Below are 144179 nucleotides of genomic sequence, written 5' to 3'. Positions count from 1 at the left end.
AAAAGCCCGTAAGTAGGTTTCATCCTCTGGGGACCATGAACGTCAGTTAATCATTTTGTTAACAATCCATCCAACAGTTGTTGAGATATTTCTGTCTAGCCATCCAGCCATGGCTAAATACTTAATGTCATTACTAAATGTGGTAGCTGTTTTACTTAATTGCTGTGTTGCTGGTGTATTTTATATTGCATGCTTTCTTGCATTTCTCAGTATATCCCTGCAAACTGCCTCTACTGTAAACTTAATCTGCTAATGAATGGAGAAACTTGGCTTAATGGATTCACATGTATCTGATGGATGGCTCAGGATGTTTTTCCTCTCTTTATGTCTTGACAATCAACTTATTATTCTGCAATGCAGGAAGACACCTTAAAGCTATAGTGCGTAGTGTCTGTCTCCCCCATGAGGAATTAGGGGTGGGCGAAAAAATAATAATCATAATTAGACGATATCCTTTAAAAATGTGTTTTTAAAAGTCTGAGTTACTTAATCACTGATGATAATAATGGGCACAATGTTGAATGAAAACAGTTATTTATTGTTTTTAAAGTCTTCAAGTAAAAACACGTCCTTATGGCCTTATTGCCTTACAACCTATGGCCTTATTGAACAAATGCCTAACTTCAAGTACTGCCCAGTACAAAGATTACACAAAAATAAAAAGGAAAATCTGCCCAAAAGGTGCACTTTCAAATCAGATTATCTTAAATGATATATATATATATATATATACACACAATTCATGCAGTTCAATGTCTTATTGTACTCTGAAATGAAAGAATAGAACAAATAAATAATTGAAGTTAAAAAAGAAATCATGGAATCAATTTATAAACCAAAATGTATTCTAAATTTTTGACTCTTCAAAGTAGCCCCCTTTGGCAGATATAACAGCTGAACACACTCGTGGCATTCTTTCTACAATGGAAATCAAATATTCTTCAGGAAGTTCTTCCCAACTCTGTTGCAGAAGTTCCCATAAATGTGTGGCACTTGTAGGTTGCTTTGCTTTGCCACTCCATGTTTTTAAGCTTACCATCTTGTTCTTTTTTCCTAAGGTAGTTCTGGCATAGCTTGGACTTATGTTTTGGGTCATTATCTTGCTGTAGGATGAACCCCTGACCAACTAGGCGCATACCAGAGGGTACTGCATGGCGCTGCAAAATGCTGTGGTAGCTGTTTTGGTTCAGGGTGCCTTTCACTCTGTACAAATCACCGACCCTGGATCCAGCAAAACAGCCCCAGACCATCACGCTTCCTCCTCCATGTTTGACAGTTGATGTCACACACTGAGGAACCATCCTTTCGCCTACTCGACGGCGTACAAAAATCCTGCGTGATGAACCGAAGATTTTGATTCATCGGCCCATAACACCTTCTTCCAGTCTTCAGTAGTCCATTGACGATGTTTCTTGGCCCAGGCAAGCCTCTTTTTCTTATTCTGACGTCTTAGCAATGGCTTTCTTGCTGCAACTCGACCTATCAAACCTGCAGCTCAAAGTCTTCTCTTTACAGTTGAAACTGAGACTTGCTTATTACGACCACTATTAAGCTGTGCTTGAAGCTGTTGTCCTGTGAGCCGCCTATCACGCAAGCTTGACTCTCAGAAACTTGTCTTCTGATTCTGTTGTGGCTTTGGGTCTGCCAGACCTCTTCCTGTCAGAGTTTCCCCCAGTTTCTAAGTGCCTTTTGATGGTGAAGAATACTGTAATCACTGACACCTTGACTTTCTTCGCAATTTCTCTGTAGGAAAGACCAACATTCTTAAGTGATGTCTCTCTTCCATTGTTAATTGCCTTTTTCCCGCCATTTTTATGGCAACACACTACTTTCTGCAGTACAATACTGTTCATATAATGGTCACGAGGGTATGGTACCACAGTGTGTTCCAACAATACTTTTATACAAACAGAGGGGGTTGTAAGTAATCCAGACAAGTTGGAACAGCTGTGGGAATTGGTTGCACCAACTTTCAAAGTTTGATAAACCTCCATTGCTGCAGAACAGCTTTACATTATTTACCCATTTCTTGTTCCCTGAAAAAGGCCTCTTTGTAAAATTCTGAAATGTACATTATTTTTCAGTTTTGGGTAACCTTAGTTGTTTTGTTTTTTTAACCTCAAGCAGTTCACCACTTACCTTTTGTACCATTTCAAGCTATACATTGGACTTGAACTGCTAAAATTTCAATAAAAAACTAGACAAATTGGGGTGTTCTAAAACTTTTGACCAGTAGTGTGTGTGTGTGTGTATATATATGTATATATATATAAATTTGTTGACAAATGGCATTAGTGTAAACAAAGTCCACAATTTACAAACAAATAAAAAATTTCAGGTATCAGTAAGTAGCTCTTGAGCTCCTTTTCAATGGCAGTGGACAGTGACTCCTCTCCTCCGACTTTGTGTTTTTTTGAAGTAACTCCCAAAATACTTTTTGGTCTTTTTTACTGCCTCCCTGGTGTCATCATCACCACCACCACTTGCTCCACCTTCTGCAGCTGTAGCCATAGCTTCAGCAGTTGAGGGGCCTGGGGTAGGGCTGTCTTCCACTGTCATAGCCATGAGTTCAGTGGTAATTGTTGACGCAATGGCTTTAATCTGGTCATCATCATTGTAACGTTTTTGAAGCGGGGGTCAAGTGTGGATGCCAAACTTAACAGGTCATCCACACAGTCTTCTTTGTTCTTGATGTTTATTTGTTTGGTTAGGTCTGTGTCATCAGATTTCACTGCCAGGACCTCAGACTTGAAAAATGCCAAGACAGGTTTGAGGTAGGACACTGTTACAAGTTGCTCACCTGAAGGAGCATTTGTAAACTCTAACAGAGGACTAAGCGCTTTGCTCACTGATTCCAGCACATCAACATCTTGCCATGTTGGAATAAGATGCCTGCGCTTTCTGTCTACCCAGCACATGACAAATGGCCTTTTCTTGCTCAATAAATCTCTCTATCATGCACTGTCTTGAGCCCCATCTTGTTGGCGTTTCTGTGATGAGTTTATGCTCTGGAAGCTTCAGCTGATCTTGGGCATCATAAATTGCTCTCTTCATTTTCCAGCTATGGGAAAAAGCTCCAATGACCTTCTTGCAAACTCAAATGGCTCTGTCTACTCCAGGATCCCTTAGTCTCCTCACTGGAAAACATTTCATATTTACAGAACAGCATTTATTGTGAGCCAATTTCACAGTTTAATGTTGTGATGTCCTTGTCAGATATGTTGGTCTAATAGTAGCCATACCTTTACACTAAATGTGTATGCATTTGTTTATTGTAGTTTAATTACTGTTAATTTAATGTAGTATTTGTTCAATTGTCAATTTCATACACCTAGCGCAAAAGCTTTGCTTATTTTTGTTCCTTTTTGAAAAAACAAATCTATTTGTCATTCCAACAAACAAAATAACTTTTACATCAACTGCATTTTATAGAAGCAATCAAAGTAGGCCACTTACCAATGACAATATGAAGTCTGTGCCCAAAACACGGTATCCTCGTCCAGCTGTTAACTCGGAGTGCACTGACAATGTTTGCACCGCTGTCTGTGGTCGTGCACACCATACAATCTTCCCTCAGCAACCATGATGCGAGGGCATCCTTTAGACCTTCAGCAATGATGTTGCCTGTATGGTCATCTGGGTAGTAAGATGTTTGCAAACAAAAGTGCTGAAGTAGCCAAGATTCGTTGATGAAATGCACCGTCAAGGAGAGGCATGGCTCAGATGTTCTGCTCGACCATAAATCTGTAGTGTTTGCGAAGTGTGACACCTTCCGCAGTTTATTTGTCACAGTTTGGCGACATGAGTCACATAAGTTGGGCAGGGCAGTTGAGACGAAATACTTTCGACTTGGCACTCTATATCTGGGGTCTAGTGTATTCATGAGTTCTATAAAGCCCTCTCTCTCCACCAGCTGAATCTGCAGCATTTCTTTTCCTATAAACTTGGTGATAGCATTTGTAATGTCTTGCCATCTGTTGCTTTTCTTATCGTAAGGCACCTTTCTGCTAAATGACTCCGCTAAAGTTTGCAGGTACCATAGCCGATATCGGCTTTTCTTGGGCAGCGGAGTCTTGAAGCTTTTCATACTCTTGGTATTCCTTGCTATGGTTGGTTCACAGGTGGTGAAACAAGTTGGTTGTCGAGCTGATTTTAACAGCAACATGTTTCCGACACGCCTCGCAGAGTGCCGTCTTTTGTGCAACATCAGTCTTCTCAAAACCAAACAACTTCCATGCAAGTGAGGTTGATCCACGTTTAGCAACTAAGTCATTCGAGGTAGATTGCGAGGCTGTGGGTGTCTGCATGTTGTCTCATTCTGTCAAATGTTTAGCCGTTTAGCACGTTAACCGGTGTTGCGGTCATGCGCCTGTAACCATGCCTGTGAGAGATGATGTGACCACGTAGTGAAGTGACCCTGTAGACCCAATAGCGATCATGTGACTTGCCCTGCTGCAGCCAAGGCTTTCTGCTGCAGGCACCTCTGATTCAGTGAATGTGTAGTTTTAATGCGTGTTTTGAAGTGTTTTTCCGAAGTAATTTAAATACTCGATAATGGCAATTTGCACATCGTTAACACAACAATTACGATATTATCGTAGACGATACCCCTATGAGGAACTCTAAGTAATGACAGCAAAACAGTCGGTGCATCCAATGCACGCTTATGTGATTGTGCACCACTCCCACCCCTCCTCCATGCAGTTGCTTGTAACCAAGGAGGACTGAGAAGGATTAAAGGATTAAAAAAAACATGTTGGACTCTTCAGAAGAGGTCATTATCTTCACTTGATTTTCTGCACGCGAAAGTCGCCGGACGACACAATTTTCTGAACATAGCCATACTGAGAAATACAGAGAGAGTTTTGTGGAGCTGATAGGCTCGACATTTGGCAATGGCTTGAATGTAACAGAAGTTCATTAATATAAAAAAGTTACGCACTTAAGCTTTAAGGAAGTCTCCTTTTTTTTTATACATCAATCTTCATAGGCTTCTTCAGTGGTTAAGACACTTGTGCTGCAAATGAGCTACCCATATAAAAGCAGGTGGACTGTATAATTGATTGATTGATCACAGACCAAGATGTGTTGTGAGGATCCATCATCATTTCAACCAAAGACCGGAATATAAAGATACAACAGACAATTCTTTATACTCACTTACAGCTCAGAGAGATCTAAACCAGCCTGTCTGTTGGATCTCCAGTGAGCTAAAGCTGCGTATGTTGACAAGTTTAACCCTGCCATACCTGTCTAGAGACCAGGCACAAAGAGAAGAAATAAGATGAGACAATCTACTCTGTTTGACTTATCCACCCAGGGGTGAGAGTGGGTTTTCACAGGGGTACTACTCCAAAGCTGTGACCAGGGTATAATGAGGGATTTTCTGTAATGGCCCCTCTAGCCGTTCCACATCACTTCCTCCCCCTTTGCAATAACCGCTTCCTGCGCGATTTCATGGGAATTAAAGGGAGAAAGGTGTGTTTCATATGTAAAGCAGAAAGCTCTTGCTAAGACATGAGATGGTTTGTGTGGATTCTCTCCCTCCCTCCATCTCTCCCTCTCTCTTCTTCACTCTCTCGTTTGGTCTCTTTGGGTGTGTGTGTGTGTGTGTGTGTGTGTGTGTGTGTGTAGGCTTTGATCACTGGCAGAAGGTCGCTATGGTTCGATTTCTGTGGCGCTCCTCAGAGAGGTTTGCTCTGCAATTATAAACCATGTGAGAGAAGGCAGAGGGATGTTAATAAAGCCCATGTGTTGGTTAGCCAACAGCGAACATGAGTCACGTTTACAGTACGAGGCAGAAAGAAGGCATTTGGTACCACAGCAACCACTACATGGGATGTAAAATCCATTTAATAATCTCTTCACTATGTGAGCTGTGTTGTTATAAGAGACTCAATGAAGGACTGCAAGAGCATGAGGCCCTGAACTTCTGCTGGCTCCCCATACACAGCCTCATACGTACTGAAGATACTATAAATAACTTACTTAAACCTGCAATCAAACGGATGCAAACGGATCTTTGGCCACTTGGAGCTACAAACATATTACCTTTTTGAAGTTGATGTGGCTAACGTCTTAGCAAACTATTTACACATCCAGCAGATACAGAGCAGCACTTGCTTTGTGTTTTTGCTATAATGTGCTATAGATACATTACATGTCTACACATAGTGGCTTTGAAACACTACATTTTTCAATAATTAACAGAAAAAAAGAAACAAAGCTGAACAGATTCTTGGTTCCAGACTGCTTCTGTAAGTCTTAAGTCTATAGAAAGAAAATAAATACATCTGAATGTATCATTTCCTCTTGGGACACAAAACATGGGGGTTCAATGAAACCAAATCGTGTTGCTGCAGAAACTGGTGAATTATTACTGCTGCTCTGCCTCAAGGAGGAAATATCAGAAACATTCAAATGTTCTCTTTGCCATTAGAAGGTAGAGTGATTTGTATAATTTCTGTTTATAACAGAGAAATAATTGAGAGAAGACGGGGGTTGATTCATGATAATAAACTGCTTCTGCAAAGAGGCTGTTGTTGAGGAATGATAAATTATTCTTATGTTCAGAATAACTAATTTCCTTGTAGTTCTCTGTTCAACTGCATCTAACTGGTTCATTTACACCTCCTCATGACATATGTTATCACACAGTGCACACAACCAATATGGAACATGCCCTTCAGCATTGCTAATCATGAAATTACGGATGTGGAATTTTAAATCCTCACTGCAGTCTGACTCCTGCTGCACAAAAAAAAAAGAAAACGTGTTTCTGTGCTAAAATCTTGCTAAAGGGACATCCACTGACAATTTCAAAAGACATGGCAGAGTGCAGTTTTATCCTGTGAGGGAAGGATGCCCTGAAACTGTTTAAAGTAGCCTGCGTCTGTCTGTAACTAGAGGCTTCTGCAGCTTTCCAGCGCTACCACACATCAAACTGCAGGGCTGGTTAAGCTGAGTGGGGCTGCTGCTAGTCTTTGTTTAAAACTGTGTGAGATGGGGAAGGCTAATTGGACTAATTAGCAGCAAAAGGCTTGACTGAACAGTCTTTCTGTACCACAGATGTTTTGCCTCTTTTTAAGTTGAAAAAAGGGTGCAGGGAGAAAAGAGCCTCATTTTCAAGGCTAACTCAATGTTCCATTATTAGACTGTACAGTCATAAAACAGGCGGTAGACATGTTTTTGATGTGCTGGTGCTTTAACTGACATTTGCCACAATAACGGAAGCCTCAACAACTACAACCAAGCTTCTTGACAGTCAGCATGAGGCGCACTACCCTGTGGGATGAAAGCTTAACCAACTTTACACTTTTCTTGTCTGAACCATAGATATGAAATGTTTCATATCTACAGTATGGTCTGAACCCTATTTTTTTCTAGGCATAGTGTTTCCAACTGTAATCTAAACCCAAGACCCTGAGACTTCAATGTTTCCCCCAGATTAGAAAGCGATTTGTGGCGGGGGGGAGGAGAGACACGCTGTTGCTGTCCTCCTGTCCTACTTCAATGCCTAAAGATATCTCTCTCTCTCTCCCTGACCCCGTCATTCACTGGTTGAAGCCTGAAAATATTGTAAACAAATTAATAACATAACTAATTACACTGGTCGGACTGTTCAGCTCTGTTTCAGACTGATACCTCCGGTTCAGGCTGGTCCTCATCCTCAACACGTGCCTTTTTCAGTGGCGGAAAATACTTTTCAATACTCATGTGGATTGAAGCAGCAAACATTCAGTGTAAGAGTAAAAAATGACATAACATTATTTATAATACGTTTATTTGATTCACAGCTGCTATATAGTGTTTTGACCTCGGCAACCCAACTGCATTTTACCGCAAACTTGCGACTAGTTACCTTTCTAAAGCAGACGCAATCGCTTGTTTGCTAAGAGTCGGGTCGGTGATTGTGAATGTGTGACTGTGTAAAGGTGTTCATGAGATAGATACCAACCTTTCGTGAACTTGTGAATTTCGCCAGCTGTCTTCTCTCCTTGATGGAGACAGACGCTGTGTGCAGTGCACGGTGGGCTCAATGGTGTTTTAAGCCTCCAACGTCGCCTTACAGGCAGCTAACCCTCACCTTGGCCCTAACTATAACCATTGCCGCGCTGCCTGGAAGGCGACGTTGGGGGCTAAAAACACCAAACACCGCACGGTGGGAGGAGATGTGTGGGTGTGTGTGTGTGTGTGTGTGTATGTGAGCGAGACACAAGTGACAGAGAGACAGAGGAGAGTAGGGAAAGGAAATGCTGCTGAATGAACGTGTTTTAAAACTAAATGCAACGTGCGGCGGCCGGTGTTGATAGCGCGGCGCACCGCCACACATTAGTCTATGTGTGGGAAACACTGGACTTCATGAAGACTACAGCGCTCTACCCAGTTTGAGCAAATACAGCATGTTTTTTTTTTTTATGAACAGTATTTCATTTCTATATACAGTAGGCCTATGTATGTGAAGGGTACTCTCTACTCTCTTATACATCAAATCAGTCAGAGTGTTTTGCTGAAGTCTGTTTAGGAGCTGCTGAGGAACATGAGGTAGATTTTATGCCTTGTTTTCATAATTTGCTGCTACAGTGCTTCATATTATCGGCCCAAAATGACTCCATTGTGCAGAGCACACATCGCCTTGTATCAACAAGAAAAAGTAACCCAGAGGGTTTTTGGTATCCCTATCTTGGAAATCTTACTAGCATGCTGTAGGCTTAGTGTGGGATAAATATAGGCAGTAATTTCCATTATAGTGGTTTATTATAAAATAAAAGACAGAGAAGCTTTCGTGGGTCCTGTGAATATTTTAATATGAAATTTAGTTGTCTCTTCAGGACATTGCTCCAATGACAACCAATAGTATAGCATAGTATGTCTCAAAGAACTTATGTAGGGGTGTAACACCAAGCTATTATCTGTATCTGTTTATTTCATTAAAATATCTGTATTTGGATTTATACAGGAAGTCATTAGACATCTTTATTTTTAGTTTTCAGTCATTTTATACTGCTACTAATCCATCAGATACTGTTTTTCAACCACTAAACCTTTTCTTGTCACTAACCAACAAGTTTTGATGCCTTCCAGTTATGGCTGAACGATTTTGGAAAATAATCTACTTGCGATTTTTTTAACCAATATTGTGATTGCGATTTAAAATGTGTTTATTTTTAAAGCTGCATTATTCGACAAAGACAAACTATAAATCATTGTATAGTATGACCAACACAATATTAGATAGATTAAACATAAACTGTTCTTTCCTGTAGGCCAGGCCTGTATTAGGTGATGCATGAATTTATATGAATGACATATTATCAGAGCTGTATAATAACGAAGTAGAACTACTTCACTACTCTACTTAAGTACTAAAAGGCTGTATCTGTACTCTACTGGAGTATTATTTTTTTCTCCTACTTCCACTTTTACTTGAGTCCATATTTTCGATGAATGAAATACTTTTACTCCGATACATTTTTTATGTGCCGCATCGTTACTCGTTACCGTTGTGAATTTGTCACGCTACGGAGACTGTGTAGCTTACAGCCAAGGGGTAAGCTTCGCTTCAGAACTCGAGCCATCTATGGCGCCATTTTGTTGCCACAAAGCCATCACCTCCTGTTAGCATTCCGCTGACCGCCATTTTTTTTTTACGTCACTTGACTGCGAATAACTTTACATCTGAAGCGTTTAAAGACTCTATTTGTCCGTTGTTTAGTTCTAAAGAAACACAACTGTTGAGGCTATCCTAAGCCTCGGTATGGATGGCATGGTATTCTCAACACGTAGCAAAAGATCTTGAGTCCAGGCATTGATTATCGGTGAATATAAATGGCTCATAAAATAGTACTTCAATGTTAATTAATAAAGGACTTTGTATTACGGTAAGAACTTGTTCCCGCCATCCTCACTTGCCCTCACTGATTGGCAGATATATCAATTCAGAATGTACCACACCCAATGCAATACTCCCCAGTGGCTAAAATAAATATAAACTAACTTAACCTAACCACGTGAATTTTGTACAAAAAATAAAAGGCTTTATTACCTTGTACCTCATTGTGTCACGTTTTTTGTAAAAATAGTAGATTGGACATAGTAGAGGAATTACCGTATAGTACAGGATAAGCTTGCAGGTAGTTTCGACTTACATGAGCTGTTTAGGTTTAATTGCTAATGTTAACTAGCATTTTAGTTAGTGTTAAGAAATGTCTAAAAGACGTGTTTGTTCTGATTTCTGAGGAGAAAGGAGAGGCTGGGGTCGAATTGAAAGTTAAGCAAAAGGTTTAATGAAACTGCATGAAAACGACAAGACAAAACAATACACTGTAACCAGCGGACTGCAGAACCTTGTTCCCTTGTCGGGCCCCAGGTCCGCAGTCCTGAATCTTTCTCCGGATCACACATTTATTCCCTACACCTGGTTGTTTCCTCAAATGAAATCTTCCCCTATTGGTCAGATGTCTCTCAGGTTAAAGACACACCTCTGATTAGATTAACTCCAGGTCACAGACAAAGGTCATTTATCATGGTAGTGCTGATTATATTCAAGTTTACAGAGTTTGCATTTTCTTTGTTCTAACCCAGACTTGGCACCAGGAGGTTGGAGACTCAAAGAGACGTTTCTCTTCATATGTTAATAGTTGGTTTTAACCTAATCAATTTAACCAAAGACAGGAAGAGAGGGGGAGAGAAATAACCAGCTGTTTTTACCTTAGTAGGCTAGTCATTCTAGATTCCATTCCTATTTTCATAACCTGACTACAGCATACAATTTATTATTTAAAACATAAAACATAAGCATAGTTTTAACTTTTTACAACCTAACATTAGCAATAATTAGCCTGTGCCTATGTTATCTCCTTACATATACCTACACTCTCCGTATCTGTAAGATTGGGAATGATTGAGATTTCTCTTAGCGCAGCCACCAGAAGACTTACAACTTTCAGACACGTTGCTCACGTCACATTCTCTCAGTTGGAGGCTGCGCAGTAAAGCTGGCCATTGTTAAGAATTTTTTAAAAGACGTGTTCGTTCTGATTTCTGGAGGAGATAGGAGAGGCTGGGGTCGAATTGAAATTTAAGCAAAAAGGTTTAATAAAACAACATGAAAACGACAGTCAAAACACAAATGTTACACTGCAGCTGACAGCGGACTGATCTCATGCTTCTCCTTGCGGAGTTACAGAAGAACAGTCCTGTGACATGACAAACAATACACTGTAAACAGCGGACCACAAAACCTTGTGCCCTGGTCGGGTCCCAGTGCTGAGACATTCCCCGGATCACACATTTATTCCCCTACACCTGGGAGGTTCTTCAAATTAAATTAAATGTTTTAACTTTTTAACTTCAACACCATCACCGGAAAAGTGCTTCTAATAGCCTTCACTGGTCTCCGTCCAGAGACACGAGGTCTATTGGTCCATTATATACTGTCTATCCTTAACAGCGTGTGTAGTTACGGCTAAGTTAGTTGCGTACTAATTACGCTACTTTACGTAAGAAATTGCCGAGATCGCGTCGTGTTTATTTTCATTACGGTTGCTCGTTCAGAAGTCAGAGACGATGTAAGTTTGTACTCTTTCTATTTAGCCATTGTTGCAGCAGATGAAGCTATTCCGGAGTTGTTTCAGTCTGCAGTGAGTACTGAATGTTAACCGTTTGACCCTGTGATGTGAAGCTGCTAGTTTATCTGTGTGTTGCTAGCTTGCTAACGTTCCTGTTCATCACGTTACTAGCTAGTGTGTGATACGTTTTTTGGGGCTTTAATCGTTACTGTGCTGGAGAGGATGTTCATTTTACTTACACAGTGTGATAATTGTACATTTTATTTCAGTATTTGTTAATATTTGTTATTTTTAATATAATACATTTAATATTTGTTAATTCCTTTGGCTACAGCCTAAGGCTAAACCTTTGACATAATATAAACATTATGATATTCAAAGTTTTGACTGCTTTCTTTAATAACTAAATAACACAATACTTGTACTTTTACTTTCAGTACTTGAGTAGTAGATTTTAAAATAAACTACTTGCAATACTTAAGTACAAAAAATGTTGAATATTTTAGTACTTCTACTTAAGTGTGGTGCTTAAAGAGCACTTCAACTTCTACTCAAGTCACTTTTTTTTGATAGAGCACTTGTACTTTTACTCAAGTATGGTTCTCTAGTACTTTATACACATCTGCATATTATTTATTTATAAACTACTTCAATAACAGTGACTGATTTGTTGAATGTCCAGTCTTGTAAACATGTAATAATTATCATGACAACATAAAGCACTGACAAAACTGAGGTGGTAGTTTTTGACGTTTTTGTCGGGTTCGGACTGCTGTAAAGATATTGGCTGGCTGCTAGCTGACTTGGGGCTAACGGTAACTAGCTAACTATATGTCCCGGGGCTGTTTTTAGCTGTCATCCCGACTGAAGTCTCTCTGTGCCGGGGGAGTGAGGCAGACCGACCGGGGTGTGCTAGCTGGCTAAATTAGCATTAGATTAATCGTCTGTCTATACAGCTAACGTTAACGTTACTAGTTAACTTCGTGGGTTAGCCCAGTGTTGTTAACCGTGGTCAAAAAACAATCATACTAAAAATAGCGTGTTGAACGATGTTGTAACCCTATAATATATCCACCAAGCTTTAGCATTAACGTTAGCTACTTGTCAACCAGCACATTGTAGTAACGTTTAGCTGGATCAATATTGAAATGTATGAATAAATAAGATCTTTGTTGTATTACTGTGTTGCAAAGTGGCATGTAATTAATCACAAAATGATGCTGTGTGGCAAAAGAAGCAGTATTATGGTTACGAGTATTTCTTTCTGTGATGTACTTATCATCTGTTCTGATGGAAGTTACGAGTAACTAGAGGGTGAAAGGTTATATGGCGCCACGGACAGGCGACTAAAGGAAATGTCCCATGTCAAAAATAAAATAACAGATTTCTTTGGGTTTGACAATTGGTGGAAACATTTGGGGTAGTGTAAGAACACAACTCATAAAAATATATAACATAGGTATGGTCGTTTTTAGACATTTTAATGCAGAAATGTTACATATTGTACCTTTAAACCAGTGAGAAAAAAGGTCAATGAGCGGAATGACAAAGGATGTGTAATGCAATTTTTGAATATAACCATTTATATGAGCCTTGGGAGGAAAAAATACTTATCTGAATTGAAGTTAATGACCTCGGTGTTCAATAAAAAGCAAGTTTCCAAAGAAACAGACATGTTGGGAGATATTTTTATTTTGTTTAAGCAGTGCACGAAGAAAGATGACAGAATTGTTGTTCATATTTACACAAATTACCACTTAGTATATCCTCAAAGGTGATTCTACTTTCATTTCACGTTGAAGTTCTTCTTGTCAAGTTACTCTGCATAACAGTGATGTTAATTTTAGAAACCTGACCGTGAGTGTCACTTTGATTGAAAATGAAATCCAAATTTAAAAATGCACTTTTTTAAATCTTTTATAATTAAGGGCAAATATGCTTAAAAAATCATCAGAAATGACATAGCTTTTAGACCCAATCTTCCTGTTTGTGTGGGTGTGGGTGTGTGAAACTTTTCAAATAATGCATCCATGCTTGCTCCAATTCTTCAAGTACATTTGACGATGGTATTATTGCCAGATGTTTTTTATGTTTCAGAAAACCGATATTCCTGCAATAGGACAGTGTCCTTTCTTCTCTAATTGACTGTGATGTCCTGTTTGTTAATGAATTTCTAACACTACTGTAATAGGTGGTGTAGCTATTGTTTTGACAGTCTTTTGAAGTCACATCTGTATGTAAATTTAGCACAACCAAGTCTTTCCTGTTTACCACACTTAATATTTTGAGACTTTCAGGGCATCCAATATATGTCCTGGTAAATCAGGCACATTTTTCTTTATTTTCAGTTTATGTACATGAAAGAACATAAAGCACATATTATTGCACATGTCAACTGATAAAATGTGTATCTCTTCATAAAGGACAAGACTTGAAATTACACAGGACAGGACATTGACTACGTTTACAAGCTGTCATTTTTCGGGTTATGGTCGGGTTAAGGTCACTATTCGGGTTTCTGAAACATTCGGAATAACACGTTTACATGTGTGAGCAGAGAGAGTTACTCCTGTATACATGGAATTTGTAATCAGTTGGCAATATCCCGATGTAAACGGCGACGCACGGTTAGCGTACAACCTTAAGACGCAATAACTTTTCGGTCACCTTCTTATAAATCTCACTATCTCTGTACTTTCTGCCGTCAACAAAAGACATTATATTCATGGTTTTCACCACACTAATAAATAAATTGGTTTCCTCCTTGCTCCAAAAGTGTGATGCTGTGCTGCGTCTCGCCATGTTTACCTCTACTTCTTGTTTACTTCCGGTATACTGCGTGCAGGTTTTCTGCATTGATATATATATATATATATATATATAAAACTATATTATTATAGTATATAATTATTATTATAACTATGTTTTCTGGCGCATACAAGAAGTTCCTCTACTCAAAAGACCAAGATTCCTTGCGAATAGAACATGCGCAGAACACAAATCAATGTTCCTTTTGATGGGGATATGCCGATACGCGTTTACATGACCAAAATTTCGTGTTAGAAAAGGGGTAACCCAGGTAGCATATTCAGGTTTTTAAAAACCGGAATATGAGCATATTCAGGTTTTTGCCGGTGTTTACATGGCCGTGCGCGACCGGGTTATTGCTAATATTCTGGTTTTGAACGGGTTATTGGCTGCATGTAAACGTAGTCATCGTACAGCACATGTCACAAACTGGTCCGAGCCCAGCTGTGCACTTTGCTAAACTGCCTGCACCTGAACTGTAGATTCATCCTCCTGAGAGTTATTGTCTTGTAGAAGCAAGATTACAGCCAAATCAGATCAAACAAAGCCTGCGCCACAAGCAGTCTTGTGTGTGTTTGAGTGAGTGTGTGTCTATGTGTGTGAAATTGTGCCTGCAGAGGACACAGCTGAGTTCCAGCGCAGGTTGTGGCTGACTACACCACTCACTGCTCCCCGCTGGGTCTTTTCTGTACTTTTTAGTAACGACTCATGTTTGAGGCCGGGTGTGAATGACAACCCACCTTACACACTTTACGTCTGTACAGCTGCAGTGTAACACAGCCCATCTTGCCTCCAGCTGATAGCATTGTAATACTGAAAAATAGATGCTGGGGGTTAGTGCATACCTGGCTGCTTGCTTGAGTGTGTGTGTGTGTGCATGTATGCATGTACGAGTTGTTGTTACCTCCTCAATTAGTTTGCTGGGAACCAGGGTGAGCCGGTAGGTGTGTTCACCCTGTGGCCACGTTTCATCCATGTTAATGAGGATATAAGGGCTCCCATCCCTCCAAGGTCATACACACTGTAGGAGTACTGTAGGGATTAACTACTCCCTGCATCCTCATTCCATATGCTCTGCATACGACCATGACACACACCCATTAGATCTAGTCACATGTGTGAGTTTCTGTCTCTGCAAACGTGTATATCGTAATCCATGTACACATGGTGCTCAAGGTGCACCAATCCTTCTTACCCATATCATCAGCTGTTTTTACATCTTAAATGTATATACAGTATCATCAGCAGTGCTGTTTTTACATCTTAAATTTATATACAGTATACCAGGGAATGAATTTAGCTTTAACCCCACTGAATATTACATAGTTCAGATATCTGTCCTGTTTAGATGGTAACAGCATGTGTTTGCAGACTGTCAATAGGAGACCTTTTTGCTGCGATCCTCTTTCCAAACCGCATCGCTTAAAGGAATAGTTTGACATTTTGGAAAATGTGTTTATTTGCTTTCAATTGATACCACATATTTGTCTGTGTTAATTGTAAGGCTACAGTTGGCAGCCAGTTAGCTTAGCTCAGCAAAGAGACTGGAAACTGAGAAAACAGCAATTCAGAATTAACCCAACAGATGTATCTACTTTGCTTAATTTGTACAAAAACTGTAAAAGTGTTAAAACAGTCCAGACAACCCACTGTTAAACAACAACTTGTCATTTTTAACTTCAGATTTTCAAAGAATAAACTAACAAGATGTACAGTGTAAATTAGGGAGCTTTAGAGGAGCTGGAAGGGTGGATCTTATTAAGCAGGCTTGCGGTTTCCCCGTTTCCAGTTTTTATGCTAAGCTAACATTTGCTGTTTGTTGCTTCATATTAACTGTAGATGAGATAATGGTATTGATCCTCTAATTAACTCTCTAAAAGAAGTATATCTCAAAATGTCGAACTAATCCTTCAAGCACCAGACTACATGGCCATGCAGCAACAATACTACATTGTTACTATACAGCATTCAGTTGCCATTTCTGTGTTTGTGCACGAAAAATCCTGGCATTGCTCTGTTCATTCCACAGTTGTGTTGCTGCTCCATGGCTGCCTCTTTAAGCCCTCCAGAATGCTTCAAGGAGAGATTGCCATGCTTGAGCTAATCTCAGAACCCAGAACCAAATCTTGCTATGTGGCAAGCTACTGGTTGTCTGTCAGGAGAGATTTTGCTCCCTCTGCCTTAACAACCAAGGCAACCAAGCATGACCACCTCTCTTTCAATGGAAGACCCATATATGCCAGCACTCTCTCCTCGTCTGTCTTTGTCATTCAGTCTCTTCGAAATTCTGTAATCCAAATTGATAGGAGGGATGAGGCATGCAACACGAGTCATAAATGGGGGCTCAAAACCTCTTCCAGCTATTGAATTGTTTTTCCACTAAGCTCTCTCAGTTTCTTGTGGGTTCTAAGTGTCCAGTGGTGCTGCTGTTAAAGTTGTATGATGTGCAGACCATCTGCAAGTGAGTTATATGTACATTCTCTGTTTCATTCAGTGTCTTTACATCCAATAAAAAAAAAAAAGCAGGCAATACCCCGATTTCTCTAAAGTCATGTAAACACCTTACCCCGGTTAAAATCTGAATTCTCATAACCCGGTTAACAAACCTAGGTAACTCCTTCAGTAACCGGGGTATTCCTGAATGTATACACCTTAAACGGGGTATGATCGGGTTAAGCGTCTGTGCATGCTTCAACTGCCCCTCCCCAGAGTTGTTTTTTGAACCGGAAATAGGTTAAAAAATAAATAATAAATAATCCGTCAGCGCTGAAAAATATCATTGGCCGAATCAGCAGGCCATCGGCAGCAAAAAGCTTGGAGTCTGTTTTACAGCAGCGGACATCGGGAGATGGCTAAACAGATTGTCAATCTCCGGGGCTGTCAACGCTGTGTCTCGGCTCGCTCCCGCCGCTGGCTAACGTTAAAGCCAAAAGGCTGACTGCAGTCAAGCCGCCAGTGAGCACCATGCACAGAGATGAGGCGCTACTCTCTGTTTTTCTGTGCTGTTTGGCATTCTTCTTCTTCTCCAGCATTTAGCAGCAGACTAGAACACTTGTAGGCGTATACTGCCCTCGTTGGGTCCTGAAGAATTGCATCCCCCGGTATCTATGGTGCTGTAGAAAAACGAGTACAGTCACGTTTTCAGAATTTTGGTATCGACTTGGTACCGAAGTACCGGTTCTCGTGACATCCCTACTCTCTACAGACTCTACGACAGACTGCTGACAATCTCTGGATGGTTTAGGGATTCATTGCATAGCTCAAGGACACTTGAGGAAAAACAAAGGGTTATGAACTATTTATTGAAAACATTGACTACATAACATTAACAGATAATTTAGAAATAAATAACTATTAGTTACAGACCAGACTAGAAGATGATACAGTAAATGAAGTTTAGCCTTTGACGTGCTTTGTCAATTAAATATGTTTGGTTTGTAAAATAACGTTTTTGGTTCAGCAGATAAAATACCTGATTACCTGGTGCCCAAATGTTATATATACTAACAACTTAACCTTAAAACTACAATCCGTACATGCATGCTATTATAAATCTCAACACTGTCTCCTCCTAACCCCTGTTAAATCACATTATACTAATCTATCTAAAGTTAATTCCTGTTCATTTAGTTTGTTATGGATCATAGTTTGTTTTAATCCGTGTTTCGGGGATCCTAATAACGTTAAACAGGCTGTTTTGTGCTATACATGTCCGTGTTGCACACATTAAGATCTCATCTGAACAGATTTCTGTCAAACTCGTAGTTTAAAACTTTTACAGCCAACTTAATCAAATCTCTGGTTTTATTCGGGCTCGAGTCACGTCATGGATATGCACACGTAGAGACAAACTGAAGGCTCGGTTATCAACGATTAGCTCCGGTCAGCTGTTAGTTCAGGTTAGCTCCAATTACCTCCATTTTAAAAATAAGCTTGAGCGAAGACTGCCGCGGAGAGGGTGAACAACAAGACTCTGATAAATGATGTTCAGGGCGCTTTCACAGCAGTGTGGCTGCGACGTTTTACGGTTTATCAGTACAGTTAATTCGGAAAGCCACAATACCACAAGCAGCATGCTGCTACTACTAACATTAGAGGATGGATACCCGAACCGAGCCCGTCGGGACCCGGCGGACGACGGGCTGGGCCGGGTTCGGACAGATATTTAGAAATGATGTTCGGGTTCGGGTTAGGCTCGGTCAAATCAGCCCAATAAGGCATTGAACATTTTAAATGAAACCGCTTATTAACGTGTGCTTGTTGCCCCGTGTGCACTGATGCGCTCATCTGTTGACATTTCCGAATGCCCTACAGTTGCTCAATAAAAGCTTTCCACACTTAACAAAAAAATTAGATTTTAACTATGTCGGGCTCGGACATAAATATATTAATGCCTGTCGGGCTCGGTCCCGGCTCGGTTACTGCTCTGTCGGACGCGGGCCGGGCTCGGACAGAAAAATGCGGTCCGAACCGCACTCTAACTAACATGAAGCTTCTGAGCCGTGAATTGTTGATGTTGTTTCATGCACGCGGAGCGTAACTTCACGAGGGGGGAGGGGCTGGAGGTAGTGATGGTCAAATGAAGCTTCGCAAACCACTGTTTTATTTTCTGAGTTCACTAGATGGTGCTCTCTGTTCAAAGAAAAAGGTTAAAGGAATGGCAATTCTGTGTGTTTTCAACCCTTTGTTGAACAGAGAGCGCCATCTAGTGAGCTCAGAAAATAAAGACAGTGGTTCGCGAAGCTTCATTTGACCATCACTAGTTGGAGGCATTCATATGTATCCAGTTTGCAGGAGAGGGAGGACTGCGTGCAGAGACATTATATCGCCAGGATTATTTCTCAACACTGGATAACAGAAGCAGATCTTAGGTAGTGAGTAACAGGCCCTGTAGAGATGCAGATTATGTGAACCGAAGGATTTGACGCATCCTTTCCCCCAAGTCTCTCCACATGCTCACATGATGCACACGCTGCCCTTCGAAACCGCAGCATTTATTTTTCTGTCCATCCCATACGACTCGAGCATGGCTCACTTTTTCTCGCCTCCCTCTGTTCGCCCTATCATCAGTGTAAAATACCTCACCCCTGCAGACAGAGACAGATGGAGAGAGCAGCAACAGCCCCCTGCTCAGCTCCAATGATTTATGCCATTGTAGCACTGACCCACACGCACACACGGATACACACCTATGCATTCATGCATACAGTACGCATGCAATCATACATCAGCGGATGATATTGCATGCATAAACTTACACAAGGACTTGCTGGTGACACAGAGCTGAATGCATGACAGCACCTGTCTTGTGTTAATGTTAAATGCCAGAGCTCCAGGGCTTTTTAAAAGGACATGTGCATCTTTGAAGCAGTGGCAACAGAGTCTGACATCATTTGTCCCTTTCTATGACAGTTAAAGAGGAACAGGCTGCAGGCACATTCTTCCTCCTTATTCCACCTGACTGAATTGTCAGACCTAAAAAAGGTGTTGTACTCTGCAACACTGTGCTACAAGAATGGAATATCGGTTGTACTTTTTTATTAAATGCCAACCAAGCAAAGTGAGGGAATTGTGTATGGTACATAGTCAGCATGCAGCACTGCTGCAGAGAGAGAGAGAGAGAGAGACAGAAAACTGTCAGTAGACATGTTTGTGTGTGCATGAGGCGGTGTGTTTGTTTATGCCGCGTTGTGTTCTGGGGCTGTTATGGTGTTGCAACAAGGACATGCTTGGCGTACGGGAGGCAACGATTTGCGAGTAAGGTCATTGTACACGCTGCCCTCCTCTCATCACCCCCTCCCTCTAACCACACAGACACACACAGCCAGCTTTTTAATATTAATTTTGTTGTGTCGAAGGGGTGGGGAGGTGGGAGGGAGGATGGGGCACATATATGGGTTTGGGATGGGAAGAAAGGTTGTGGAGGGTGGGCAGGAAAGGGGACAAGATGGAAAGAAGCAGTCAGATGGCAGACAGATAGAGAAGAGGGGAGGGCTGATGGAGGAGTGAATAGAGGGATGAAGGTAGAAAGATAGAGAAAATAAGGGAGGTAGAGCCGTGGTGGAGGGGAAATCGTTTATCCTGCAGCCCAGGTAAGGGTGACCTGTTTGTCTCTGTCGGCCTCTGTTACTCCCCTGATGTCTCTATAATAGGCCTGTGAAGCAGGTAGACACGGCAGCACAAAGCAGCGGCCCACAGTAACAGAGGCTCACAGGCGCGCTTAAGCTCCATTCCACTCCAGTAACTTTGGAGAAATTCCCAGAAATTTCAGTTAATGAATTAAATAGCCCCATTTGTTATTTCCAATCACTTGTTTTTTACTAATGCAGCTTAAAGAAGAAATAAAAAAAACTGTCAAAATCTAACTCTTTAGGGCAGCTTTTGCAGCTGCAACATGTATTTCTGAGTCAATTATGATGTTTTGTGGAGAATTATTTTAGCCATGCTAAGCCACAGCTCTAGGTATGGTAATGTCATCTGTCTGGTCGGTTGGGCGACCACTTGGGTCCAGACTGAAATATCTTCTAAACGGACTGGCACAACATGTTGTATGGACATTCATGGTTTCCAGAGGATGAATCTGACTGAGTTTGGTGATTCCATCACTTTTCTTATAGCACCATGATGAGGTTGACTTTCATTGTTTTTGAGTGAAATGTCTCAACAACTGTTGGATAGATTGTCAATAATTTGGTACACACATGTTCCTCCTCAGGATGAATTGTAATGACTTTGGTCCCCTGACTTTCCATATAGCGGCATCATCAGGTTTAAATGTCAGTTTGTCCAAAACTTTGGCTTATAACTAGTGCTGTCAAAGGATTAAAATATTTAATCGCTATTAATCGCATTAATGTCATATCTAACTCTCAATTAATCACACATTTTTATCTATTTTAAATGTCCCTTGATTTCTTTTTGTCCCATTATTTTTTTCTCATTTTAATGCTCTTATCAACATGATTCGTAATTTTAAAACGGTGTCTGAACCGAAAGATATATATATTTAAAAAAGGAGAACCTTGTTCAATTGTATTTGTCTGTTCAAAAATATAAAACAATAAAAAGTTGATCTAAAAAAAAAAAGGAGCACAAAAAGGTGAAAACAACCACTGGATGGGAAAAGGGTATTTTACAATTACAGTGAATGCACCACGAGGCTGGCGAGGTGAGCAACATAACATCATGACTGTGTTTTTCAGACAACGGCAGCTACAGTCCGGTGTTGGAGTCCTCTCCAGTGAAATACAGACACACTTTACACCGGTTAGCTGTAAACATTTTAACCGTGTTTAATCCAGCTGCTGGCTAACGCTAGGCTAACGTTACCTGCTGCTAAGTGTAGTGTTGACTGGCCTCCTGTGCGGCAATGTTTCAGTTCCCTCTAACGTCCGTTTTCGGAGCATCAGAAAGAAGTGCAGGCATCTAAGTGGCACCTAAATAAGGCACCGAAATCCGCGTTGCTATTTGGTCCGGTAGATAACGGTTGTTAAGGCACCGGTGCTGTATTGGCACCGGGTCTCGGACCCCATTCAAAACGGCGATTTTCGTCGAAAAGTGACTAGTTTGCAGGTATATACTACTCTTTGGCTGGCTCGCAAGCAAGTGCAAACAAGTGTGTGCACATAGACAGAATATAGTGTGTGCAGCGTGCATGTTGTTTTGTTTCCGGTCTAGCTAGATCCGGTGTGGTGTTTTAGTTTTTCTAACGTTACTAGTTGTTGCAACAGCATGTGAAAAAATGACAAAGTTTGCTGGGCCAAAAAGAACGTTAATCTCGCGATAAAACAATTTACGCCATTAAAATGGGTTTGCGTTAACGCCGTTAATAACGCGTTTAACTGTCAGCACTACTTATAACTAAATAAATGCAAATTCCCATCAGCCTCCTCAGCTGTACTTTCTGTTTAGTGCTAATTAACAAGTATAAGCATGCTAACATACAAAACTAAGATGGTGAACATGGTAATATTTCACCTGCTAATCATCAGCATGTTAGCATTTGTGAGCATGTCAGCATGCCGGGAATGATAGCATTTAGCTCAAAGCAAAGCTATGCTAAAATACAGCCTCACAGCGCAGGTACAGAGCTTAGTTGTGTTTCCCAATAAATGATGGTCCAAACACAGTTAATGTGACGTCATGTCCAAATATTTCTTGCTAGTTCAATGGCAGAGTAATTTTTTTTTTCTGAAACATCAGATTTTGGCATCAGCACCTCAGAATTAAAAAGCAGCAGCTTCTCTCTAGATGTACGATTTTGAACCACTGTTCAACAATCACACAGGGTGAAATAAATCCATTGTGAAGTAAAAATGTCAACACTCCGTGACAAACGAACTCCTGCAATCCACTGAACACCACAGATTGATGACTTATAACAGTGTAAGAGTATTCAAGGGAGGATTGTTCCTGAAGGCAGTAGCTATAGATCTAGCTGGAACTTAAAATAAAAGTAAGCCAGGCAGCCAGGTCTCTTTGATTTGTCTCTCCTCCCTCTCCTGTTTTTTTATTTCACTCTTTGTCCCGTCCGTGTGATGCAGTAATGACAGCCCCTCTTCACTTGCTACAAAATCACCTCAGTGAAAATCCATTTCATTGCTTTGATTTGGAAATATAACAGAGTGCGGTGGCAAAGTTGGAAATGAGCACAGATGAGAGGTAGAGAAAGACAGAGGGTAAAGAGAAAGAGACGAGAGGAAAGCTTGGCCTAGAGCTATGGAAAGTTGTAATAGATGTTATGTGAGCAGCAGGAGAATAAAAAGCATGTGGGCGTTTATATGGAATTAAGACGTAGGTAGTCATTACCATATTGTCTAAGACTTTTTAGTTTTTCAGAGGATTGCATTGGTTTTTCTCAAATTACATCCCCAAATATTACACACAGATACAGTTACACACATTTAAAACAGTGTGAGCACTTTATCAAGTAAGCTGATTAAAAAGTCTTATTTTCACTCAAAAACAGTCAAGCACAGAAAGGATGAGGTGAGAAATAAAAGGCTTTATATCCTCAATTCAAATTCAAATTAATAAAGCCACTGACACCAAACTTTTAACTGGACCTTACCTTTTAGCCTTTTCATTAAAGGTCCCATGGCATGAAAATGTTACTTTATGAGGTTTTTTAACATTAATATGAGTTCCCCCAGCCTGCCTATGGTCCCCCAGTGGCTTGAAATGGCAATAGGTGTAAACCAAGCCCTGGGTATCCTGCTCTGCCTTTGAGAAAATGAAAGCTCAGATGGGCCGATCTAGAATCTTGCTCCTTATGAGGTCATAAGGAGGAAGGTTACCTCCCCTTTCTCTGCTTTGCCCGACCAGAGAATTTGGCCCACCCATGAGAGCACCAAGGCTGAATTTCAGGAAAGATACTTCAGATACAGTATTAGGGGACCACTAAGGCCTATATAAAAGCATCCAAAGAGCACCATGTCATGGGACCTTTAAAAAAACAATAAAGACAAAAGTGACAGGTAAGCTGGGAGAAGTGAAGGATATTTCTGCTCCAATGTGCAACTCACTGTCATTCTGAACTGTCACTAAAGAGCCAATCGCCTGTTGAGATGTGTCTCACCTAACAGCGACCTGTCGACACGGCCTGCGAGTCAGACACACAGACGCTCAGAGAAAAAACAAGCCATCTTATCAAACAAGAGGACTTCCTCATTATGTAAAGAGAAGAAGTTAAGTGTTAAAGTGTCTCAGTGAGGTCACTGTGTAACAAACTGTGGATGAAGCCTACAGGGTCATCAGAACAACAGTTTTTATTAGTAATGGGCGATAGAAATGATATCAGGGTTTCCCGCAGCCCTTTGCAGCTTAGGCGGCCACCTGAGCAACGCACGCCTGACCTCTTAACTATTGGCACGTCGGTACTACCGAGGACGGATTCACTTTAAATCAAACGGTGCCAAATTTTGGAACCGAGAGTACATAAGCGCGAGCATATCGGACGTCTCTGCATCTTGACAGAGAGCGGAGCTCCCAATGCCGACACACACACACACACACACACACAAACATTGCTGTGGTGCCGACGGAGCGAAACAATGTTGACTTTGTAAAAGTCACAGTGAGTCACGGCAATGCTGGTAAAGAGGTTGCAAGTGTGTTTACACTTTTCAAAACTTCACGCAGGCAGCGTATATAATGGCGAGATGAAAGCTGTCACGGTATGGGTTAACGTTAGACTTCCTCTGTTACAGGCAGGCAGCACTGTGTTCACTATGCCCTATTGATTGACTGACAGGCTGAGGTTGTCACCTTATTGTGTTGTTTTAGAACAATACGGTGCATTGTTCCTGCAGCATAAGAAGCATCCTTTGTTTCACAGTAATATGGTACTTTGTCCTTACAGCTGAAGTATCTCTTGGTTTACAGTAATTTTGTTTTATAAAGCTTCTTTATAATAATGCGGCCCATTGTTTTATCAGCTTATGAAGTATTTCCTGCCATTTGTTTTATTTCGTTCTTCAGAGCTCGTAAGAAAATAAATACTGTTGTTTGTGTGTGCATCCTGGAGGGGGAATGCAATTCTACCTTTGTAGATCAATAAAAAAAACATTGTATTTAATACATTCCACACACCATCCTAATCCATCCTCTCCTATTAGCAAACATATGGGCATGCTGTCTGCAATGGCTGTTATGTAATTAATAGTCATGGTGGGGCAATTAAAATCGGGACGCTTTATGGGCTTGCTGATTAAGATATTTAAAGCATGAAGTACCCAAGGCTCTAATTTTTGTGCAAGTTTCTGTGTATATTCTTGTTTATACTCATTTTCTTATTGTTTCCTCTAGCAAATGTGTGTTTGTGTGAAAAATGAACGCTGCTTTTGTGACTGTGTGCGATTTGAAAGTACGTACAAGTAGAGGAGCAGTTTTAACACTTATCCTTGACTTTTCTTTAACCCGCATGCAATTAATTACTGCCCAGAATAGCAGTCCTGGAATCAGCTGCTAAAGAAATGAAAACACATCAGTGTAAATGCTAAGCCAGCCAACTCTGGGAGCGTTGTTGTGCAGCATGCTGAGACCCTGCACTGCCATCCATTTGCAATGACAATTATTATCGCGTGAAAGCAATGATCTCCAACTATATTCCAGAGGGGATGTGTGTGTTCACAGTCACACAGTAATCCATACTCACTCTCTTAATTGGTTCAATTAGTTCTCTTAGATACTGTATGAATTTTACACTCTGCCTGTCCCCAGATAAAGTCCAGTTAACGTATTACTGGGCAGGGGTTACAAATTGGGTTCCCAGTGGTGAAGCTTAACGCACAGAGGATTTGAAGTCATTTATGTGGTTGAGTGGGCTAAAAACTGTATTGCTGACACTGTAATGAGGGAACACAAGCATCTTGGCCTCACCGTATAGTCTTATGCAAGACTTACATTAATGGGAATACACACACACACACACACACACACACACCATATCAGACACCGGTAAATAGTCTTACAATATTATCACGTTTATAAACACCAAGTCACCTTTAATGCACTTAACAACTCTAAGGTCAAGGATTTAATTCGTCACACAAAGGCTTTTTTTTTTTTTTTTTTTTTTTTTATCCACGGTTGCTGGTAAGGCAGCCTAAAATAAAATGAAATCAACAGCTTACTGCTTCATATCTTTCCTGTCATTTTCATCCACATCACCTACTGTAACCATGAACCCTGATCAAACACAAGCAATCTGCAGACAGAACTCAAATAAAAGTAGTAATACTAACATAACATACTCTTACAACTATTGTGCCGCCTTTAAAATTGTACTCAAGTGCAGTAAGTATTATCAGGAAATATAAAAATAAAAGTTATCATGCATTATTCCCTACTACTATTTCACCAGTGTTATACTGTACTACCGGAATTTTTTTTTAAATTAGAGATACATTAACATGTAAGCAGCATTTTAATTTGAATCTATAATCGATTTTATCAATTGATATATGTTGCTGTCTGGTAAATGCAGTGGAATAAACAAAATCCTTCTAAAATGTTGTGCTAGTATAAAGTAGCATATAGTTAAATAACTCAAGTACAAGTACCTCAAAATTGTACTTAAATACAGTACTTGAATAATGGAAGTTATTTTCCCCACTGGAGACAAAAAGTTGGTGTAAAAAACTTAAAATAAATTCTATATATAAACCTTTTATCCCAATACTTTGCATCAAATGTTATTGTGTGTGTGTGTGTGTGTGTGTGTGTGTGTGTGTGTGTGTGTGTTCAGGGCTGGTCGAGATGGCTGGGAGTGTGTGGCCAAGCTTTAATTAGTAAAATGCACAACCCCCCTAACACAATTTACATTCGTATACAGAAGGACTTGAAGGGCAACACTTTCACATTCTGCTCCAGAGCCTCACATGTGGAAGACCGTCCCCAGCATTTCAACAGAAATTATATAAAACTAATAAATAAAAAAACAATCAGCTGATTGGAAACTTTTATTTATGTTTATTCATATTGTTTAGAGAGAACTACATAACAGTCCGTGTCTCCACGTACCTACGTATGTAGCCACTGTGTAGCCTAGATTTTATGCAGAAGCATGAATTACGCTTAACACTGTGCAGGCCACATTCCGCAACACGTGTGTAAGCAATCAGCAAAAACTGTAATAAGCATAAACTCATGACTCGATACCATTGAGTTATGACTCAATACCAGACTGGATAATGTTTCATCTCCTCACCTGTACCTTTAGTCACATGCCCATACCAACACAGCCTCTTGGATGTTTTTAAAGGAACACGCCGACTTATTGGGAATTTAGCTTAGTCACCGTAACCCCCAGAGTTAGACAAGTCGATACATACCCTCTCCGTGCGTGCTGTAATGCTGTCTGACGGCTCCAGTGGCATCAGGCCAGCACAGAACATGCAGGTGAATGGTTCCAGTAATCCTACTGCTCCGACAAACAAACCGGGAACTATATTCATTCTGCTACTTGGGTGGAGGGATTTGCTTTGCAGCAAGCCTGTCTGGGAATATAGTTCCCGGTTTGTTTACGGTTAGAAGATGGCTGTGTCTCATGTTACCTTGTTTTTTATACACGCTGTGACTCTACAAATCACAACATGTAAATAGGAACATGTTGGCGTTATTTTGTCACTTTTGTCACAATTCGGAGCAGTAGGATTGCAAGAACCATTCACCTGCATTTTATGTGATGTGCTGCTGCCGCTGGAGCTGTCAGACAGCCTTACAGCACGCACGGAGATAAGAAGGGTAGGTATCGACTTATCTAACTCTTGGGGTTACGGTGAATAAGCTAAAATCCCAATAAGTCGGCGTGTTCTTTTAATACAGTTCTAATTTTGGTCTGACCACCCTAATGTCTAACGTAACTTCTATCATCATGTGTGAACATGTCAATCAATAACCTATATCTGAAAATAGAACCCTGACTAACAATATAACATATTACAGTAAGACAGATTATTACAAAATACATAGTTCAGTCAGGACCACTTTGTCAAAATAGATTTGATTATAAGGGTCAGATATCCTTACTCTATAACATTCTGACAACTCAATGGATAAATGACTTACAAACAGATATCTCAGAGGAGGACTGGAGAGAGGTGAGCTCTAGAGCACAACTCCTAACAATAAATACCCATCTCAAACTGATTCAATATAATTGGATTATGAGGACTTATGTTACTCCGGAAAGACTGAATGAGATGAATCCAAATATTCCTGCTATCTGTGTTAAATGTAATGTCAAAAAGGGCACCTTATTTCATTGTCTGTGGGACTGCCCTGAGATACGAAAGTTCTGGAAGGAAGTTATAAAATGTATTTCTAAGATGACCTTAAATCCAGTGCCTGACAATCCTGCACTTTGCATTCTTAATTTGTATCCCAAGGACTGTATGTTAAACAGCAAAGAGAGGAAAATTACAGACTTATGTTTAGTACAAGCTAGATGCTTGATTTCTCTCTGTTGGAAAGATGTCAAGAGCCCTTCTGTTGGTCGCTGGCTGAAAGAACTATCAGCATGCCTTATCCTTGAAAAGTTAACATACACAAGGAAAAAGAAATCAGCCGAATTCAAAGAGATCTGGAATCCCTTTCTTGCATTCTTGGAGAACTGTGAAGTCGAGGAAACTCTGGAAACTTGAAGGCGATATGTCCCTAACTGTCGATACCTCCTTAACCTTAATGTGTTGCTAAGCTGTGTGTGATTATATAAATGTCGTTACCCAGTTTTAGTTTTATTTTTTTAACTATTTATTTTTACTTTGGGGTGGGGGGAGTGGATTCTTTTATAGTTTGACTGTTATATGCTTTGTTAAATGTATCAACATGTATTTTTGTAAACTGTTAAACTTCAATAAATACATGTTTATAAAAAAAAAAAGATTAATTCATCCGCAATTTGTATTTGGCCATATGGCTCTGTTCTGGGGCCTCCATGCACTTCCTTGTTTTGTTTGACAATACTTCGAACGTCAACAAGAAGTGATGTCACCCAGCATTGCTTAGAGCACCTTTAAGCGGGGAGAGCAGCAGTGCAGGATCCCCCAAAACCACCATACCAGGCAAAACCTCCCTGCCCATCAATGAGCCTACTTATATGCAGAGAACTCATTGTTCATTGTCTAAAATATTTATTAATGTTAAACATTGTTTTCATTGTTTAATGCTTATCTAAATAAACAATGGATCAGTCCCTCCAGGATTTTGATTAAAGTTGCGGTGTCTTTTGTATGATGCAATGAAGTTCCGGGAGACAGTGAAAGTTACAAAAAAGTTGCAATTTTTTTCTTTTTATAGTTCTTTAAAAATAAAAAGGAAACTTGTTTTGGGGAGAATAAAACTACTCTGGGCTGAGATTTCCTAGTAACCTTACCAAAAAGTCTCTGGATGCTGCAAATGTTGGTATAATATGAAACTGGCTGGTGGATTTAAGACAAAAAATTATAATTTATTGAATGAATCAAATTTGAACATGTCAGTGGCTTGATCTTTACATGTTAGTTAATTGCCTAACCTGGCCTGGGACACACATTCATACGGTTTGATAAAGTACTGACTTTAACTTATCATTGCACTTACACTAACAGTGTTTCCTCTATGTTGATTTGACTGTGGCGGCCCCCCACGGCAACATTTCTGCCCCCCACGGTATCAGAAATAGGGCTGCATTGCTAGAGTGCATGTCAGAGAATAAAGCGGCCACTCTGCAGAAAAAGGGAGAAAGGAAAAAGAGACGCTGTCCAGATGATAAGCCAGTTGAGATTGTGTGTGTACGTCCTTGAGAACTGTAAGTCGTATAATTTATGTTGTCAGTTCATTTAAGCCTGGTCTTGGAAATTTAAATTAAGTTAACTGGTGATTTTCGGACCTGCCCCCACTGCTAAAAAAAAAATCCTTAAGGAAACACTGCAATAACGAGCGCAGCTGTCCTCAATTTAGGTCATTGTGTAGTCTCATCTCCTTTTTTCCCTGCATCCACTGTGTGTTTTGTTTGTGTGTGTGTGTGTGTGTGTGTGTGTGTGTGTGTGCAAGCGTCAGTCGCGGGGGGAACGGAGCAGGATCCTCGCCCGCTGCAGAGAGCCGACAGCCAGGATTGAAACGGCAGCACCTTCAGCGACTTTTAAATCGTTACAGTCTACATTAATGTTTAAATGTATACAGGTTGGCAGGACGGTCTGAAATGATTTGCACGGTCTTTTGCTGTACGTTTTGTTGGTAAATGTGAGATGTTCGAGGCTCGTCTTCACATCACAAACAAGGAAATGATCAACCCGTTCTCACTCCTGCTTGGTCATTGGCTCTCAGACTGCACGTGGGACTGCTGTGATTGGTTGAAGTCGTGGGAAACTTCAGGTTATTGGTCAAATTTGCGAGTCGCACCAAATTCGTGGTGATTGGTTGAATTTGCGTGAATTGGCGTGATTGCGACATCGCGAAATCCCAGAGGGACTGATGGATGTATTAAAGGACAATTCTGGTGCAAAATGAACATAGGGCTTAATAACACGTGTACTGAGTCGACCTATCTCTGGGATATGTTTTCGTGCTAATCAAATGTGTATGTAGCTTGAAATAAGCTAGCGTGAACTGCTGATTAGCTTAATGCTAGGCATTCGGGGCACTGGAAGAGTAAAAATAAATCGCTATTTTATACCACTAACAAGGCTCAAAATAGAACCACACTTCAACAGTAGCATAATGAGGGTTCCTAAATGTAAACCGAAGCAGTGAGAACTTTGTAAATGTACAGTTTATTAAAAAGATAGTTTATAAAGACATTACCTTCGGGTATACAGGCAATCGCCATCTTGGGAAAACACATGATCAGTCGAACCATGAACGCCGTGCAACCAGTAACCAGTAACATAGCTCAGGTAGGAAGTTCGTCGTTCGACTGATCATGACTGTTTTCCCAAGATGGTGAACACAAGCACCAACAGAACACAACTGACAAAATTAGAGTTTACTTGCAAAACGTAATCTGCAAAATAATCGTTTTTCTCGATAAATCTGTTTTTGTGATAGAAATTGTAATCGCGATTAAAAATTCAATTAATTGCACAGCCCAGTGGACCTCCAAAATGTCCCCTTTTTGTGCACTGTTGGATTAGTACGCAAGTACACACACACACACACACACACACACACACACACACACACACACACACACTAAACCTTTATTAAATCAATGTTGGCATGTGAAATAAGTGATTAAGTTAGTGACATGCTAAACTATGTGGCTTAATGGTCAATCTCCTTTAACAACTGAGTTAAAGATACAGCACAGCCAGGAAATGGAAACCAGTTTGAAAGACACAAACACACACTCACTCACACATGCACATGCACATGCACATGCACATGCACACATCGTCAAACAAATGAGTCCGTTGCATTAGTGTCTGTCTAGCGAATGGAGAGCGTGTATTGATCTGGAGCTCGTACATCAGTGTGTTTTGGCAAAATGCCATTAAGGTGGAGGGGAAATGATGTACAGACACGTGATTTTTATCCTTTTCTTTCCCAGAAAAAACTGCCTTAAATTCCTGCTTGTTAAAACCGTCTTTCCATCTAAATAATTAATTCAAAATGTATTCTTTATTTCTCGATGTTTTCTTTCCTTGATCTTTTATTCCTTTATTTAATTATTTTTTTCCCCTTTGTCTTTCCACCATCTCTCTCTCTCTCTCTCTCTCTCTCTCTCTCTCTCTCTCTCTCTCTCTCTCTTTTGTGTACCCATAGGTGTCCAGCTCAATGAAAGTGACTGTACAGACGGTGACGGCGGTGCAGCTGGAGAGCATCCGTCTTTCCTATACCATGCTATTTGTGGGGTGTGCAGGGCAAACTGGGAATAGCAGCATGATTCAGCGCTACAGGGTCAGGATCTATGATAATGTACCATGGGGAACATTTCCATATAATGAACACAGTACTCTTTAGAGGCCCTCTTGAGGAACGAAGATGAGGACACACAGATAAAGAGAAACGACAAAAAAGGAGATCAAGAGAGATTTCAGGATAGAAAGAGGGAGAATAAAAGAGGAGTATGGAGAGAAAAGAGGGGAATAGTGGAGACTGCAATAATGAGAGAAAAAATGTAATGGGAGAGACAAAGAAGTAAAAGAGAAAGAGAAAGAGGTAATGTTAATGTGGTGCAGCCGGCAGTTTGTGCTCCCTCTGCAGCACTTGTGAACACTCCTGGCTGTGTTGAGCACTTGCTCTTTCATATCAGCCTCCTGCTGCTACTGTAAAAAGACACATTGAGAGAAAGAGTTTTGCGTGCATTTGTTTATGTGTTTGTGTGTGTATGTGAATGCACGTCTGCAAGTCCTTTGTCGGGGAGGTAATAACAAATTGTCATGCTGACTCTTGATTTGTATGGATAAAAGAAGCCATAATGAGCCCCATAATGTGAGCTATTTAGTGCACCATTTAAAGCAGGCTGTCATGTCTGTCAGTCACAGGCACTTTGAAGTATCTCTGTGACAAGCCTGGGCTTTTGTCCTGAAGTCTTGAACAATAAAGTGATACAGCGATGACATACATGCACACACGCCCAACTCACAACCCCACATCTGTTAAACATTCATCATTCTCCTCTTCATTGTCTTGCAGAGATACAACTGCCATGAGCTACACACCCAAACCAATCTGGACCAAGTGGCTGCCACTGTTGCTGGAGCCGGCTCCACATGACACACAAGTGTGAAATTGGTGAGTAGATTACATGCGAGTACGATGATGTGAAAAAGCAGCTGGTCCAGGTCGACACTGATCAAACATGGCTGATAATGTCATGTGTAATGTGAGTAAATGTGTCACTTATCTAGGCAGATATCAGGAATCCTCTCATTGATCTGAAATTGTATTTATTGATTAAAGTCCATTACAAAAGACTATACCGTGCAATTTCCACATGCATTTCCCACTTGATTCATTCATGTACTTAATTCAAACTAAATGTTTTTACAATAAGGACAACAAACTATTTCATCATTGCCATTGTTGATCCCTGATGATGAAAACCCATTCTCCTCTAAATGTACATTAAGAAATTGAGCTAATAGTCTTATAAATGGTCATATCATTGACTCATAGTTGAAGTTTAGCCCTGGCTTGACCCATTTGCAGTGCTCAGCTAAGTGATCAAGGAACCAATATAACGCCTCATTGCCTTCTGTCAATACACCTGGTCTGGCCTATTGGCAGAGGTGGAGAGGGTAGCCAATCCATAGCATTGACAGCCTCCCCCGTTCTCCTCTTCTCTCTCATTAGATCCACTCTATTAAACTACTTATGCATCGGTCTGTAGGCTGCTGGGCCGGGGCTGGGAAACAATAGGAGAGCCCTGCTGGTGGTCGCAGACCTCCACTGTGGCTGAGAAACTCAAAGTGCGTTCACAGGTTGTCGAAGACACTGGAAGGATTTTTGACTGCAACAATAGAAATTGTCACACATAGTGTGTGTTGTTGTAACGTTTGTTGCATGCAGTGAAGAGAGCAACTACACGTACATGTGCATAAGAATAGATAATATCTCTACTGTGTATTAATGGACATTTTGGGAAATACACTTATTCGCTCTCTGTCGGAAAATTAGAAGATGATACCTCTCTCATTCATATGTGTATGGTAAATATGGAGCCAGGAGCCAGTTAGCTAAGCTTAACACAAAGACTGAAAACAGCTAGCCTGGCCATCTAATGGTTCCAAAATTCACCTACCAGCGCATCTAAAGATAAACACGTTATATCTCACTTGTTTAATCTGCACAAAAAACTAAGTATAAAAACAACAATTCAGTGTTTTACAGTAGGCCTAAGATGTAACATGTTAATAAATGATAAGCGGATTTTGTTCCCTTTGGACAGGCTAGCAGTTTCCCCCTGTTCCCAGTGTTGATGCTAAGCTAAGCTAAATTAACCAGCTGCTAGCTGTAGCCATATATTTGACAGACAGATAGTACCCCAGAGAGTAAATACGTCCAAAATGTTAGGGTTCGGCTGGTGTAAAAATGTTCAAACTGGTTTGATATTAAGGACCTGTGTACTGAATTTTACAACTAGGTAGCGCTGTTGACTCAGTAGCCTCTCCCGACTGGAACATAATGAGACTGAGAGGGCCTATGAATCAGAGTTTTGCGACTCCAGTGCACTTGGTGGCAGTAATGCATCTCTAAGCTGGTTTTCCAACTGCCAATAAACACCCAATAAGAAGATGAAGCAGAGAGTGAAGGGGCACCACAATTAGCAGAATCCAAATCAAAAATCCAAAATGTTACCATATTGTCGCAGTTTGAGTTTTCTTTGAGAATAACGCTGCCATGATGAAAAAACACATGAACCTACTAGTAACAACCTCAACGTACGTAGTGTGTATCTTCTCCCCTCCCACCTCTGCTGACATTCGTTAAACAAACATAATATTATGTTAATCACAGTGTCATATGAGATTTAGTGTCTGACAACGTCGGCACAGGTTGCTGATGTAGGCTAATTTTAAATTTTCCAGAACATGTCATAATGACAAATGTCTTTACAGGCAGTTTGCATAAAATTAGACTGGTTTAAGTTTGTACACCAGAAACTGGAAATCGAGCCAACACAAAATGTCCGTTAAGTCACTGTTTGCATGTGGTTGGGTTAGTGTTTGTGAAACAACATCACATGACTGGTGAGTGTTGACATTGGTTTCTGTGTGTACCTGCTGTACAGTACAATGTGTGTGTCTATGTCTATGTCATTCAGGTGTGGAATTGAGGCGCATGGGACTTTGTGGCACAGAGGAGAGTGAAGGGTCAGACGTGGCCGCAGTCATCACTCCCATCTTCTTCAGTGTTACCTCGTCTGTCACTGAGATGGAGCGAGAGAACGCAGGACGAGAGGCAGCTTGTGGGCCTGACAGAGAAAGAGAGAGCGAGAGATTTTTTGTAATTGTTCCACAATTTTTCTTCTCTATTTGCTTTTCACGTTATGCAAATAAAGCAAATTGAAGTTGTGAGAATAAGAGATGGATAAATAATGAGATACACAATGGAAGAAACAACATTAAAGAGATAAAAGAGAAAGAAAAGCAGAAGAGGCACTGCGAAGAAAGGAAACTGAGGGACAACTCAACTGTGTTTGAGTTTTCAATTTATTTAAGTATACTTAAGATCTGTGTTGTACATTTAGATTCCCATTAGTTAAATCCCTTATTGGTATTCAATCCACAAACGCAACTTTTTATTAGTAAATGACATCCATTTACTTTTATTACGGCAAATGAATGAAATGAAAACTATCATTCGGTCTGTGCAGAGATAAACGCAGTGGCAGTGTTTGGCCTGTAGGGGGTCATGGCGGTGCTGCGAGCTGCAGCAGGTTGAGCAATGACTGCAGATTTGTTGCAGCTTGATGTCTCATCATTGCAGAGAGAGAGAGAGAGAGAGAGAGAGAGAGAGAGAGAGAGAGAGAGAGAGAGAGAGAGAGAGACTACAGGCCGTACTGGGATGTCAACCTTTGATATCTCTCACATCCAGCTGAGGTTCACCAGACTAACCAGCAGGGGGCAGGGTGACCACACATGCACACACACACACACACACACACACACACACACACACACACACACACACACACACACACACACACAGAGAGATACAGACCCCCACCAGGGCTGACATTTGTAGCTAAGTGCTGCAATGGCTGGTTATTTATGTTGAGAGGGCTGGTGATGGGGAGAGTTCAGCAGGTGGCTGCATTACACTGTTTATCAGACCGACGCAGTGGCTCTTCTCCCTTATATCTGTCTTTCTGTCCTCCTTTTCTGGGTATACACCCTCTGCCTCTCCTTTCTCACTGCTCCTTGTGTTGTGAAATGCCTCCTGACTGCTCTTCCATCTCCTTTTTTCTCCCACAGATGTGCACCAGCCATCTGGGTACTTGTAGGGCACAGCTAAGGCACTAGTGGCGCAACCAGCCTCTGTTCACGCCTGTTAGCATTACAAGAGTTATTAATTCATACTATTTTGTCTGTTGACAGCAATGGATAACACTGTGGGCTAAAAATACAATATACCTGTTCAGGTTTATTGTAAATTCCTAATGATGTAAAAATGTGTTGTTTTTTTACATCTCCTGCTGTATCCGCTGTTTATTATCCTGAAATTAAATGCAAGAATAATTACCACGGAGCACAAATATACATTTCAAATTCATTTACTGCTCATCTCTCTTTCTCTTTCTCTTTCTCTTTCTCTTTCTCTTTCTCTTTCTCTTTCTCTTTCTCTTCTCTCTCTCTCTTTCTCTCTCGCTCTCTCTCTTTCTCTCTCTCTCTACCTTCACTGGTCTCACATCCAACTGTATCCTCTCTCCTCTCCCTCACTCCCCCCTTCTGTCTCCCCTCCCGTCCTCTGTGGTATTTCAGTACAGTGCAGGTCAGGAGCTGCAACCTCACCTGTGTTGTTGGATTTGACTTTGCTGTTGGTCTTCTCTTGCATTGCTCGCTCGTACTCTCTCACCTCCTCCAAACTTAGCCCTGTGGGGAAAGCAAAGTCACACACACACACACACACACAGCATCAGAACAGCGTATGAAATATGTACTAAATTTCACAGCGTGTATTTTTGAAAGTGCAACTGCATTGTTCTGAATGTTTTATCTAACTGTAATACGTAGAAATTTGCATTGTGACCCACCGTGCCATTCGTCTATCCATGCTACTGCTTGTCTGTGGCCAACCAGAAGAATGTCCCGGATGTTCTGAAATAATACCAGAAACAAAAACATGGCAGGAAAAACAGAATGCAAATAAAAATGATACTGGGTGTTCTGGATTTAGAAGTGTGCAGGAGTGTGTATGTGTTATATAGTGTGGGTTTTGCGAGGATCTGTACCAAACTTGGGTTTTTCTTTAGTCTGTAGGATACGATTTGTAGGCCGGGCTGAGGTTAGACGTCTTTGCCTTTGACAAATATTGCACCCCCCCTGCGATTTGGATATTACACTAGTCCATATTGGGATTTTGATAAAACTGCAATTAATTGTGTAGTATTATTTGCACTCGCCTTTGTAAAAACTAAAACCACATTCCTGTAAACACCCTTCCTTTGCACTAACAATGTTGAACAGCGGGTGTGTTTTAGTTTTGTTCTTAGTACTTTTGGTTTCTCTATCATGCTTATTTGCTTTGCTTCATTGTTGAGGATAAATAGTTGACTTTTTTTATCAGCTCTTTAACTTGTCACACCAACTTCCACTGTAAGAAACTAAAAACCTTTGCTTTGTTTGCCCCAGAACAGAGGCTCTCATACGTTTTTTGTTGTACAAAAACAATACAGCAATTTTTCCAATAAATCTAAGCCTAAAAGCTTTCTTGGCGAGGTTCTTGGTAATTATACTAATGTTTCAAAATGAATGTCGTAATGAATTATTTGTGTCAAAATGCAACACATGGCACATTCAAATAATAAATAACCAATCAGGGATTTCAGGGATCATTATTTTACTGTAGGTGTACATAGTTAAAGACTCTAACATGCAGAAATCAATGCTTGAATAAAGCACAACACTATATAACACAGCTATAAATTCTAATTTCCCCGCCTAGTATTACACCTATATGGGCTCGTAACAATAACTGCAGATCGTATCTTGATGTCCTCCTTACATCAGCACAGGGAAAAGGCATGATGTGAAAAAAAATGCTCTGTCTCACTTTGTGTATGAATTCCTCAGTCCTTGTCTGGAAGCCGTACACCTCGAAGCTGCACTGTACCCTCTTATAGGAGCACATAATAGGCTTGTGGTCGTCTCTCCAGCCTTTCTCCAGAGGCCCTCTGCCAGTTTTACTTGACTGCCAGCAACCCGGGTCCTGCACAGATTGAAAAGTGGGTCTATACGTTACTTGCTGAGTCTGCAGAAACTTTAGTCCCGTGAGGCGTCTTTGGGGGGAGGGGGCACTGTGTGTGTGTGTGTGTGTGTGTGTGTGAGATTAGTGTGTGGAGGTGCAAGGAGATTGTTGCTCAACAAAGCCCATAGGAGGAAAGTGTGATAACACATTATGAAAGTGTTTGTAATTTTACGTTTTTACCGTGCCATTCAAGCCATGAGATTGGTGTGTTTGTGTGTGTGTGTGTGTGTGTGTGTGTGCGTGCATGCATGCATGCATTTGTGCTTGTGTATGTATATTATTCATCTGTGTTGACGTGTGCTTGTCTACATGCTTCTGTGTTCTGAATTGACCTTTGTCTCCAAAGACTTGAAGGGAGTTAAGAAGTTCAGGAGGGAATCAAGATTTAAAAGAGGTGTCTGGGCGTATTATAGACTGGGTAAACCCCAGCCCGATCTGCCGGTGATTTGATTTCGCCCTGCAGCTCAGGCTGGAAACCTGTACGTTTATCTATCCTGCTTCCGTTACAAATTTGCGGGAACCAATCACAAACTGGCTCATCCATCTGGCTCGCTATTGGCGGGTTTAACACAATGACAACCGAGAAGCGACCAAACAGCTTTTTGTTTACATTCAACAAGCCGGCAACCGAAGCGCAGCACTCCATGGCAGCAACCCGTTGATGCCGCTGTCGCTGCTACGTCACCCGGATCGTTGGTCTGATTGGTTGAAGGACTATCCAATTGCGTACAGAGTCATTTGAACTATGTCCGTTGATCACGCCAAAATACAGAGCAGACTCCCCAGACTAATGTTCAACCTTAAAAGATTAAGCTTGGTCTGGTGATAGCCAGACTAGGCGTATTACTGACTTAATGCTTAACCCTTGTTTGTTTCATCAGTACAAAAACTGAAATGTGAAGCGAGTTAACTAGAGAGGTGCTGGTAAGTGATTTTTTTTTTTTTTTTTATTACTTTTAACAGAACCAGGCTAGTTCTTTCACCCACCTACAGTCTTTATGCTAAGCTACGCTATTTGCCTGCAGGCTTTTGCTCAATAAAAACACATTAAAGTGGTATCGATGTTCTCACGTAGTGTATTTCCAAAAATGCTGAACTATTCCTTTAATTTGATCTTGCAAAAACTTAAATAGGGTCAATATAGTTTTGTTTTTTTTACACAGTCATTTGTTATAGCAATTAGAGGCTTTCACACCGCCACGTGGTAACTCCAAGCCTCCAGTAATTTCAATGAGGGGAAGGCGGCAGAGGGGAAGCAGTTTGGATCATGGCATCAGGGGTATGAAGCGGTTGTTGCCCACATGAACACGCACAGATTTTTTTTTTAGCGTACTGAATCTCTGGTAACTGTTGGGTGGCAGTAACCACTTTTAAAAACACTGGGGTCCTATTTAAGCGATTTAAGCCACGGCGTGAAGCGCATGGCACAGTTGCGTTTAGGGTGTGTCCAAATCTAGTTTAAAAAAGGGTCTCTGCGCATGGTTCAAAAGGGTTGTATTTAGTGTCTTTATTAATTCATAGGTGTGTTTTGGGCGTAACATGCAATAAACCAATCAGAGTGTCATCTTCCCATTTAAAAGCAAGGCGCGTTTGTACCTTGGCGCATTGCTATTTTCATTTTTAATCTTTTGCATGTTTGTGTGCTGCTGCACTTCCCTGTGTGTGTGTGTGTGTGTGTGTGTGTGTGTGTGTGTGTGTGTGTGTGTGTGTGTGTGTGTGTGTGTGTGTGTGTGTGTGTGTGTGTGTGTGTGTAACAAGCATAGTGTGCCCACGTTGTGCATAAGCCTAGGCACATTTTACTAATGCGCTGTTAAAATAATAATGAAATGCTGCGCTATTGACTTTAGACCAGTTGTTTTTTTGGTTAATGGCGCAATCACTTCCCGCTACCTCAAGATAGCAATACGCCAAGAATTCACCTGAACACACCTCCCTGTAAGGCCAGCACGCCCATGGGCGCAAAGATGGGCGCAGGTGCATTTGCTATTTAAACGACGTGGGCGCTGAATAGCAAAGACACTTGCATCAGGCTTTGCGCCGTGCTGCGCCGGGTGCAAGATAGGACCCACTGTCTTTTTTGGGAAACACTCTGCGGTTGTCAGGGCGGTTCTCGGGGGCGGTTGACGTGCAGCGGTATGAAACCAGCTTTTCCGGTGCTGTCGTACGAGGTACAATTCCAGTGGAATATAATCCCATAAGCATCTTCAACTTTCAACATTCAACAAAGCAGTATGTGGCCGTCAGATCGGCACACAGCATACCTCGGACTCTTTGTAGTGCTTTTCAGGGATGGGGTCACTCAGGATATCCAGGAAACTCACATTCTCTGCTGGGGTCGGCGTGTCCTCAAACACCTACATCCAAACAGATGGGGAAGGTCGTACAGTATGATGTAAGCAGACACACATGATCACACTCACTCACCCATACTCTCACGCGCATACAGTCACTCACTCAGTGGAGGGAGGGGAGGGGAGGGGGATGAGAGTAGATGAGTAACTGTATAGAAAACTGAGGTCACACACCATAACACCCCTCACTATATCCCACCCTGAGGCCCTTGGAGCAAACAGAGGAGCAGAGGAGAGAACAGACAGAGAGCAGAGGAGGGGGAGATAAGAAAAAAAACAAGAACATATGAGAAATATAAAAAAGGGGGGGGGAAAGAAGAGTTATTAGAGCAGAATACACTATTCATTGAGAGGAAATGGAGGGACGCTAGGGAGAGAGGGAGGGACTGTACTTTTATCTGACCTTCTTTAAAATGTGTTCTAATGTCCCGCTGAAGTTGTTCATTTCACAGTTGAAAACTAACAAATAAGGAAAATCTGCTGTTGGAGAATAGCCTGCTACGCTCTTGTGGTGCTGTTGTTGTTCTTTGTCTACCCAAGGTCTTGCTCCCTGTTATGGAATAAGCTGCATTAGCTGGATGTATTGTGTTGCTTTCTACAGTGTGCTCAGGGCATGACAATCTTACGGTTTCCCTGTCTCTCTCTGTTTTCTGTGTGGTGTAGATATTCATACAGAAACATACATAGTGATGATGGAATTTACTTATGTAAAAGTACTAATACAACACTAGAAAATACTCCATTAGGCCTACAAGTAAACGATTTGCATTGAAAATGTTATTTATGTAAAATAATGTAACTAAAACCAGAAAAATGAAGTTAATGTATCAAAATAAATGCACAATATGCAGACAAATGGCCCCTGTCACTGTTATGCTATTATATATTATTTCATTAGATGATGATTAATCAGGCTTTAAAAAGCATTTTACTGTTGAAGTGGAGCAAATTTTTAAACTCTTCTATATGGGGCTGCAACTGATTATCCGTTTCATTATTGATTGATCTGCAGATTACTTTCTCAATTAATCGGTTGTTGTATAGTGGGACAAAACAAACTGAAAAAATAAAATAATTAAAATAATTACAAAGAAAATGAGCAAATCCTCAGAAGCAGGAACGATGGACACTGTAAACCCAGATTTAGTTGTAATTAAACTTTTTAGTGGTCACTACTTATTCTTTTCATATTTTGTTAAAAACCATATTCCTTACCAAATCACATTAGTTGTAATAATCAGTTTAAGTATGCAGTGCACAGATCATGTTAAGCAGAGATAACTAAGGATCTTAAGTTTCTGTATGGGAGGGGCGGGGTCGTTTGAACTGTTCTGCGCTGAAGCGGTGCAAAGGCTCATGGGAATAAAATATATATTCTGAATGGTTTCGGTCCTAGTTAAAGTGTGGTTCAATAATGTTATGTTAATGTTCGGCTGTGCATTTATGTTATCTGGGTTTTAGTTTTGTATGGTTGATTTAGTGTTCATGTTTATCTACATTTACTGTTGTACTATGACCGAGACCCGGGTGGGGACTGATGATGTCGGGGAAGTGCGACTGTGTTCAATGTCGTATACATGGCTTGGAAATCAGTAACTCTAACTTCTGAGTGAAACTTCCCATGCAGCTCAAAAGATTGTGTTTTGTTGATTGTTTTCCTTTCTGTTTTTTTTTTATAAAATAAATTAATTAATCTTAAAGTCATAGTATTATAAAGGCAAAGAAACAATATTTATTTGGACAAATTATTTCTTTAGTAGAAACAAGTAGCCTAATGCTTTATATTTGTTATGTTTCTTTGCATGTTTAACTTAACATGCTTATTTTAATTTTATCTTGTTCTGTTTTGCATTGTTTTTGTTTTCTACCTGCCCTGTAAAGCAACTTTGAGTCTGTGAAAAGCGCTATATAAATTCAATTTATTATTATTTTAGACAACATGACTCCAGAAAAAAATAATTTATGTTTTCTAATGATTTTTAGTAATGACAACAAATGTAAACTTGATTTGTCTACTGCATCAACTTAACAATCTGTGTTAATACAACTTAACATGACTAAAGTGGTTTAAGGCAACGGTTTTACACACAAATTTCTAGTAAAGTCAACTAATTTGGGTTAACAGTGATATGTCCATACCATGAAATGGTATTTTTGCAAAAAAAGGACATAAAAGATTCCGTTGTAACTGAGAAGGGTCTGGGCAAGCTTCATCCACAGCCCATTTCCAAAGGGAGCGTCACCAATGGACAATGCTCAAATGTCTCTGGGCGCAATTGGATAGTCCTTCAACCAATCAGACCAACGATCCGGGTGACGTAGCAGCGACAGAGGCATCAAAGGGTTGCTGCGCTTCGGTGGCCGTCATGTTGAATCTAACCGTGCGTTCATGGACATCGGAAAAACGTTTTTCCAAGTGAAAACGTCACCATTTACGTAACTTCCTGTGGGAATCAGAGGTGGGAAACTCGGGCTGGATTTTGCTAACCGAGTTTCCCAGTTGGTGACGCGTTGTTGACAACAGACGTTTGATGGAGGCGACTTTGGGTCAATGAACATATTTCATTGACAATAAACTGTTTATTGTGGACAAATGCCTCTGCCAATAAACATACACAGACATAACATGTTTAAAATTATTCATAAATAGGCCCATGTATAAAAGAACAATACATTATCCGTTTCTTTTCCCGTTGGTTGTCCTGCAGATAACACAAACAAACACCTGGCGATGTGCTGTTTGGATGCTCGCATAAGAAAACAGCAGACAATCTTTTGTTATTGTGGCCTCCATGTTTTCACACATCTGAGGCTCTAGGCTACGGCCAACCGTTGGTGGCAGTCATGCAAAAAGTTGTTATGCCAAACGACAATATAACAGAAGAAGAAGAACACGCATTCCCGACCATTTGAACGCTGCCAGTCGGAAAAACTACGTAATCACGGGGGTGGTCCCTGTTATTCCCAGGTGGCATGAACGCGCCATAAACAAAAAGCTGCTTGCCGTCGCTGTGCTATCGTCATCGTGTAAAGCCCGCCTCAGTGGTTGTGATTGGTGCCTCGATTTGGAAAAATTGGAAATGAGCTTGAATGGGCTCTTGGCCAGACTGACTCGCAGAACAAATCTCAAATTTGCCCGAAGTTTGTCAGGGTTTTCCCAGGCTATAAAAGATGATCAAAATAGACTAATTGTTTCAGATGTAATTGTACAAACTGTTGGGTAGTTTAATTTATAACAAAGCACCATATTTTATGAGCTCTTCATATGTTTTGCATGTAATAACTTATTTGTAAAGTAACTAGCACCCACAGCTGTCATACTCTCCGAAATGTATAAGTTGCATAAAAAGAAAATACTCAAGTAAAAGTTACACTTATATGATGATATGATGATGTGCGTAGATCATGTACAGCACTCTGAATTTGTGTTTGTTTGGAATAAACTTATGTAACCTGTAACTACCTGACATGAAACAAGATTTGCCCCATTTTTCTCCACAAGCAGAACTGTAGATCTCCATATTTTGACATGTTGGTTCTTGTTACTTGACTAGCTACAGTCAGCTCATCATCTCTTTATTTTATGAGTGTTTCCTTCATTACAGAGCGCAGACACAAGGGCCAGACAGACTTGTAATTGTGACTGAATTTCTGTGTGTGTTTATGCGTGTGGACAAAATGCAGCATTGCAACTGTGCTCACCGCTGCTGCATGTCTAGTTAATAGATCTGCCAATACGGCATTTTGTGCTTTGCTTGTTTTCCTTGTAATGAACACATCAATGTGATGAACATCTTCTGTGGGCTGCAGAGAAAACGGCAATTTCTCTCTTTCTCCTCCCTCTCTTCCCTAATCACTCCATCTTTCTCACCCCTCGCGACCTCTCATACTCACATTGTTGTTATCGCCGTTGTTGTTCTCGAATCTTGTCTCAATGCGGATGCTGAACTTGGGAAGGAATGATACCTACGGGGTGACAAGTGGTAAAAATGGAGGAAAAAGTGGTTGAGGGCAGAGATAGAGAGAGTGGAAGCAGGCTGCAGATTATATCCACTGATACTGGAAAGAGATGAGCTCTGTTGCATTCATGTATAGTAAATGATGTGTGAGAATACTTACTGAGTACTCTGCAGCACCAGGGACGTTTAATATGGAAAGGGAGAAACAACATTAGTTACTCATACATGCATGAGCATGCAATTGCTCTCACACACATACACGTTACCACGAGGGAATACATCCATACATAGTGATGAATTTTTGATGGCACTTGGAAAAACCATCTGTTAAAAGTAAATAAGTTTTGTATAATGCATTGAGGGGAAAGTAACCTGATGTTTAACACAAACAAAGGCATTCAAACACATACCTGTGATGGTGTAGGGGTAGAAGTTCCAGGCCTTTTCTGTCACGTAGAAAAATCGCGGGACAAATGCTTTCGCCCAGGACGGCAGTTTACTGAACGCAAAGCAGGAAGAAAGAAGAATCACAGAGGGGAATGGTAGGAGAGAGAGATTATGGAGGGAGACAGAGACATCCTAAGTGTTTTTTGTGCCATTTATAGCCAGATTACCTGTAGGCTACTCGCACCACAGCTCTCATTTTTATGACTCATTCCCAATTACACCTGTGGTAATGAATTGTAACTGTAGCTTCTAGGTCGCATGTCAAAACATGATTGAGGTAAAATACATTTTGCACTCGCTTTAAGTGTGTGTGGCATGTGTGTGTGCGTGTGTGTTCCAGCATATCTTTACTAATGAGGACCAAATGTCCCACAAGCACAGAAAGATTAGGAAAATCCTCCACAGTGAGAACATTTTTTTTACTTCTGTAAGAGTTTATTTTAGGATTAGGCCTTGGGTTTATAGTGGTGATTAGAATAAGAGTTGAGGTTACATTAGGGTAATGAGTGAGGTTAGCTTAGGGTTAGGGAATGAATTTAGAGTTAAAAGAGAATTCTGGGTTGCTTTTTTTGACAGAGTTTTCACTATAATCACACTTCATTGATTAATGGGCTGTCAGCCTGAACACAAAGCAAACAAAACACAATAACAGACACCGTCATGCATAGTTTCAAAGTCAATGCGGTTGAACAATAATTGCATTTGCAAACATTTTAGTCCTGACATTACTTCCTTGTTTATCTTGATGGCTGTAGCTTGAAGCAAATTCAAAAATCATGTGGGTAACACTTTATTTTAACACACCCCTATTTAGGGTTTATAAACAGTATATAAAAATGTAATAAATGGTTTATAACCCACTCTTAATATAGTTGCAATTCAATATAGGGACATTTGTAAGTGTTTTTTTATTCACAGGCAGCTTTAAAACTGTTGAGCTTCAGAGCCTCAGAACAATGTATAAATAAATACACAAGTTAATTAGTGAGCTTTTAGATGTGTTGGCAGGTAGCTTTGGTAAACTTTGGACAGAGTCAGGCTAGCTGTTTGCCCCTGTTTGCAGTGTTTATGCTAAGCTAACCGGCTGCTGACTCAACAAGCTACATAATAACGTACACACTTAAGAGTGGTACGGTATCAATCTTAACTCAAAAAGCACTTAAAATATATTCTGTTTACAACTACATTATATTGTGCTAAAACATGTTTATACATTTGTACACGTGCTTCATGCTTTTTGTGAGCACACATTGTTACAGAGCCTCTGATACCTCAAACTACCAGTAGAGACATGCTTTTATGACCATCAGAATGACATGTTCTTCTCAACTAAGAATCTGAACTTACACAATCAGAACACTTCACTGTATGATGAGATAATGGTACAATAACAATAACAATTTCTACTGTCAACCTGCAGTATCGGCCTCAACATGTTTCAGGCAGCTGGTATAAGGACTTTGGATGTGTGCAGGTTATACTGCTGTGTGGGTGTTTCTGTGTTGAAACTATGTTTAATTGTTTGTCAGTAATACCTGCAACATCGATCTATAGAGCGTATAAAGCTTTACAGTGAAGTGAGAGATCAAAGATCGAACATGATCTGTTATCATAATGACAGAGCCGGCAACTGGAGGATAAGGCTCAGTTTGCAAATCACAATAATGATTAGTTTTCAATGCATCATTAGTACAGCAACGCAGTCGAGGTGCACTCTACCTGTTGAGGTAGATTCGCTTCTCTGTCAGCTGTCCAGGGCCGTGCTGGGGGTGAGTATCTGACTCATTCTTTATCACCTCCACACCTTCTCCCCCACCACTCTGCTCACAGCTGTGCTTACTGATCATGTACAGCTGCCCAATCCTGTACTGGAGCCCGAGGAGAGTTTTAGGATGAGAGAGAGAGAGAGAGAGAGAGAGAGAGAGAGAGAGAGAGAGAGAGAGAGAGAGAACTTGTGAAAGTGAAGCACAAAGCAATATCAAAAGCCATCCAAGGTGACACAATTTGAGTGCAGTGTTAGTTTCACTCATAAAGTGTTTGTTGACGTGGTCATGCAACAAGGATTTTATATTAAGCAGATAGGAGCTTATGTTTATCTCTGATATCTTAAAATAATACTATGTAATGAGGGGGTGGAAGACATCAGGGAGTCTGTCCATGACTGGTTTACTAAAGTAGCCTCTTATGAGCAAATGTTTTATACAGAAGTACTGATAGGTGGGTATTTTTTTATTTTCTGTTTTAACAAATAAAAAAAATAAAAAATAGGTTTGGATAATGTTGTTAGCACAATAGGATTATATGTTACTTGAGATGTATTGTAAGACCTGTGGGCCCAGTTTGGCGGTTTTTAATTTATTTTACTTTATTCATATCTTCATATCTTTTTTAAATAAATTGTATTTGTCTTTTGTAAAGAGTTTTTTAATGTTTGAAGTCATCAACAATAAAAGGCACCGTTGCTGGATTTAAGTCTCTCAGAGGTTTTGAAGTTACAGCCTCTCTTTTGTTTGGTAAGACCATTAGCTTATGGAGGCTAATGCTAGCTAATGTTAGTAAACTTGACATTTAAGAAGGGCTTAAATTGAAAGATGTCTGAAAACCTTTTCTCACACCGGTGCTATTGAAGTTGAAAATTCCTGCTAACTAATCAATGAACTGCACACTCCATTGAGGAAATTATAATAAACATCAGCCACTAAAAGGCAGTAGCTGGTAGGAGTGATGACAGAAAAATCTCCTGGCAACAGGGTCAGCCATAGTTGCTGAGTCCGATTTTGTCTCGACAGGCACTTACTCAGTGCTGCTTAGGAGCACGCTTTGTATTTGCTCTTTATTTTTTTAAGTTACTATATGTAACTTTTTATTGTTTCTGAAACTGTAGATTTTTCATTTGATGGTCATAATTGACCTCTAACAGCCAATGAGACTAACAGTGAAAAGAACACTATTTTTATATAGTTTTTATTAATACCTTTGCCCGGTTCCGATTTTTTCCTGTGAAGTCACAAAATGATTTACGGCAGGCAGAACAGCTCTACAGTCACACATTCTGACGGTCACAGATTTCAGTGTAACACCGGAAAAAGCCTGTGTTAGCATATCCAGCCAGTTAAAAGGTAGCAGGAGATTTCTTGTATTGTATTTTTATATTATTTTAGAAGTTAACTGTTGTAGTTATGACTGATAGTGGGGTAGGGCAAAAAAAGGAAATTAAACAAAGAACAACTAAAAGCTAAAAGGTAAAGTGACACGGTCAGGCTTTCAACAGATGGAAACAATTACGGGATTGTGAATGATTTAAAACACACCCCGAATTGGCCCTCAGGTATGTAATATGTCTATTTAATTCATAAAATAACTTTACAATGCACAATGTAGTTATAAGTCAGTAGCCAATATTACATTACATCCCCATTTAGTGCCTGGTTTTTTTTCTTTTCATTCAGTGTTTGTGTTGGCCTACTATTTTCTTTTCCCTTGTCCCCCTATACTTGTGTAAAGTGTCCTTGGGTTTCATGAAATGCAATATATTAATCTAAACTATTATTACGTTGGTTGCTACAACAAACTCTTAAAGCTATAAATGCGTAGTTTCTGTCTCCTCCATGAGGAATTTTAAGTAATGACAACAAAACTGTCGGCGCATTGAAATTATACAAGCCTTCTGTGACCGTGCACCACCCCTCCTCCATGCAGTTGCTTGTAACCAAGGAGGACACGGAGGATTAAAAAAACATGTTGGACTCTTCAGAAGAGGTAATTAACACTTCACTTTTCTGCGTGCGAAAGTCGCCGGACAACACCCATTTTCTGAACATAGCCGTACTGAGAAATACAGAGAGAGTTTTGTGGAGCTGAAAGTCTTAATTAGCTTTGTAGCAACTCATTTGGCAATGGCTTGAATGTAACAGACATTCATTAATTAAAAAAAGTAATAATTAAATTAAATTAAAGGAAGAAGAGCTTGGATGTTAAACAAGAGCTTATTCATTATTTGACCTACTGTTAAAAAAAGCAGATACAGGTTACTCTTTTTGCACTTGCTCTGTTTACTTTAAGTTTTGAATTTTTGTATTCCTCCTGAATGTGACTTTATTTTGTGGTTGGATTGATAGCCTTCATCTGGCTTCAGGTTGCACTAAAAATAATAACAGTGCAGTGTTAAACTATTTTAATAAATAGAGATTTGAGCGTTATTGAAATTAGAAATTAGATTAATCATTTAAAAAATAATCGTTTGGGACAGCCCTAGCAGGTGTGTTAAAAACACTACCGCTTTTGTCCAAAGCGGCCGCTAGAATCAACACAAACTGAAAGTTACAAATAGCAACTTTAAATAGTCACTTGCTGTGTATAAAGTGACCATATCTGACATCAAAATTTAATTTGGCCAGTGAGGGTGAATGCATGGGAGTCTTAATTAAGGGAGTGGGACTTTGTTCTCTGCTGCAGCCCCAGTTTGTGCTCGATGCTGATCAGGCGGGAGTATTTTCTGTGAGCTAGTCTAAAGAGGATCAGGCCTTTGGGCATTTCGAGCGGCCTCCTTGATGAGCTCAGTCTGACAGAATCAGTTTCCTTTTGATCAACTATAACAATAATACTTAAGTTTCTGCACTGATGCTGCTATCATTCTCTGTCTTCTCCTTAACACCGTTTTTATGTACGGCATTGTGTTCACTTTAATTGCAAATCACTTTGGTGAACTTTGTTTTTAAAGTTATTATGAAAAAGCAATAAAAATGAGACCGCGAACAACCAAACTTCTGCTGTGGCCATCGTAATGTAATTTATTTTGTTGCCCTATATTGGTGTGCCACTAAAGCATTATTTTAATCAGGAGTAGAAACTGAGAAAGATGTGGAGGAAGAGGGAAAGAGGAGGGCGGATCTTAGTTTGCTATCCTTCAATGTGCTTTGTTGACATCAATGTGGCACTCATCCTTCTTGCTCCAATTACTGTGAAATGTCAACATTCAACATTTATGTATTGATTATATATGGGACTTAATTAATCACAGCGATGGGTTCTTTTACACCATCTTAAGACTAACAGACTACAGAGCAGTGAGCTCCTCCCACACAGGTTGTGAATTTTTTTCAATCTTAGCAGGAAAAAAAGCATCTGTCCTTTAAATCACTATTATTATGCACTCTGAATGGCTGTGTTGAGACACTTTATTGACAGCTCTTAGCATGTATTTTCCTCCTGCTGTCTTTAAAAAAAAGTTTTACAAGTTGGAATTTTTTAAATATAGCTCATCATGGGGTGGAGACAGATAGTACTGCAGATAGTATCAGTGTGACGGTAAATCAAAATCAAAGAATTTACAATTAAAATAAAATAAAAGACTTGAACTCATGTAACCCTGAATCTGTCCAATGACAATGACAATGAGATGATTTTTGATAAGCAAATAAAAAACATTCTCTAAATATTTGTAATTGATTGTGTACTCAGCTCCAAAGCAAGACCATGGAAAGAGTATGGCACAGCCGTAAATCTCTTTCGGTTGATCAGTGCCACATTAAATATACTTTTATTCAATGTAATAATACCAAGTATGACAACCTCCATTACATTACGTTGCAGAATGATATACTGTAATTATTTTGGCAGTTGCTTCTGTGCAAATTGACACCCCACAGGGAGGCTCAAGGACACATTCAGCATGTGCACATAAGGAGCTGGTGATCGAACCACCAACCCTACAGTACTAACCCACTCTGCCACCTGAATTGCAGCCGTCCCCTGTCAGCTTTTCCCACAGCATTACACAATAGTGAACATTCTTTAACACACATTGAATGACAGCTGTATTGTGTTACTCAAGTACTAACTGGATAATTCACACCTGGAAATCAACACCATTCTCTTTTTAAAAAATGAAGCAAGTGTTAGGATGTTGTAAATGGCTTGGACTGAGGCTTAAATAAGCTGCACTTAAACTTACATTGCATTCAGACGAAAGAGGATTTGCTGCCAGCTCAAGTTTCTGTGTGCCCTGAACTGATACTGTAAATCCTATTTTGGACTGCTATTTGTCATTGTCATTGTTGTGGTAACAGGTAGAATTGAACAGGGGAGGGGGGGGGGGTGATAAGGACGTTACTTTTGAAGGACACTTTGGCATAACTCCCTCGTATGCCCACCTTTTCTCTCTAGCAGGATCAACGTTGTTTACAAGCCTGCGGCCTTTTTTTAGTTTTGCTCTAGCCGCAACCAGTCCAACTAGTTTGTGCACTGTTACGTGTACTGAAGCAAGCGAGGGAAGTAGAGTAGGGTGACCATATTTTGATTTCCAAAAAAGAGGACACTCGGCCTGGCCTCGAGACAAATCCAGACAGTGGTGATTCTCAGAGGTTAATGAACATGCTTTATTATGCCTCAATTGTGCAAAAATAACTTCTGTAATAAAATAAAATCTGTAACAACATCTAACAAAATAATAGCTCTCTTTTAAAATAAATAAATAATATGAAATAATGTTCTAAATATGACCTCTTCTGTGTTAGAAAATCCAGCTTCAACAAAATATCTCTTAATACCTTTTCAATGTAATAACATAAATAATAAAGACATTGAAACATATGTGCCAGCTTTGCACACGGTGCACTCCGCCTCCCACTTGTCCGGTCCCGACCGGGACGGTACGTGGGACATTTTTTTTGCAGTTCAACTGTCTTGTTTTATGGTTGTAAGCGGCCTGATGTTTATACTTATGCGCTAGTGTGTGCGTCGAGACGGTGTGTGTGTGTGTGTGGGGGGAGTGGGTGATATAGAGCGGGGGATAAGTGAGAGTGACAGCGAGCGAGTCCTACCGACTCTAGAGTCATAGTGAGAGAAACAAAGTGTCTCCCCTGTGTTTTCTGACCACGGTGGGAAATCCTTAGCAGGAAACGCTTCGGCATTTTGTGTGTAATGCTGCTCCGCTGTCTGCCCTGGTCCCTGTCTGTCTGCCCTGGTCCCTGTCTGTCTGCCCTGGTCCCTGTCTGTCTGCCCTGGTCCCTGTCTTTCTGCCCTGGTCCCTGTCTGTCTGCCCTGGTCCGCTCACAAGGCAGCCTCTAGGGAATTACGTCACACAACAAAGTAGCCTACCGTAGTATTGTGTTGAGCAAAGTGCCAGTCAATTTAAGTACACGCTTATGGTCCCATGAAAAACAGTGAAAACTGGACATTTTAATGAATTTATAAAACCCCCCCGGACGCCCCGGACAGTAGGTAAAAAGTGGACATGTCCGGGCAAAAGAGGACGTTTGGTCACCCTAAAGTAGAGAAGCAGACAGATGGGGAGATAATTTAGCCGCAGAACTATGATGCTGCTGGTGTTGTGCTTTTTGTCTTCATCAGATTAGCCGAGCCCTTCGAAGCTGAACGTGCATCGCTTACCCCAGTGTGCCAAAGCTCCCAAGGTGCAGCCGCGGGTGGTCTGTGTGCTCTGATGGCACTTTTCTTATCAGCACAAGAACTCTTTTAAGATTACTAGTTGAAAGAACACTTTCACGTGAGAAATAAAACACTGTCTTGTCTTTCAATTTAAAGTTGAAGGAGGTTTGTGTATGAGCGTGTGTGAGCATGGGAAAGACAAACACACTTACCTCTTCCACAGTCAGTGGCATACATATGCGGTACTCTTTCATCAACATGGTGCTGTTACAGAGAGGACTCTGTGTGAACTGTGTCTCTCTAGCTCAGCTGTCTTGGTTGCAGACAGGCTCAGGCGAGCTGCACTGCTGCTGGACCACAGTGACCTCTTGTGTGACGCTCTTCTTCCTTTTGTTTTGCTGATGTCAGCAATCCATTGAGTTAGGTCTAGTCCTCTCTGTCAATGAGTATCTGCTGTGTTCTTACTAATTCCCTCTCTCGCTCACTCCTTACAGCCTTGTCTCTGCTGTTTTGTTTCTCTACCTCAATTAATCTCCTAAACCCGTACCATCTAACGGCTGTCTCTCCCTCCTTTTCTTGTTACTTCTGCTTTTTCTTCGCCTGCCCTCAGCTGCCCTTTTAGGTTAGCTGTTTTTCTCACTTAGTTTCTGTTTGCTTTCTTTCACCACAGTGAGAAATGGTAATTAGCTGTGAGGTAAGATTGAAAGCCAACAAACTCTACCTATTCTTTCACTTCTCTGCCTCTCTGTGCTTTGTGTAAATCCTCCTCAGGCTTCTCATGTGTAACCTTGGTGTATGCTCGGCGCTCCTCCCTTTCCCCTAAACTGCTCTCTGCTGCTTTCAGTTCCTCACAAATTCCTTCGCTTGTTTGCTCCTTATCTCTTTTTTTTCCTCCGTCCTATAGTATCCACTCCCCGCCCACTGTACTTAACTGCCTCCTCACCTGTGTCACTTCACCCCCTTTCTCCCTCCCTCTCTCTGATCTTTATCTGTTCTTTTCTTTCCGTCGCACCGCTGTTTTCAACAATAACACCCTCTATCATCTTTCTATATCTGGCAACATTAAGTAACACAGTTTGTTGACATCAGTCTTTGAATTTGAAGTGCAGTCCTCAGACTAGACCCCCAACACTCAGGTTATGACAGCACTCGGGGTATATGAATGGCTGACTCAGAAGGGGTAGTCAGGGTGGGCCATTGAATTAAATATTACCAGAGCCATGAGAACTTCCATTAAGCACCACGCCAGGCTCACTTACATTGAATTACCTTACAACCTTCAGCCTGGTTTAATTGAATTTGTGTTTAGTCAATGAGTAGAGGAGTCGAAGCAGTCATAATTTTGCGCCCGTGTGCGTCCTTGAGTCGCGGCTCCACTCTCCTTTTGTTTGAGTGAGAGGTGGCTGCCAAGCTCATATTGTTACCTCCTCATCAAATAAGAGAAGCAGATGTTTGGCTTCTCCGGGTCAGTTTGACGGGGGCCAAAACCAATAACCCGACCCTGGATTCTGACTCTCAGGTGGTCAAAATGTGAATGTGGATCCAGTGAAATTCACTTGCTTCACTTAGTTTGGCCTTGAGACAGGGGCCAAAGTGTCTCTCCTCTCTACGTGTCTTCGCTATCATCCGCTCCGCAGTGACAGAGCGGTGAAAACAAATTCCTGGTGGGGTTTGCTCCTATCTTATCAGATCAGTGTTTAGAGAAGGGAAGCCACTTCAGAGAGCTGAGGTGTGCTTTGCTCATCTCTGCCTCCATTTTCCCTGGACTCGACGCACACAGAGCTTTGACAGCACTGCTGTTTAAAAGAGGATTGGTTGTGATTTAGATGTGTGTTCAGCAGTTGATCGAGTGATTGATTGCTTTGATTGATTATTTAATTGTGGTTTGAGGTTTGGTTAATGGTAACCATTGTGAGGAATGACAGTGCTCTAGGATCATTGATCCTTCAAATGATGAAGCCTATCAAAATACAGGTTTCTAGATTGATTAATGGATGAAATAGACATTACTGTCGATTGATCCGGTGCTTTCTTTAAAAGATCAAAGTCAGAGGTGGAACTAGTTACTGTAGAATTCAAAGAAACTCTATTTTGAAATGTCTGTAATTCATTAAAGTATTTTCACACCTTAATTAGAGATATGACAGTAGAGAGATGACAGGAAATGAGGGGAGAGAGATGGAGAAAGAGATGCAACAAAGGCCTCATTTACACCTGGTATCAACATGCCATCTGTATCTGGGTATATTTTCTGGATAACCACATCTGATCAATGGGACCAGGTATTAATAAGCATTCTCAGCATCTTATCCTGCCAGCACTGTTATCTGATCTCAAAATGCTAATTAGTTAGACAGGGCTGACGGACTTGCAAGATACTGCTACTTGTGGCTTTTGGCGGGCAGCTTGAGTTAGCAGTGGCAGAGTTAGGTGACCGTTCAATTTGGTGGGTCAAGTTTTTTCTTAAGAATGGGGTCAAGCTGCATTTACACCCTGAGATCAGTTCACAGTTCCTTCTCATGTGGTCTGGCTGATTGCATTCAGATAATGCGTTCTTCCCACCCCAAAATGTCTGCACTCTTATGACTATCATTCTTTGCAACTGAAGAAACTGCAACGTTTCGGTCACAGACTTTTGTTAAAGAGCGGGTTAGTCTTTGACAGAAATGTTTCATTTTCAATAAACTTCAAGCTGACGTGCTGGAATTCAGGAAAATAAAAATATTCTTGCCAGTTAGAAACCTACTCATCTTTATCTTTTCAAGGACTAAAATTCAGCTGTACTTCCACCTGAGTGAAACATTTTGAAACTTTACTTCTGGTCAGAGCTGCCCTTATTTCGTGTCGTGCAGGACGGAGGAGCAGGCGGTGATGGAATAGGAGGGGACTTCATCACAGTGCTTACACCTATCACATCCCCTCACATCATCAAATGAAAAATGAATGGATGCACTTAAAAAAAACTGGTGAGGCGTTCTTTGACCTCTATGTTTCCTGCTCCTCTGATTGTGCTCAAGTGTGTGTGTGTGTGTGTGTGTGTGTGTGTGTGTGTGTGTGCAGTGTTGGGAAGGATACTTTCAAAACGTATTTTGTTACAGAATACAGAATACATGCCCACAAATGTAATTTGTAATGTATTCCGTTACGTTACTCAATCTGAGTAACGTATTCTGAATACTTGGATTACTTCAGGATTACTTCTACATTGAATTGCGTTTTATAAGTGTAGGAATGCGACCATCACATCCAGCTTACTAAACAGGCATATTATGGTGTGTTCTTTTCATTCCAACTGGCTGAATGTGTACCTGAACAAGCAGATAGATTTTTGTATTGGTAGTCCCGAACTGCATACTACAAAAATCTAACTGTGGTCTAAGCTACCACAAGCTAATTTTAGCTAATGTTAGTTAGCATGTCAAACGGGGCTATAGTCTTTAAACGGCTCTGGAGCTAGTAAATCAGCACGTATACGTATAGGAGAATGTAAAGTCCCACGTCAATGTTAAAATAGCAAGGTGACCAGTAAAACTACAGCAGACGACTACCCTTGGCTAATTAAAAAAATAACTTACTTTAAGATGCTTCTTCAGGTTGGAGGTGGAGTAATTTGGACGCTGAAAGAAGGCTGGTTGCTGGCAAGCAGAGGCTGCACTGCACATTTATATTTCGTTCTCCCTGTTCTTTCTTTAATGTGAAATGCTGTTTGAATTTCCAAGATAGAAACTTATTCCTTCCCTGGCTCTGTCGTGCCGGTTCCGACTCAATTGTGACTGATCACGGAGCTAATTTTTTCTATTTCATATCAGGGCTTCTGGAAAATGCGATAGAGTTGCCTTTTATTCAGAGTGAATAAACTCGTGAAACAGAGCAGTATCGTCAGGTAATCCATTTTTTTCAACAATATAACTGTATTCTAAATACCAACTATTTAAATTGTAACTGTAACGGAATACAGTTACTCATAATTTGTGTATTTCTGAATGCGTAACGCCGTTACATGTATTCCGTTACTCCCCAACACTGTGTGTGTGTGTGTGTGTGTGTGTGTGTGTGTTGTGTGTATGTGTGCATGTGGCTTCTGTCTCAGTGCTGAGATGGTGATGAGCAGTACAGATCTGGATTAAGCTGGAAAAGGAAGAAGCAGATCATTAACTGGTGGGCTGCTTGCCATTGCTACATTACTGGCTCTCCAATCTCAAGGTGTGGTCACAAGCCAAGGTCTAAGGTTCTCTTGTGTCCCCTCTGAGCGTGTGAATGATGGACCCCTCCCCACCACCCGGGCCTAGATTAGCGGTGGCTTGGTGGAGGGCACAGAGTTGATACGCTACAGCTTTTTCATCTCACGGCAGGGTGAAAGGTAAGCCTTTGAGTAAGATTTGAGATGATGAATTCAGCAGGCTGTGCGGATAAGGTTTTACTGGTTTATGAGCCTTATGTTGTACAGTATAAAAGTGTGGTAAGTAGCAGCATCTCTCTGTGAGTGCGTCCAGATCCTCAGCCTCCCTCCACTATTACGACAAGCCCGCTGGACGCCTCTGATCTCTGTTTTGGTCTAATCATCAAAAAACCTGAAGTATTTAGGTCAGACTTTAGCCTAGCAAAGGGAAAGACAAGAGGAGAGAAAAAATAACAGTGAGAGAAAGTACACATTCCATTATTGTCCTTTGTTCATGGAGTGTCTCAAAGCACAAACGCCACCAGATGCAACTGCACAGCAGACAAAAAGGAGGTTGGTTGTTGTCCTAACATCTTTGTGTGTTGTGATGTGTAATGTGTTTTAAGTGGGGGGTCTTTGTACGTATGTTTGTGTGGCTGTCTCCTCTGTGTTAAGATGTAAGCGTAGTATTAATCTCCTTGTAGTGGAGTATCAGGCTTGTGCTAAAACATTGATTGGACCAGCTCCTTAATTGATACTACTGGAGGACCGCCCGCCAGGGGGGAATGTGGTTTCTATGTGTGTATGTGTGCTTTTTTGGTGTGTTAGAAGTGAATCCCCTGCTGACCTGGATGAAACAGAGCGCTCACTTATCCTTATCGAATCCCGATCTTGTGTAGTCAAGCTGTGTCCCGTTGGGAAACACCCGTGCATGCCAGTGAGGAAGATGAGGTCTTATCCAACATCGTTAGGGGCTCTAGAAAGTGTTTCAGGCTACGCCAATCAGTGCAGCACCTCAATATGATGAACTTGGTGCAAGAGAAAGTGTAACTGCCTTCATTAATTCCTCCAAACACACACACACACACACACACACACACACACACACACACACACACACACACATTAGATGCCCCCCCACATGTGTGCCACATGTTAACACATGTCGTTACACACACAGGCTTCTTGCTCTGGTAATCAAGTCCTGAGACTCCCAATTATGAAAAAGAATAATTAATTTACAGCTTTTCTCCATATTCATGAGCTCAGCATTATAGACTGAATTCCATACATTGTTGTACGCATGTTCCCAGATGAATTATAGATGTTATTTGAAATTGTTCAGTGTTCTTAAATGTCATCAATAATCTGAACAAGGAACAACAATGCCAGCTGAGATCCACGGAGGAAAATGAAATTTTTTTGTGTGCAAAGAAAAAATAAGGATCCAGATCTATTCTATAGCTTGCATTATTCCTTTGTGTATTTGTTGAGTCTGAGAGAGAGGGGGGGTGAGTCCTTATGTGCATTGGAGGCAGCCAGAAGCCAGTGTGTATCTAAAGGCGTTCAGAGCAGGGATGATCAGAGGGTGTGAGCCCAACACATTCATCAGGGCTCTCCACAGGGACAGAAGTTTAAGCTCGCGATAGAGACGAATAAAAATGCTGCGGACCAAAAAGAAATGAAATAATTTATTCCAGGAATGGAGTGGAAGGGATTTGGAGACAAGTATGTGTGGAAGGGGAAGGGCAGAGGAATGGATTAGGGCTGCGTTCAGTGTCTGTGTGAGATAGAGGCTAGCACTGTGGCCCTGAACTTTTTCCTATTCCACACACCGCCCCTGAAAGGAAATTCAATTGCCACTTTCCCTCACTCTCTGCCCTGTGTGTGAGAGAAGGAGGAAAGGGGAAAGAGAGATAGACTCAGCGACTGAATGCAAAGTAAATGCACACATATAGTGTAGTATGCTAGTAGGAGGAATTTAAAGAAAGTTAAAACGGTATCTGCTCTGTGGCCCCTTCCCCAGTTTCTGTTTCCATCTCATCTAACCAGCTCCCATCATAAAGTCTAGCTCCATGTCTTTAATGTTAATACCACACAGTCCATTCAGGCTCAGAAAGGCATCCCAATAGCTGTAAGGCAAGTACTATTCTCCAAAAGAGACAAAATTTGAGTGAGTTGACAAACGGCTGTTGAATGCTGCACCGTGTGGAAGTCTCAGTATATTCCCTGCTGCTCAAGGTCTGTTTGTTTAACAACGTCTACGGCAGATGGAGGAACTTGCCAGTCACAATGAGAGTAAACAACAGAACTGGAAATCTTAAAAAAAAACATATATGACATGTATCAATGAACGTATAGATATTTACAAGTTCAGCAGACCAGCCGTCACGCTGCAGCGACCAAAGCCAAATGTGGTGCTCAAAACCGCCTTTAGGCCTGTGTCAACATGCCAAATTCTATTTCAGGTACTGTCACCACTCCTTTGAGACAATAGAAGTCTTCTCACAAAACTGCAATATTTCACAACTTGTGGTTAACGCGTTTCTGTCTGTCTTTCTTTTAAGTGGGACCTGACTAACGTACTGCAGGAAGGAATTTAGCGGCATACAAATGAAGCTCAGCGCCAATTCTTTCAGGAAGATGTCATTAACCCAAGCACTACTCATTCTTAAATCAAAACAGCTGTTAGAAGTGACGCTTTCAGTTAAACCAATCAGACTTGGCCACGAAATTCATGGGCCTATCACAGCCTCACAACTCTGCTTTAAATCTGTTCTCTCCCTGTGCTGTCAGCTGTCGTTTCAGGCGAAGCGCTCGACCCTCCTCCTCCCCTGCCGCCTCCGGTCTTCGTGTTTCTCCCGGCTTCCCGCTCCGTTGCCTCTTCGGTCCAGTCTCTGGTCTCTTTCTCCGCCGCCACCAGTGTCTGGACTCCAACGGGGGGTTATGTTCCTGTTCTCTATTATTGATTCAATGGAGTCTAATCTCCAAAAGACTTTGTACATTTCATATTATACAGTTGTACAATAAATAATTTTGCATATCTGCAAACGAAGTCTCTCCTGATTGAAATGATAAAGGATCTTTTCTCTGTCTTAACCTCATAAACTGCACTCAATTTGAATTGCTTGCGTACAACATTTGTGTATCAACATCTGTTATTAAGGTGAATATTTGCTAAATATTGTTATAGTGGGAAATATAAATGTCTCAATCTACTGTAAATATAAATTCTTACAGTAAAAGTAGCATTACATTTCTCCTGCTTCTCCCTGCATTCACTTTGCAAATTCCCTTCTTGGAAAATTAAAGATTCCAATATACAATATCAACAACAATTAACTATCCACATTTCATTTCACTCGAAAGTAAAAACAACTTGTATGAACATGCACCTTTATCACTTGTGTTTGTTTGTATAGGCAGCGTTTATTTTATTATGTCAGCTGTTAAAGCTGCAGGCCATCCGTTTTTGTTCATCATTTGTCTTATGAGTTGGATTTTTCAATAAAATAGAAAGTGAAAACAAAGCTATTAAGCAGCCAACTTGCAAATTCCAGATGGCGGACCTTCTCAATAGCATATGGATATTATGAGTAGAAATACCCTACTTTAAAAATACTCTTATTACAAGCAAAAACCCTGCATTGAAAATATGACTTATTAAAGGTGCAATATGTAATACTGACAGCTAGTGTTTAGAATAGTTATTGCAGTATAAATTCAAAATACTGGAGAGAGTCGTCTCCCCCGCCCCCTCCTCCCCTGACTCGAAGTTTACGGCGGTTGCCAGGTTGAGACCGCAGCATCCGTTGCTAGATGCTAGTCTCACATAGCCAGACATCACTTCACAGCACAGTGGAGTAGCTAACGTTAGATGCTGGCTATATTCACAATCATAAAAGCCCGTGCTTACGCGGAGCTCTGTACCCAACTGACAGACACACATTTCTGGCTTAGAATTAAGGTAGGAACCGCTAAAAACACAACAACCTTGCCGACCTCTCCACCCGACGGACAGACACACTTCATTGGCTTAGAATTATAGTAGGAACCACTAAGAATAACACTACCTTCCCGTCCTCTCCACCGGACTGAACACACTTTATTGGCTTAGAATTACGTCAACAATCGCTAAACACACTGCAAACTCACAGTCCTCTCTTCCTGATTTACAACCCCCCTCTCTTGGCTTAAAATAACTCACTGTTGTCGGCTACGGCTGCTGAACAGGCTACATGTTGTAAACCGCTGTGGCCTGCTTGCCTGGTCCTCCGGTAACGTTAGCAGTTAGCACAGTTAGCATGGCGGCGTTAAACAGGACCAGTCGGGATCACTTTACTGGCTGTGTCTCAATTGCTTTTGCGATTAACCAACTTGGGTACTATGTAATTCAATGTGAGTACTCAAATGTTGAAATGACATAAAATGCCCGTCCCTTGTAGCCTTTAGCCTGAAGCTAATGCTTACCTGTTCAAGAGGAAATTAGCCAACTGTGCGTCCTTTTGGGCTCTAAGCTGTCTCCATCTTTCAAATACATCTCAAATATTTACCCTGGGTTTGTTACGTCTCTGGTCACGCAACAATTGTTTTAGGTTGGGTAGAATCTATTTCCGTTGATCCCATTCGTTTGTTTGCTGCTTTCATGGATGTACTAACGTTACAGCTGTAGCGCACTGGGTTATGTTTTTACAGGCCTGGCTGTCAAACTGGGCAGTTGATAACAACACAAACAGAAATTTTGTCACAGAACGGAAATTTCAAAAGGAGAAAATACTGGCATTTAGCCTGACGTGGTCATACTCAGATTCTAGTCAGAATGTCCCGACCTTGAATGTTATAGGCGGGGCTAAGTTCGGCTGGCATCCAGACTAACTGGCATTAGCATTGTTGTCAGAAAATATAGTATTGCAACTTAGCATGTTTCCTTAATATCTGATGACGCATTGGGGTCATTTTGAGATTTATTACAGTAAATATATTACATATTGGACCTTTAAGTAAAAGTATTTCTAGCTAAATGTACCCAAAATATTAAAAATAAAACTCAGTGCATAACAATCTGACAGTGTAAGCAGCATTGGTCCTCAGTGTTGGTCAAGGTGGAGCTTTTTATTTTAATTTCAACAATTCCGAACATTCTTTGCTTCCAGCTTCTCCAGTGTGTAAACTGAATCTCTCTGGTTTGACATTTGAAGATGTCACATCTGTCTGGAAAATTGTCATGGTCAGTATTCACTATTTTTGGAGATTTAGAGGAAGTAATCAACAGAATAATCATTAATGATAATAATCCTTAGTTGCGCTGGTTAAATGAGATTTTAACAGTAGAAGCTTTCCCACAGTTCATAAAAAATTAATCAGCCACTGTTGTCGTATTGCTTGTGCATTATTTCGGCGTCTGAAGTGGCGGAGTGTAACTAAGTTCATTTACTCAACTACTGTATTAAAGTAAACATTTGAGGTACTTGTACTTTACTTGAGTATTTGACAGCTGTAGTTACTTTAACATTAACATTTTTGCATAAAACATGAAATTTATTAAATACAATGCTTTGTTATATATCAAGCTACCAAATTAGAGCAGAATCGATTGACAGAAAATTAATTTGCAACTGCTAACCATTGACAATCGTTTGTCATTTACTATTTTAATAATTCTTTTAATACTTTAAATGCATTTTTCTCATTATACTTACATACTTTTACCTATAAGTAACATTCAATGCAGGACTTTAACATGTATTTGAGTATTTGTACAGTGTGGTATTAGTACTTTTACTTAAGTAGAGTACTTCCTTCATCACTGGCTGTTTGCAGGATAATTCTTATAGTAACAATAAATATTAATTTACAAATCAAGATTTGCATTTGCTATTTAATTTTTTTATTTTAACAACAAAATGTTTCTGGGCATCTGTTTACACAGCATACTGTGTATGTGTGTGTGTGTGTGTGTGTGTGTGTGTGTGTGTGTGTGTGTGTGTGTGTGTGTGTGTGTGTGTGTGTGTGGAAACCTTGTTTGATTGTTAGCTCAGAGCTAAACAGATGCGTAAATAGAGATAGGGGAGCCCAGTCACATCAGATTAGACCAAACAACAAAAATCAAACTATAATGTCTCACTCACTCTCCCACACACAAACACACATGCTCTCGCAGACAGTAGGTGAAACTGGGAAAACAAACAGACATCAGCAAAGCAATGTGCCTCAAAAATACATCCAACCTTCACTTTATTAACCACAACAAGCAAAACACACTCCTGCACTGTAACTGTCATGTGAACGTATACTCAGACATTGTAATTCTTTGTGTGCGACGGAAGCATACCGACACACACTGTAGTAAATACTGTGCTGATGCATACCATCACATGCCTCATAAACCCTAATATTACCACTCTAATATCTTCATAGGCCCCAGGCAAAACAGAGAGACCGCCATAGAGACAGGAAGGAAGAGCGAGAGAGGAGCATGCGGGCGAGCTGTGATGATGAATTGATTGATGAATGCAAATGAAGATGAATGGATGTGGCAAATACAGATAACAAGAGGAATATGAAGAGTACAGCGGCTGGTTCACCTTTTCCCCGTCGCAGAAAATATGAATAGCTGATGTGTATCTGGCCTATTAATACCACAGCAGCAACAGTGAACGCACCCCTGAACCAGATATGGATCCCTTATCACAAATCGTATGGCTCAGAAACGGCGGCCACCAGTCTCTCTATACCATCTGGAGCCTAATCGCTGGGCCGGGACGCACAGATCAGCCTAATCACCCTAACCTTTATTGCCATATGGACTGAGTCCTAAAACTGACCATAGATCAGTGTACACAGCAGCAATTTATGTTCTTAATTGTTTGTTGTTTGTTAGTCCAGCATCCAGCATGTCTTAACAAAACATCCGTTGGAAATTGGTGTGTGTGATAAATGAAGTGTATGTTTCCTGTGTTTTAATAATTGATTATTCTTTTAAGGCAGTTTTCAAGCAAAACTTCTAAACATTCTCTCTTTCTAGCTTTTCAAACCTTTTTCTCTGTCTTACATCATTGTACCGTAAACTGAATATCTTTGTGTTTGGGGGTTAGTTTTGTTGGTCAGACAAATCTAACGAGACATCTTCTTTGGATTTAGGGAATTGTGATGGAGACTTTTTACTATTTCCACAATTAATCGGTTAAGCGAGAAAATAATCAGCCGATTAATGGATAATGCCCTGTTCTGCACCTGTATGTGCAATGTGAAGCTTACATGTTATAACTGAGGGTGCACGTGTGTATGTATTTCACCTGTAGAATCCAGCTTTATAGTAAATTAAATAATAAAAAATAATAAAAGTGTCAGTTCACCAACATTTCCTCCCTAAAAAACACACGTTCTAGTTCACCTCTACTGATATTTAGCCATACAGATAGTTTGTCCAGATTTTGAGATATCCATCTCTGCCTTGCTGTCAAGAGTTTTTAATGGAACTACTTCCAACCGAGAAAATCTGAAAACTATGACAACTGTTGATAGCTTGTGCTGTGGATTATCAGATTGATCTCATGAAGTGGCGGATGTATGACACGCCAATTCAAATGCCATTATTGCCGTGTTATCAAGACGCATACTCATTTTTTAGCGTGTTTATCAACGCTGTTTGGCCTCCATTGACTTACATTACCTTGCGATTGCGTGTGAACTGACGCCATAGCGAGTTGTATGTAAGGGCGAAAATCCGCGTAGGGAGGTTGGTCGGGGTGGAGGATGGGTAAAACAGGACTTTCACCCAGGAGAGTGGAGGATGGGTAAAACACAGGAGAGCGGGGATCGCGTCCCGCGTGTGATGTTTCCTTCGTGTCCTGCGTGTGATGTTTCCTTCGTGTCCCGCGTGTGATGTTTCCTTCGTGTCCCGCGTGTGATGTTTCCTTCGTGTCCCGCGTGTGATCTTTCCTTTCCACGTTTGTTCTTTTCCTAAACCCAACCAGCGTGTCACGTTTCCTAAACCCAACCGTTCGCCGTGATGCTAATTCCTCGAGCCATCTTTCCTGCTCCGTCTCTGTGTTGCTCTTACACTGTTGCCCCTGGCAACCGATATTGTAGGATCCCAAAATGGTGGGCGGGATCAGACAATCGTCACGTGACAGCAACCTACCATGACGTATGTCCTCATTCTCAATACGGTGTAGACATACACACGTATTGCTCAAAATGCATCGTGCTGTATACGGTAGACATACACGCGATGTAGACATACACGCAGATAGCTCAAAATGCGTAGCCTACAGATAACACGCCACTTGGCGTGTATGTTTACGCGAAGTCACGATGTCACGTTGATATGTTGAGTCAACTGGTGCACTGATGCTGGTGATCTGAGGTTAACTATTGCTCATCAATTAGTGCTGATCCCAGTTTACACACAGAGAAAAGGAAAGATCACTGAGGGAAAGGTAACAGCAAATCCCAAATGTATTGCACTTTACACTGTCTGTGTCCCCCAGAGATTCACTTTTGGATAAAATGGAATTATAAACACAGCCTAGCATTTCTCTTCAACAAATGGTTATAAACAAGTTACTTAATTATACATATTTAATTTCAGCTAAAACACAAGGAGTTCACTAACTGAGCTGCAGTAAATGATACTGCATGTTCCTCCACTCTCTGCAAGCTGCTCACACATGGTCACTGATGCTACTGTAGTTTCTCATTCGCACGCACGCTCGCACGCGCGTGCGCGCGCGCACACACAGACACACACACACACACACACACACACACACACACACACACACACTGGCATGCACGCTCCATGCAAAAACGCACCGGGCAGGGTGACACTCACATGTGGTTCCACAGACGCTGGTGTGGCGCCTCCGTTTTGCTTGGAGAAGCAGAAAGAGGCGATAGGAGGCAGGAGAAAAAGGCGGGACGGTGAGGGAGGGAGCCAGAGATGGATGGATGGATGGATGGATGGGAGGAAGGGGAGGGAGGAGAAATGCGGAGGGACGCAAGGGAGGAGGAGGGGAGGGGGGCAATGAGAGGGCTGAGTGGTTCTAGTAAATATTTATATTGCAGTATGATACGCGTGAGAGTGAAAGAGAGAGAGAGGGGGGGAGGGGAGGCAGAGAAGGGGGAGATATAGAGCGTCCATCCCTTTATTAATTTTATTCCGGACCGCTAAGTTTAGCATTCAACACGTGTCGCCAGTGATGGAGAGAGGGAGGGAGGAAACGAGGGAGAGAGAGAGAGAGAGAGAGAGAGAGAGAGAGAGAGAGAGAGAGAGAGAGCGGTTGACGGTTGCTAGGTGACGGGGCGCATATACTGAATTTTAACAAAAGAACAGGGAAAGAGGGAGAGGGAGAGAGAGAGAGAGAGTGTGAGAGAGATGAGAGAGGGAGGGAGAGAGGTAAAGAGAGAGAGATCGGAGAAATTGAATATATGTAGAACATATATATATATTTAGATATATATATTTTCCCAGCGTGTGCGTGTGTGCGTGTGTGTGTGTGTGTGTGTGTGTGTGTGTGTGTGTGTGTGTGTGTGTGTGGTGGCGGTGGTGGGGGGGGACACCCGCAAAACGTATACCTCAAAAAGGAAGGATGTGAAAAAGGATGGAGGGACGCAGGAAAAGAGGGGGGAAAGGCTGGTGAAAAACAGTAAGTACGTTTATTTACAATGATATTTGCAGTGCGGAGGCATTTTTCTGCGCTTCACCCCGCACACAGACTCCGTAGCCTACTGCTTAGATTAATTGCGGCTCGGGCAGTGAGAGGGTGCTGCGCGTCATTGAGACAGGAATAGGGAGCTCGGGTGTCGGCATCTGTACGGCCGCTTTTGATGGTGAGATGGATGGCCGGGGATGGAGAGGTAGAAACGGCCGGCGCACCGGGGCTTTGACCCCTCTGTCATTGCTGCGCCTGAAAACTCACAAGCCTCTTAGCCCCTTAACGCATAGGTTCCTCACAGCAGTCGGCACAGGCTACATATTCCGATGAAACACACACACACACACACACACACACACACACACACACACACACACACTCACAGATTACCGGTAGTTCAATTAATAATATAGACTAAACCTTTAGGCTATGATTTTGTCTGCCAGGAATTTTCTATGCATTATTAATAAAGACAGAGTTTGTGTTCCGTTTAAGTCTTTAAACACCGGTGCTGGCTGCAGTTTCCTCCTCACTCTGCTGCGGATGTATTAATTGAGCTGATCATATCTGTTGATGCTCATTTTCTCAGGCTGCGTGGTCAATGTTATGTTATGTGTGTGTGTGTGTGTGTGTGTGTGTGTGTGTGTGTGTGTGTGTGTGTGTGTGTGTGTGTGCGTGCGCGCACGTCTGCTTGCTCGTTTTATAGCCACCGCTAAACCCGCAAGATTGCCGATCAGTTTTTCCTCTTCATATATTTTTATCCCGATACGCTGAATATTTGGGCGTATGGTAGCACACAGTTATCCCTCTGTTGCCACCGAGGAATCTTACCCAACGGGCTGACTTGCCTCAAACACTCTCAGGCGTTTTTTTTTTTTGCTCTACAGCTGGGCGAAGGAGTGAGTGAGAGATTTTACTTTGTAGGTAGATTTCTAGATTTGCAACCCCTGGGGGTGCCCAAATAACTTTTGTTTTTGCCTTGCAGTACTTCAATATAGAGGGAAAAGTGAATAACAGGCGCAAACACAAACCACCACCACCGCCACCACCACCACCACTCCTTTTCTCTGAAAAAGAAAATAAAAGCCTTGGACCATAGAGACCACCAAGGGAGAAGATCATGCTGTTGACCTGTAAAATGGAGAGGCACAGTCTTGCTTCTCTTACAGATTTGATGCAGTGATTGGGAGTGCAAGATCAAATGTATTGGCCTGCACTCTGTTGCCACTAATTGCATTAATCCAGATGGAAATTGGAATTAATGTGTTTGTTTTTCCATTTCTGTGGGGTGTTTTGGTGTCTCTCCCAGCTGAATTCTCCAGCTGATTTCCATTTCAATCAGCTCACCCACAGGTTACGTCCTCTGTTCAGTTGATCATTTCCCCTCGCAAGCCCTGTGAAATTTACACACAGGCGTACTGCAGCAGCGTGCTGCATGCACTGCTGCCCGTAAAGTGTTGCCTTCAGTGTCAGCAGAGCCCCCTTCTCTGTCATCCAGTTGCCCATAGAGATCTCTGTACTGTACCAGCTGTGAGTAGGGGTAGACAGGTGGGGAGGGGAGGGAAGAGGAGAGGCGATGAGAGAGACAGTAGGTGTGTGGAGGGAGGGAGAGATGAGAGAAGGTGTGAGGAGGAGGAGGTGGAGAGAAGGCATGAGGGGAGAGCTGGGTGAGATATTGGAAAAAGCAGCAGAACGAAGGGGAGAGTAAGAGAGGGTTGGTTGGAATTGAATATCAGAGGGGGACATGGTTGGAAGGCACAAGAGACGAGATGAGAGGGATAGAGTCAACATTTGTGTGCTTGTTTTCTCCAACCCCCTGCTCTTCATCAATTTCACCTCATTGATTCATTGACTTTTGCACAGAAAACCTTCAAGCTTAGCTCAATCCCCCCCTCGCTTGTCTCTCTTTTCTTCTGCCAATCCCCCTGTTTCTTCTTGCCTCAATCCTTTCCGTTTCTTCTCTCACCCCATGCAACCTGTGACTTCCTCTGCACAGTTTCCTTTTCCCTTTTCCCCTCTCTTTCTCCCGCCTCCCCTTTCATCATGCGTTTGATGCAACATTAGTGGATAGTTTCCTCAATTCTGCCGCCCACCCAAACCCCTCTCCCACCCTTTCCTCACGTTGCACCCAGTGTTCTTTTTAATACCACTAATTAAGGTAAAGCTCGTTAACATAGAACATCAATTAGTGTTTAACGAGATCAGAGGCTGGTGTTTTGGAGCGATTACAGTACTCCCCTCTCCCGGTGTTCCTCTCTGGACTCTACTCCGGGTTGTGTTGATGAACGTGTTGCATATTCACTTTGGCCCGGAGCGGTGGCGAGACACATTTTATACCGTACATGTGGTGGCAGTGGGGTGTTTTGTGACGTGGGATGTTTGGATCAATTATTTGAATGTAATATTATGTTGTATAAAATCCTTGAAGGGGATATATTTTCCCTAATAACATCTCTGACTTTTGCTCATTAAATAAACCCATAGCCTATAATTTCAGGAAAGAATGCCCTCCATTGAAATCAGCAGGGGACACTATCAGATTGACTCTTCCCTAAAATTAAGTACTAAATTGTGCTTAAGTCTAGATGGCACACCATAGTCTTATTTAATGTATAAAATGACGTTTTTGATGCAGGATTTCAAACATGAAATGATAGTATACATTATTTACAGTTATGCCTTAAAACTGAACTTTTTTCAGTTAATACAATACTGTTTCACACTGTCAAACTGTTGATAGTATATTCTGCCTGTTAAAAAGATTGAAGAAAAAACAATTCAGTTCAGTTCAGTGTATTTTCAGAAGGTTGCTTGGGTGACAAAGCCAGTAATGATTGATTGCTGATGTGTGTCAACTGAATAAGACATTTTAGTTGATTAGTTGATTGCTTGATCAACAAAAAAAATAATTAGCAACTATTTTCACATTCGATAAATCGTTTCGGACATTTTATCAAGCTAAAACGGTGGGAAAAGTGCCAAATAGTCTCTGACCCAGCTAATCCAATGTGAGGATGTTCTGCTCTTCTCTGTTTTTACTCTAAACTGAATATATTTGGGCTTTGGACTGTTGGTCAGACTAGGGATAGGAATTGATTGAATTTTATTTATTACAATGTCATTATCAGTTCTGCTTATAGGTCAGATTCTTTATCGATTCCCTTATTTATTCCTGATCAATTATCTGTGTAGAAGAAAAGTAGGCCTAAACAGGTATTCTGCGTCAATTCAACTGTTTTGTTATCTCTGAGTCTGAACACAGTGCACATTTAGGTTTTCTTAGTCAAAGAAAAACTCCTAAGCGTAGCTCTAATGTTATTATAACATAGGATAGTGATAGTGAAGCAGTGAGTATCAAATACATGGCATTTCTAGAATTTAAGCCCATGTTGCGTAGAAAGATGTTTTAGCATATTGCTGGTGTTTACATCCTTACTTTTAATGATAATTTTACAGACATTACAAGCAGGACTTTTGTCATCTTTCTTCATGAAATGAAGCCACACTTTGGACCGCTTCCTTTTCTCCGCCATGTCTCCTTCTTGTTGCAAGTTTCCAGCTGCGTAGATGCATGAGTTTGACGTTTGACAGAAAGATGTGTCAGCATCGATAAACGAAAATTGATAAGCTCAGAGGCTTATGAATCTGATGGATCGGATAAGGTAGAACCCGTTCTCAATTCCCATCCCATAGGTCAGACAAAACAAGACATTTGAACACATCACCTTGGGCTCTGCGAATTTGTGATAGCATGTGTTTACTATTTTTGACATTTCAAGTATTCAGATCCTTTACTTAAGTAAAAGTACTAATACCACACTGTATACTCTGTTACAAGTAAAAGTCCTGCATTGAAAATGTTACTTAAGTAAAACTAAGTAAGTATTATCAGGAAAATGTACTTCAAGTATTAAAAGTAAAAGCGCTCAATGCAGAAAAATCCTCACATTTTAGAAACTGAAAACAATCAAAACAGTTCTTTGTTTAATCGGCTAATCGGCTCTACTTGTAGGCCTATATATTGTTGAGTAGTTTAATTTATAATATAACTTTGTATTTTATAAACCATGTATATTGTGTGCAAAATCTTAATTTGTAAAGTAACTAGTAACTAAAGATGTCAGATTAATGTATGAAGTAAAAAGTACAATATTTCCCTCTGAAATGTAACGGAGTAGAAGTAGAAAGTGGCATGAAAAGAAAAGACTTGAGTAAAGTACATTCAATTTGTACTTCAGTACAGTACTTGAGTAAAAGTTCTTAAATTTACATTCCACTACTGCATTTCATTGACTAAACGATAAATTATCTGCAGATTAATCGATAATTAAAAAAATGTCAGTTGTAGCCCTACATACGTATACAGATAGGTAAGAGTAGAGAAGACTCATGAACTCATTCCTTTACTGCATGTAGTGACATTTAAAGTTAAAATCATGCAAAATTAAGAAAGTAATGTTGGATATAGCAATAGTTATATTTAATAGCTCTAAAACATTCTGAACAACTTTCATGGTAACGGTGGTGAAGGTACAGCAAATGTCTGCTGATTCTGTCACAGCTGCCAAGCTTTCAGTGACAACTCCAAGTACAGACCACTAATTAGATATAATAGTGACATTATGATGTATTTCATTATGACAAGTTGGAAGAAAAACAAAAATGATCTTCTTCCATGATGGGAAAACACCCAGGCATCATTTGTGGAGCTCAGTTCACCATAAGTTTTCAGAGTTGTGTGTCTCTCAGAGAGAGAAGAGCTGCATTCACATACTGAATTACAGTAGTAATCAGTTGCTAAGAGAGTTACAAGTGATGCTTTGGATGTGATTAAAGAGCACTTTTTCAGAATGAAATATGGTACATTAAGTTTTATGTTTTATTAGTCATATGTAGGTTAAAACAGGGTCAACAGTACAATGAAATGTATTTTACGAGAGAACAGGTCAGCTCAGCAATAAAAGCATTAGTCAAATAAAAGATAGAATGACAATAAGAAAATGACAACATAATGTATAATGTATGGCAATAATTAATATGAAAATAAAATTAAGTGAAAACTTAGAAATAACTATAATATCATCTGAACTCCATAGATGAGGGATTTTTTTAACTTAGATGGCAGCTGCTGTGGTTTAGCAACCCTGAGGTGCCGCCCCCGGCCTAGTTACAGCCCAACTCTGGACTGGGGCTAGCAAAGACAGTCAAAAACATACTGAAGATGGAATGACAGGAAGCCATTTAGCAAACAGGTGGAGAAAGCAGCAGACAGACAGATGGACAGGTTGGCAGAGAGACACGTTCATAAACAAAATCACACAGACAGGTACGAACACACAGAATAGTGAGGGAGAATTTAGCGTGCACTGCTTGCACACAGTAACTATCAAACAGGTGTGCGCGCGCGCGAGCACGCACGCACACACACACACACACACACACACACACACACACACACACACACACACACAAACCTTAGCCAAAGCCCTGAGGCTTGTTTTGGGAATACAAGTCTGGAGGCAGCTAGGAGGCACACAGCTTCACATGGCTGCATGCAATACACAGCCACACACACACTCTCAGAAAGTATACTCAGGCAGATACCCATGGGTATGCAGTCAGACACACACACACACACACACACACACACACACACACACACACCAAGAGCAAACCCAAAAATACGCACACAATGACTAGCATATTGCACACAAACACATCACCAGTCGCAGTTTTGGATGAGAAAGGACCTTGGGATCTTGCCCATGGGATCCACATACAGACACCGCACTGTATATTTCAGTGTGCATGCACACACACACACACACACACACACACACACACACACACACACACACACACACACACACACACACACACAACACACACACACACACACACACACACACACACACACACACACAAGAACAGAGGATGAAGAGAAATAATGAAAGCGGATGGAGAGATGTGCAGGAATGTTTTGCGGTATGCAGCGTTTTGCAGCAGTGTGGTGCGGTCCTTCACTATGATGGATGGGGCAGGAAATGACAGCATAAGTGGTTATTAAAAAGAGGAAATGGGGGCATTTATAAAAACTATGTTAGCCATGTATGTGGCCCATGTCGCATGTCACCCTGGGCTCCTGTGTCATGCCTCCTGATCTGTGAGACTTCCCTGCGCTGCATGAGGGCCAGCTTTGTTAAAATCCTTTGTCATTCTCTTCTCAGAGAACCCAGGCACTGGCATTTATAGCAAGCTTTGTTCTGGGAGTGACTGTGCCAGATATGTACCAGGTGCAAAGTTGAACCTGTTTTATTGCCTTATCACTTCATATAAAAATAGCTTTCATCTATTTTCTTTCAAGTTTGAATGTGGAATTCTGTCATAAACAGCTGTTACAAATGCAAATATGTGCGTTTGCACCTGAATGGAATTTGCACAGCGTGTTATCTACAGTACAGCAAGGAGGGGAAGACAAGGAGGGAAGAGGGAACGTCAGCGCCGAGATGGAAGAAAGCCTCTGATGAAGATAGTTTGATGTTCCTGGGCTTGGTTTTAATGTGCTTCATCTCTGCATGTAAATAGCTCCAGCTTCTAAAACTGGCCTTTTGATTTGAAAGAGTCTCGCAGATCCTATCCTGGTTTTTGACACTGAAAAAAACAAAATGTGCAATATGGTTGGGATGCAGGCAGTCCGACTCAGGGTCAGGTTTAATTTCTTCTCAGTTCAGGTTGTGATGTTATGTCATTCAAATTGAAAAAAAATGTCCACATCGAAGTTTTCTTTATTCTATCTCCTGAAAGGTGATTAGGAGTGAATGCTTTCTTTTTAATTATGTAAGAGCAATTTCCATCAATTCTTTTGAATGAGCCAATAAATGACCCCCAACTTTGGTTTGGTGCTGATTGGGCTTATCAAGTTGTTTGTTATATGATCTGTTCAGTGTTAGCAAAGCCTGCAGCTTTGGGGAAAAAGACACTCATTTACACATATATGGGAAATAGCAAAGAGATGCTCTGTCATATACCAAAATATTAAGACTGCTGATTACAGTTCCAATTACACAGTAGTGTCGCTTTGTGAAGATGCACTGTTTTCTGAGTCTGTATGTATGCATTCATATTCATGAGTGTTTGACCTTCTGTGTGATTTCAGACACATGATAATGTTGACTCAAGCACTCGTCATTGCAACTTGGGAGCATTCTTCACACATTATTCCAAGTCGCGACAGATAAATAAAATTAAGCCCAGATTATCTATGTTTATTGTGCTACATTAGCGGGTTTATTAAAAAAGTAAGCTAGAGGTAAACAAATTATATATAGTTTTTGTTGATTTATATGGTTTTTATTAATCTTCTAATATGTTAATCAAGGGGCTTTTCTTGAACCTTTGCGACCCACCATAGACCATTTTTGTCTTTTTAGGGTAGGACAGGGGATCTTTAGGGGGAGATAGCAGGACAACAGTATATGCAACATAGAGGTGAAGTATACATCATCTGAAAGCTGTGATGCAGCTCAGCACTGTGTCAAGCTGTTCTAGTCATAAATATGTAATAAACATTGTTAGGCTTAGGCTATTTAAATTTTTAAAGTTTACAGTGTATTAAGGCTAAGAATTATGATGGAATTATATGATGGTCTCTCCATGCTCAATTATGTCTTATAAATTGTTGCAGCAATTTTTGGGTTGGTACCATTTGTAACAGATTTTGATCATAATCATAAGTCACTCAAAAATTGATAAAAATGGTCAAAAATCCCTTCAAAAAACATATTAAAACGCCAAGACCTGAGAAAAAAAATCAATGCTGTGATTTGGTATCAAAACATTCGACATTTAAAGATTTCTGCAAGAATTAATTTTTCCGGTGATTGGATGACGAGCACTTCTGTTCTGGAAAGTGCTTATCGTTTATTGTTAATATAGCTAGAAAAACCTAATATCCACTGAATGCCCTAGATCTCTAGTTTGTGGTTGTAAAGTTTCACGAGGTTGTGATTATCCTAGAGGTCACTAGAGGTAATTTCATACACTGAGGTCAAGTTTAATAAAATGGTGAAATGGCTACTATGGGGACTCACATCATTACACATGAATACAATTGGGTTCATTGAATCCACAAGAGTCTCTGCTTTCCATTCATGCCTAATTAATGCAATCCAAGACCCCAGTAGCAGAAATATTTAAACACATCATTTTAGAATAGGTAAAAATAACACATTTATACTACATGATAAAAACTGCATGTGATTAGTAAAAAGTGTTATTATGTTTGTAAAGGGGAGACTCATGGGTACTCACTTCATTCAGATATCCTAAGGTGACAGGTCAACAGACCCCTTTGAAAATGGCAATGCCAGTTCTTCCCTCGCCAAAATGTAGCCTAAGTTTGGAGCATTGTATAAGTCCCTTTTCGTGTCAAGCTAGCCTTAGGTTATATAGTTTCATATGATACCAATGGTGGCTATGCAGACATTTTTTTTTTACACTTTTTACACTAGTTCTTTTCACCAAGTAGACAATTATAGCTGTCAGAAATTTGTGATATCTCAGGACATGAATGCATCCCCCCTCCCGGCAGCTCGTAATTACGTTCATTACAATATGATGTAAAACCGTCATGGCCATCTTAGACGACTGAACACCTCTCTGATGATATACTGTTGTTTCATGTGTCAAGACTGGGGGAGGAAGACAGATATTGCTGCAAAACAAACAGCACAGGATTAATGGGCTTCTAGATTTTTCAGTGTGAAGACAACACAGTGGGTTTCTGACATTCCCTTCACTAACCTCTCACCACCTTTTACTCTTGAGAATCATCTAAGGCAGTGCAAAAAAACCTCCACTGTTCTCAATCCTCAAATTCCTCCTCCCCTGTTGGGCTTCTGCTTGCACGCGAGTGCATTTCCTGAGCCAAACTGATCCACCACCGTTTAAAGGATAGGCTGACAGAAGTGTTTCTAACACCTTTGCTTATGAGCGGGGGCAGAGCCAGATGTGCTGTGAACGCAGCTGAAACCTCTGCACAACATTGTGACATTGCAGCGTTAGATTTTAAGCAGACAGAATCCGGCTTGACTTCAGCAACATGTGGCACCTTCTACTGAAAGGGACTAGCTTACCGTTTCTCTCTTATTCTAAAATGTTGTTAAATGTTTGGGTTTGTATGTGTAAATGTGACTGTAGTCCTCCATACGTGTAAAGTCTGCACATGCCAGCTGCTTGTGCAATTGTGTGTGTGTGTGTGTGTACCTGCTGTGACCTTGTACAAAGGCGCGATAGTTATCAGTGAAGGTTTCCTACACCAGTTTAATCTGTTTATCCCCAGATTAAGATTGTGAATCATTACTATGCAGAGCTAGGTGATTTTTTCTGCTGAGAGTCTTGAGCAGCTTCCTAGTTTGCAGTTGTTACAGAATGTTCACCTTTACAGGTCCTGAAGGGCTGCCGTGTCGGTTGCTTTTCATCTTGCTCTTTTAATTAGTGACTGATTTAGATCTGGCTAGGTGATCCCAATGTCTGGCCAATCAATGAGGGAATTAATGGAAGCGCTGGGGCAAGCAAAGTAGAGCAACACTGTGGCGTTGCGACTACTAGCTTGAGATGAAATGAGAAAATAATCAATTTAATGTTATTGTTAAAATATGTGAGTATTTGTTCTGTGCCTTAACATAATTCCACTAAATTCTGAATATTCCCAGAGTTATATACTGTCTCATCCCATCTGCACAAAATCTTTCATCCAATTTGTTCCTGATTTCAATCTCAATGCTTTTTTTAACAACAATCAGCCAAGGATTTAATTCATGAATGTACAGTACATTATGTTGACACACAGCATGAATGCATGTTTATTCTTAGATGATTGCACTGCAGCGATAGCGCTGGGATATTGAAGCTATTTTCCCCCAAATACAAAGCCCTCAGAGTTTCTGGATGCCTGTAAAAGGTTGAGCAGTGAGAAATTATTCCTTTTAAAACAAACATAATAAGATAATCCCCCAGGTCGTGTATTGTAAGGATATCTTGACAGAGGATTCAGGAAGAAAAGCAATTACAGAAAACAATTTATATAATCCACTAAATTATGTGGTTATAGCCAATTTTGGAGCAGAGGGGGCTGGCCAGGGAGCAGCGCTGCAGTCCTTATGCTCCCAGCTGTATTAGATGTCAGGTGTTGAGGTGGAGAAATGAAATATTCTTGCTCCTTGGCCGACCTTAAAGTAAGTACTTATATTATAAAGCATTGGCAGTGGGCATACAAACTATGTAGTCTCTTTATAAAACCATTTTTATTCATTCAAGTGAAGTTAGTATAGGCTAGTTAGGCTTATTGAATTAATACCTGTATGCTGTTATGTGAATTCCTGATGCAAGATTCCCAGACACTGGCCTTTCCACATGAAAACATATGACCTTACTGATATTTATGTCTGAACACTCATGAGGGTAGTAACCATTTGTAGCTGATGTCTTCTGAATGGATGTATAGGTGTGTGTGTGTGTGTGTGTGTGTGTGTGTGTGTGTGTGTGTGTGTGTGTGTGTGTGTGTGTGTGTGTGTGTGTGTGTGTGTGTGTGTGTGTGTGTGTGTGTGTGTAAGGAAGAGAGAAGATAAAATACAATATTGAAATTCTTCCCATCATTCATACCCAAATTGACATTGTTTATGCAGTCTGTATAACAAAAATAAATAATAAATATAGTGAGCTTGCAATGTCCTGGGGATTAAATGAACAACAGGGGGTTGAAAGATAACACACAAACACACACACACACACACACACACACACACACACACACACACTGAAGAGAATAATTCAAGATGCCAAGGCTGTATTACAAAGCAAAGTGAAACAACTGACAGGCCTTTATTTTAATCAGCTGATTTCTCTCTCAGGTAATATTAGTTTATTTTCGACCATTATTGCGATTACTAGATGTGCTAGGTTAAAGCAAAATTACACATTCTACACTTAGGTAAATATCTACCCTGAGCTGAATGCTATGTGTTAGAGAGATGAGATGTGGCAATGTCATATTTCAGTAATATTTATGCGATTTTTTGTCTGGCGTTTTAAAAACCACAGTGGTTAGGACTAAGACATTTTCTTTTTTGTTAAAAAATTAGGTCAGAGAATTGTTAGTGCTACACAGTGGCAACGGACAGGGTCAGCTTCATCTCGTTTCCATCAATCCATAGAGGGAAGAGAAACAAGGAGTGTCCTCTCATTCAAGTAATGAAATTTATCCCTTGAATGTACGGAAGTGAAGTCCAATTAATTGACACTGTCTCTTGGCAGAAGTGTTTAATCCGAACCCAGGAAAAAAAAAAACATTTGAATTAAATGGCAAGATACTCTGAACTTTAGAGAGTCTGTTTTGTGCGACCACATGGAAATTAAAGGGACATCTTGAAATGTCAGAATAAAATGCTGTTTTTTTGGGGTGAAGAAACAAACCTGGATGTTAAGGTTTCATTTTGTTCTTGTAAAAGGTTACAAAATACAAAAAGGATGAATGGAAAATACCAGTTAGGAACGAGTGTCATGCAGAGCAAATGCAGATTTCACTTCCCCCTATCCTGTAACAGTACACTTTATATAAAATATAATCTTTTACATTTGCAGGTAGATACGCTACAGAATGTGAAGGTACAACACAGTATAGCTTTATTTTACACCTTCTACAGTATTTATTTGTTGAACAGAATACTAGAAATAAGAGTGTAACAGTCAATTTCCATATCAGCTAGCCCCTCAAATTTAACTGTTTCACATAAAAAAAAAATGGTGTAACGTTTATGAAAGCGACAAGCTTTTATCTGGTCATCAGCCTACAAATATAATGTGCTGGGTTTCCCTGTGAAGGCGTGGTGTCACAGGGTTTGATAGATGGCCCGTCGTGTCACTTGAACGGCTTATGATAGCCACGGCTATCAAGTCCGAGGGATGCAGCAGCAGCAGCAGCAGGCTTTACTACTGCTGTTTACAGCCATGCAGTAAAAACACACAGTACTGTACACCCTGCTGCTGCACGCTGCGCTACTCGCCGATCACTCTGCTCACTGTGCACAATGGGAACAAGAGGCGCTCGCCTGCCTGGTGGCTCTTGTACTCGACAGTGATCAAAGAGAGAGAAAGAGAGGAAGTGAGGGAGGGGAGGAAATAGAGAGTGAAAGAAGTACAGGACAAAGATATGTGAAAGGAAAGAATGGGGAGGGCTGGAGGAAAAAAAAGGCAAGGAGTTGTGGGAGGAGATGGATGGAGAAAGAGAGAGGAAAGGAGAGTTGGTGAAAGTGAGATGGTGCAGAGTGAGGTGACTGACTGAATGAAAAAAATGAATGAATAAGTGAAACAGACCAAGTGACCGAGTGAGACAGGTGTGTGTGTGTGTGTGTGTGTGTGTGTGTGTGTGTGTGTGTCAAGTGAGAGTATGGGAGCGAGTGGATGAGTGGGTGAACAAGTGCAGCAGGACAGAGTGTGAGAGAGAGAGAGATTGGGGAAGGGAGAAAGAGAGGGAGAGAGGATATGTTCCGTCAGAGAGGACACACTCCAGTGGCTGTGATTGAAGTATGGGCCAATTAACACAAGGAACATTGAGCTCCAGCTGCACTCTTCTCTTCATTCCTCCACTCCCCCACACTGCCATCTATATTACCCACACACACACACACACACACACACACACACACACACACACAGACATTGGCACACTCACATGTATGCACACTGTGGGTACCACACTGTGCTGGTACTTCATCTTATCTTTTACTATAGCACAGCTATGGACCCAAAGAAATTACCAAGGCTACATGCGGCAGTGTTCTCGAGCACACTGCGGTCTTAAATGTGGACGAATGGAAAAAAAAGAAAAGAAAAAAATTAAGTCTTCATCTTCAGTGGAGGGTTTCTCATTCTAGGCACTTACAGTGACTCACAGAGACGCTGCAATTTCTTCTAATGGTGTACAGTAGACTATATATTAGCCTGCATATATTTCAGATGTTTTGTGTTGGCTGTTGAAAGCTGCCTGGGCTGATTCAGTGCAGCCTGTGCCATAGGCAGCAGGGAGCAGGTCCATTACTCTGCATGACAGAATGGAATGAAGCAGCAGAGCCCCGACGTGGGGTAAACACAACGCTGAACACTGCACTTCCACAACTCCACGCTCCAGACTTCAGACTCCTTCCCCATTCACATTTCCCCCAGCAGATCCGATGCAGCACAAGGTCTGGCACGCTGCCTCCATTGGAGTTCAGTGGGAGAGGGGCTCAGAGAGGCGTGGATGCCAGCAACTGACTTCTACCCGAGCGGTTCCCTCCTCTCTCCTGACTCTCTCTTCCAGAGTCACCGCAGGCGCTCGCTGCAGCTGTAGCGTGTACAGTTGAGGGGAAGGAGGGGATCTGATACTATACAACACAGTGATTGTTCTTCTACCATCACACTGACACCAATAATCAATTTTTCATTTTGTGTTTAGAGGCTATACAACTTTTTTTTTTGTCTCTTTGGAGTTTGCAGGAATAATATAGGCTTCACTGTAATCCTCTATAGGGGGATATACTTTCAAAGAAGTTGAGTTGCCTTCAGCTACAGAAAACTGCAAACCTTTTTTGACATTTTTCTAACCAGTGAAGAAGTCATTCATTCAATCACATGCAATCACAGTGAGCCTATAATAATGCAGTGTTATGAAATATTTAAGCTGAGATATGATGAGATGTGTTATGATTGTGAAGTACTGGCTGGCAATATTGGAAGAGAAAAGGGAGACTGGCTTGCCTGTCTGAATGTTTTTTTCTCTCATCTTCTTGATTAGCTGTCTATGTCAGCCTGAGAATATTCCTGCTCTTAAGTACTCTGTAAATATTCCTGAAGGTGTTTTTAGTTTGCTTCTAACAGTCGCTGGCATGTACGCCAGCTTCTGTGGTGCTGTAAATGCCACTTTCTTTGTTTTAAAAAGACAAACTAAACAGGCTCAGCGGAAAAATAATAACACTGTAGATACAGTCAGCTGCTTATTACAGTGATTGGCAAATTGAGAGATCAACACTGTACAATACAAATACTTTAGTGTAAACGCTGATATGATGATTTAGACAGCAAATGATGATTGAGGGTGCATGCACCATGATGAAAGTTTTAAAGTCTAAAGAAATAATCAAAGAAAGTACTCAAAAAATTCCATCTTTTTTTCTTTTGTAGTCTGTGGTGCAGTCACATTCAAGTAAAGAATACAATGCAATATTTATTGTGCCAACACAGTCCTGATTGGTCCCAAATAATCAAAATGAATACATTATCATCCAAATAATACAATATCATGTGATGGTCAAATCCTGGCAATGTTCCTGATGAATCACACAAGTTTAGGAAATGATTATTCATGTCTCAATAACTAACTGATTTCTTACCTTGAATCCCATTTAGCGAAACAGACATCTAATCACCTTTCGACTAATTGATCCCAATTTAAACATTCCCTGGGTTGGAGGCAGTCCCTTGCCAAATATGCAGAATACACTCTACTGAATTAGAAGCAGCTCTAAAGACTGGAGAGGATCATTTTTTAAAGCTAGAAGAGGGGAAAATATACTAAAATGCGAACATTTGCATTTTAACAAAAGATTCATTTATGGTAGCAAATCGAATGAAATAGTAATCTCTCTTTCTCTCTCCCACACTCCTTACCCTTCTGTGTGTGTGTGTGTGTGTGTGTGTGTGTGTGTGTGTGTGTGTGTGTGTGTGTGTGTGTGTGTGTGTGTGTGTGTGTGTGTGTGTGTGTGTGTGTGTGTGTGTGTGTGTTCACTGTGAGCCCCCTCACTGATTCAGTTTACAGAATGTAACAGATTGGAACACATAATGAACTATATAGTAAGATATATTTAGATGAGGATTTGATTATAATAATATGCTTTGCTTTATTGTGGCGCGCCTCTGTGAGACGTTGGCAGTTCGATAAAAGGCAGACTGCGCTCTGCAGGAAAAGTGCTTACTGTATATGAGAATACTCTGTGTTCACACTTCCAACAAGGGTCACTGTGATGGAATGGAGCACGCTGGTTGAGCAGTGCAACGTAAACACCTCATGAGAGTGAAATACAGTGACAGGCCTAACAGTTAATGGCTCAGAGCTCAGCACTGTGGTATACAGCTCCACCAAATGATATGATGTACCGTATTCGTCTTTGGCTCTCTCATTTTCTCACTCTTCGCCTCTTTCCTTCCCATTCTTTCCTGCCACATCTTCCTCGCCTTAAAGAAAACAAAAAACAACAACAAAACCCTGTTTTTCCCTCTCCCCTTTATTATTCATCATTATCATTATTACATTCTTCTTTTCACTCTCTCCTAACAGGTCTGTCTCTCCCTATCTCTCTACACCTCCATCTCTTTTTCTTACCCGAAACTATCCACCACCCTCATTTGCCCTCTCATTCCATCTCATTCCATCTCATTCCATCTCATTCCAACGCTCTCTTCTTCTTTCTCTGTCGCCCCCCCCCCACCTCCAAACCACCACACACATACCCACAGCCCTGTTTGTCACTCAAAACAGGAGGTTTGGCAGTGTATTTGTTTAGGCCAAACACGTATACACATCCCAGTAATCAATATTTCTTTTCCTGCTACTCTCCTCACATATTTTATGCCACCTCCCACCATCCCACCACACTTTGTCCTCCTTTTCTCCTTGTCTCGTTTTCTTCCACCCGGCCTCCTTCCTTCAATCAATCACTCAGTCCATCTTAAGTCATGTGCCCTGTATTTACAGTACTTTTCTGTTCTACTCATTTCACAGCTTCCTCCCTTCTTTGCTCCCTTTCTCTCATGCCTCCAGTTACTTTTTCTTCTCCACCCGCTTTTTTCTATCCAAAAGACTGATCAGGGTCAGAGAATCGGCAGACTATGACAAAGAGAGGAGAGTCGGATGAAGACAGAGTGAAAAACATAGAGAGAAGGAGAGGGGAAATAGAGGCACAGAGAGGAAGAGTGACTTTAGGGAGAATATTATGTAAGCAGGCCCCTGTTAATCAACGCAATAGTGTTTGGTACCTGAAGCCATGAAAATATGGAGAAGAGATGGGGAATATGAAAAGACAGAGCACGAGAGGGAGCAGGCAGAAAGTGAGAAGGAAATGGAGAAAGCAAAGGAGGACACAGTTGGCACTAGAAGTAAATTGAAAATAATGTAGTGTGTTTTTGTATGTGTGTGCGGCTCACACATTAACCCTGCTATCTCCCAGGTAGTCATTATCTTTCTGTGTGGTTGTTTGTGCGTATATATTGTGCGCACTGCATTAACCCTCATATCTCATTAAGCTGCTCTACAGGCATAGTGTAGCTATGCATTTATCTTGTGAGTGCGTGTGTATATTAAAACGCTTGCATGCATGTGTCTGTGCGTGGATGCAGCTGTGTGAGGGTGAGAGTGTTTACAGTGATCTTAATTGTTGTTATCATTCATGCAGCACAATAACCACCTCCGCCCCCATCTTTGTCTCTGTCTGCTATTAACTCTCTCTCCCTCTCACTCTCCTTCCCTCTAACGGCCAGTTTCTATTTTTCCTCATATTGTTCCTTCTCAGCCTGCAGCCTAAATAGCACCCATTTCATCTTCTCTCTGTCTTGCTTTCTTTTCCTTCCCTCTATTGTTTTTTTCCCCCTCTGCATTCCGTATTCCTCGTCCAGCATTTTCTCCAGCCAAAGCTAACTTTTATTACCCCATGATTGCATTCAGAATTCATTACTCCATCTTGCCTGTATGCAATCTCTGATCAGTTTCCTCCTCTGTCTACACCTTATTTTTTTCTTTCTTGTTTCTTTTCCTCTTTTGATTTGCTGTGCTCTGTACTGGACCTTATAGAGAACAACACCTGAGTCTAACTTGATCTCTTCTTCCCCTGCTTCTTCTTTTCCACCTTATTCTTCTTTCTTCTACTCTTTGCTGTCTCTCTTTCAGGCACCCTCTCTTCGTGCAATATATATTTGCCTCCCCCCCTCGGCAGGTTGCCATGGTCGCCATACCTACTCTCTCTCTCCTATTGGTCCTGGCAGAGTGGGCAGGTCTGGTGGACGCCTCCCCCAACCTCCTGCTCCGGTCCAGCCCGCGGGAGCGTGATGCAGGGGCCATGATGAACTTAAACATCGCCGTGATCCACGCCGGTGCTACGGTGCAGGCTGAGGCGGCGGTGGCGGGGCCTGGGGGAAGGGTGTTCTACCCCGGCTTTGGCCGGGTATACAGCTCCCTGGGGGAGAGTGTGATCACCCAGTGGGGCTCTGCTAACGTCATCTGGCTACAGGTTGGACACTGTCTCCTCTACCTACTGCTCATCCAGCCTTACTTGAAGGAAGGGAATAACAATGACCATCCATTATTCATACTCACTCCCATTATTTGTGCTGAATGAGCAGCGCACTGCTGCCGTTATGTGGGCCCTGCTGAATGAGTGGCTGTCTGGCTCTGCTCTTTGACCACAGTTTGTATTGTTAGCCAGACATGTCATGCATACTACAGACACTTTCCATATGAATAGCACAAAGTCAAGACACGCTGCCCTAGTTGGTCAACTCTATTTGTCTCCCTGTCTTTATCCCTCTCTATCTTTGTTCCTCCTTTCTTCATTGCTTCTATCATCTCGCAGGTGAATGACAGTAGTCCTAAAACGGTGCTGTCCCAGCTGTGTGAGCTGCTGGCGGCGCGGCCCCTGCAGGGTCTGGTTTATGAAGAGGAGAGGCCCCCTCGCACTGCCTGGGGTCCTTTGGCCCCCATGCTGGAGTTTGTCTCTGCACAAACAGGACTGCCCATAGTGGCTGTAGGAGGGGGAGCGGGGCTGGGGAGGATGCCACAGGTAGGAGGAGGGAGGTTGGGATTGGGGTGGGAGAGTGAAGAGGAAGTGTTTGCAGCTTGTGAGTGGGTGTGTGTGTGTGTGCGTGTGTGCGTGTGTGTGCGTGTGTGTGTGCATGTGTGTGCATGTGTGTGAGAGAGAGGAGAGAATCAGAGGAATACAAGAGGGCAGATGTCCCAGACGTGTGATTGTGTAGCTCCAAATGCGAGTGGAACAATGTTGATCAGGTGTGTGCTGTATACTGAAGCAGTATGGATTGACAGCTCTATGAATGGAGTATAAAGGGAGAGCTGCTTATATTGCCATAACAAGTTACAATGTCACAATGTCGCACATCCTCTCTGTGAAGAAAAGGTTTGGGCAAGTGCCGGTGGGACGGAGGGGAAGTTGAAGGTCAGGGTCGCTGATCTGCTGAAACTCTACGGTGTTTGATCTGTAAATGGCCCCAACTGGGGCTGTCGCTCTGCCTCTGATGTTCCTGGGAGGGAGGCAATTAGCAGACATGGGTGTGTGTACGAGGGAATAAGTGTGTATGTGTGTGTACTGTGCATTTGTGTGCAAGTGTGTACGCACCAGACAAACTAATGTCACATGATCTTCACCACCAAACGGGGGGAAAAATGAAACAAAAAGCGTTGCATTTGTGCTTACAAATAACGTTTTAACCATTTACTCTTGAGGAATTAAATTGTAGCACTTTGATGAACTTCCTTTGAAGATGTACCCTCGCCTAGTCCTCACCCCCTCCCATCCCCTGAACAGACATTTTAGAAACACTCCCTTCTGGACGTCATAGGAGAATTCGTGCTAGCTGTTTTAGCCCTGCGGCTGCTGCTCCAAAAAAACTTTAAGCCCCGTGATGCCTTGATGTTGTGCATAAAGATGGAGCAGTCCAGAGAGTTGTAGTTCTTTGTAATGAAAATGCTGTCTGTTACTTACTCACTGTATCCTAGCTGCATTTTAGACACAGTACAACAGAGGATGGATTTTATAGTGATATTTTAAACCAAATCTGCTGCTTTCTTTCCCAAATCAGGAATCAGGTTCCATCTTTCTCCAGTTCAGCTCCTCTACTGCCCTCCAACTGGAGGTCATCTTTGAGGTGCTGGAGGAGTACGATTGGACATCCTTTTCCGTGGTGTCCACGCGTCACCATGGCTATCAGGATTTTCTGTCGGTGGTGGAGGGCCTGACCGACGGCTCGTTCATCGGCTGGGAGAAGAAGAGTGTGGTGATCCTGAACGTGACCGACGACCCTGGGGGGGCACGCGCGCGCAGGCTGCTAAAGGAGAACGAGGCGCAGGTGAGACAGGGGGGAGGGAGGGGGGAAAGGGGGGAGGAAAGGGGAGGAAGTGCTGCGAGAATCATTGGGGGCCCCCTTTCTGACAGGTGGCTTCCCAGCTTTTTCCTTCCTTCTTCGTCTCTCCCTCTGTCCCTCCACATCTCTCTCTCCCCTCTCTCCCCTATCCCTCTGTTCTTCTCTTCCCCTCCCATCTGCCAAAAGAGTTCAACTTTACAACGAAAACCACAAGTCAGTCTGATTTGCTCGCTGGTTGTTGGGTGGCATTGTACGAAGAGTTATGAGCAAGGTGCTAAAGAAGTTAGCCACTTAACATACAGTTTTCCCTTGTTTCTACTTAAGTGGCTTTAAAGTTGAATAAACAACTTGTTCCAAACTGTCCGTCAGTATCACATACAGTATATATTCTGTATTAGCTTGTTCCAGCTCGTCATTTATACTGTAAATGATGTTTACACAGAGTGAAATATTCATGGCGGCACCCTTCCATTAAATGGAAATATTTGAGATGTCTTGTGCATTATTTTATACACATTTCCCCCTAAATTTAGTATCTTTGGAAACTCTCACCTCTGAGACTTTTTACCTGAACATCACCTTATCTAATTCACAATTCCATTTTAATTTCATATCTTCTTAATTACTATATAATCACTCTCTATCTTTATTTAACTTCATTTTAGTTACCTTTTCTCTATGTATATCTATATAAAGTTGTTAACAGCATCAATCTTTTCTTTGATATTTCAATGGTGAAACAAAAACTCACCCTATTTCAAATTGACGTTGATTCCTTAATGACCAGAATGACTCGTGGTTTTGGCTTGAACCTCTAGTGTCATTCCTTCATACTGTATGCCTGCTCCCTCTCCTACACCACTGCCTTGCTTGTTCTTCCCTTCCTTTCCTTACTTCTTTCAAACTTCCCATGCTCCTCTTTTTCTGCACACTTCCTTCATCTCTTTTACCCTTTCATCCTCCCTTAAAACTCTTTGACCCTATGATCTTTCTGTTCAGTTTTTCACTCATCTCCGTGTTCTTACACTTACTCCACTCCCTCTTCCCCCCTCTACCTCCCCTCCCGCGTTTTTTTGCCTGGAGACAAGCTCACTCTCCTCTGCTGCCTTCCTGTTCACCTCCATCATGGTGTGGCTATCTTTCATTCCTTCAGTCCATCCCTCTTGCTGCATGTCTTCCCGGCCACAGACTCTGGTCTCTGTTGTCTCTGTTTAGTCTGGGTCTCAATGTCATCGCTAATGTCCCAGCATGGCCACTGCAGCTCTGCGTGTGTGTGCGCGTGTGACTGTCTGTGTTTGTGACTGTAAGTGTGTGTGTTTGTATCGGGTTCCTTAGACTCCACTCTGCTAGTGTCACTGTTAATATAACATACTGCCTGCAGCGGGTTGCCTATACGCAGTGCTTGCTTTTTTAACCCTCTTACTTTTCACAACAAACCCCCTTCTTTTAGCTTTTTTACTACTGCAGGGCTAATAAATGCTTGTGATTGCTTAGTGATGCTGTGTATGTTTGCATCTCTCTCTCGCTCTCTCTCTTTCTCTTTGTCTCTCTCTCTCTCTTTCTCTCTCTCTCTCTCTTTCTCTCTCTCTCTCTCTCTCTCTCTCTCTGCCACATATATGGTAATGTCCTCTACATTGTAGATGGCCTAATGCAGGTCTCTGGGTCAAAGTCTATCTTTTGTTCCATTCCTCTTCCAGCTTCTGCCTTGTCAGTATTTCTTCTGCTCTCTCTGTTCCTCTCTTTCTCCATTTCCCGTCTTCAGATATTGCGTGTGTCTGCTTATAACTCTGATTATCTCCTTCCCTCCTTAATTCAGTCTCCCTCTCTGTCTGTTGCCCTCTTTCTACCTCCTTCCCTCCTTCCTCTTCCCCCTCTGTCACTCTCATTCCCTGCCTAATTCACTGGAGGTTTATTGGCATACAGGCAGGATTGTTTTGCCAAGCCATTACAGTTCAAAATTCAATGAAGGTGCAATTCTCAAAATGTGCTTTCAGTCTGTTTCCCTGACTCCCCCCCCACCCCCTTCCAAAGAGTTGTCTTCCTCTTTTCCTTTGTCCTTCGATTCCACTTTGTCTATTTTCTTCACAATGCCATTTTTTATGTACTTCTTCTATTTTAAATGCTCTCACTCTTTTTTTATCTTAGGTAGTTGTCAGCATTTAACCCCCTCCCCCCTTTTCGTCTTCCACTCAGCTCCATCTTCCTCTTGTCGATGCCTTCCTTCTTTCACCATTTCCCCTCTAACCCCTTAAAACCGTCTTTGGTCCCCCCTCCCTCCTTACCTCAGCACTTTCAGCAGAGAGCTCATCCACTGTCACTGCTCTGTCTTTCTATATTGCCTTTCATTCTCTTTAATGTTTTCTTCTCTCCTTCTCCACAGCCACACTCAAACACCCCTCCTCCCTTCCCCTGTCTTTTGCAAATATCTTTTATCTCTCCAGGCCCTGATTTCACTAAAATATGTCATCCTTGGCTTTTCTTCACCATCCCACCTCCTCCTTTCCGTTCTCCATGGAGTGACTTTTCTGTTTTCCCACTTCTGATTACTTCCCTCCATCTGCTCATTTTACTCCCCCCCCCCCCCCTCCCCCCCCCCCCCCATCTCCTGTGGTCTCCAGGTCTTTTCTCCTCCCTGCTTTTAATAACATATGTCAGTGTTTAACCTCTTCCCCTTGTTTTCCCTCAGGTTTGTTTTGTCTTTAACCCCCCCCCCCCCCCCCACCACAACCACACACACACACACACACACACACATACACACACTCCCTTGTTTTCCTCTATCTATCTGCTCTACCACATTTCCCTTTCTTGTTTTACTTCTGTTTCATTATTCATAACTGTAACTTGTTTCATCAGGCTCCAGCTCATTAAGCACTGACCTCTGTTGCTGCCTGCACCTCCTGGTTAGCATGCATCGCATGCAGCCCCCCATCCCCCCCCCCCCTCCTCAGTTGCACCTCTGCTCTAGCTCTATCTTTCTCCCCTTACTTCTTCCACCCGTCTCTCTCCACGTCTCCCCTGTCCCCTCCTTATCTCACTAGCGTGTATGTGTGTGTGTGTGTCTCCCCTCGTCCCTGTTCCCTCCCTGCCTTCCTACTGTCCTCCAGGTGCGTTTGCTGTACTGCTCCCAGGAGGAGGCTGAGCTGGTCTTCCGAGCTGCCTGGGCCGCCGGTCAGGCCGGAGCCTCGCACATGTGGTTTGCTGTGGGGCCAGCTCTTTCAGGTTTAAACTCGGAGAGCTTGCCCCGGGCTCTGTTTGCCGTGCGGCCCCAGGGCTGGAGGGACGAACCTAGCCGGAGGATTGCTCTGGGTGTGACTGTGCTGACTCATGGGGCAGTTGCAATGCGCAAGGATTATGGAACCACGGGTGTGCCAAACTTTGTCACCAACTGCATGACGGACGCCAATCAGACCCAGAGACTGCGGGGCAGGATGAGGTGAGGGGGAGATAAGAGGAAAGAGAAAAACTCTAAAGGGAAATGTGAGGAGGGAAGGAGGAGAAATGTAAGGATGGAGGGGAACACAAGGTAGTTGGTAGGCTCCAGACAAAATATATGAAAAAGAGAGAAAAGGAAATAGAGACAGGATCAGGTGCATTTTATGAAACAAGTTGGTTTTGGGGCCAGAATGAGCTGGAAGGTATATGGGTGGAGTTGGTAGATTCAGTGTCAGAGAGCAGGCACAGCGAGGATATCTGAATTTGGAGCTGGCTATCATCCATGCAAAATAGATGTTGTTGGTGTGTGTAGTTGTGAGTTGGCAAAATTACCCCAGCATCTGTAGCAAGCGGACCATGTCTCATGTATATTAATGAGCCAGCTTTAATATATTCCTCGTAGGCTGTGCAAACAGGCAGCAGCACACTCTAACAGGTAGCCCAAGTGGTGCTGGTTTTCATCTTGGTTTGTTTTTAATGCCAATTATTCTTGCTCACATGATATTGTATAGAGATACTACTCTAGGTTTGGTCAGTGTGATGAGCAAAACAAATAATTAGTAACTTTATTTACACTCCTTTTTGTAAATGAAGCACAGCACAAACAGTGCAGCAATTAAAGAGAAAGGATTAATGGCCTCCTTCTTCTTTGTTAATAAACTATGTCCAACAACAGAGGAGGAAGATGTTTTCCTTTTATTACATTTCTTTTTGCAGTGGTGCCTGCTGTTCACTGTCTGTAACTACAAGCTGCTCTTCCATATGAGGCTTCCTGTCATGCAAAAATGAGCTTTCAGGTTTTGTGTTTTGAAGCCAGCAAGATGACATGAGGAGATAATAAGAACGTCTGTCCTGTGTGATTATCAGACAAACTATAGAGCGCACAGCCGATGCAGAGAGCAGAAGTCGTTTGACTTCAAAGATCCTGACAATACTGTGTGTCTGATCATTTGTCTGTAGATTTGATCAACAGACAAGCCCTCACTGTCACTATAAAGGTGCTGTGATTTAGTTTCAAGTGGGAATAGAATAGGCTAGGCTTACAGTTGCACCATAAGCAGCCTTATGATTTGTACTTTCTCCTCCAAGAACACAATTAGTTAATTTACGAATATTTTGTTTTCTGTCGTTTGTTTACTTCTCCTTTCGTCTCCATCCATCACCATGCAGGTATTTTGGCAACATCACACTTGGTCGTCGAGACTATTCCTTCAATACCGATGGTTACTTGTCCAACCCCTTCCTGGATGTAATTTCCTGGACACCTGGAAGTGGATGGGAAGATGTAAGGACATGACATCAGTTCTTTATGTCTAATCATGTGGTCTGGGTCTCACTTCAGAAGAGATAAGGACATGCGTTCTGTTGAATCATACGATACACTTGATTGAATATTATTTTGTTGTCTACATAAGCTGTTTAATTCTTGGGATTCATGAGAAACTGTAATTTTGTCCTCTGTGAACAACTGCAAGGACAAAAGCGCATGCAATTGAACCCGGAGCAGGTTTTGAGCTGATTGGTTCTTGAGTCATAATCTCTCTGTGTGAGCTAGAGGAGCAGATCCATGCTGCATTGGTATCTGAAACAAGAATATAAACCGTGAGAATAGTCAGGTCACATTGGTGAATGTTCATGTAAAGTTCACTATGGCTATCGGTGCCCGAGGCAGAGGACAGAAGTTGGCTGCTGACCATTTGACTGTGCTTTGTGTGCTCCTACTGTGCCTGTTCAGTTTCTGCTGTCTCTCTGTAACTCTGCTGTTTCCTGGTTAAAGCACTCTCTCACACACACACACACACACACACACACACACACAGAGAAGAAATCTAATAATCAAAATGCTTTTCGATTTTATATTGTTGTAATTTGAATATTTTGGGGTTTTAGACTGTTGTTCTAACAAAACAAGCATCACCATGGCCTCTGGAAACTGTAATGTATAATAATTTTTAAAAAAACTTACAAGATTAAAAGATAGGTTAACATGTTTTCCAGTCTGTCTTACTGTAATACAATATGTGCATGTCCATATGTAACTTTAAAGCCATATTGGTTGCTTTAATCTTCCTTCCTTAACTTACTCTCCTTACTGGTTGTAAAGCAGTAGCATCCTAGTGTGATTCAGGTGATGGAGGACAAAATTCTCATTCCTAGTTTTGTGCAAAAATGCTTTTTAAAGTTAAGTTGAGACAGCAGCAGTCAGAGTTATCCAAATCAAGAGGTTGACCTCTAAATTATCAGTGTCTTTAGGATGAAATTCCCTCTTTGTGATTCCCTGGACAGTGAGATGCAGCTGAGGAACTGTAACACAAAAAGGGCATTTTGTACAAAACGACTGGAAGGTAACCTCTTTATTTGACTCACTTAGACTGTTGGAGTATTTCTAGATAGAAAGAGGACTGTGGATTCTGTCCCCCATCTCTTACATTATTAGAGTCGCACTAAGAAGAGTTACTTCATTGCCATTATAGAAAGGAATAATTCTTTAGTCTTTGAATGTACACATGGGTATGAGAGAGTATTTGGACAGACAAAAAATGTAACCTATCCTTTAATCAATAAAATAATCATTAGTTGCAGTCCTCCAGTCACACACATCTACTCATACATTTTGTTCATAGTCATTTTGCTCAAAGCAATGCTCTGATGTTGCCCTGATCAATAGTTGCTGTTTTGTTCTTGCTTGCTGCCTGTGTTTTCAGATAAATACAAATGAAATGCTGATTTTAAATAGTGCTGAAGATTTCTGCGTGTCATTATCATCTGGTTCTAGCCTCACCATTGTTTTGTGTGTTTGAGTGTCTTGCCTACATAACTGTGCACGTCGAAAGCACCAGTACTCCTGGCGTGTCATGCATATTCTATAAAGCTGTGTTTTTTTCGGAAATCCTTATTATGAAGCCTTGTCACCTGTTGGAGATATTTTCCCTTTAATACGCCGGGATTTTACCCATGTCAGTCGGAAGGAGAACATGTCGGAAGAGAGAGTGATGCTCATTTTCTCAACCACACACAAGTACCTCAACACCACACTTTATATGCATAAAGACACACAGTACTCTCAGAACATACACTCTGCACATAATCACAAATGCTGCACTAATACAAATACTGATGCACCCACACAAACTTACACACAGGCATAAATACACACATTGGTGGTTCTCAGCCTCCTGCTGGTTTTAACAGCCCACCAGAGTCCAGTCTCAGCGTGTCGTAACATGCTGACTCCTGCCATATCCCTCAAATCCCTTTCAATTAGAAGCTCCTGCGCTGGTCCTTCGACTCTGTGCAAACCCAGGGTACAAAACCCGCCCACATGCACACACACACACACACACACACACACACACACACACACACACACACACACATGCTTAGAACTTACACACACACATCCATGTGTGTGCACACAAATGAGGGCACATACTGTATGCTTACACACATATGCTTACACCCTTCTTGCATAAACCCTATTGTACACACACGCACACAATGAGGATAAGACGCCTGTATCTGCCTATTATGCACATCCACGCTGTTGGCTCTCCCTGAATATTTAATGTTCTCTTTACAATGACTGCACCATTACCTAGAGCCCGGGAGCACCCAGCTAAGAAACACTGCAGACTAGTACTGAAGGTTGTCCAGCATTAGCATGGCTTGTTTCAGCTACAGATACAGCACACCGAGCGAGATGTTCAGGGATATTACTGTAACTTAATGAACATTTATTAATACCACTCACGGCTGCTGAAGGATACATTTTCTTTTAAAGTGGTCCCCAACCCTCAAACTTTTGCTTCAAACCAAAATACTTTGTATGCCTCTGAAATATTCCAGCAATTTGAAGAGCCTGAAGTGGTATTTTTTGGACGTATGTGTTTGCAATTTTCAGGGTATTCGTCTGATAGAGAGTAGTGTGTTGTCCTGTTAGCTCTATCTGTTTTCCGTCTGTGTTCCTTGAGTATGTTTTGAGTGAATGTCTGTTGCAGAGCTGCGGTCGAAGTGCAGTCGAAATACTGTCATTGTTGCCACCTCCTCCTCTTCTCCCTGCCAGCGCTTACATTACACAGACAGGCAGGCTAATCACAGCTGCCAAACTTTACGTTACTCTACTGGCCCGCATAAGCACTCTCATTCTTTCGTGAATTTATATATATATATATATATATATATATATATATATATATATATATATATATATATATATATATAATATAATATATACAGTTACACTTGTCATGATGAGACTTCTATCAGGTGATCACGACAAGATGTGTCAAGTGATTCTGCAAGATGAAGGTTCTCAAAAAAAAGCACATAATCTTCTTGGGAGTGGTTCTGCCTTGTGCTGCTTTCAACAGTCTGAATATGCCAGGTACTAGCATTCAACACATCTAGAGAGCATATAAACAATGCAAGAGAAGGGGACAACAATATGATACAGTGAAAGGGATGCTTGACAGACATTTCCAGGTCAACAGTGGACATCTCGCAACATCATCCCTGAACAAATTTTAAGAATCATACTGAATTGACATCTGTAGGCATGAGTCTGCTCTCTGCACATGTGTTTTTTAATGTGTAAAAATGCTCTGATCAAACCAAGTCAGAATAAAACTTAAGTTCAGGTTCCAGGCTACTAAAATTCTGCTTGCCACAACCCTTCTGTCACCATAGCGCCCTCAATAAAGCCCACTGTTTGTGCAAGCATCTGTGAGGTACTTGCTTTCATCCTACCCAAAGCCATTATATGTAATTATATGGCAATGTTTGATTTGACACTAAACTAAATGACTAGTATAAACAAATCTGGATAAACACTGTAACCCCATCAATCAGTGTAGCCTTTGCACATGCACAAACGTTTCAGGTAATTGCTCCCAACCCACAAAACAATGAATATTTAGGGCCTGGTGTTCTAAAAAAAATTATATTATATATATTATATTATTATATTCAGTTTGTATTGAGACTGTCAGGGAAATGTTCATTCATCTCTGTCATTTCGTGGCAATAGTTTGTGATACAGTGTTGTGCAGTGTATTTTCCCATCTGTATCTTGCAAGCGAGTATAGATTGAAGCCTAATGTAATGTTTATTGCAATGCATTTATACATGTATGAGACTGTATAACTAGGTGTTAATGTTGTGGTGTTTACCCGCTCTGTGTGTGGCTAAGTGAATGTATAAGGGAATGGTATTGCTGTCATAAAATTATTAATTCTATCTAAAGAACAATTATTTGAAATAAAATTTAGAGTGGCTCCTTCATAGTAAAACATTGCTCTTATTTTATAGCTTTATCCTGTAGCGTTACTAAATTTCATTTTATATAGTTTACAGAATAATAGATCCAAGACGAAACTGACAGAATGGCCGGACTTCAGCACCACAGACAGCGCCATGGCTTCATCCATACACAGCACAGCACAGTACTGGTATTTCAGAGCCTTAGCGGGTAGATTCTAACTTGCACAAACCTTAGTCAGATAAAAGATCAATGAGTCAGGCAGAGTAGACTAACATAATCAACTAAACAACCTGCTTTGTATTCAATAGGGTTGTTTTGATTGCCTGATCTATTCAAAGAAAATAAATACTGATTGTGGTAGAGATATATGCGTTTGTGTGCTCCACCTATCTCTAATGTTTCTCTTGTTCTGTTCCCCCAGGTAGGCTGGTGGGAGAATGGCGTGCTGAGGCTTCGGTACCCAGCCTGGTCCCGCTATGGGCCATTCCTTAAACCACCTGATGATGCCCAGCACCTGCGCGTTGTCACGCTGGAGGAAAGGCCATTTGTCATTGTGGAGCTGGCAGACGCCGCATCCGGGACCTGCATCCGTGACTCAGTGCCCTGCAGACGACCCCTTAATGCCAGGTTTGAATCCTTTGGATTTAAGATACTAATGTGTTTATATAGGATTTGATGTTATTGACTCATTTCATATGTTAATGTCATTCACCCAAAGTGATAATGAAAGGGAATAATAATCTCAGAAATCAAATGGAAAAAATAGAATAGTAGCCTCTCTTCTTTATTTATACCAGTGTTATGAATGGAGTTCCTAAGCTCTCATGATGCCATCCAATTGAGGTGATTTCAATCACCTATCAAACTGTGGTCCCTTCACTCCCTGACCATAATCAATAACAGACTGCTCTCCAGAGGATCAGTGGAATGACTCAGGGGTATCAGATGTGACCACAGTAGAGCTTTATGGTTCATCAGCTTCTGAGGGGATGACAGCACCTATCCTACACTGGTTGATCAAACCTGTCACCATGTGCTGGGCCGCAATATTCCTCCTCTGTGACCATTTCCTTCTCTTGTGCTCCTTTTCCTTTCCTTTTGCACTATTACACACTAATTCATTCTTTTATTTAGATTTGTACTTATTTTTGTCTTGGCTGTGACTCTTTCACAGTGCCATTCATGAGGGCGTGGCTCCCATGAAGCAGTGCTGCAAGGGCTTCTGCATCGACATCCTCAAGAGATTGGCCAAGATTGTCGGCTTCACCTATGACCTTTATTTAGTGACCAATGGGAAACATGGGAAGAAAATTGATGGGGTTTGGAACGGCATGATTGGAGAGGCAAGTCTTTGTTTACGTGTGTGTGGGGGTGCCTGTGGTTCTGCCTGTCTGCCTTTGTGAGCAATGTGTTCTCAATGTTGGCCCATGCAACTTGCGTATGTGTGAAAGTTGTGTGTGTGTGTGTGAGTTTATAATTGTGCCTCTGGAAATGTGTTGCATTTTTTAGTCAACAAGCCGCATAGTAGCATTCTGCCTATGCTTCTGCGTTTTGGGTGACCAGTTAAACGCTATGTGTCACATCAATCTCTGTGAGAGTTATGGCCACTTAACCACTGCCAGCAATCAGACAGCTGTCATTTATTACACACACACACGCACGCACCCCCCCCCCCCACACACACACAAACACACACACACACAGGCGTAGGAAGGAAAACTGGTCTCAGTCCAAAAATGTAAAAAAAAGTCTCCTTCAAAAAAGAAATTCCTTTCAGTATGTTTATCTGCAGAGACACGTTCCTGTAGACACAAACACATAGAAGCACAAAGACACACACATTGTTAGACACCCCTTGGCTAGTTGTGATTAGTCCTTGATATTTTCTTGGGAATACTCACTGAGGTTCATGATACCCCATCAAGAAAGACATAGAAATGCTGGCAGAAAAAAAAACAGGCTCACACAAACAAACAAGCGTGTACACATGCTCACACACATACTGAGATCGATACAGGGGCTGCTGTTTCATTGAAGCGGCCCGCTGTTTCTATCTTTGTCCCAGAGGGAACTTGCCAAACACCAGCGGTCACGGGTACCAAAACAGTTTCACTGCGCTCTCCTGCTCTATCATTTATAACTTGAGCCGGGGCCAGAGCTGTCTGTCCAATCTATTTTCACATGCAACAGGCCAAGCAAATTTTTGTTTTCTAAAACTGATGTCTGCCTTTTGATCAGATGTTCCAAAGCCTGCCATTCTTTGATCAGGTAATCCAGATACTTGGCAAAGTTGAGGGGAGGGTGCTTTGCTTTCCGCTTCGCTTAATTTTTCTGCTGATTTGCTCAGAAGAGCGGATGTGCCATGTCTAATGTAGATTAACATTTCACTTGTACAATCAGCAGACACAGCGGTTTTCAGGTTTTTCTAGATGGCGGCAGGGAGGAGCAGAGCCCTAGCTCATTTTGTATGCTAAAGAGATGCACAAGAGACACATGTTCAGTATTTGTAGCAGATTGAATCCTTGGCCTTTCTCATGCAGGCACATTTGAGGATGTACAAGGGGTCAGGGTGCAGAAATGTCACTATCTCACCTGGAAATAAACCTTTGTGAATTGTAAAAGATTCACTATGTCTGTGTGTAACTGCCACAGGAATTACGCATAATTAGATTTCTCTCTCACCACTGATGTCCCCTTTAGGTGGTATACAAGCGAGCCGACATGGCGATTGGCTCGCTGACTATCAATGAGGAGAGGTCAGAGGTCGTGGATTTCTCCGTCCCTTTTGTGGAGACGGGGATCAGTGTCATGGTCTCCCGTAGCAACGGAACCGTCTCACCATCCGCTTTCTTAGGTAAGAGGCTCTGTTTATGTGAGGCTGATGTACAGAATCTAATCCAATCGTAAAGTGTTGAGTTCGCATAAAGAGCCTCAGTCTTTAGCTGCTAGTCCTTACATCTAGATTAGCCGTTACTTTTTCTTAGCTGCTTGTAGTTTCACTCTGTCAGCAGACTCAAGTCTCCAGCGGGAGAACAGTTATTGGCCTATAGACTGTGTTGAGATGATTGTTAAAAAAGAAAAGGTGTTTATGGACTTCTGGAGAATATGTTTTCTCCAATGGTTTCCATTTTCACTGCATACAAGGCTCATCTTTGTATATTTATAGTACAGAATGTACGTTATATGTACAGATGTGCCAGGTTTATGAAACTTTCTTGTCCTCTCTATGGATAATAATAATGATGATTAAATAATGCATTATAAAACTGTTTAACATGCCCTTATGTTATGTTTTGATTTAAATCTTCTTTTGTTTCCCTTCACAGAGCCCTATAGTCCAGCGGTGTGGGTGATGATGTTCGTCATGTGCCTGACCGTAGTGGCTGTGACCGTTTTCATCTTTGAGTTCTTCAGCCCTGTGGGCTACAACCGCAGTCTCCAAAATGGCAAGAGTGAGTGATAGATCTAAGCTGCGTGTCTGATAGATGGGTCAGCATGCAGTCCATCATTGTTAATCCATGTATCAAATGGATAAACATTGAACACACTCCTGGAATGTGGTTATTTTTTAGCATGATGATAATTTTTTTTGTTTCTATTGAATTTGTTTTCTGTCTGTCTGATTGGTCAGTTGTCACATTCAGAATAAAACCAATTTGACATTTCTTTATGTACTGCCCTGAATCCTTAAAGGGATAGTTCAGAACTTTTGAAGTGGGTTTGTATGAGGTCAGTGTATTACCTACATTAGATGGGCGTCAGCATAGCCCCAGTTTGGAGAAGCAGGCAGGAGTACCGACACGGAAGCCAAGCAATGTACTGTTGTGGACAGAGACACACAGCAAAACGTGTTTTAGCTGACTAAAAAAGAACCACCTAAAAAATAACCACCTAAAAAAATCTATTTCAATCAGTTTAAGTGTACGCTATATTTATAATATTTTCACCGATTTACCTTGCTGTAAACAGCCCTGAAACTGAAGCTGTTATTTTGCTTCTTTCAAAGCCACTAGACTCCTTTGACAAAAACAGTAATTTGACCTTGCAGAACACGGGAGTTGCTGTTCTGCCACTGTCTTGATCGGTTAGTTAGTTTGTTAGTTCCTAACCCTTTTAAAAGTCACACAATAACACAAACAGACTCACTGTGTTTCTCAGAACTGGGGGCGTGCTGACTGTCATCTACTGTAGGTAATACACTGACCTCATAGGTAGGTATAAGTACCTCATACAACCCCACTTCAAAAGATCCAAACTATCCCTTTAACTGTGAGTGTCTGCAAAGAGGAATTTCTACCTACAGTATGTTGAACTGCGTCCAAGTATTCTCGATATTGAAGCAGCTATTCATTATTCAACGGCATAGTTTGTACCCCTGTGATATTCAGTATGCCTGATGCCTCGGTCCAATAGCCAACCCGACTCGCCTCTTTTACTGCATGATTGCTGTGCTCTACATAATTTACCTCTTTGTCATCCTCCAATATATCCCTCTTATTCACTCTGATCTCTCTCCTTCCTTCTTTACTCCTGTTGTATAAAGGAAGGAGTGTTTGAGCCCTTTGAATGGTGATTTGCACCATGTGGTTTAATCATTTGTAAGATTACGTTGCAGCCGAATTGAAAGCTGCCATCCTCGAAACGTATAGTCACTGCCTTATGAGCTTTAGTGTCAAAAAAGCCTGCTAGGTATTTTCATATACAGTAAACCCATTTTACAGATCATTCAGGGAAGAATAATTTGAATCGGCTGCTTCATCTGCAGTTAGACGCTACTGAATACACTATTGTGCTGTGTACTGGCTGGATTGCTGTCTAGGAAAAAAGTTAATGTTGCAACCAATCATTACGTTCTCCTTTTCCCTCTTCATCATTTTGGCCAGAGGCTGGAGGCTCTACTTTCACTATAGGAAAGTCTGTATGGCTTTTGTGGGCTATTGTCTTCAACAACTCCGTGCCAGTGGAGAACCCCAGAGGAACCACCAGCAAGATCATGGTGCTGATCTGGGCCTTCTTTGCTGTCATCTTTCTGGCCTCCTACACTGCTAACCTGGCTGCCTTTATGATCCAGGAGGAGTACATTGACACAGTGTCAGGCCTCTCGGACAAGAAGGTACCTCATTTCTTGAATACTGATTAAGTAGGGAAAGCAGGAGGAGAATTAAAGTCTTAGAGTGAGCCAAATCCTGTGCATTTGAATGTTAAATTGATTAAAGCACAGGAATTTAGGAATGAATAAAATCTCATTTAACATAACTCAATTACCACAGTTCTTGAATACGTAAAAGACAGTTCTAAATGCTACTTTAAGTCCACAGACTGCTCTCTTTTCAAAGATTTGACTGTGCACGGAGTGCTGTAAGTTAGTCTGGAAAGTGGACAGAAATAGGTCAGACAGATTGGTGCACAGGCTGGTGTGTCTGATGCCCCTTCCGTCTTCCTCCCTCGCCTCCCTTTGCTCGGCTAGTTTCAGCATCCCGAGGAGCAGTACCCACCTCTGAAGTTTGGCACGGTGCCCAACGGGAGCACAGAAAAAAACATCCGCTCCAACTACCCAGACATGCACCAGTACATGGGCAAATACAACCAGAGAGGAGTGGAGGACGCCATAAATAACCTCAAGACTGGGTCTGTCTGCCATAACATGAGCTTGTTCATTCCCTCACATTTACATGTATCCTGCAAGATCTTTGTCTTTCTCCACATCTCGATTTTTTATTTTCTACTAGCTGAGTTTCCATTCAAGCATGCTTTGTAAATTGTTCCATATTAGATTAAGGAAGTTGTCACAATTGTTCACGCTTTCCTCAGGTAAATATAAAACTATATTGTCGTTAGTTTGAGACATAAAATCAACATGCCTGTATATGCTTACCAACAACAAACAAGATGCTCACTTCACAGATGATTAAGTACTGATCCAAACGTTACATAAGACCCAATCTACACAACAGAATTGCCCTACTATGAAGGATACAAGATACTCCGTCTTAACGACAATCACCGTCTTTTTTTTTCTTCTAATAAATGTAACCAAAACAAAAATCTTTAAATGATTATTATATATATATATATATATATATAAAGACTTCATGGTCATGATTAGACTTCACTATTTCAATAACGATAATTTAAAATCTCACCACAAAGTCTAATCAGAAGCTGTTATGGAGCGATTGTATTACACAATCTTTATCGAGTAGATTTTCAAATTGCCATTTCTTTTAGTACTTAAAAGATTTCTTGTCTACAGTATGTTTGCTTAAAGGTTAATTGGAAATAGCAGTTGACCATACAATCTCACCACAAGGTCCATTCTACAAACCCTACAGTATTTACTGTATTTCTATAAGCCCATTTAATGGGAAATCCTCCAAAATATATGGTTTTTATTATGAGTTTTTGGTGGAGTCATACCGGCTGCCATTCTTTGCTGTGATTTTTTTAATGTTTTAACTCTCTTACTAGCAGGCTATCATACACAGTGGTATTCTTTTCAACTCTGCCTAACATTTCACATATTTACAGCACAGATTCTCTCACCTTTACTCTTCACCACTATCTCCACCCACTCACACAGTGCAAGCAGCATTTCCCTTTAGTTTCTAGTAGAATCTCTATCACCCGTCATGTGTTGGATAATCCCAGTTTACTTTATCCTAAGCTTCTGTCATCGTTTCTTCCTCCCCATTGCCTTGACACCACAATTATAACTCAGTGTTAACATGCACAAAAATGAGAAACTCTTGCTTTTCTCCTGCTGTCTTTTTTTTCTTTCCCTAAGTGCTTATCTTTCCCTTCCTCTCATGCCTCATATGCTCTCTTATCTTACCATTTCTCTCTTTTCTCATTCTTTCCTCTCCCAGTGTGCTTTCTCTGTGTCTGTATTTAAACTTTATAATCCTCATCACTCTCTGGCTCTATCCCATGTCTTTCCCCCTCAAGTGTGTAAATCCCCCCCCTCTCTCCCTGTCACTGCGCTCTTCGCAACGTATAAATCCCCATCCTCCTCCTCCACCACCTTCCCGCTCCCTCTTACTCACACATTTTTCCCTGATCTCTGCCTTATTTTATTCTCCTTGTGTTTTCACTCTTTCCGCCAAGCCTGCTTTACTATTCCACCCATCCTCCCTTTATTCTTGTTATGATTTAACTTTTCATGCACTCTCTATCATTCTGTGCGCCTGTCTGCCGTATATTTTTGCACTCTAACTCTCTTCCCAGGTACATCGCAGATATCCACCTTTATACCTCCTCCCCTGCCTCAGCCAGTCTCTCCATACCTCTGCTCCCTCTCTCCCATTAAATGATGAATGAATTCTCCCTTGATCCCTTTACAGGAAACTGGATGCTTTTATTTATGATGCTGCAGTATTGAACTATATGGCCAGGAAGGACGAAGGTTGTAAGGTGAGGACTAATCCACATAGGCACTTTTGCTAACAAACTAGATTCAACATGTTTTCCCCTTGCTCAGTTTTGTTTTTAAATATCTGCACATTGTCCTTTTTCCAAGGTGATGACCATAGGCTCGGGGAAGGTTTTTGCCACCACAGGCTACGGTATCGCCCTGCACAAAAATTCACGCTGGAAACGTCCTCTTGACCTGGCCCTACTGCAGCTGGTGGGAGATGGTGAGAACTATGGGGAGGGGAGGGTAGACAGGAAAATAATTAGGACAATGGAGGGGCAAAGGGAAGGTTATGGGTAAAATGACAGGGTAGAGAAACGAGCGACAGAGTAGCATGAGGGTAGGGCGTGGATGGAGGACAGGGAGTAGATGAATGAGAGGATGTTGAGAAGTGGTTGGGGGGTGTACAAGGTGTGGAGAGACCGATGGCTGTAAGGTGTTTCAATTGTGAGGGAATAATGGTGTGTAGGAAAGGGTTGAGGGTAATGGTTAAGAGGTTCGTAGTTCTCTTTATTAGCTACAAGAGAGAAGGGGAAATAAAAGGGTGTGTGGTAGCGGAATTGTTGTTGGTTTCAAGCATTGCATTGAAGTGCACATGACCCTCCCCCATTTTCACTCTTCTCAATCTATCTGACTTTCACTCTCTTTCCCTTCTTCCTGCTCGGGCTGGTGAAATCATTTTTGTAAAAACAGATTTACTTGTGCGAGTCAATGTTGTAAAAAAAGATTATCACAACTTGTGCAGTGACAGATTTACACTCATTACAGATTAGTTGATACTGACACAGAGAGTGAGGAAGTGTGAGAAAAAAAAGAGAAACACCTGAAAATACCCTGAACATGAGACGAGTGCACTGAAGTAAAAAGACATGTAAAAAGAAGATCAGATAATTGGATAATTGATAGCTATGGGAGCATTATTAGCATGCTGTTTGTCTGCTGCACACACTTGTGTGGAGGATTAATCCATGGGAGGACGGTTCCTTGTGTTTGACAGAGAGAATCTGTTCTTAGCAATAGTTGTCACTACACTAATGCTTGATTGTCATTTTACACAGTCCAACACACGCATTTATAGTCTCAATTGGATGCTGCTTGTTTGGCTTTTCCTCGTGTTTTAAATCAGCTTTGCTTATGGTGTGGCGGACAAAGCCTTTTAGCTGTTTCTGGCATGCAGACACTTTAGCCGCTTACACACTGGTAATGCCAATTTGGTGCCAAGATCTTTTAAATAAGACCGGCGTCTGGAGCTAAATAGTTGGACCTGGGAAAGGATGCGTGTGTGTGCAAGAAAAACCGAGAGCCCAGACAGTTTTGACATGCTATGTCTGTTTTTTTTTTTTTTTTTTTTTATTACTGGTACATTACCTTGTCCTTGCTTCTGTTCTGTGTAGCAAAAGCTCTAACATCAGCTGTGTGCGCTGGACAGATCTAGTTACAGGGGGGTGTTGAATGCTGTGGGTTCTAGTTGTAGGCAGGCATTATTGGAGTGGATTACTAAGGAAGAGGATTAGTTTGTGTGGATTGGAGGGAGGGAGTGGGGGGCTCACATTCAAAGTGCCCTCAAAGGCTGCATCTCAACAATCGCCCTGCGGCTCAAGGACTCTGCATCACACCTTCAGCTGGGCTAAACCATGTCACAGTGTTACATCATAATTGTACCGTACCATGTTGAGTCATATGATTTTACAACTGCATTAGAGGGGCACTAGAGAAGTCCTTTGTCAACCCTGTGAGTGTATTGTTCTCCTTGTTGCTGCCTCTGGTGATTCATACCACGGCTTTAAGAGAAGGTCCATTGATCTCACTACAACTTATATCCTGATAAAGGCAAAACTGCTGAGTAGCAAGATTTCTTTTTCCCCTCTTATCAGATCCACTTCTATTTTTTGCATAGTATCAGGATTTTGATTCCAAGAATATATTATTCAGTGAGTAGATATTAAAAAAGATGTGAGGAGCTGGGTATGCAGCTCATGGCTGGCAGGGCGTTTTTTCCCCCCAAGAAATCTTGCAATGAATGCCAAGAGGTTTGTCATGTTGTGATAAAAGCACAGGATTGTACGGGTCATGGTTTACTGCTCAACAACTGGAGCTCAGCGTCTCTGGACATGTCTGGCATCATGCCACATCTGGCAAAATGCAAGCATGCACGCAGGCACTTGCACATTTACACACACACATACACACACATATATACACACACACAAATAAAGTTTCCTCTATTAAATAATGTCTTTGTGGTGCATGCCAGCTCTGTGTTTGCAGTGTGCCAGCTCTACCTGACCTGACCTGCCAGAAACGACAAAGGTGGAGTGTGGATTTGACACACCTGTCAGATTTGGCAGGCCTGAGCTGGCTACGACTGAGAGATAAAGACAACTGCCATCACAAAGGCCTAAGGGAGGGAAGAAACCGGCGCGGTGAGAAAGAGTCAGATTGTAAAAGAGGGAGACGAAGAAGCGCAAGATGAATCACTGAAAGTCAAATGGCAGGAAAGCCAGGAGATGAGACTTAGAGCTTAGAGGAAGGATTCGACTGTGGCTTGTGAAGTGGAGGACAGACATGAGACTACCTGTTTATCTCTATCCTTCACTAAGACACTTGCTGTTTTCACATCAGGCTCCTGTTTGGACACACAGCTGCTACTAAAGGTCAATGACACCGATAAATCCTCTTCAATGAGGCTATGCTCCGGAGTTAAAAACAGACCTTTCTGTTATGAAATGTATGTGTGTATGAATGAATCTAAGACAGGGAGCTGTTACCTGAGTCTACCAGTGGGCTGCAGTAGCACTGTGTCCATCTGTTGCTATAGCTGGAGGCCACGGCTGATTGGCTAATGATGTTCTACAGGAGACACATTAGCCAGATCACATAGATGACTGAGTCGGCTTCATCTAAGCTACACAAGCACAGCTAATGATGGCAAAAATGAAAAGCTAGAGCTTGGGTTTTCGCAGAGCAGTGTAGTGTTGCGAGTGGATGCGTGGCATGTCAGCTTTTACACCCTGCTTTAGCAGTTTGACTTAGAAATAGTTCAGAGACTGTAATATGCCATAAAATCCAACCTTCAGAACGGGTTACTGCTGCTCATCCTGCCATTGCTATTACTGTAACAGAAATCTCTCATTATGAGTCCTGTTGGAAAATATAGCTCTTTAATTCCATCATGAATCACACGCTGCATCTTCTGGTTGTCCATCACTATGGTTACACCAGCAACCCCCGCAGCCAATTACGGGTTTAGCAGGGCAGCTCGGATTCGTTAGGCCAGCAAGATCATAAATGAAAAGGCAGAGCAGTGGGTGATGCAGTCTTGCCTGGTTCCTGGTAGGTTAACAGATGGGAATCTTGGATCCCCCAGAGCTTACCACCTTGATGGAGATTCCGACCACCCCTCCAGCATAATTAAATGATTATGATCATCTCCCTCTGCCTCTGCCTCTGTCTCTGTCTCTGTCCCTTCCCCTTGTCTCTTTCCATTTTTGCCTCTTTTTCTCTCCTCTCATCCTCTTCAAGCTGAGGAGTGTTCCCGCTGTATGTCATAATGACACAATCTCAGCCTCTCGTCCTCCATCTCTGCTTCCCTTGTTCCAGCTCCCTCTAACTCTCTCTGTGTCTCTGTCTGTCTCATTTCCCCTGATGCGTTTGTGGACAGAGAAAGAATGCCACTCCCTCTCTCTCTTCTTCCCAACTCTCTCATTACCTTTCTCTTACTCTCTGCCATGCTTGTTCAACCTATCCAGCCATCTCACTGTGGCTCCTGGTCTCCCCTTCTCCTCCTCTCCTCATTTACTCTGGGTTACAATGTTGAGATTAGGTTGTCTGTGCCATTTTACTTCTCAGTGCTACTTCATTGTTTTGGACTCTCTCCCTCTGTCTCAGGCTCTTTCCTCTTTGTTACATTGGACACAGTGCTGCTTTTAGTATACTGACCTCTGACCTTGAGGAGTCACCTTGGATAATGGGCAAAGAGCAAGCAATTCTGTAGACCTGTACTTTAGTGCTTATCATTAGCCTTTCTGTCTCCCTGTGTGTCCCCTTGCCACTTTCTGTTGCCCCTTTTATCTATCTATCTATCTATCTATCTATCTATCTATCTGTCTGTCTGTCTGTCTGTCTGTCTATTTTGTGTCTGTCTGTCTCAGTACAATATATCCAACATGATCCCCCTCCTCATCTCTTAACTCCTTTATGTCTTGTGTTGTCTTGTCTTAATTTACCTTATTTTTTTTTAGATTGTGCATTTCATTTCTCCTCTTCTCCTCCCTCCACTTTCTTTCTTTTCTTTCCTCCTCTTCTTTTACCGCCTTTTACAGTTTTTCTCAGTCGCTTTGGTGCATTTCTCACATCACTATTTACATTTGCACAACAGTTAATGTAGTTCTCAAAACAATTAGTACAAACAGCAAAACCTAGTTGATAACCTGCAAAAGCGTGTCACTTGCTCAAAATGGATAGCTCATTCCTCAAAAGCAAGTATTCATGTCAATGAAAGTGTCAGTGTCATCAAGATGAAAAGTCCTGGCACCATTGTTTATGAACAAGATAGTCAAATGGCTTTGTCATGTTTTCATTATGACAGTTTACTCTGTAAATGTTTTCCAATGCAAAAAAGTCAGATCTTGGTGACACTACCTGAAAATGCTCAAGACAGCACTATATACTATTTGCACAGCCATTTGAAAAATACAGTAAAGTTACACATTACTGTATTTAGTGAGGTAAATGAGTACAAGACACTGAATATGTATGTTTCACATATTTACTGCATATGCTCTTTGCAATTCTAATTTGTTCACAGCATTGTGCAAAAGAAAAAATACACCCTTATTTATAACAAACATAAACTCCCTTTGGGTACAGCTGTGCACTACGGTAAACAATATTGCAGTACATATTTGAACTGAACATACAACATACATAGTACTGTAATCATTCATGAACATCCAGACGTTCCTCTGTGTCTGGCCACATATTTTCATCTACATCACAGCGAATATCATGTCTTGCAATACAGTGAGGAAAGTATCTCCTTGAGTGGCAAATCCACCCTCTGCAGGACTCTGCTGTGATGTCATCACATGCTGCATCCATGGCCGCTAGCTGGGCCATTTGGGTATGTGGATGCCGGTCATATACCTTCCACCTCCAGGAAGAGAAAAACTATGTGCTGCAAACCACTGTTTGACGACATCTGAGTGGTGAAAACGCACATTATCCAAAACAACATGCTTGTTCAGATGGTCTCCAGTTCGACCTCTCTCATTCTCAGGGATTATGTCCCTGTAAAGAGTGTCTAAAAAAGTCAGCAGATGTTGTGTGTTGAATGGACCAAGACGGGGGATATGGGTGAGGACGCCGTTTTCTGAGATGGCGGCACACATAGTAATATTCCCTCCTCGTTGGCCTGGGACATCAATGGTTGCTCTCTGTCCAATGCGATTCCTTCCACGTCTTCTACCTTTTGCCAGATTGAAACCCGCCTCATCAAGGTATATGAATGTGTGCAGCGGTTCCCTGGCCTCCAGCTCCAGTACATGCTTTATTACAGAAGAGGGAGTAAGAAAAACTATAACAACTTTTCCTGTGTAACATAATGCATTTTGGACAACATATTGTACAGTATGCACTGTGAATACACATACACAGAACTGTCATGTAAGTGTAGTGCATGACACTACACAAAGTAAACAGTTTACAGCACTGGACATTAGAATATGCATAGAACACATACATGTTTTACCTGTACATACTGGTGACGGCTCTCCTTCACTCTGTCGCTGTTCCGTTCAAATGGCACATTGTATAATTGTTTCATGCGCATTTCATTCCTCCTGAGCACTCAAAAAGCACTGTCAATTATAGCGGCTGAAACAGATTCAATATTCCCAAAGACGTTGTCATCCTCTATAACAGCACTTTGTATCTCTCTCAACCTTATGGCATTGTTTGGCTTCCTCTTGTTGCGGAGAAAAAATACGCCCTCTTCCACCTCTGCAAGGTTGTCTTGCAATCCTGTGTGGTGCAGAGTAAAATTACAGTAAATATGGCAAATATTTACTGTAACACTAGTGTACACTACAATACACTAAATGTGTGATGCAGTAAAGCTGTATGTCTAAATGTAAAATGTACAGTGACAAGTTATTGTCCCACTGCAAGCTTCATGTATGACACAATGACTGTAGTGCAGTGCAGATTGTTTAGTGCTGAATTACTGTCCATTTATACACACCTGTTGACAACATGATCCACAATTGTAGCCCTGATTTCATTAGGGATCCGCCTATGTACTTGGCCTCTTCTTCCTCTTCCCCTGTTTTGTCCCCTTCCCCTTCCTCCCCACACCCTCACCCATCTTCCACGAGGCTGACCCTCCATTTCTGTGTCACAGTATTGTAGAAATGGTACACACTATGTCCTGCTTGGTTCATATATGCTTGCAAAGTGGGGGTTTATGGGATTCAGCTCTGACAGTGATTGTAGAGAAGTGTCTTATCATTGGTTGCAACTAATGCTTCACACACCCCTTCTTATCAGTGAAAGCTGAGATTCACCTGAGAGAAATTGTTCAATTTAGGACACATTTTCAGGAAAAAAAAGATTTAAAAAAATTTGTAAAATTTGCTTGACAGATTTTGACAACTAGTTCAACATTTTTGTATGTAATGACTCAAACAATGAAATGAGGACTATCAGTTTTATATGGAATGACTATTCAGCATTCACAAGTATAGTTAATTTTGACTGACATGACATAAGCAAATGATAATGTTATAAAACAGCAGAGAGTTGTATGAAAGCAATTGCAATTTGTTGGAAGGAATGAGAAATTGCTACTATGATTTGCACAAATGACTAAATATTGTGGAGGTTGAACTAACTGTAATGTAAATAGTTATGTGAGAAATGCACCAAAGAGACTGAGAAAAACTGTAACCTCATCCATGTACTTTTTCCTGTTTTTCTTCTTTATCCCCCACCCGTCCCCTTTCCAGATGAGATTGAGATGTTGGAGCGCCTCTGGCTGTCAGGTATCTGCCATAATGACAAAATTGAGGTGATGAGCAGTAAACTGGATATTGACAACATGGCCGGGGTCTTCTACATGTTGCTGGTGGCTATGGGCCTCAGTCTGCTGGTGTTTGCCTGGGAACACTTGGTCTACTGGAAGCTGCGCCACTGCATGGCCACCAGTTCTGGCAAATTGGACTTTCTCCTGGCAATCAGCAGGGTAAGTGTTTTTGTGTGTGCGTGTGTGTTTTTCTGCACTAGCACACAAAATGACTCTCTGAAAAGTGAAATTATCTTTAGCGCCTCAACATTTTATATCCACATTTCATGTTTGAACTTTTATCCCCTTTGAAACCCTTTTTTGTTCCTACAATTAAGTACACTACACAACATTATAACAGGACAATATGATGTTACCATATGCACACACGTGTAAGAACATGTGTTCCTGCCTGTGTGTGCCCTTATCTGTTACTGAGTGTGAGTGTTAGAAAGTCTGAGGTCTAGGGTCAATTCAATTCCACTCAGTCAATTTGGGAGATTAATTGAAATTCAATTCTGCTCACACCCTGGATATCCTGTTGCTTTGACAGTGACCTTGACAGAAGCAGCCCACACCACACCATATGGATGTGATTATTGTAGCTTCCCTGATAATAATTTATGATTTTCACCACTGTGGTTGTAATTTATGCATTTGTGTATTCAATTCCATTAAGAAAACAATGCACAACTTTACTATAAATAGGAATAGATGTTTATCTGAAAAATAACAATCTTGCATTTCTTTTGAAAACCGAAACTTATTTGTATTGCTGTTTTATGATTTCCATTCTCATCCACTCCCTTTATTCTCTGTCCCTCTATCTCTCATGTACATACAGTAATACAATGTCTTTTGCATGTGTGCTGCATCTGTACACATCTATGTTGTTACATTTTTGCCAATATATTCCTGCACCATTATCTCAAACGCAACATTTAATTGATTTCATTTTTCAATTCAGGAAATACTGTTTATTCTATTTTGTTTCATGTTGCTCTCCGATTAAACTCTGACTCTGTGTTCTTGATTTGTGCTCTCTTTTTCTCAGGGCATGTATAGCTGCTGTAGCTTTGAGGATGAAACAGCAGCAGCTAAATCTTTGCCAACTCATCACCACACTTCAATGGTTACAGTCCCGTCCCAGCCACATGTTGTCTCAACGTCTATGACCAATCCAGTTATTGCCATGGCGCAACAGCAGCAACCACCGCAACAGCAGCAACCGCAGCCCAACTACAAAACACCTCTACCGGGCTCTCCTCCCACCGTGGTGCATTCTGGGACAGCACTGGGTCCCTCCAACCCCCCCATTGCTGGTGCACCCCTCCCTTGCTCCACCTTCCTGCCCCGGCCAGACCGCAGACTGGCAGTGGTGGATCGCTGGAGGCTGCCCAAAACTGCTACAGCCACCAACCCAATGGCTGTAAGGGGGGCCATCACTGACATGGGACCCTTTGCTCAGAAGGTCCCACCAAACTGGGCTTCCACTGATGGAGGGGGAGGGGGAATTGATGGCTATAAGAGATACTATGGTCCCATTGACCCTGAGGGACTGGGGCCCTGCATGGAGCAGCAGGCAGGGTCCCAGACCCCCAAGACTATGCCCAGGGGCCACCCCCAGCCCCCTCCAGCCAGTGTGGCCTTTTATTCAGAGAAGGGCATGGACCACGGGGTGGGGAAGAGGGTGGTGGGAGGTGGCAGCGGAGGTCAGGGGAAAGGTCAAGTGAAAGGGGCCGTTAAACCTCTGGGCACTCCTCGATTGCCTTCTAAGAGTCAGGCCCCTCTGCCTCCTACACCCCCGCTGCCACATCCCTCTCCCCCTCTCTCCTCATCCTTCTGGAGGAAGCGTAGGCCCAAGAAGCCCAAAGAGCCTGGAGGGCCACTGTATGAGAACATTCTACCCCTGGGGCGGAGGGGAGGAGCACGAGATGGAGTGAGGGAGGGAGGAGGGAGGAGGGCACGCCCCCTCTCTCCCCCGCTCTCACTTCCTGTGCCAGTACCCCTCAGCCCCTCTTACACCCCTCCTTCGCCCTCTGCATCTTTGCACTATACATCCTCCTCGTCTTCGTCGACCACCTCATCCACATCCACGTCCTCATCTGCCTCATCTTCTCGCTCCACCTCTCCCACCTACTCTTACAGCTCCTCTAGGAGCACACGGGATAGGACTGGAGGAATAGATGGAGAGGATGATGATGATGACGAGGAGCTGACAGAAGAGTCAAGCCTCCTCCTTGGCAGGGGGAGGGAGAGGGAACGCTCAATCATCCGGCCTCGTTCCCTTAGCCACGGGCGCCTGCCACCACCCATACCCCCCAGGAAACCACGCACCTCCTGGGGTGACAGAGAAAGAGAACGAGAGAGGGAGCGAGGAGGAAGCCAACTGTCTCAGCTCCAAGAGTGGTGGGCAAGCTGGAGTGAGAGAGAGAGGAGTGGAGCGGGTGGAGATGCTGAGAGGCAAAAAAGGGAAAAGAAGCGGAGAAAAGAGAAGGAGAAAGAGAAGAAGAAGAAGAAAAAGAACAAAAAGAGGAAAAAGAGAGAAGAAAGGGAAAGAGAGCGAGAGAGAGAAAGGAAGCGTCGAAAGGTGAAAAAGAAGAAGAAAAAGGAGCTGAAGACAAAGAAAAGGAAGAAATCAATTGGGGGAAGACGCTCTGAGCCAGAGGAGGGGGATGTAGAGCCAGAGAGGGAAGGGGAGGCAGAAGGAGAGAGGGAAGGGGGAATACAAGACTACTCTTCGTTCTCTGCCCAGTATCGGAGCTCATTTGGGGAGAAGGGACGGGATTCATGGGAAGGAGAGAGGGAGAGAGGTAGGAGAGAAGGAGGAGATGAGGGCAATGACAGGGAACAGGAGGACAGCAGCAGAAACAGGGAGAGGCATCCCAAATCCTCACGCGCTCATTCCAGACATCGTATCCCCAGTAAGCGCTACCCTAACCTCAACAAACTCCCTGCTTCAGTCAAATTTTGGGTTAATGGAAGAGGAGATGATTCTAATACTCCTCCAACATCTCTCCACCCACTCCTTCCATCCTCTAAGCGGAGAAGAAGTGGAGGGATGGACAGAGATGACAGTGCGAGAGTTGGAGAGCGCCGACCTTTGTTATTGCATTATGAAAAAGAGAAAGCACAGACCAGAGAAGGGATTTCCTTCCCTGAGTGGGATTCTGAGGATGACGAGGGTGATGATGATGAGGAAGAGGAGAGGGACAGAGTGAGGGAGCGGGTGGGAAAGAGGGGAAGGAGAGCAGGTAGGGGGGCAGTGTCTGAGTCGGAGAGGGACAGGGCCAGGGCAGAGGACAGTTATTCAGATGAGGGCTCGTCAGGGGAGTTTGGCCGTTTTGAAAGATACTGGGAAGGAGGTGCAGGGGGAAGCAGCACTGGAATAGGGGGCATAGGCGGAGGAGGCTGGTTCTTTGGCACCTACCCCTCCAGAGAGAAAGGGGGCAGTATCAACAGTCGGGATGATTCCTTACTAGGAACTCGGGCAGAGGGATGGATTGGTGCTGATTTCTGGGGTTCAGGGCCAGGAGTAGGTTGGGGCTCAGGGGGAGGGAGTGGAGGGCTCGGCTCACAGTGGCCGCCACCCCCCGCAGCCTTCCCTCCACCTAGGAGGTACTGGTCTATGGACAAGATCCCCGTGAAGGGAGAGAAAAAGTGGAAGAGTGGAGGAGGGAAGAGCAAGGGGCGAGCTAGGGACAGAGGGGAAGAAGCAGGGCGGGTCACCATGTGTTCCTGTAGCCTTTACCCCCAACCACATCCTTACCCACATCCCCACAGCCGCTCGCACACCTCCCACTTCAAGAGAGGAGCCACGGCGCTTTCCCATAGCCAGGAAGAGCTTCTCCCCCACTGCCACAGCTTCAGCGGGGGTTCTCGCCCGAAGCCTCTGCCCCCTAAACCAGATCCCAGTCAGCCCAAATCAGGCAGCCAATCTAACCTCAGCCTCAGCACACAACCCACAGACCATCCACCTCAGCCCTCACCGTCGCCACCCCAGCAGCAGTCCATGTCTCCCACCTCCCTCCCGATGCCCATCCCGCCTCCACCCTCATCCTCCGTCTCACCACCAGCAGGCATAGGGATGGTAGGCCAAGGCCAGGCTCAGGCTTCGGCCAGTGCCAAACTCCAGTATCAGAGACTGCGCTCGGTGCCACAGCCACGGAGGTTCTACTCCCCCCATCTGCCACTCAAAGCCAAGAGTCTGTGCTCACGCCGAGGGTCGGCCCACTTCTCCAGTCTGGAGAGTGAGGTATGACAGGGGGAGAGGAGAGAGGGAGACGTGGGAGCGAGCACCACTGCTATTGAGAACCGTGGTGCCATGGCAGCCGGAGCCAGGGATGACAACAGAGATGTGGCTGCCTTGGTGACCATAGGTGATCAATTAGCGACCATCACTGCAGGAACTGATATTGACACTAGTTCTACTGCTAACACTAATCTGTGTGAGAGCAACACCACCGCCACCCGCTCCATTGTACGCGTTCTTGTGAGGGCGACAGTGAGACGCCACACCAGGGTGAGCTACATCCGTTTGGATGGTTCCCATGACGACGAGAGTGAAGGCGAGACTGCATCACTGGGGACAGCAGCTCCCGAACTTCTCCTCCGCTCAGAATTGAGCTTTGTGATGTCATCTTCGGTTCTCCTCCCCTCCCCGAGTCACAACTATGGATAAGAGTAGTCTCCAACTTGTGAGTAATGATGTCATATTTGTACACACAAACACACACACATGCACGAGCCCACTAACACATGTACACACACAGATATATGCTCAAAACGTCTCCCTCCCTCTGGCTTTGAGAACACACCTTGGTGGGATGTGAAGAGACCCACACTCTCCCAAAAGATGCCAGTGTTTGGTCAATAGACTCTGGCTCCCTGTCCTCATTGGCTGTTGGCTTTTGAACTGGATTGTTGGACTGCTTCTCAGTGTTGGAGAGACTGCCCCCTCTTCTTCCCTTTTGTAAATCAGTTGATATGAAAAGCAATGCAGTCTCATGCACTCTGTCTGCCCGATCACCTTTCACTGGGCAGTGAGGATAGTGCTATTTATTTGCCCTTTGACCTCCTTTGACACCATCAGACCCATCTAGCTCTACCCCAGGACCATCTACGTGATGTCATGTTTTACTAGAAACCCTTTTAACCAATCAGATTGAACAGGAACAATTTCTCCTCCTCCCTGTTGGAGCTTGTCATGTCTCCTCTGGTCCAACCAGTTGAGTATCAACAAACTGAACTTTAAAAGAGAAATAACAATAAGAACAAAAAAAGACATGTAGCAGATTTTCTTTTATGTCTGTCTTTTCTTTTCTTTCTTACTCAGACTTTTCTCCCCATGCCCTCTTTTTTATTCTATCAATATATTTCTCTCACTGTGTTAGTGTTTTAATAAAGAGGAGGCTGGATGTGGCTAGTGTTGGAAGTGGGAATGATTCAATAGCAGTGCCAAATTTCCACTCAACAGCTTTTAAGCAAGATTGGTTTCCAAGTAATTTGTTTTCATAGATAAAGCCCCATCTTTTCTTTCCACATGTGAACAACACATCATTCACCGTCATAAGTGGGTGATTGGTGCAATATCTGTAATTGGCACTAGATGGCCTGCATATTATTCAAATAAGCTTGCGAGACAATTGTGCAAGAGGCTTGTGGTAAGTTTAGTAATTGTAGTTACATGATACAGAGCAAGGGGTGTGCAGCTGAACTTTATTATTTTTTTATGAAAGTGGCCAGTCAGGATTTGTTCAGAGGAAGTAAAAGGAATTGAAATCAAGTGCAGCACATTGCAAAAGCTCTTTTAGGATATTATTGTATTTCACTACTATACTGTACCTTTGGCAGAGTTTGTAGATGATAGATTATATGAAGCACAAGATTAATTGTATTTTTCAGACATGCGTGCCACAGTTGTAAATGCACAATCTACAGGTAATATATTTTGAAAATGTTTTGAAAAATATTCACTTGATGTTAACTCATGTTGCTATTATGGGCAATAAAATTCACTGTAACAACGGTTAAAAAAACAAAGGACCACAGATACTTGTGCAGAGGAAATGATCTTGTTCATTTACTATTTCCTTTCGGCAAATAAGACTGAACGCTATACTGTGAATGTTTTAAGTTCCAATTTGAGGTGCATATACAATAGTTGAGACGTCACTGAATGCAGTCAGTAATAACTCCTGTAATCAAAATTATCAGATGACTGTTTGACTTTGAGCAATATTCCCACCTTCAATGTGACAGCGATGCAATGGCACATCTGTTTGCATCTGAGACATTGTAATTGTTTTTCCTCTAGATCATTTGTTTCAGCCAGAGTCAGATGTTCCACACCTTCACTGATTTTCTTACAGGTAGGATCAGTTTAATCTAATTTGGTCAGATGTGATTGTAATAAATGAGCTAAAGTCCTCAGCACCTGGCTCTGGCTGACCAATATGAATACGAAATGCTATGTGTTCAAGGGAGAGTAGTGAACTGTAGCATTGTACCTTCTGTGATGTGTGCCAAAAGCCATCTACTGTGTAAACTGTGCCAATGTTGCCAACATTGCAATGCATACACTCTCCATTTTCACAAGGTCAACATATCCACCTCATTTCTCACACTAAGACCAGCCACAGCCCAGCTCTTCTTCTATTGTAGTTGAATGTAGCTTTGACATGATGTAGCAAAAGAACACCTACTTTTAGACTTTGTAGCTTTTGGGATGCTGTTGATAATGGCTAGAGGGGGAGGGGGGGAAGAGGGGTTGACCTGTTATGTGAGGGACTGTGCGTTGTTTGTGCATGTCGTCACAGATCGAAGGGTTAGTTGACCTTCTCAATTCCCCTTTTAACTCCTTTGCCTTTCGATGAGTGCAGACTGTACCTTTTATCTGCACATGGATTGTTTTTTTTCTAGATCTGCGTGGGGCAATTTGTTTTAAACAATCTGTCTTTTTTTTTTTTTTTTTTTTTTTTTTTTTTTTTTGAGAAATGCTTTTTCAGTTTCCCATCCTTTGGAAAGCCCCAGAATCATTGCATGTTTAGCTGAATGAAATTTTAAAGATTTGTGGTAGAAGGGGTTGTGAAGTTCAATTGTAGCAAATGCTTAGGACCCAGGGCAAGCACCTTTCGGTGAGGTAGTAAGCTCACTCTACTCTGCACCCCAACAGTGGAAACCACGGCAACAGTTCGACTGCTTCCTGTGTAGTAGAATACGGCCATTTTCAACCAATCAACAGGGCTTAAACCTGGTATGTCATTGAGCATTATTGATTTCTATTGAGGCGCTAATACTTAAGTCTGTGACTGCATGAACAGAAGTGACTCTTAAAAAAACCCTCTGGCTTATTTTTGTTTATTTACTTTATTTTATGCTGAGAAAAAAGAATATATTAAAATATACTATGTTTTTGAGAATGTACCATGTTATACTGTGATTTAACTGAGATATTTTATTGTATTCAATTATCATTTGAATTCTATCATTTATCTATAAAGAAATATATATGTACAAATAAATATATACATATATATACATACAGGTATATATATATATTAGTTAAGTTTGGTATATTTGGAGGAAGTGTTAGATGAAATAGTTTTAAATGTTTTAGCTTTGTAGCGATTCTAGACACTGAAATCATTTTTGAATTTCGATTCCTCCTATATGACTGTGAAGACATTAGTGCCTGTGACAAAAAAGACAAGTAAAAGTCTAAACTCTCTATTCATCTGTATCTACTATAGCTATCAGTCTGTCACTCCTCTCGTACTACCTAACATTACTTTTTGACACTCGCTGCTTTTACACATCAGTATGTTTCTCTCACACAGTCTGCTGTCTCTTTTGCTTTCTCCTGAACTCCACCGTTCTGCTCCTGGTTTTCATTAACAAGTTATGAACACTCTTCACCTCTCATTTTTTAAAGTTTTATTATATGGTGATCACATCTCTTTGTTAATTAACCCACCCATTGACTTTTTGCTTTTTTCCTTTGATCACTTTCTTTTCAAATCAGCTCATTCCTGTCTGTCTCCAGTCTGTCTCTCACTTAGCAAAAAACAGAGACCAGTAGATACTGTGTTCTTGCTCCTTTTGACTGATTGTTGATGCTGATGATCAATTAATTGATTGATGAAATAATTAATGAACAATGTTACTATTACTGATGTGACTGAAGTGTGTATCTGACGACCATGCCACTGTAGCAAGTCTAGGCTGTACCACACCACCAGCGAGCAAATGAGGCCACAGTTGCTATGGTGTTGCCATGGAATTTTCATGGCGTTGCCATGGTGTCCTCTGCACCGCCACCACCTGGTGCCTGCTGGGTAATATAGCATAATGTCCTTCACTTTTCCCAAAGCACTGGTCAAAGATCTGCTATGCTCCCCTCTGCTCAGTCCTGACCTTAATCAGTGGGAGGTGAAATACTGTATTCAAAAGCTCACTTTGGAAGAATATAGAGCATGGTGGTGAAGTGTCTGCTGTCTACGCTGATCTAGACTGGACTGGTTTGGCTTGAAGAGGCTATGATAAAGTGTTGATATTATGTTGATCAACTAATCTTTAAATCATCAGTTTGTGCTGCCCTGCATGTAATCCCAAAAGCTTTGTATTACTGATAGCCTCAAACCAGTCAGGACAGAAGTGTGCTTCTGTGTCTTTGAATGTGTGGATTTTAAGTTGAGAGGATACCTGCCATTTAATGTACGTGTCTTGCATGTGCAGTAATCATTTGTAAAAGCCCACTGCAGCATGATTCTCTCCCTCTGTTTTTCCTTTCCCCCTATTTCTGAAACACACACATACTCACTCACTCACACACACACACACACACACACACACACACACACACACACACACACACACACACACTTTGCTGTGCATGCATATTTCACACATAATGCGTATATCACTCAGCCAATGATCCTCATCTTCCTCTAGCACTCACCAAGCCGCAATCTAAAGCATCGCCTCAAGTAGCCCGATCATCACACACGGGCACATGTGTGGCTTCACAAACGCTCACATTCTATACATGCCTTGAACACACTGCTGATACTCTAATTTCTTGAAAATGCCATGTCTTTTGTGTAAAATTTGGTTCACAGATTTGGTTACTGGAGGAACATTCACTGCCTGTTTTGAGCTATTTGTCTATTGAGTTTTCCGTATAATCCTGCACTCTGCTTTGCACTGTCCTGCCTGTTCTGATCCATCAATTCCAGATTAGAGTAGTCAGGTTCAATTTGTTTTACTATGCTGACTTGCTCCTCTTTTGATTAACCTTGTTGTTTGAATCCGCTTTGATTTATCAGATTTATTGTCTGGTCAAGTTGTGTATTGAACAGTCCAGTCCAGCCTAGTGCAGTGTGCTCCAGGCTAGTCTAGTGCCTGAGTTTGTGAGAGATCCTGGTGCAGCCTCAAGCTCATCCCCTCTCTCTATTGGCCTGTTACCTGGGAAGCAATACGTGTGGTGCTCCAGAATTCAAACAGGGTCTTCATCGGCTGAATCGGCCATGAATTATATCAAGGAAACACAGGAGTGCCACACGTTGTACTCACCAGGTCTAGGGTCTGCATGTTGCACCATGAACAGCTTATCCTACCACAGTGACAGGGCACATATACCCACAGAAACCAGTGTGTGTGTGTGTTTTCAGCATTGTACAAGGCCCAGTTCTGCTCTAGTAACCTCGCAAACACTATAGGCCTACTTACGGGTTGCTAAGGCGGGCTGCTAGTAGGGTGATGTTGCTCCTAGCCCAGACTGGTCTGGTCTATGCCCTAATTTAAATGTGTTAGTTTATTTGACATTGTCTGTCTGGGGTGGGGTTGGAGGGTCAGTGCTGCACTTACTTCCTGAGAATTGCTTCATAAAATATGATTCTCTTTAATTAATGCCAGTGGTGCTGTGTTTCCTTCCAATTCTTTTGTCACGAATGCGATTGTAAATAAGGGGCTTTGAGCCGTGCAGGCGTGTGTGTGTGTGTGTGTGTGTGTGTGTGTGTGTGTGTGTGTGTGTGTGTGTGTGTGTGTGTGTGTGTGTGTGTGTGTGTGTGTGCGTGTGTGTGTGTGTGTGTGTGTGTGTGTGTGTGTCTGTGTGTTTTCTCTTGTGACAGTATTTTCCATACAAGCTATTACCCAGTCAGAACTCCTTCAAAGTAAATTTATGGAGAGCTCAAAGAGTAGTTTCTTTGGCATTCTGACAAGCAGTCCTCTGCCAAAATATGTGTGTGCCGTATTTGCGTATGTGTGTGTGTGTGTGTGTGTATGCGTTTGTGCGTGCGCATGCTTGCATACAGTATATTTCTCATAGGTTTCTCGGTTTTTGTCAGACTTTTGCTTTGATCTGGCCAGAGCTGACCTAACATAATCCACTTCTTTCACCCTCAAAAAGAGCAACACGCCTAACACTTTGCCTCAACTCTCAACCTTAGCCAACAGCCACGTGACCAGCTCTATTTCTAATACAATAAACAGATGTGTTTTTGCTGATCACAATAGAATTCAAACAGACCTGATCCTGATGCAGCTCTCTGGGAATTCATCCATAGACCTGTGCGATATTTGCATTGATAGTCTTTTAGTTTTATTATTTTTATTTATTTATCATTTTTATTTTTATTTTATTTTATTTTGGGGGGAATCAAATCAGAAATATAGTCATCAGAAATAGAGTAGAAATATATAGGAGTCAAATATTGTGGTAAACAACGAAAGATAAACTGAATTAGAAATAGTTTTAACTATCATAATCCTTTGTGGAAAATCTTGTTTCTGGTTCTCAAAGCTAGCTTTAAATGTATTTATAAATATGACTTGGTTCTTTAAAAATGCTGCTCAATCAAAATGACAAAACATCTAAACAGTACCTGACATATGATATTCTGCAAGAGTGTTGATGGGGATATTAAATATGTTTTGTTCTGCTCCCTGTGCGTCTGCGATCTGCTAATTAGCCATGCTTTGTCAGTGTGATGGGCTAATGGCTAATTGCATTGTGAGGCCTCTGTGTGTACATGCGGTAATGACTTAACGCTCTAATAAGATTGAGTTACAGGCAGTTGGATCATGGTGTCCCCAAACACTCATCTGAGGTCAGTGTTATGCTTTTCTCTCTTACAGTATGGCTATGATGGGAGAGTGGAGGGAATAAAGTGATCTTTGTTCTCCCATGTGGGATTTCTTTCACTCGCATTGTGTTCTGTCATTTATCTTCGAGCTGGGTACAGTTAGATGCCAGCAGTGATGTATTTGCTTTTGAGCCTTGTTATGCATATAAAATACAGGAATACAATATTTATTTGATTAAATATACATTGTATTTAGTGGATGCTGACCAACTATGCTTTTATCTTGAAGTTGTAAAATATGCCTGGTCTGGATTGGTCAGTTGATAAATATCTGCACCCAACACAGCTTTCTATCTCTGTTCAACCCCCCACCTGCTCCATTCTTTCCCCCCTCCTCCTACAGTACTTCCCAGTCCTCAGTCACTTCTTCATAGTCATACACACACACTCACACAGTACAGTGACACACACACACACACACACTCATGAACGGTGTGTGGGAATGGAAGGAGTGTGCTGCGTCCCTGCTGAGGTGCAGCAGATTGATCCTGTACTGATCTGCCACTGGGTCTCCGGGGATTTGTATCGCATGTCTGTGGTGCAGGGCTTAACACTTTCTCTCACTCTCTTCCTGTCTTTGTCTCTCTCTCATTCTTTCTCTCTCCAACGACACTGGCATCGTATCTTGCTATGCACTGCAGTGGCCCTTACGCTCCTGCACCCCTCACCCTCCATCTCTCTCAGTATTCTGCCAATAGCAGTTTCCTTCGTCTCTCTGTTTTGATTTTCTTTCAATTCTAGTTCCCCTGACTGACTCTGTCATTTCATTTATTCTCTTCTCTATCTCTGCTTATCCCTTCCTTAAAATCATTCTGTTCTCCCTGTGGATTTACCTTTCTACTGCATTGTATTGATAAATTCTCTAGCGTTTCTTTTACTAGTCTTTTGCTGACACTGTTGTCTTTCGAAATATATCTACTGAATAACTAAATCTATATCGATGTATGTCACACACTGTACTCACACATGTACAGTACATGTGGAAGGAGAGCGCTGTTTTCCTTTCATCATGTGTGCAGCGCCGCAGGGTTCTACAACCCATCGGCTTGATCTCTGAAGTTAAAAAAAAACGACAACACCCGAGCATCCTTTCATCTTGTGCTTTTTCCCCAGCTACACAGCGAATCTCTCGCTTTTGCCATTTTCACATGAGCCACGCTAGACCACAACAAGGGACAAAATGAGTTAACTGACCCAGAGCTGAAGCACACTGTTTGGCTGTGTGTGTGTGTGTGTGTGTGTGTGTGTGTGTGTGTGTGTGTGTGTGTGTGTGTGTATGTGTGTGTGTGTGTGTGAAAAAGATTATGTGCACGTGTGTCTGTTGCATGTGTGTCTGTCTGTAGCATGTTTGCTTATTTTTATGATTGGCAATCTGTGACTGCTTGATTAGTTGTAATGGTAATGAACACAGTGTGTTTACACAATAATGCAAATGTCATTTCTTATGCAAGTTAATGCCCTTAATTTGGTTCACCAGGATCTCTGTGGATGTTTAAACTCAAGCTTTTAAACACACTGAAGCAGGTTGTATTTCCTGTTCTTGTACTGCATTATGCCCATAATGAAACTGGTCAATCCTGCCCCAGCAAAATGGAACATAACACAAGTATTTTCTTTTTTATATAATCAAAAAAAAAAAGATGTAGACCACTGATGTAACTAAAACGTATTGTCATTATCAATTAATACAATGAATATTTGCTATATTAATTGTTCTTTGTCAGAAAATCACAACTTTCCCAGAGCCTAAAGTCAATGACCAACAGTCCAAAACTCCTATATATATTCTTTTATATAAATGTAAAACAGAGGAAAGCATACAAACACATTTGAGTAGGTGGAGCCAGAGAATGTTTGGCATTTGGCTTAAGAAATTAAATATATGATCTATTATCTATTGCTAATTAATTTCTGGATCAACTGAACAATTATTGGACTAATCAGTTTAGCTCTAATGTAGGTATATGTTGTGTCTACTTTATTTGCATGTCATTTTGGTATTTTGATGCCTCAGGATTTGTTTGTTTCTATTGTCAGAATGTAAAGTGGAAATAATTATTCACTTTGTCTGCTTAAGAACAGTCCTTAAGATAGAGCGGTAACATCAACAGAAACATGAGTCTGCTGTATGCTGCGGCCAATATGTTTAAAGCGATATTACAACCACATCTAGGACACAATAGATAGATAGAAAGATATTTATTGAATCCCAAAATGAGAAATTACAGTGTTACAGCAGCAAGATAACAGTCACACAGCACAGAATATACATGAAATAATAGGATACAATATACATACATACAATATACATGAAATAATAGGATAAAATACAAGAACAAATATTTAAAATAAGTATTCATGCTACATCCTTGTTTGCCTCTCTTTGTGTGTGTGTGTGTGTGTGTGTGTGTGTGTGTGTGTGTGTGTGTGTGTGTGTGTGTAAAGCCACCTACCCAAAGCGAATTCATCCTAGAAAACTGGGATAAAAATTAAGATATCCTCAGACTTTACCTTGTTCTCCCCTCGCCTCATTATCCAGTCGCCCCTCTTACCCTGAGTCTCTTGCCCTCCTGCTTTCATCCTTCCCCTTGAGCACATTTTGTTCACAACTGTCTCTTTCTCGCTGTAGCACTAAGAAAGGTTTTGCAGCCTACAGCTGAGGCTTTGAGTTCTTGTTAGTATTTTGCACATACTGTGAATAGTAATACGCTTCAGCTCACATGCCTGTTTTGCTCATGCTAGTAAATGATCTATCGGCTTGGCTGCGGTCCCAAACTCATTATACTCAAGGCTTTGACTTCAGTAGAGGCAGAATCTTCCAAACCCAATTTGTTTTATATTTTTCGAGTTTTTAACTCGTAAAATATTTACATTCTGACAATAGAAACATAATGAATAGAAGGATAAAACCATATTTATATAGACAGAAAAATATACAAAATCATGTAATAGTCATATCATACTTGTCTTGTTTAAAGCGGCTATAATCAATATTTTATATTATTATATTAATAATGGATCACATGACCTTGAACCCACAGAGTATTATCACCTGACTGTGCCACTCCCCTCAGCTCTATGAAGCATTTTGGTGTCCTTTCAGCTATTTTTGGTTTTATGGCCTGCAACTTAACTGTTCTGATTCACTCTCACCGCTGTACAAGCATTGTTTTACATTGTAGCTGGTTTCTGTAAAAAAGACTCACTGTACGCAGTAGACGATTTGTTCATTTTTAACAGGGGGACCAGACCGAGTTCATTTTATGCACCCACAACGAGCAAAGCACTCTTTTGGTTCCCCCCCAGCTATATAGTTTAGAGAATATTATAGATTCAAAAACATAACTCTCAGAAGGGCGGGACTCAGTGAAAAATCCATCTGCTACTTCAACCATGGACAGCGCCATAGATTTATCAATGCACAGCACAGTTAGGTTACTGATATATCATAGGCATGGTCAGGGCCATGGTCAGGACCATAGATTCTAACTTGCACAGACCTCAGTCAGATAAAGAATCAATGAGTCAGGCAGATTAGACTGACATGTTCAACTAAACAACCCCTCTGCCCTGCACTCTCTCTCTCTGCTACTAGGGGATGGAGAGGGGCGATAGCAGCTTCACAAGGGGTATGTATTTTGGTCAGCTTGCTAACAAGAAGGGATTCCCCCCTTTTCCCCCTCAAATCGCCTACTGACTGTACGCTACCTGCTCAGCAACGAACAACACACAGACACAGTTGGCAACTACCTGGTGAACATAGTGGAGTCTTTAGCAGTTAAAGAGACAGATATTTCCCTCAGGAGTTAGTGTAGACAAAAACAGATAAAAGTGAAGTCAATATTGGACTTAATCCAACAGGTGGCCTGACATACAACTCCAAATGAATGATAATGTCCCAGTGTTACGGTTGGATGTGTAAATAGGCTACTAATTGTTAACATAATATTGGTATTGTCATTGTTGTGTTCACATCTTGTTTCCATTTCACGTAAGTGGCAAAACAAATCTGTGGTTTAAGGTTTTCCTTAAAGTTTGCTTTTATACAATGTGCCAGGTTATACAAGCAGACGTTAGATTTTCCTCAGTATACTGTATAAACAATTACTGTTTGAAACGAAGGTGTTAGGGAGGCAGTCTACCAGAGCAACATACTAGAAGATAGTGGTTCTCAAGAAAATGGGTAGTATGCAATAGGTTATTGACTTATGGCGTATAAACATTATTCCTGCCACTAAACTGGTGTAATGTATAAAAATATTCTCAGACCAGTCTCTAAGATGTTTGGCTGTCACTCGTGAGCCATCCACAAATCAGAAACCCCAAAAACCATAACTTTATCCAATAGATTTGATTTAATGTACAAAACTGTCCCTCATTTATCCTTATGACTTTCCATTTCATCAGATGTTGTGGCAATGACAGGCAGGTCAGCTGGGTAAATATGGAGAGCATGCTTATTTGCTTCAACACTGAGACTTTGTAGGCCATGTTGATTGGCCCTAGTCGCCTGCCAAATGTCTCATCTGACTGGCATTGAGGTTTGTTGCTCTCTTCTAAAAACACAGCGGACTACTAAACCAATAGAAGCAACAGAGCCAGCTGGTTCTAAAGAGACAAATTTAACAGGCAGATATGATTACCTCAGACATCACTTCTCCCCCAATTCCACAAACAACAGTTAGGCAAGTCAATTTACCTTAATTTCATTGGAGGAGAAAGCCAGCCAGCCAGCCAGCCAGCCAGCCAGCCAGGTTGATGCCGATGCTTGATGCAAGTGAGCGCTCGTTAGACGATAATGGATGCGTGTAATTGGTGAAGTGCTGATTGCTCCCCCAAAAAAGATTCCATCGGAGGAGAATTTTCTGTTTCATTAAGCCATGGTCAGAAATAATAAGATAGCCATCTGTAGACTGAGAGAGAATAAGTGAAGGGGGCTGGGGTATATGGAAGGTGCACAGCTTCCAGGACTGTCATAGTGATTATTGTAAAGATGACTAAGAGACGGATTGTGATTTTGGTGTATTCTTCATTGATCTATCCTCTCTTTTTCTGTTGTAATCTCTATATTTCAGTTTATCTTCACTTCTATTTGTGTTTTATTGCATTTTACTTCTGCTCTTAATCATGCAGGCCAAATCTGTGTGTTTTTCATTCTGACGTGTGTACGTTGTCTTAGTTTACAGCCTTAATGTATCATTGGCTGGCTGAACACCAGCTCGATTTTATGGCCTGGGATCAAACACTGTAAAGCATGCTCCGATTGGCATACAAACGCACCAGTGCTTACTCATCACACTGCATGGAGGGCAAGCATTGTGCACCGTTTATGTGCTTTGTTTTTCAATGCACTGATTACTGAGGAGTGCATGGTCTACAAGCTCATACTGCTGTGCCCCCCCCCTCTCTCTCTCTCTCTCTCTCTCTCTCTCTCTCACTACTAAGGACATCTTCCTCATTTATTTGTGACAACATAACAAGAACATGACTCATCCAAGATAAGAGTAATGAGTAGTGGGAGTCTTATGGGCCTGAAAACGAAGACATTAATGGCAGTTCTATGGAGAAAGGTCTGGTGACAGTTTGTGTGAAGGAAAGCCCCCTATCATTTCCAATCAGCTGCTAGTTCTGCATGACTAATGCTGAAATGACATATATCATTGTCAGATAGGGCATGTTCACACAGCTGTTTTTTTTTCTCACATACAGTAATAATGACAGCGTCCAACACACACACACACACACACACATGCACGCTAGCTCACTCTTATCTTGCTGGCTGACACCATTTTGCTCTCTAACAATCTTGCTAATTATAATTGTTAATTAATTCTCTGCCAGTGTCCTCATCAGGAGACTAATAACCTACATTTCCATTAATTAGACCTTCAACCCTTCGCTCCCTCTCTCAGTCTCTCCGTCCCACTCCAATCCACCCCTTCGTCCCCTGCATCTCTGCTCCCGCCTGCTGCTATCTTCTCCCAAGATTGTCCATAGACCATGTGCAAACATGGAGTGTGTGTGTGTGTGTGTGTGTGTGTGTGTGTGTGTGTGTGTGTGTGTTGCGTGTGTGTGTGTGTGTGTGTACTTGTAGTACTGACATTGTGGGGACAAACATTTGTTCACACAGCCACTTAATGGGGACTCAACTACTATTTGGGTACAAAACGTTCCAACAAGGAAAGCAATTGAGTTGTAGGGTTAAAGGGATAGTTTGACATTTTAGGAAATACACTTATTCACTTTCTTGCTGAAAGTTAGATGAGAAGATTGATATCATTCTCACATCTGTATGGTAAATATGAAGCTAAAGCCAGCTGCTGGTTAGCTTAGCATAAAAACTACAAATAGCTATCCTGGCTCTGTCCAAAGGTAAAAAAAAGACATCTACCTACTGGCACCCCTGCAACTCACAAATTAACACATAGTAGTCCAAGTCTTTGCTGGTTGCCTGGCAACTGGTTACCGGCCAAGAAATAGTCTGGCACATAACCCCCCTCAAAAAAACAGCAAACTGTTGTTTTTACACTTTGATTTCTGTAATTATAATGATTTTTGGAAAAGGGTTGCTGTTTTCCTCAATTTCCTTTCAGTCTTTATGCTAAGCTAAGATAACCAGCTTCAGGCTCTATACACATACCAGCTACATACTTGAATGTGGTATACATTTTTTCATTAAACTCTCAGCAAGAAAGCAAATAAGTAAACCTCCCAAAATGTTGAACTGTTCCTTTAAGGCTTAGTATGTGTTTAATTCATTAATGTAAGTCAATACAAAAAGTGTGTGTGTGTGTGTGTGTGTGTGTGTGTGTGTGTGTGTGTGTGTTTGCATGTGCATGCATGCGTGCGTGCATGCCTTCAACAGTGTGTGGGCAATCAATTGACAAACAGACCCTTTTCTTGGAAACTACTCTTCCCATCAGGCTTAGCTGACCTGGTTTCAGTGCACAGTGTAGCAGTGTTGTCATGTCACCACTTGCTCTGATCTCAGAAGAAATTTCAGATGCTGTGAACATACTGTTAACTGTTGTAGAAAAGATTAACAGGGTTGTTTATTTCATAGGCCTGTTGATCCTTCAGTCATCTGGATCTGCTGCAAACTCCATGACTTATAACTGTTTATTTCCTGTTTTAGCTGCACTTAACTAGCCATTTCATGCACTCTCCACCTCTAAAGCGCTCTGCTCTTTTCTTCCAGACTGAATACTCTTTCTCTTCTCCTTTCCTCGCTCCGTCTGGCACAAGAGGAAGTGAGATTCATACAGTTGGCGCTTGCCTGTCCATACTGTATTGGTGGTGGCAAAATGGCAGCTTCTGTCTCATCCGTCCTCCTTCCTCTACCTCCCTCACCCTCTCCTGAGAGAAGTAACCCAGATTTTAAAATGAATCGCTGCCTGGTCCCCTCAATCCTTCTCTCTCTCTCTCTCTCTCTCTCTCTCTCTCTCTCTCTCTCTCTTTCCATCTCTCATCCTCTTCTTAGTAAAAACAGAATCAATCTTGGAAAGAGAATACCACCTCTCTATCTCGTCCTCCTCCTCACCCTGCCTCTGGGTTAACGGATATATAACACTTTACTCTTCTATCTTTGGTTCCTAGAAAGCTTGAATCTCCTGAAAAGCTCGTTGCTTTCGCTTTTGCTTTTTGTTGTAATAGGTTTTTCTTTTCTTTTTTACATTTTGTCTGATTCTTTTCTAATTACCACAGCACTGCTTATCTTGGTCTTTTCTTCCAGTCGCTCTTTTTTTTTTAGGTGAACAGCTACAGGTGTGACACCTTAGCCTTTCTTTTGAAGTGAGCCAAACGAGGCGAAGAAAGGGGGAGAGGAAGAGAAGAAAGCTGTCCTTTAGTAGAGCCTTTCTTTCTAAATCACCACACATTCAGGTATTGTGTCTTTGTTGTCTTTGCTAAATGGGTTTGCCCACATTTTCAGAACATAGTTTCTTCTTGTGATTACTTTTACTAATTTCTGATCACTGTGCCTTTTTTCACCATTCTCCTTATTCAACATTTTTGTTTGATTTACTTCTGCTTCTTTTCTGAGACACCATCATTTCATTACATTTCTCTCTGGCATGTTTTTTTTAGCTACAAGGTTATTTATTTATTCATTAAATCTCTGTTGGTGTTTCATATATCATTTAGTAGTGTGCAACTCTTGCACCGCAATCTATTCAGCTAATTTGCCATTTTGCTCTTTTTCCAGAGCATCTCATTCCCTATAGACATATACATAATATTCTGGTCCAAACTTTACTTCTAAAGTGGGACTAATTGCTAATAAGGGCAGGCAGAAAGTTGAGATTGGATACAGGCTCTAATATTGGAGCAGGTGGTGGGGGTGTTGTTGACATGGCAACAGGAGGCACAGTTGACATGATGACCAGGGGGTGGAGGGTTATCCGTTCTGCCAGGGGGATGGATATATAAGGGGTACAGCAAGAGGGAGATGTAGGTAAAATGGACAGGTAGTATGTGGGACACACAGTGAGTCGCACTAATGGTTCAGCGTCTCCAACCGCCTCAGAGTCTCTTAGGAGAGTTCTTTCTCCGTATGTGAATTAACCTCCCTGTCTCCCTCATTACACCTCTCTTTCTTCTATCACTCTCACTCTTGTCGCTTTCCCTGTGCTCCCCCCCCATCTTCTTCTGCACTTCCGGTCCGTTCTCGATCTTTCTCTCGATCACGTCACTCCTTTACTGCTCCCTACATCCCATGTGCCATTAATACAACTCCTGTCGCTACCATGACCCATTACACTTTTCATCCCTCCTTCTCCCACTCCCTCTCCCTGTTCTTGCCTCCTCCCCTCCTCCATCTCCCGTGTTCAAGGTCTTTTTGCCTGTACAACTCTATACCCTCCGTACTGACACTCATCATCCATTCCCCCTCTCCCTCCCCCTCTCTTCTTTCTACAGTATCCTCCAGGCATCATGTCGACCCCGATCTCCCCTTCCCCCTCCCTCTCCCCGTTGACACTGGCCTCCCCTACATTGGCAACCTCCCCCGGTCCCTCCCCTCTGCCCTCACCCCTCTCCCCTCCACCCAGGGTGCCTGTTTTCCAGAGGAAGGGAGCGCTCAAACACAAGAGGATTGTCGAGGTTAAAGACCACCAGTTCACTGCCCGCTTCTTCAAACAGCCCACCTTCTGCAGCCACTGCACCGACTTTATCTGGTACAGTAGCACACAAACACACACACAGCTGCACTTTTAAAGAGAAACCAACCCGGCAGGTCATAAACCGCCTTCTCAGGCATCCCACTACTCCATCTGAAACTGACTTTCTCTGCACGTTTTCTCTCTTTCACCAGATTCAGCTGCCAGCTGGAGAAACAGCCCACACTCTGTAGCCACTCTGACCTGATCTGATCACATAACCTCACCTCCACACTGCAGCCCACACAATACAGGAGTTACTTTAGGAACTTCATGTACGCACACAAATGCAGACACATGCTGCATGCACACAAGCAAGATTTTAATTAGGAAATAGCTTTTTTCTACTATGAATGCTTGCAGAAAGTAACAGTACATGCAAAAATGCACAAACACACACAGGCAGTGGTGTAGGCAATGGGGCGATCTTTAATACGCCACTTCCATAAAGTCTCCCAAGGACAGATTAAAACAAGATATTCTAACTTTTTATTCTTCATTAGGTCCTGCCACCATTAGTGTTATTTTTCAGACTTTGGAAAGCTCCACCTAAGCCACAAAAGACATTATGGAACTGTTTTCACAGGCCGATTTCTCATAAAGAGTAAACTGATCATACATAAAATCGGTGGAGTGGACTACAGAGCTAGATCTACAGTAACTATCTTTTAAACTGCTGAAGTTTACACTTGTCACTGTCCAGTGAAAACTACGCATCTCCAAATTTGTTGATTTTATTTTTATTTTTTATAGATAAACTGAAGGATTTAGTTCTCCTTTATGAGTTTAGAAAAGTATTTTACTTCTTAAGCTATATAAGCCATTTAATAATGATGGGAGAAATAATGCCAAAAATGGAAAACGAGAAATTTGGAAAAATGCATTGTCACAAAGCTGCTCATGTTGATGTTTTGGAGATACACAGTTTTCACAGGACAAGGATTATATGTTTCCGCTTATCTTAATCTGCTAAGTATTTACAGCTAAATGCAGAGGGAAAATATTCTATTGGGGAGGCAGTGTAAACAAAAAGAAAATAAAAGAAATAGTTTAATAAAGTGCCAGTGCCTCATACTGATGTACAGTATGAGTAAATGTATGACCTCTGACATGCAGGCATATAGGTGTTCATGTTAAAATGTCCATACACACAACCATGCAGAGAGCTTTTTCTGTCCAGTGAAGCTAGTGTGTGTGTGTGTGTGTGTGTGTGTGTGTGTGTGTGTGTGTGTGTGTGTGTGTGTGTGTGTGTGTGTGTGTGTGTGTGTGTGTGTGTGTGTGTGTGTGTGTGTGCGTGTGCGTGCGTGCGTGTATGTGTGTGTGTGGACATATGGTGGTGGTGTATGTCGGATGCAGGGCGGTGCATGTGCCAGCAGCCTCTGGGTAGCTTTCAGGACATTTCTCCAACTGGCTCCTGTCTTGGCTGCAGTAGCAGCACTTAGTTCAGGGTGAAAACTCGTTTCCTTCACACAGGCTGTCAGAGCAGTAACTCTCAACCTGGGGAGGATTGGTAGATTAATTAAAGACGAAGAAAAAAAAGTGACACTTTTGTCACAGTTCAATGTGTTTGGAGTCAGTGACCTGCCGTTCTCAAGGGTTATAAGATAAAATCAATGGACCATACAATGATATTCTTTAAACTGATCTAGAGACAGATTCAACAGGCCTTTTTCACAGCAGACATTTTGACTTAGCATAGTAGGAAAAGCATGGATGTTACTAATATCATTTACAATGGATCTGTTGTATGCATGTGTGCCATTCAGCCATGACAGTGTGCCAACATGCACAATACCAGGACCCTGAAACTGAAGCTGCTAAATGGAATTCAGCCATGATTAATTAATGTCAAAAAACTTCATCAGTAAAAAAGGCCTTTTTCAAAGACCTCTTAAAATGAATTGTAATTTATCTTTAATATATTATTTATAATTTTTAGTTAATGCTTTAACAGTCCAGCATGTTTTTGAGTATTCTGGTCAGTTTTATCGAGTTTTTCAAATGTTTTTATTATTATATATTATATATATTGAAAAATACATTTTAATTAATTGCATACGTTTCCAAAGCATTACATTTAAAATGCAGTGAATTCCCTGTGATATCTGGCCAGCAAGCAACACTGTTGAATCTCTCCAAACCCATTCCTGACTCTCTACTGCTCTCTGCTGGTCAAAAAGCAGAACTGGGCCTCACACACAAAGACTGCTGCAGACAGAGACTTCTGTTGAATGCTGATCAAGGATCAGATTACCCTCTGCAACCCTGTCTTTAATTATTACTCAGCCAGATGGTGAACTGATTTTAGATCAGTGATTGTGGTCAGTTTCCTATGAACCCCTGGGCCTCTCCAGTATGATTGTGGAGTAGCTCTCAGCAGTGTCTTGTTTGTCTGCCATTCTAATCAAAACTTGATTCAGAGCAGGCAAGCCGCTGAGTGGACTCTTTAGTCAATCAATGGCTTTAATTATTCAATTAAAGAGAGAAAAGACACTCAAACTTCACACATAATGACTTTGTTTATCACGTTGGTAGCCTCTAACACGGCTAGTGGTGTTTGTTTTTTGATGAGACAGAGTTTGTTCTCAACTAGTGCCCGCATGTGTTTTGGTCTTAATACAGGTTTGAAGAATGCAACACTATCTCAGCACTATCTCAGTCTTGGCAGCATTATCTATTCTTCCATGGCAGGGAAATAGTCTCAGAAGCGTGATGTTTCACCTTAAAGAGGAGTAGAGACGATTGTATTTGTGTCTTAATCCATGTGCCTTTTTCATTTAGGGGCATCGGCAAACAGGGATTCCAATGTCAAGGTAATGATAAACCCGCTGTTATTGTCTTTTTCCGCAGTGTTTTATCTTCTCAGATTTTCTCAGTTTGACCGATTCATTTTTTGAGGATATTTTACCTTGCGTTTCTTCTAGTTTGCAGTTTTGTGGTCCACAAAAGATGTCACGAATTTGTCACCTTCACTTGTCCTGGCTCTGTGGCGGGCCCCAGACCAGAAGTGAGCAGATGTGTCAGCGTATTCATTACTTTCACTTTTGTTTTCCTCCTTTTCCTCTCAATTTCTTGTTTTTCATTTTAGTCAAGATTTAGCCTGTCATCATCATATTTAGCCATCCGCTCAGTGCCAGGAGCATGTGTGCATGACTCATCCGTCAATCCGTGCATCCTTCGCATCGCACATCTGTGACGTCTGCACTCATGGGATGTCATCTTACAAGGCCTCAGAGATGCAGCGAGTTGAAGATAGAGAGTGGGGGGGAGATGCAGGTGGAGGGGTGGAGGGGCTGATAAGAGGGAGAATTAGAGGGGGAGAGAGCAACATACTACTCAGTCTTCCTCTCTGTGGCATTTTGAGGATTTCAGGGAGATTTGTTGTTTCTGAACCTTTTTTCTTCTTCTGTCAGCCAAATAAACTGCCTCAGAAATTAGGTCAAGGGGAACATGTGTGTAACAGTGTGTGAGTGTTTGAGTGAAAAAAAGGATGAGAGAGTGAAAGGAACACACACAGGAGAAAGAGGGTGACGGTGTTTTTCAATAGCGGCTCAGAGGGAAAGAAGTTTGGGAGAAGGTGATGTGTGGAGAGTGGTGGTGGGGTCTGATGAGCTGTAGAGAGATAAAAAATGATTTGTCTCTCTCTGCACAGTACACACACACACACACACACACACACACACACACACATACACACCTACATACACTCACACACAGCCTTGCCGAGATGCACTCTCATTTATATGTCCTCTCCCAGTGGAGAAATTGAATTGGCTTGTGCATGAATACCCCACTCAACAGCTCTCCACTAATCATACTCATGCATGTTTGTGTGTAAATGTGTGTGTGTTCACAGTTTCTTCCATGGTCACACTGTGTCTATGTGTGTGTGTGTGTGTGTGTGTGTGTGTGTGTGTGTGTGTGTGTGTGTGTGTGTGTGTGTGTGTGTGTGTGTGTGTGTGTGTGTGTGTGTGTGTGTGTGTGTCTTCTCAATGCAGATTGTTTCTGTTGTGTTTCAGGACCTGAAGAGTCAGCACACATTTAAAGTTCACACTTACTCCAGTCCCACCTTCTGCGACCACTGTGGCTCGCTGCTGTACGGCCTCATACACCAGGGCATGAAATGTGGCAGTGAGTTTCACCACATATAACAAATGTGTAATAAATCTGTGCATGTACTTTGTGTTGTGAAGACGTGAATCAGTTAACACAGGCACATTGTTGGGACTTGCCTTCCAGCTAGGGAAATAAAGCTGGTCCTGACCAAATTAGTGTTAAGTTAGAGTTGACTTTGTTAAGTTTATGTTTTGGGGTATTTTGGGAAATACTCTTATTCACTTTCTTGCAGAGAATTAGATGAGGTGATTGGCAACCAGCGGAGACTCCAGGAAGTGACTAGTGCCTGGCGAAGAAATAGTTTAAAACATAAATCCCTGTAAAACCACAACTGGTCAGTTTTTTACCCACCAAACAAATTATATATGGCGTGTTAATTAGTGAGCTTTAGAGTTGCTGGTTTGTTACCGTCAGACAGAGGCAGGCTAGCTGTTTCCCCCTGTTTCCAGTCTTTATACTAAGCTAAGCTAACAAGCTCCTGGCTGTAGAGCTATAATTATAGGTAAGACATGACAGTTGTATCAGTTTTCTGATCTTACTATTGACAAAAAAAGCAAATAAGTGTATTTCTCAAAATGTCAAGCTGTTCCTTTAAGGTTAGGATCAGGTTAGGGGTTAGGCAGTCTCCGGGGCTATAAATATAAGTCAATGCAATAGCTTAAAGTGACAAAAACAAGACATGTTTTTCACAGTCCTTGTGATAGACATTTTATTTATAGGAAACATCTGATCATTTTTAACTTGCTATTTATCTAATTACCGTTTTTTGGCACCTATGCATGTGTTTGTTCATACTTTCTACGTATGTGTATCTTTGTACTGTAAGGTTGTGACATGAACGTCCATCGACGGTGTGAGACCAGTGTTCCCAGTCTCTGTGGCCAAGACCACACAGAGAAGAGAGGGAGGATCCACCTGACTGTCAGAGGAGAGACGGAGGATGTCTACGTCACAGGTGAGGGCACCAGCTGGATCATGGGAAGTGTTTTAAAAGAAATAGTAGGATTGCACAGGCAATGAAGGATTTTTCTCTCTGTGCTTTCTTTTATTCTACTTTCTCTTCAGTGCGGGAGGCTCGTAACCTGATGCCCATGGATCCAAACGGCCTGTCAGACCCGTATGTTAAACTCAAATTGATTCCAGACCCGAAGAGCCACAGCAAACAGAAGACCAAGACCATCCGCTCAACACTTAATCCCGTCTGGAATGAGAGTTTCACCTTGTGAGTCCTTGTGAACTTTAATCCAAGGTGGAAAATGTACTTGGGTCTGAGACAAAATGTGCTTTAATTACAGTAAAATGTCCCAGAAATTGGAATTACTGAGTCACAAAAAGGGACCCTGAAAAACAAAGATTAGAGGGTAGAAAATAAGAATGATGCTCCCTGAGTACATGCAGCTTATAAATCAGAAAATTGTCACAAAGGTGAAAAAATACGAAAAACAATGATTACCTTCTGTGTCTTTGTGCGTTGTTGTGTTGCTTACACAGTGAGCTTACTCTCCCCAGTGATTTTGAGTTTTTTTGTTTGTCTCTCCAGCTCAGTGCGTGGTCACCAGTGGGACAGGCGTCTGTCTGTGGAGGTATGGGACTGGGACCGCACGTCCAGGAATGATTTCATGGGAGCGCTGTCATTCGGAGTGAGTGAGATCTTCAGGCGTCCTATCAGCGGCTGGTTCAAACTCCTCGCCCAAGATGAGGGAGAGTACTATAACATCCCTGTGCCAGACCCAGATCTGCAGGTAGGAAATTCACTCCAGTACGGACGGGAAAAAAAACCATTGATCCTCATGTTGAACAAAAAGTAGTCTCGCATTGCCAGGCTTATCTTCACAGTGCTGCAGAGTAAGGTTTGGCTACACCACACATACTGTACATTCTGGGATAGGAGAAAAAAATGCTCTGGGTTGTTTTCATTTCTTTGAACCAATCACAACAACAACTGTGGCTCTGCAAAATAGTTTTGGGAAGGAACTTGTTTTGGTGGAACATTTGCACCCTGCAAGAGAAAATACCACATACAATTTTAAATGAAGTTAACTGCTCACACAATACAGTAGTGTGAGCTATTTAAATTAGCTGGATACATGGTTAAACGTAATTTGCTTTTACCATTGTATTGCCGTGTGTATTTCATCCATAGCAATTCTCACCAATCGGTCCCAAAACTTCCCAGTTAGAGTAGATGCCGTAAACATATTCATTGTAAATCTTTACAATTGTTCCTAAAAGAACCAAACAGGCCTGCCTTGTTGCAATGAAATTTTCTAGTAATGGTCAAATGAAGCTTCGCGAACCACTGTCTTTATTTTCTGAGCTCACTAGATGGTGCTCTCTGTTCAACAAAGGGTTGAAAACACAGAGAATTGCCATTCCTTTAACCTTTTTCTTTGAACAGAGAGTGCCATGTAGTGAGCTCAGAAAATAAAGACAGTGGTTCACGAAGCTTCATTTGACCATCACTAAAATTTTCTTCAAAACTTGCCATTTTCATCGTGTAGCTTGCTAGCTTGTTTGTTGTTGTTTCCTGAAGCGAAGGAAGTTTGAGAACGGCAACACACAGAGAGCGGGAGGTGAGGGACATCTAGCGCAGGCAATTATTCTGGAAATGTACTTCTGTTGATCCAGACTAAACAAAAAGCAACATGTAACTGGAGCAGTCCTTGATGTTTTTTCCATGCTAATGACCATTTATCCTAAGGCCTCAGCCTTTATCAGCTTATAATTACCTACATCAAATAAAAAACAGCTGCAACAGCTCACACTGGGTCAGGATCTTGAACTGTCCCTCCCTATTCTATCTGAGAAAATAAACACAGAAGAAGATTTATGTCTGGTGTTGTCGCTAAATACACTCTGTCTCCACCAGGGCGCAGGATTGTTCTGCCTGACTGTAATCCAAAACTAGTGGTAGGAAGGAGTTTGGTTTGTTGGTCAGGTTTTGTGTGTGTGTGTGTGTGTGTGTGTGTGTGTGTGTGTGTGTGTGTGTGTGTGTGTGTGTGTGTGTGTGTGTGCGTGTGTGCATGTGTGCGCGCACACGCTGGACTGCATCCACCCATTCATCTCTCAACTCTCCTACTACGATTCTCCAGGAGCCTCAACCAGACGGCACAACACCCTCTTTGCCTCAAGCCCTACCTGCCTCGCTGCCTGAACCGTTCCCTGTGGCCCTGTCCCCAACCCCTGTACCACCCTGCCCACCAGTCCACACCCCAGGCCCTGCCAAAGTGAAAGTGGGCATCCTTGACTTCAACTTCCTTATGGTGCTGGGCAAAGGCAGCTTTGGCAAGGTAAACACAGCAGTCACTGAGACGAAATGTCATCTTCTCTACATACAATCAGTGCCTCTGATCCAACAGCTGTAGGTGATATCAAATAGGCTGTTCATGCTGAAAACAGCAAAGATTATTCCTGGCTTTAAATAATATTGATGGACTTGACCTTAAAGTGGCATTTCATACAGCAGCTCCTGGGTGGAATTTCTTTGTAGAAAAAACCCTTTCTTACTAACATGCTCAATGTCTCTCCTACTTTGCTGCCAAATGATTAATTTAACCCTTAGCTTCTTTTGTGTTGTCAGCAGTCGTGAGCTCAGGCTGACTGGCTTCCTACATGCCACACAGTCCTCCTGGAGGTGTTCATTTCAAGGGAGCCTCTGCTCTCCATTTTCTCTTTAATTCCCCAGTAGATGAGACATAATGAAGAGAGTGGAGTTTTGAGTCCTTCTTCCTCCTCTGAAATCCCCCTGTGCTGTTTCATAACTGTCAGAGGAGAGTCTACAGAGGACAGGAGAAATAGACTCGACTTACATAAGATGTGAGAAAAAAAAAAACGACCCAAGAAAAGGAGACACATACCCCGGGGCTGCCGAGTGAGGGAGAGTGAAACTAAGATAGAGAGGAAAAGGAGAAGATTTCTGTGCTTTGGAAAGTGACACGATGACCAAAAGGAAGTGGGATAACAAGACCGGAAAAGAGGGAAAAGTACATGTGATTGTGGTAGTAAGATTTGTAATATTCTAAAGAGGTATAAGTCCCATTTTTTATGCTAGTTTAAGTTTAAGTTAGTTTAAGACCACGGGAAAGTGCAGGAGACGAGATCACTCGGTGACTCAGTTTATCAACGGCACTGCACACACACACACACACACATATACACACACACACACACACACACAGCCTTCTACACAAGCACCTTTGTGTAGTCACATTGATTTCTGAAAAATGACACCATGTAATTTTCGCTACTATTCAACTATTTGAAAGTAAAATGAGATCCCCACTAGCCAGTGGCAATTACAATTTTAAGCAGTGTTGTTGTCAGCACTTTTCCAGTGCTCTTGACCATATCTTTCCCACGGACCACAGTAAAACCTGGGTCATGTGGCTCTCATTGTAGAAAATTATAGCATCATTAGCTTTCAGAGCAACCCACTAGCAGCCAGTTTCGCAGGATTGAAGAAATAGTCGCTGAATGTGTTTTTAATGTCTGATAAAAACTCTGCTTTGCTTTTTCATTATGACATTAATATGTCTTGAAATCTTCAGGTGTAGAGCAGCTTTAATTAAACATTGCCTCAGTTAGTTCACCATGTCGGGTAAGTGTGCACAGTACTGAACTTGCTTAAGCATCTGTTCATATAATGTGATAACGTTCTTACCAGTACATGCATTATTTTAATACTAGACACTTTAAACAAGTCCTGGCTTAGCATGACATATGATTTCATGCATAAAATATTGCAAATCTGCCTCAAAAGCACATCATTCTTATTAAAACAGCAGAACTAGTTTCCTCCTAACTAGAGCATCATGTCACTGATAACACAATGACCTAAAAATGTTCAGTACTGGCAGTATTACAGTATATGCATAATTCTATCTAAAGCTAGAAGTGAAGCTTTAATGAGAGATGCATTTAATACTTTGACGCAAAGAGTGCTGTTCTGTTAACTGTGTTTACGGAATTTAAAATTTAAAAATGCTCTTTAAGCAGGCAGTGGGTGTAGTGTTTTCTATAAATAAGCATTGTGTTTATTTATGGGCCTTTAATTTAATGAAAAGTTTGGAACAAGTGAATATGGAATAAAAAAATGCTATTTTAGCAGACAGTGGGTGTAGTGTTTTCTATAAATAAACATTGTGTTTATTTATGGGCCTGAAGGTTTAAGTCGTGCACTAGCTGCTTTCAAATTCTTGTTGTTCTTGTTCTTTGTTGTTACAAAAACTTTCTCTTCTCTCGCTGTCTTCGTGCAGGTGCTGCTGGCAGAGGAGCGAGGCAGCGAGCGTCTGTTCGCCGTGAAGGTGTTGAAGAAAGACGTTCTCTACCAGGACGAAGACATGGAGAGCGCCCTGGTGGAGAGGAGGGTTCTGGCGCTTTCCTCTCGCCCTCACTTCCTCACATCACTCTACTGCGCCTTCCAGACCGAGGTGTGTGTTGGTCTCATAGACTGTTGGTTGGTCTGTGTGTGTAGAAGAGTATACAGGGTCCTAAATGAACCCATAAACTTTCATTAAATTGTCCATAAACCTACCTGACATGTTGGCTGCGTAGTCCTCCCAGGAGTTGTTTCAGCAAAGGCTGCCTGAGATTTTCGATTAATAAATGAAATAATTAGTTTGCTTTCTTTAACAAGGGTCCTTGGTCCTGAAGGAGGTTTTAACAGATTGCTTTTTAATTTGGACAAGAGAGGTGATTAAGTATGGAGTGTATGTGTGTGTCCATGTGTGTGTGTGTGTGTGTGTGTGTGTGTGTGTGTGTGTGTGGGCGTGTGTGTTTTTTTTCTGCAGGACCGTCTGTATTATGTAATGGAATACGTCAACGGAGGAGACCTGATGTTTCACATTCAGATAGTCGGCAAGTTCAAAGAGCCTCATGCAGCGTATGTAGTCAAAAAGCTCCTTTCTTTCACCTTTAATTACAGTCCTCATCTACAGCTTCTCATTTTCTTTCTTTTATCCTCTGTTCCTTTACATACACACTCATCTCTTAGATTTGGTCATTATACCTGGTGACTCATAAAAAGTCATCAACTCAAGTACCAGCCCTCTTCTCTTTCTCCCGACTTTCTCCTCCCACCAATCTCATCTTTTCATCTATATTTTCCCTCCCCCTGGCTGTTCATCTAATCAATATTCTTTGATCAATCATCTAAAACTTATTCTCACCCTGTTGCTCATATCCAGCTCTCTTTCTTCATTTTTCTGCCTTTAATCTATTTTCTCTCCCTTTCATCACCCTCTTGAGCTCCCTTCTATCTTTTCTTGCTTAAAACAATTTTTCAAAAGATAAAGCAACCAGTAGTGAGACATCCCCCCCCCCACAAACACACACACCCCTTTTTCTTTCTCCCTGCAGGTTTTATGCAGCAGAGATAGCAGTCGGCCTCTTCTTCCTTCACAGCAAAGGCATCATCTACAGGTAGAGAAGTGGGCTGCTCATCTAACATGGCCTGGTTTGGCGCTGTCACTGCAGCACACAGACATGACACAGATTTATCATGTCTTTTGTGGCTAATGACTGTTATAAAGATGTTATCTATCAAAATGATTCATACCTGTGTGATCTGTCTCCTCCTTTTTTAGGGATCTGAAGCTGGATAATGTGCTGCTTGACAGCGAGGGCCACATAAAGATAGCTGACTTCGGGATGTGCAGGGAGGGCATGTTAGAGGGTGACACCACGCACACTTTCTGCGGCACTCCTGACTACATCGCCCCCGAGGTACACCAAACCCGCCTCTCACTTCGTGGTCAAGACTCCAACTCCTGAATTTCCCTCATTTGCTCCTTAGATCCCTAATTTCCCCTCGTTTCACCCCTGTCCTCCCCTATTCAGTTGCTTGACCTGTTTTGCAGTGCTGCGAGACGGAAAGTTGTTTCCCTGCAACTCCTCTCATCTCCTCTGTCCTCTCTGACCTTGTCAGCATTTTTGAATAATTAACTTCACATGATTCAATTAGCAGTGGTGTGTGCTTGTGCTCAGAGAACGTCACGATTGTCCTTCGGAGACCTTGTATTACCAGTTTTACTTTCTCTTACTGCGATTGACTTAAGGCGATTAATTCCCGTGAGAGTAACACAAACCACTGAAAATTCATCTCAAAAGGATTTAATTGACGAGGATGCAAATTTTAGCCTGAAAACAGTGGAGGGGATTTTGCTTGACACCCTTTTGAAATGCAAAATATCATAACTGTATGCTGTATAATGTTTACCGTACAAATTGTTTGAAATGTGTGTGTGTGTGTGTGTGTGTGTGTGTGTGTGTGTGTGTGTGTGTGTGTGTGTGTGCGTTTGTGTGTTAAGTAATCATTAACAAATACAATTCAGAGAAAGAGTGAAGGAGATATCCACTGTCTGGTTTATGGCCTTGTAGTGAACAGACCCAGTAGAAAGAGAAAGAGAAGATGTGACTGTCTTTGATACGTCTTTGATATTGTAATCCTTGCTATGGTACCCCTGGGTATCGACTCTCTTATGTAAACATTGATTCTCCTGCATCTGCCATTTTGGAAGAGATACAATATATTTCCCCAGGGGCTGGGGAATTGTTCCCATGCAACACACAAATCCAAAATCATGTGTTGATTATTTCTGAGCACATTCATACATTTATCCTCTCTAATACCATACTTTCCTCTCCCATTGCTTTTCACTCGGGCTGTCTCTGATAGCTGCATGCTGCGCTTTCGCTCACTCTCCCTGTCTTCTGTCTACTTCCTTATCTCTGCACTGCCATTCTTCCCCTTTTATCTCCTCTCCTGTTCTCTCCATCCTTTTCAGATTGTGGCATATCAGCCCTATGATAAAGCAGTGGACTGGTGGTCCTATGGAGTACTGCTGTATGAAATGCTGGCAGGACAGGTAACACTCAGCTTAATCCTAACAATAGAGCTCTATGCACAGACGCTTAACCCTCCAGTGCTTGTCCTTTGTAATCACTTCAAAAGACTTTCAAAAGAACTTTAATTTCAATATATTTGCTCACAGGTCCTCGTGGTTACTCTCTCTTTTTTTCTTCTTCTCTCTCTGTCTTTTCCTTCCAGCCACCATTTGATGGTATTGACGAGGATGAGCTGTTTCAGTCCATCATGGAACAGAGTGTGGTATACCCGAAAAATCTCTCTCGTGAAGCTGTCGCTATCTGCAAGGGAGTAAGATGCCATTTTTCTCACTCATATAACTGTTTGCACACAGACAATTAAGATCAATGCACATGTAAATCAGAAAAATGTAATTCAATTACTTTCTAAAATATATTTAAATAAATACACCAAAGCTTAACCATTATTGACTACTCAAAGGAATAGTTCAATATGTTAGGAAATATGCTTATTTGCTGTGTTGTCGGAGTTAGATGAGAAGATTGATCCATCCACCCATCGTCGCCGCTTATAGCTCCAGCAAGGGACCCAAAACTTCCCTTTCCCGAGCCACATTAACCAGCTCTGACTGGGTATTACCAAGAGACAGGCCAGGGTGGAGATATAATCTCTCCACCTACAGTAGTCCTGGGTCTTCCCAAGGCCTCCTCCCAGCTGGACGAAGATTGATAACTTTTTGTTGAAAATGAAGCTAGCAGCCAGCAGCCATTAGCTTAGCTTAGCGTAAAGACTTTGAACAGGGGGAAACAGCTAGCCTGACTCTGTCTGAAGGTAAAAATGAATCCTCCTTTCAGCATCTCTAAAGCTCAGTAATTAACACATTGTATCTTGTTTGTTTAATATACAGACAATAGTACAGTACATTTTACAGTACACAATTTGTGGTTTTACAGGGGGGGTTTGTGCCAGACTTCTTCTTGGCCTGGGTGCAGTGATTTCCTGAAATTGTGTTGCCATGAAATACTCCTGCACCTGAACTCCCTTAAAATCAAAAATAGTCATTTTCACACCTTGGTTTTTGCCTGAGTTAAACAAACAAGATACAATATTTTAATTAGTGAGCTTTAGAAATGCTAATAGGCAAATTTTGTAACCTTTGGACAGAGTCAAGCTAGCTGTTTCCCCCTGTTTCCAGTCTTTATGCTAAGCTTAGCTGCTGGCTCTAGCTTCATACTTAGCAGACTTATACAAGAATAATATCAATCTTCTTATTTAACACACCCACACAATCAATATACCTAAATGTAAATCACAAAAAGGAAATAAAATTACCTCATATAACATTTAAAATACATTTAAATAATATTTCAAGCATGCCATGCACATTGTTGAGTAAGAAAAGCAGAGCGGGTATAATTCACCTGTATCCCATGATTACCACAATATTTTTCTTTTCTTTTTCCAATGTTTCCCTCCTTTTTCTTCACTCTTTCCCAAGCTCCTGACGAAGCACCCGGCCAAGCGTCTGGGTGGAGGACAGGATGGAGAGAGAGAAATCAGGGAGCATCCGTTCTTCTGCTGGATTGACTGGGACCGTCTGGAGAGACTGGAGATCCCAGCGCCCTTCAAACCCAGAACTGTCAGTTGAACAGATGGACTATAGACTCTTCTTTCTTTCTTTCTTTCTTTCTTTCTTTCTTTCTTTCTTTCTTTCTTTCTTTCCTCTCTTCCTTCCTCTTTTTTCTCTGTCTCTGTCTCTCCAAAGACACTTTTAAGATATTGAAGCTGTCACTTTCTTCCATCTGTCTCCTCTCTCTCAAACTCCCACGCTTTCCCTCATTTCTCTGAATCCTTCCTCTCTCTGCCATCCTCATTGTGTTTGCCATTTCATCCCCTCTTCTTCTCTCTGTTCAAATGGCCTTGTCCCTCCCTCCCTTCCTCCCTCTCCCCTATTCCCCTCTCGTTTCTCTCTTTCATCACCTCTGCTGGTTTCTAGAGATGGGCTTTGAGGATCAGACAGTCCAGTTATAACATACAGAACCCCCTGACCTTAGGGTCCTGCCTACTCCTCCCATATGCAAATATATGTCATCATTAGCCTGCCAAACGCCACTTTGCGGCCCGCTGGCCAATGGTGAGGTGTGCCTTGAGTGAGCTGAGTATGCTCAGGGGTTAGAGGCCAGGCCCATTAGCCAAATGAGATTCATGTCATCCAGCACAATGGCTGTCAAGGAGCAGGAAAGGAGACGTGAGCAGCTTCCTTCCTGCAGTAGGTGTGGTAGAGAGCTCTTTCGAGAGAAAACAAGGGTGTGGGTGAGAAAAAGAGATACGTAGGTGGAGTCTTTTTATAATTTGGCTTCTCTTATGTCTTTTTTCAGGAGGAGGATGAGGGTGTCTATGCAATCAGTAATAATCACAAATGTGTGGATGTGCATACTAATCTTCTCTTTTTCTTCATCAGGGTGGGAGAAAAGGTGAAAACTTCGACAAGTTCTTCACAGCAGCTCCACCAGCTCTCACTCCCTCTGACCCGGATATACTAGCAGCCATCAACCTGGAAGACTTCCAGGGCTTCACCTTCCAAAACCCAGACTTTGCCCCCTCGCCTCTCACCGCTGTTTAAAAATGGCTCCCACACTTGCAAACATTTCCTCTGAGGGTACCCAAAATACCCTGGTAATCCCCCTAATAGTAGTTTTATAACAAAGAATTTGAACATGAGAGCTAGCAGCAAGTATTAAAGACACCTCTCATAACCAAATTCTGACGTTTACATGAAAATGCCAAGACACCTTTATTTTCATGCACTCTCTTTGATGCATGTATTATATTGATTGATAGTCACAGAATATGTTGCAGCAATGCAAACAAAGCCAGTATTATGCTTTAGGTTTCCATCTTAGAGTTTTTTTGGAAGACATCCCTTAATTTGATTTAAGAGTACTGTAGTATGAACTTGAGAAATAAATCTCTTGCATGCAGTGTTTTAGAATGATTTGCTTTGACACACTAGTTTTCCAGCGTTGTAGATTATACAAGGAAATATACCAGTGTAACTTTACAACCAATTTATTTAAAAAAGATTTTGTTACTCTGATTAGAATCATCTTGTATATTGAGAAGCTGTATTTTACAAAACAATTACTAGTCAGGTTTTTCTCATACAGGCCAGATAGCAGGCAAAACAGGTCACTTTTTAATCATTTTACAGTTCATACACACAAATACAAAAATGTTTCTTAGCAGGTCAAATACATTCATACACAGTACAGGAATTCAGCATCAGAAGCACTATATTGTGTCTTTCTAAATATCTATCTCTGTGTGTGTGTGTGTGTGTGTGTGTGTGTGTGTGTGTGTGTGTGTGTGTGTGTGTGTGTGTGTGTGTGTGTGTGTGTGTGTGTGTGTGTGTGTGTGTGTGTGTGTGTGTGTGTGTGTGTGTGTGTGTGAGAGAGAGAGAGAGAGAGAGAGAGAGAGAGAGTGTTGACACTTTGATGATGCAAACTGAGCGAGTAGCCTTTTTTATTTATTAGACTGGCATCCTGTGGAAGAGCTCAGTCAGGTTCCTCTGGCCTGGCCTGAACTCTCAGTTTAACGTCACACCGGTGACCTCAGATCAACCACAGTGATGCTGAAACAATGGACCAGGCACAATGTGACAGTTAATGTAGGCTGCAGTGCTGCCTCCCTCCAGCTCATGCCCACTCTGCCTGGCTCTATTGTCACTGGTAGGAAGTCCTCACATCACTGCCACAGTTTGGGCTGCATCATTTTTTATTCACATGATTTTTTTTCTCTAATATTCTTGAGCAAGCTGCGGGCCTATCCGCATTGCAATATACAGTATCTGTGCTCCTTAAT

The 144179-nt window shown here is 41.8% G+C and overlaps 3 protein-coding genes and 1 long non-coding RNA gene across 5 annotated transcripts; 3 read left to right on the top strand and 1 right to left on the bottom strand.

The window, feature by feature from the left end:
- The first annotated feature begins 11490 nt into the window (after positions 1-11490).
- LOC114557869 (uncharacterized) lies at positions 11491-35279 on the top strand. Of its 2 annotated transcripts, none has more exons than XR_003692854.1 (4): positions 11491-11570; positions 31623-31757; positions 32496-32594; positions 34627-35279. It is a non-coding gene; the product is annotated as an uncharacterized LOC114557869 (long non-coding RNA). The 2 variants fall into 2 exon arrangements; XR_003692855.1 differs by having other exon boundaries at positions 31623-32018.
- Positions 32764-52687, bottom strand: pitpnc1b (phosphatidylinositol transfer protein cytoplasmic 1b). The gene is made up of 10 exons (XM_028581565.1): positions 52128-52687; positions 46249-46397; positions 44493-44581; positions 44243-44250; positions 44018-44089; positions 40034-40126; positions 37578-37733; positions 36559-36622; positions 36317-36397; positions 32764-34776 (listed from the first exon to the last, which is right to left on the bottom strand). Exons 1-10 carry the CDS (start codon positions 52173-52175, stop codon positions 34619-34621), a joined length of 918 nt encoding a protein of 305 aa, XP_028437366.1. The 5' UTR covers positions 52176-52687; the 3' UTR covers positions 32764-34618.
- Positions 52688-82760: 30073 nt separating this feature from the next.
- Positions 82761-112339, top strand: grin2db (glutamate receptor, ionotropic, N-methyl D-aspartate 2D, b). The gene is made up of 18 exons (XM_028580762.1): positions 82761-83048; positions 83391-83597; positions 84631-84897; positions 88020-88348; positions 89518-89632; positions 94029-94234; positions 94782-94950; positions 96308-96461; positions 96934-97059; positions 98491-98720; positions 99075-99235; positions 100948-101017; positions 101124-101241; positions 108023-108258; positions 109133-109694; positions 109815-110691; positions 110834-111002; positions 111122-112339. The coding sequence occupies exons 1-18, from the start codon at positions 82761-82763 to the stop codon at positions 112337-112339; spliced, it is 5502 nt and encodes a 1833-aa protein (XP_028436563.1).
- Positions 112340-128153: 15814 nt separating this feature from the next.
- prkcg (protein kinase C, gamma) lies at positions 128154-143052 on the top strand. The gene is given in 16 exon segments (XM_028580760.1): positions 128154-128395; positions 131159-131190; positions 131302-131384; positions 132397-132508; positions 133320-133448; positions 133559-133715; positions 134034-134305; positions 135626-135783; positions 137749-137922; positions 138283-138374; positions 138851-138913; positions 139078-139216; positions 140278-140358; positions 140541-140648; positions 141817-141957; positions 142780-143052. Coding segments are annotated over 16 exon segments (2145 nt in total). The 3' UTR covers positions 142942-143052.
- Positions 143053-144179: the final 1127 nt, after the last annotated feature.

The sequence above is a fragment of the Perca flavescens genome, chromosome 6, assembly GCF_004354835.1.
Source record: "Perca flavescens isolate YP-PL-M2 chromosome 6, PFLA_1.0, whole genome shotgun sequence".
NCBI lineage: Eukaryota > Metazoa > Chordata > Actinopteri > Perciformes > Percidae > Perca > Perca flavescens.
Note: the sequence above shows the minus strand (reverse complement) of the source record. Positions and strands in the feature narration are given on the sequence as shown.

Excerpts from the sequence above, each read along its gene's own strand:
- pitpnc1b (XM_028581565.1), bottom strand. The coding sequence starts at position 52,175 with ATGTTGATGAAAGAGTACCGCATATGTATGCCACTGACTGTGGAAGAG. Across the intron at positions 44,582-46,248 it reads AAGCGAATCTACCTCAACAG|TAAACTGCCGTCCTGGGCGA; the intron begins GTAGAGTGCACC and ends CTTTGCGTTCAG. Across the intron at positions 34,777-36,316 it reads AGTCAAATCCAACAACACAG|GCCCACAAGCTGCCTCTCGT; the intron begins GTGAGGTTGCAG and ends TTTCTCTGTCAG.
- grin2db (XM_028580762.1), top strand. The coding sequence starts at position 82,761 with ATGGTCGCCATACCTACTCTCTCTCTCCTATTGGTCCTGGCAGAGTGG. Across the intron at positions 108,259-109,132 it reads TTCTCCTGGCAATCAGCAGG|GGCATGTATAGCTGCTGTAG; the intron begins GTAAGTGTTTTT and ends TCTTTTTCTCAG. Across the intron at positions 111,003-111,121 it reads TTCCAGACATCGTATCCCCA|CGGAGAAGAAGTGGAGGGAT; the intron begins GTAAGCGCTACC and ends CCATCCTCTAAG.